The sequence below is a fragment of the Hoplias malabaricus genome, chromosome 1, assembly GCF_029633855.1.
Source record: "Hoplias malabaricus isolate fHopMal1 chromosome 1, fHopMal1.hap1, whole genome shotgun sequence".
Classification (NCBI taxonomy): Eukaryota; Metazoa; Chordata; class Actinopteri; order Characiformes; family Erythrinidae; genus Hoplias; species Hoplias malabaricus.
Window position 1 is genome coordinate 80,312,469 of NC_089800.1, and position 130,541 is coordinate 80,443,009.

General features: G+C 45.7%; 1 protein-coding gene across 1 annotated transcript; it reads right to left on the minus strand.

Annotated features, from left to right (window-relative positions):
- Positions 1 to 9,015: 9,015 nt before the first annotated feature.
- Positions 9,016 to 111,714, minus strand: crim1 (cysteine rich transmembrane BMP regulator 1 (chordin-like)). Its single transcript, XM_066674813.1, has 17 exons — positions 110,741 to 111,714; positions 97,682 to 97,855; positions 60,610 to 60,852; positions 59,163 to 59,283; positions 58,547 to 58,668; positions 40,438 to 40,620; positions 37,744 to 37,941; positions 30,667 to 30,798; positions 28,109 to 28,265; positions 24,434 to 24,555; positions 22,869 to 23,081; positions 22,010 to 22,225; positions 18,616 to 18,837; positions 18,202 to 18,390; positions 15,247 to 15,360; positions 14,381 to 14,568; positions 9,016 to 13,748 (listed from the first exon to the last, which is right to left on the minus strand). Exons 1-17 carry the CDS (start codon positions 111,057 to 111,059, stop codon positions 13,572 to 13,574), a joined length of 3,090 nt encoding a protein of 1,029 aa, XP_066530910.1. The 5' UTR covers positions 111,060 to 111,714; the 3' UTR covers positions 9,016 to 13,571.
- Positions 111,715 to 130,541: the final 18,827 nt, after the last annotated feature.

Genomic DNA, 130,541 nt, shown 5'->3' on the forward strand with positions numbered 1-130,541 from the left:
CCCGGAATCACATGGTGCAAGGTGGGAACACACCCTGAAGGGGGTGCCAGTCCTTCACAGTGTAACACACTCACACCTACGGACACTTGAGTCGTCAATCCACCTACCAACGTGTGTTTTTGGACCGTGGAAGGAAACCGGAGCACCCGGAGGAAACCCCTGCGGACACAGGGAGAACACACCACATTAGGAGCTGTGTGACAAAGACACTACATGCAGCACCACCAAGCCACATTATTCATTCATTCATTCATTATCTGTAACCTTCATCCAGTTCAGGGTCACGGTGGGTCCAGAGCCTACCTGGAATCATTGGGTGCAAGGCGGGAATACACCCTGGAGGGGGCGCCAGTCCTTCACAGGGCAACACACACACACACACATTCACTCACACCTACGGACACTTTTGAGTCGCCAATCGACCTACCAACGTGTGTTTTTGGGCTGTGTGAGGAAACGGAGCACCCGGAGGAAACCCACGCGGACACAGAGAGAACACAAGCCACACTATATTTAATTGAATTTTGAAATTAAATAGTGTCTTGAATGTGCCATTTAAATGATTTTTTTCTTTATCTATGTTCAAGGAGTTAAGTGTTGACATGTGAATACCCTCCAGAGTCAGAGACGGGACCGGGATGAGTAAAAAATAGGTCTGATATGGGCAGCCAACCTGAAAACATAGCACCTCTATAAATGAAGAGAACCCTACATCCATAAGGACCTTATATACAAAGATTAAATAGCCCACCTGGGTACCACTAAAAACCCAAGTATCCCCCTCTAAGTAAATGCCCCCAGGTAGCCTACTGAGCTTGATCTAGCTATTTATTCAACCCAGCTAATGTGTGCCGACAAGGATTAAACAAAATCTGGAGGATATTTGAGACTATCCGTACATTTCTGAACATGATTTACAAAGTTGTCTCAGAACGCAGCGTGAAGGAGGAAGGGAGGAGTTTCTCAGGGTTGTAATTTTATGAAAACATGTTGAACATCAAACTAAGCACTAGCGGCTAAACAAGGTCAGGTGCGACTTCTGTTTTTAGAAAGAAAACAAAAGTATGCAGAAAGAAATGGTGGCAAAATAAGCCGAGTCATGTAGGAAAATAAGTGACGACATAAAATGAGATCATCGTACTCAGGATCAGATCGAATCCTACGTCAGATTCCAGTTTGACGTAAGTTTGTTAATGCTAATGCTTTTAAAGTTAGTACAGAGTCAGCAAACACATAGTGGAGACACAGCAGTGTTCAGTGTTGCAGGAGGTGTTAGAGGTCAAGGAGAATTTTCCTTTGGAGATGGCAACAGCCTTGAACTCCTGACACTCTGAAGATAGGTTGATGCCTCAGTGTGACAGCTCTATAGAGTCAGACTCAATGTCCTTCATTTGTAATTGTCCTGTGGTCATAAAACCAACAGAGTCACTGTCTCAGCACTGACCCCAAACCCATTACACACTTCATCTGGGTGGTTGATGTCTGCAGTTATCAGTTATTGAAGACCACAGCGACCATCTCCAACAAACCACTTCTATTCCGGTGTCAGGATATAGTCAGGCTATGAGGAGAATTGTCTTGTATGGAACTAAATCTAAATAGAACTCACTAAATGAAACGCATTTGAATCTAAATTTTTGATATATGAATTATATGTACTACTTTTTCAATTTTTCATATTTAACAAACATATTTAACGGACAGTTGTTAGTCGCCAATCCACCTACCAACGTGTGTTTTTGGAGCGTGGGAAGAAAGCACCCGGAGGAAACCCACACGGACACAGGGAGAACTCACCAAACTCTTGGTTTAAAACATTCAGACCCATACATAAAAATCTTAAAACCCACAAAAAAAAATCATCCTAATTTCAGGAAAGTAAACCTCCATAGAATAATGGATTTTTTAAATCTGTATTTTTCATTTTTCAAATAATTTCACAGGTTCTAGATTATCAAATGCTATTATTTAAATATCATTTAAAAACAAACAAAAATAAAATCAAATACATATAATTATCATTCATTTATTCATTATCTGTAACCCTTATCCAGTTCAGGGTCACGGTGGGTCCACAGCCTACCTGGAATCATTGGGTACAAGGCAGGAATACACCGTGGAGGGGGCGGCAGTCCTTCTCAGGGCAACACAGACACACACATTCACTCACACACTCACACCTACGGACACTTTTGAGTCGCCAATCCACCTACCAATGTGTGTTTTTCTGTGGGAGGAAACCGGAGCACCCGGAGGAAACCCACGCGGACACAGGGAGAACACACCAACTCCTCACATATAATTAAAATATTCAAAATAAATAAAAAATGCACATAAACATAAATTCAAATATTCAATGTGGCTGTGGTGTGGAATTGTAATTAAATGAACCACTCCAGTAGAGGCCATAGAGGATAAACAGATCTGCACAGTTGACCTGGCACAGGATGCCCTTCCTGACACAATTGTACCATTCCAGCCATGCTTGGGGACCAGCATTAGGTGTTAGGAGAACATTGGCCAGCGGAAACCCCAGTGGACACAGCGACCCGAGGTGAGGACTGAACCCAGGACCCCCAGGCCCTAGAGCTGTGAGACAGAGTCACCCTATTGGTACAGTTCCATATTGTTTCCTACCTCTCTTTGTCATTAAAAACTCAACAGACTCTGTCCTGTTGCTGTCCCTTTAAGCCTTTAATGATCTCTCTAGTTGCTAGTTAGCAGTGGCTGCGGCCACTGTCATGATGATGGCAGCGGTTGTATGGCCAATACTGGCAGATGGTAGTCAGCTGGCCAGTGGCAGCTACTACTATCTGGTTAGCGAAGCTGGTGATCAGCTAGTGGCACAGTGGCAGCTCTTACTGACCAGTAGTGGCAGCTGATGGTCAGTTTGTGGCACATGCCACTATCCAGTTATTGGAAGCTGGTGTTCAGCTGCCCTCCAGATTGGGTGTTGCCAGTTGTTATTCTTCCCTGCTTCTGTAGAAAAGTTCAAGTGAGGCGAGGTGAATTTATGGCTGGAGTCCAACAGACTGGAGGCTGGAAACCTGCTGTGGCACTGTGTGTGTGTGTGTGTGTGCTGGAAACTTTTTGACTCAGTCTCAGTCTCAGTGGGCAGGGTCAGCTGACGGGGATTTGTGGAGTGAGGCACTAGGCGAAACGGTCAGCTGAGGGACTAAACTCAGGAGAGTGTGTGTGTGTGTGTGTGTGTGTGTATGTGTTGAGAAAAAGCGAATCACATTCAGAAGGACTTACGAGATAAACTCCAGTCCATGCTTTTACTGAGGCATGTGAATTAATACAGCCTCCAAATTGCGGAGAACAATAAACACAAGGTTTCAGATTCTGGCTCTGAAACACACTCACCTCAGTCAAATCAAGTGTGACTGGACAAGGAAATCTGCACTGGACTCAAAGCACACTTTACAATTAATTTCTAGCAAAAATGTGAGTTAATTCTGAAGAACAAAAGCATGGTAATTATATTATTATTATTCATTGATTGTCTGTAAGCTCTTATCCAGATCAGGGTACGGAGCCTACCCGGAATCAAGGCGGGAACACACCCTGGAGGGGGCGCCAGTCCTTCACAGAGCAAATTATATTATTAAAATAAATGAAAATATAAGATGATTATAAAATATTGTTGTATTCAACTGTTTTGTTTTCTCTGGTCAAATGATTTTCTTTGTAAAAACAAAACCATTGTTTAAAACACACTAACATCACTTATTGAAAATATGAGTTATCCATATTACTCCTTTTCACAGAAGAACCAGCATCTCCATTTCTGTGGATGTTTAGTTTACTATATCATTTGAACACAACAGCTGCCCTTCACACTGTGTGACAATCTCACACACACACACACACCACAGTGCCCCCTTCATGGGAGGGTGGGGTGTGAACATGTGATTCTTCTGAGACATGAGGCTGATCCACTGCTTCTTTCTGAAACACTGCTGATGCAACAGCTTCACAGGACAGAGGAGAACACATACTGCCCAGATCTGTCTCATCAGCTGACAGATTTCCTGTGAGCAGAGAGATGGTGGGGAGAAGGAAAACAGAGTTCAGCTCTACACGACTCTGCTCGCTTAAAATTTGTCGCTTTTCCACTGGCAGTGTTCCCCCATGAAATGGAGCCGGTGACGATGCAAAATCCCATCTCTAACAGGAATCGCTGGCAATAAACAGTGACGGTAAAGTTAGGTGCTGTTTACTCACCGTGTATTGAGTGTTGTTGTTGTTTTTTGGACTGAACACGGCCCCGCACCCAGTTCTCACAGATCCGTTACTTGTTGTACGTTTGGTTTTCACCAGAAAGTTTCGAAGGCCATCGGCCCAAGGAGCGTTTAAACCTCTACAAAACACCTCAGGGTAAAGTTACGAGCTGCCGCTGTGAGTCCGATAAAAATAAATGTGGAAGCTGCTGTAAATTAAGAGATTTAAGTTACAAGCGGCGGCACGGTGGCGCAGCAGGTAGTGTCGCAGTCACACAGCTCCAGGGGCCTGTGGGTTCGATTCCCACTCCGGATGACTGTCTGTGAGGAGTTGGTGTGTTCTCCCCGTGTCGGCGTGGGTTTCCTCCGGGTGCTCCGGTTTCCTCCCACAGTCCAAAAACACACATTGCAGGTGGATTGGCGACTCGAAAGTGTCCGTAGGTGTGAGTGTGTGAGTGAATGTGTGTGCGTCTGTGTTGCCCTGTGAAGGACTGGCGTCCCCTCCAGGGTGTATTCCCGCCTTGCGCCCGATGATTCCAGGTAGGCTCTGGACCCCCCCGCGACCCTAAATTGGATAAGCGGTTACAGATAATGGATGGATGGATGGAAGTTACAAGCGACAGTTTGTGCTGGATTTGAATGAGCTCTGCATTTCCTGGTGATTGACAGGTCTCTCTGGCCAATCAGAGCTCTGCAGAGTTTACACGTCACCATTTAGTACCTACTCGGCTCAGTTAGAACCTGGAGCGAACTGGGACTGAAAACATACCCGGTTCCAGGACCAGATTTGGCCAGTGGAAAAGCAAAAGAGCCGAGCTGAGTCGAGTTGAGTCGTGTAGGTTCCATGCAGTGTCCTGGGCTCAGACGGCTGAGGCCAACACCACACAAATTAAGCACTTATTAACCCCAGTCTGATAAAAAGAGATACATGATTGTGATTTGTTTCTCTGCGTAATCTGTGGTCTGTAATTTTCTAGAATGTTATAAAAGTAAATAATTGTATTCTCAAATATATTTTCAAGAGAAAGGAAGACTTTTTACTTGGTTACATTCATATTTCACCAAAGGTGTCACCAAAGTAAACTCTCCACTGCTGTGGTGATTAATATTTGTGTAAGATCAGTATCACTTATTAGTCATGGGACCACACACACACACACACACACACACACACACACACACACACACACACTAGCCAGAAGCCCATTCTGTAGCTTTGGCTGTAGCTAATGTCATTTAAGGCAAAAGCAACACACGTAATGAATTAGCGCTGCTCCTCTGGGGCCTGGGGCCTGAAAATGCAAAGCAACCTATACACGTTAGTTCCATTAAAACCACAGGATCTGGCCCTTAGTGGAGCTCACTACACAGCTGCAGCTCCACACACTCCTCCACTACCCTCCTCAGCCTCTAACCATGCAAATAATGATCAATAATGAATCACAGTGATTAAACATTAAAGGGGCGGCTAACTGAATCAGATGTTGTGCTTGTTGGGGGGATTTTATCTGCCACAGGCTTGGGGTGTTCAGCGGGGAGCATCAGGCCTCGGCTTTGTCCCAATCCAGTCAGTGCTGAGACAATTGTTACATTAACACAGAGCTTCTGTGACACAGCCGGCATTAGGGACAAAGTAAGAGGATTTACTGGATGGACATTCCTGCCATGTTTGATCAATTATGAAAATGAAAATGGTCAAAAGGGTCAAGCCTGGCACACACACTCTGTGTCTCAAACCCTAGCACAGCTGACAAGAAATACATACATGCGCACACTCTCTCTCTCTCTGTCACTCACTCACACACACACAGGGTTATTGTAGTTCACCAGGAAGTAATTGGCCACATATGGAGTGATGTTTTTATATGTTTTTATTTATATAATTTTGGATTGTGTTTCCTATATAGATTCTATAGTGGAACATCAGGTAGTGTCTCTGTCACAGCTCCAGGGTCCTGGAGGTTGTAGGTTCGAGTCCCGCTCCAGATGGGACTGCGTGGTGTGTTCTCCCCGTGTCTGCATGGGTTTCCTCCGGGTGACTGTCTGTGAGGAGTGTGGGGTGTTCTCCCTGTGTTTGCGTGGGTTTCCTCCGGGTGACTGTCTGTGAGGAGTGTGGTGTGTTCTCGCTGTGTCTGCGTGGGTTTCCTCCGGGTGACTGTCTGTGAGGAGTGTGGTGTGTTCTCGCTGTGTCTGCGTGGGTTTCCTCCGGGTGACTGTCTGTGAGGAGTGTGGGGTGTTCTCCCTGTGTTTGCGTGGGTTTCCTCCGGGTGACTGTCTGTGAGGAGTGTGGGGTGTTCTCCCTGTGTCTGCGTGTGTTTCCTCCGTGTGACTGTCTGTGAGGAGTGTGGTGTGTTCTCTCTGTGTCTGCGTGGGTTTCCTCTGGGTGACTGTCTGTGAGGAGGGTGCTGTGTTCTCCCCGTGTCTGCGTGGATTTCCTCTGGGTGACTGTCTGTGAGGAGTGTGGTGTGTTCTCCCTGTGTCTGCGTGGGTTTCCTCCAGGTGACTGTCTGCGAGGAGTGTGGTGTGTTCTCCCTGTGTCAGCGTGGGTTTCCTCCGGGTGACTGTCTGTGAGGAGTGTGGTGTGTTCTCTCTGTGTCTGCGTGGGCTTCCTCTGGGTGACTGTCTGTGAGGAGGGTGCTGTGTTCTCCCCGTGTCTGCGTGGATTTCCTCTGGGTGACTGTCTGTGAGGAGTGTGGTGTGCTCTCCCTGTGTCTGCGTGGGTTTCCTCCAGGTGACTGTCTGCGAGGAGTGTGGTGTGTTCTCCCTGTGTCTGCGTGGGTTTCCTCCAGGTGACTGTCTGCGAGGAGTGTGGTGTGTTCTCCCTGTGTCTGCGTGGGTTTTCTCCGGGTGCTCCGGTTTCCTCCCACGCTCCAAAAACACACGATGGTGGGTGGTTTGGAGACTCAAAAATGTCTGGGACTCGAACCCACAGCCTCAGGAACCTGGAGCTGTGTGACAGAGACACTACCTGCACCACCCGTGCCACTCTAGTAGAAATGAATGTTTCCTATATAACAACAAAATATCAGGGTAATTTAAGTAAACGTCCTGTTTTTCACAAGGAAACTGATTAAATATTGTTATAAACCTGTTCAAATGGATGCCGCTAAATTGCTAAAGATCATTTTATTGCTAAAAGCACACCCGTGAACACACACCCTGGAGGAAAACATTAAAAGCACTGGAGGGAGACTCTTCTTTTCTTGTGTGTGCTTCTTGTTGTCACGTCACAGTTCTCCCAAACGAAATGACAAAAGAAATGGAGCGTGAAACCGAGTCGAACCCTGAAACATAAGTCTAACCGAGAACCGGCAGAAGAGTGTGTATCTGCAGAGTCCAGCTTCATCCATCCACACGGCATGGGGCTTCAATTATCACAGGAGACCTCAATTACCCTGAGGTGCATCTCTCTGTGGATCAGTGCATTGCTCAGTGTCACATGGTGTTAACACGGACTCGGTTAAATCCACAGCATATCTTTACATAAAAATGCTATAGTGGTCGTGATTTACGTTCTCTCTGTGCTGCTGGGCTCCAGATCATCCTCACAGCGCTGAAAGTCAGTGGGATGTATAAAGGTTGTGTGATAGGCCACAGACAGTCACATACACAGCATTATGGTTTCTCTTCCACTTTTACGCGCACTTCTTCAGGAACCTAAAGTAAAACCGCAGCCAAATGTTCACTGTTACATAGACACAGACAGAACGTGAACATATAGGCTTGATTTAAGTTTGTGTCATTTTGGACTGGAGCTGTAGACTAATGTTGCTAATTTGGAAGCTTTTAAAGTTGTATGTAAAACGTCTGTGGGCAGTTTCACAAACTCCCCCAGTCACTCATACACTTGTGAACAATAACACACACTCCCCTAGTCTTCCCATGAATACTTTTCCTCTGCAGGGGAGTGAGCTAATGCTAGTGCTAAGCTTCAGTTCCATTTTTTTCCTCAAACTTTGTCGCCCCTCTGTGGCTCAGCGGGGTAGTGCACACTTCCTGTGAGAAATATCCATGGCCTTTACCACATTATAAAACATACCCTGGAAATTCTCCTTGTCGGTGAATCTACTATTGTTTAGCCTTTTTTGTCTTTATCAGTGATAATATCTGATCACATCGCTGCTGTTTATTTTTGTTTATTAAGCTGCAGTTGGTGGAGTGTTGTGTTTCTGTTGAAGGTGCTTGTCCTGAACAGTGCTCAAGGCGACCTCTAGTGGCAAAGCAGATAATCTACAACAAAAACAGTCACTATAAGAGTAAACAAGTAGTTTTCACACAAATGTTATAGCATTTGTGCTGCTACTGGTCTTGATAAGATATACTTTTAAATCATGTTCATATTATTTTAGATTAATCGCCTAATACACTTTTAAAATGGGTGGTTAATTAAACCAGGGCATTTCTAAACATTAGCAGCAATTTAAACACTCACCAAGTCACTCACACACAACGGTGGACGATGTCACACACTCAAACAAAACACACTCACACCTGGGGACTCTTTTCAGCCATTTTACCTACCGTGTGTGTTTGGACTGCAGGAGGAAACCCTTGAAAACACAGGGAGAACACAACACACTCCTCACGCACCTGAGGCAAGGAACAAACTAAAGAACACCGCCTGCAGTGCCACCATGTGGCCAATAATATAAAACAACAGCAAACGAACTGCAAATGTCCTCAGTGATCATCAGTGTTGTCATAAAAGATGTAATCAGAGTCAGAATTTCTGACCCGTGTCAGAGGGAGTGACGGACAGTACAAACACATCAAGAAAAAGGGGTCAACTGTTTAAAAAGTATTTATTGTGCTGCAAAGAAACAAAATAATACATGAAAATTGAAAAAAGTTCTGCTGTGCTACGGGAATTCTGAGTAAAATCTTCATCTACCTTCTTTAGAAATCTGCAACATCATCATCATCATCATCATCATCATCTGCACCAATATTGACAAGTCTTGCTTTTTTATTTATTTATTTATTATTATTTTTTTTTTAACATGAGCTTCAAACACCAGTAGTTTACAAACTCCCAAAGGGCTGTGTTTTCCTTTCTCTCTTCCTGTGGACAGACTGAGTGAGAAGGAAGAAGGGAGATTAAGAAGAGACATTTCTCCAAGTTCATTTCATTAAGCTTACTTTACTGGAACACAGGACTAGCCCCTAGCTTTTCCCCGACATGGAAACAGCAATGTTCCAAAACAAACAAACAAACAAACAAAGAAACAAAACCATTAAACATAGCAGGGGGAAAGAACAGTCTCAATGTGGATGAAAAAAAAAAGCATTTTTAACACTCTTCAGAGACCAAGACAACAAGAAAACAAGTGGCGCTGCGTCTTTGTTTGAAACCCGCACGATTGCTCTGCTCATCAATAAATTAAGGTAATTAAAAACAATAAGTTAAATTATTTTCTCTTTCCAACCTTTTTTGTCTTTTTTAAATTCTGTTTTGGCGAGTGACACTCAAGTATTTACAACAATACTTGGAGAATGCACTAAAAAAAAAAAGACGACTTCACCCTGCGAGACCCAGAGAAGGTGCAGACCCTCCGTGAGCGGAAGACATCACCGCGTTTCTCCGTCATCCATCATCAGATAAAAGCAGAGACCGCTGAGAAAAGTGAGCAGGAACTGGAAGATGCTTTGTCATGTGCGATGGTGCGTTTGAAGTTTAAAGTGAGCTGCGCATCCATTAGTGTGCAGCTCATTAATTATGCATGCGCCTCGCTGAGGTCTGTCATATTTACTTTGTAGACGCAACGTGGCTTTGTGGTTTAATTCTACAAAACAATAATTGAGAGCGCACCATCACAGTGTCTGTTTACTCCGTCCCTCAGTAACACTCTCAGACTTGCCCCAGCATCATTCAGCTTCCAATAAGCCGTCCTGACCCGGGCAGTGTGTGTCCTGTCCGATTCTCCACACCGAGACCTCCACGGCTTTTCTATAAGTTTCAGATCTGACTACAAACTGTACGAGGGAACTATATTTTGTATTAGTTTTGGAACGAGTGAACCGCCTCCGCTCTGCGCAGGGTCCCGCAAGGTTTTTTATTTGTTAGGAAAAACAAAAGGGCAACTTTTTCTATGAAAAGAATTTGTTAGAAAACAAAATAAAAAAAAACAAAATGAAAGGAGAAAGAAAGAAACACAATGGTTACGTATCTCTCTATATAAAAGTGCCAACATGTATAATTCTACACACATTATCAGACAAAGAGATTTAAGGTACAACTGAGACACACTACCACAAGCCCCGCCCCCTCCCCTTCAACAGCTAATGTCTGCCCTGGTTCCAGTAGTTCACAGCCTGCAGCGACCCGTGACCGAGGACAGAGCAACAACCGGCCGCTGGGAACGCCTTCCCTGCGTCTCAGCGTCATCCACAACACGCCCTAACAACATGAAAGCTGCGATGTAGTGGATGAGTGAGTTAATAATGTAAAGAATGGTAGTTACACTCATATGCGGCTATTCCAGACACTCTACAGTCTTTCACCGACGTGCAGCGTCCGCGATTATTTAAGAGAGGGAGGGACCGAGCGAGTTTATTTAAATATGAGCACGATCACATCACCACATTTGTAGATTTAGCCAGACACCGGGGTTACAGGAAAATGGCAAGGAGTCTGTAATGACCCCGGAGAATCCATTTTTGGCACAGGAAATTGGCACAAAACAGTGGGAAACGCTGAAGGGTAATTCTCCCCCGATTGGGGCAGCAGTCTAAATGTTGGCCGTGTCATCAGGAGAGTGCTGGTTCTATCGCCAATGAGGCCTATGTCCAAAGCGCAATGAGTGGGTGGGATGGCACCTTTTTCCCCATCTCTCGGCACTAGCTAGCATGGGCATCTTTTGGCTGATGTGACAGATCTGGGCAGTGTTCGTTCCCCCCTGGTGTGCTTTTTTTTTTTTTTTAACTTTGTAGCCAAGCCTACAAAGCAAAACTAATCAAATAAAATAAAAGCAATGTTTTAACTTAATAACTGTATACTGTAGAAGGGTAGAGAGTCGCTGTCCTGCTGAGTTTAAAGGTTTACGTGATTAAGTTACGGTGGAGTTTTTAGGTGTGCTCCTAAAGTCCTAAAGTTCCTTGATCCAAGAAAACCAAGTGCATGTGAGTAAAGATGTAAGTCGACACAGATTCATGGAAAATTCTGCGTGTAAATAGTGTGACGGTGTGTTTATGCCCAGTACGTCTCCAGTTGTATGTGCACATTTGCAGGACAAGGGAAAGCTATTTCAACAGGGACACGTTTATCTTTAGTAAGTGCAAATGCATCCAGTTTTGTGACGTGTTCGGCAAAGTTTGCTCCAAATTACGTGAGTTGTTTTGTGGAGAAGGCAGTGGCTTCTGTGAATGATCCTGATACTGGGTACTCGTGTACTACGCAGGAGAGCTTTATGCTTTAGCAAATGTAGCACAAGTAACCGCTAATTAAATAAGGTGGTAGTTTAATTGAACGTGATCTACCGCCGTCATGGGGCTCCCCACAACGAGGGCAGGTGGATGAGTGCGTGAGGAACTCAGGGAAAGTGTGGGATCACAGAGAGCTGCAGGAAGCTAGACGCAGAAGCAGAGAGACTCAGCTGAAGGACCACCTTCTGGCTCCAAACAGGCGCAGGGCCAGAGCACAGCTGAAGGAACACAATTACAAAAACAAAAGGAAATTCTAACAATAGAATGAGATGTTCATCTTTTACTTTCTGCCTTTTCTTCTCATCTGTCTTTCCCTCCAATTACTGTCAAACAAGCGAGGCAATGGAATGCCTGTCATCATCAGTTCTCCACAAATAAAATCTTTTTTTTTCTTCTTCTCAGTCTTAAATACATTCAATAGGAGAAATAAAAACGGAGAACTTTACAGGTGAAGCAAAGTAAATGTGTGCATGCATGTGCGTCTGTGTGCACACACGTACATACATGCCAACACAAACATACACACGTACATATATAGTCACACAAGAGCTCCTTTTCGTCGTAGCGTTACTATGTACAGAAATGTTCCTAGAACATGTGGAGGGTGTTCTGAAGCCAATTTCTGAAGTAGACAGATTTTTTATTCTTTCCCAGCGAGGAAAAAGAGAACAAAAGGTGCTTCAATAACTTTCCGAAGCTTCCAGAGGAGGAGGCAGGTTCATAATCAGTTACCAACTAAGAAAGAAATCTTTAAAGAGCGCTTTGTGTCTCAAAAGCCCCCAAGCAGAAGCTGTTTGATCGTGTTCTTTGATCACGCATCTTTGTTTCCTAGAGGATGGAATTAATACTTTCTATGGTTCAACCTCTAGAAAACAAGGCTTAGAGAATCAAAGCGCTAAAGCAGCACGTGTAGCAGAGACTCAGACCAGTATAACTACCTTTACATTACCTTTATACCATAGAACAACCCTTATATCGTGGCTGGGAGTGTGAGGAAGTCCGTCTGCCCTTTGTCGTGAAATAAAGAAGCTGATGATTATTGTTATGTGAAAAGGGGCAAAAAAAATGCTTACACATCTAAGCAGAGGAACTACAAAGAGACCGACAGCAGTCCGTCCCACGGGAAGAGCTACCGTCCACTCAGCTGCTCTCTGGCCTCTTCCTCTCGAACGACAGCCGAACCGGACCGCGGTGAAGAAAGGAGGGAAGGGCCGCAGCTCAGCTTTATGCAGAATCACCGTCCTCTATCTTTCTCACCCTCTCTCTCTCTCTCTCTCTCTCTCTCTCTTCCCTTCTCCGACCCTGGGGGGCTCTCCCAAACAAGCTTTGGTTCAGCGTTCGCACAAAGCACTTGAAAAGTTTCTCTCTTTTCTTCAAATAGTTTTTTTTTCAAACAGTGTCCTCGTTTAAAAATAAAAGATAAAGAAAAAAGCAGGAATGCACAAAAAATATCACTTTTGGAAAAAAAAAAGAAAAAGAAAAAGAAAAAGAAGACACTCCAGTCTGTCCTAATCCCAAATACGTACTTTAGATCTCACAAACCTCACACTACGCAGACACACACACACACACACACACACGCACGCACAAGCATTCTCTATGCACAAAAAGATTGTGGGGGAGATTTCAAGCTCCTCCGCTTAAAATAAATACACTCCCCGCAGTGATTGTAGCGTCCTGATGACCGTCAGTGGTCTGCGAGTGTTTCGGAGTGACGCTCTACATTTTAACATGGGTAATTATGATTGTAATTCTTTACCAGGGTCTCTGTCCTCTGTCTCTGTTCATCTCTGCAGCGGGTGGTAATGTGCTCTCTGGGTTCTGAAAGCAGACCCTGGTCTCAATCTCTCAGTCTCTCTCTCTCTCTCTCTCTCTCTCTCTCTCTCTCTCTCTCTCTCTCTTTCTCTGGCTGTGGGGGTCTCTCGCTCAGGCGGTCTGGTAGAAGTTGTCGGCCTGCAGGTTGTTGTGTTTGGGCATGCTGTAATAGCCGCTGTATCGTGAGTCCGGGTCTGCGATGCGGAGCATGCGCTGGGAACTGTCCACCTGAACCTTCGTCCCTTTCTGGCAGTCCACATACACCAGCTGGTTATTCAGACATGTGGGCTGTTTAAAGAACACACACACACACACATACATAGAGAGAGAGAGTGAGCTTTCACATTCACACACAATCCTTTCTGAATTTCTGACTACAACTAATTAAATTACCAGTGCAAATGTTAGAAAAGTTTATTGAGAAAATTCTATATTAATATATTAATATATATATTCTGATGAGTTTTAATGATTTGCACCACATTACCCTTGGTTTACACCACAGTTTGAGGGTCAGGACTTAATGAGTTTGATTGTTTTCAGTGTTGAAATATTACAAAAGAGAAAATGTATGCATTTACCACATGAGGCTAATGCTTTTATCTTACAGCAATGGGAGAAACTTGCAGCTGTGTCTTTAAGGGGGTGAGAAAAGGGCCTGGGGCTAGAAAGTCATCAACTTGATCTTTTTAGTAACAGGGAAAGAAAAATGGGGGCGGGAAAGTGAGGGAACAAGTTCTCGTGGGCAAAGCACCCAAGGCCAAACTGCTCACACGGCACTGAGGCCACTCCAGGAGTGTGTGTTAAATGGGTAGTCCAAATTTTGTCGTACTGCCTAAGGACACATCTGTATCCCCCTGAGCTAGGATTCAAACCCCAGTCTGCTGCAAGCTCAAACAGGAAACACCTTACACATTTACCTTTGTGGGCGTGCGGTAGCAAGGCACAGGGATCCACTGCTTCCTCTGGTTGACCAGCAGCAGGGCGGCGATAGTGAGCACCATCATGAGGATAGGCAGAGCCACCCAGGCCCAGTGAAGTCTGGGATCTTCACTGGGCAGCGGTGCCTTTCCGTCCAGATATGGCATCTGTAGACTGCCGAAGTCTCCTGCCACGAGAACACAGAGTTACAGCTCTCGTTACATGCAATAGCAGCACCTTAGCAGTCCGTAAGGTTCATATGATAAAAGAACTGGGGAAATCAGAGCTGTTTTAAAGGCTAGCAAGGTGCAACAGTTTATTGCGAACAGCATCGGACAGCAGTCCCTCTGAAAGGTTCAAGAGTCAACAAGACGCTTTAATGTCATCCGCACACAACCATCATTCAGAATTATTGACTATTTAGAGCCAATTAAAGGCTTAAATGAGAGAAATTAGCAATTAATGAAAGCAAAGCAGCCTTGTTTTTAATCCTGTTGGGTGCAGAATACATGTATGTCAACATACTTTGATCTTCAGTAATCTTCAGATGAGATTTTGCCAGAAAAGTGTTTTCAGAAATTACAGCTGCCGACTGAATAGAGCCGAATAAAGTCGAATGCCATTCATTCCATCACTCACACCAGCCGTTTTGTCTGACAACTAACACGTAGCTCTTTCTAATGGATGTTATTCTGTACCCCGTCATTTTGTAAGTGGATCTTTTTTTTGTTGCTCAAATGCAATGTGATCACTAGCCTCATCTGTCATTCTGTTTGTGAGAGAGTCTGTTTAACAAACACGGGGGTCTACGGTACACGACACATGCAGCAGCAGACAGACAGAAGAAGACAGACAGAAGTCTGACCTCTGAACTGGGGCATGATGTCGTTCTCGCTGTGCGTGGGCCAGGCTGGACGATGTCTCAGTCTGTCTCCATGCTGGTCTGTCTTCTCGATGGGCACGTTGGTGGGGGCAAGCTCTGGGAGAAAAGAGAATGAATTTTATTTTAATGCTTTTACATTTACTTAAGTGGAAATGTCTTTAGCTGCTGGTTTTGCACATTTAATTTCTACAGTTACAGACTGGGGTGGTGCAGCAGGTAGGTGTCGCAGTCACAAAGCTCCAGGGGCCTGGAGGTTGTGGGTTTGGTTCCCGCTCCAGGTGACTGTCTGTGAGGAGTTGGTGTGTTCTCCCCGTGTCAGCGTGGGTTTACTCCTGGTGACTGTCTGTGAGGAGTTGGTGTGTTCTCCCCGTGTCAGCGTGGGTTTCCTCCGGGTGACTGTCTGTGAGGAGTTGGTGTGTTCTCCCCGTGTCAGCGTGGGTTTCCTCCGGGTGACTGTCTGTGAGGAGTTGGTGTGTTCTCCCCGTGTCAGCGTGGGTTTCCTCCGGGTGACTATCTGTGAGGAGTTGGTGTGTTCTCCCCGTGTCAGCGTGGGTTTCCTCCGGGTGCTCCAGTTTCCTCCCACAGTCCAAAAACACACGTTGCAGGTGGATTGGCGACTCAAAAGTGTTCGTAGGTGTGAGTGTGTGAGTGAATGTGTGTGTGTGTGTCTGTGTTGCTCCGTGAAGGACTGGCGCCCCCTCTAGGGTGTATTCCCGCCTTGCGCCCAATGATTCCAGGTAGGCTCTGGACCCACCGCGACCCTGAATTGGATAAGCGCTTACAGATAATGAATGAATTAATGAGTTACAGACTGTAGCCATCTGTTGCTCTGAATACACTGTCAGCCAGCCCCTTTGCCCTGGTTCTTCAATAGTCAGGACACTTACAGGATCCCCACAGACCCAGGTTATGGTTTGGGTGGTGGACCATTCTCTGTGCTGTACCACTCGTCACTTTTCCACTGCATGGTACCTACGCTACTCAAATCCACTCAGATCTACTCTCTGGTCCCTGGTTGGTTTTCCACTCCCACAGTTCCCCCCTGAAATGTATTTGGTATTTTCTACAACGGGACGTTGAGCGTTGTTTACTCATCGTATATCTGCTGCAGCTTGAGATCTTACAGATGGAGAGTCTGCGTCGCGTGGCGTAGAGTGACGACTCTCTGTAGACAATTGGTTTAGTCCCTGCTCGTTCTGAACCACGGGAGACCAGCGACTGAACAAGAACCCGCTTCCAGAACCAGGACCTGATTTACCTGATGGAGGAGCAGGAAAGCCAAGTAGAATAGAGTAGTGTAGGCACCATACAGTGGAAAAGCGCCGACTCTGGAGGGTCCTGAGCACTGAAGAATAGGTGAGAAATCAGGCTACATTTATGCAGAGCAACAAACGGAGTACAGTCTGTAATTGTAGAACTACAAAGTGCCAATGTGTGGTCAGTGGAGCTGATGAAAAGACAGTGAGTGTAGAAAAACAGGTCATTTTTATGTGGTGATTTTTGCATTTTATAAATATACATTATAAAAGTGCAAGAACACCGCGAGGTTATTTTTCCACTTCAGCTGATGCCTCATTTTTCCCAGGCCTGTAATATTCGCAGAAATCTCTGAGGTGAACCTGCTGTGATATAAATGATTTTGCTGTTTCACTGCGACAACTCTATTCACATTTCTCTCTGACCACAGCTTTATATTTGGGAGGTCAGTTGTGTGAGAAAGAAAATCATTTCGCATGGACATTAATAGCATCACTGACAGGTGAAATCATGCCCAGAACAGCTCTGGCACAAAGGACTGGTAAAAGACCCTGTGTCCCGCATTCACATCTTTTCATTAACTGACCTGAGGTAGTTATGGAGCGTAAAGCTGGAAGGAAAGGTGGGTCACACATTAAAAGCACAGTGTCAGCCTCTGATAGAAGTGAGAAAGTGGCTAAAGGCTGCGTGTGCCGAGCACAGCACCGCTCTCCAGCCCCTCATTGATCTCACCGTGAGTGACGCAGCAATAAAGAGGGCTGTGATCAATGGTTTTATCTGCTCAACACACAGAGAGCTCATTTAGGACCCCGACCAGACGCTTCTGAATCCCTTTAAATGATTCATCTTAATGAGCCCACATTCTGTAAAGCCCCACTCAATTAGAGTAAACACTGCTTTATAAGGAGAGAGAGAGGGGGAGAGAGAGAGAGAGAGAGAGAGAGAGAGAGAGAGAGAACTAAACGAACTGTAGCTGGAGGGCATTGAGTCAATCTCTGCGTCTCCAGTTTTCTTCACATCAGTGAAGTCTGTACTGCTGCAATCTTACGCTAAAAAGCTGCAGCTTCTCAAACCAATCGGAAATGACGCTCAGTCCAGCAGCTGTTGTTATAGTTAAACACTGAAGCTGGTGTAAAAAAACGTAATGTAATGTGCAATTATTTGTCATTGTACAACGTACAACAAAATATGTCTTCCGCATTCAACCTGTCTTTGGCAGTGAACACACACACAAACTAGTGCACTAGGGGCTGTGAACACACAGCGGGCCATGGAGCAGTTGTGGGTTCGGTGGCTTGCTCAAGGGCATGGCCATGGATTGAGGAGGAGGACAGTGCTGTTCATTCCCACTGCCCCCAGTTTTCCGGCTGGTCATGATTCAAACTAACAACCTTTCGGCTGTAAGCTGTCTTCTCTAACCATTAGGCCACAGCTGCCCACTATGAGCATGCTTCCCTGACTGGGAATGAGCTGGCTACCCATCGCTCCACGGGTGTGTGTTCACCTGCCTCTAATCATTGGTGTGTGTTCACCTGCCTCTAATCATTGGTGTGTGTGTGTGCGTTGTTGTTCACTGCTATGAATGGGTTAAATGCCATTGTACCATTGTACCCAAGACCCAACATCTGGTCTTTATTGTAGATCTCAAAGTTTCCAGATGGACCCAGAGAGGAAACTGACCTGGGCACATTGGGCAGCAGCTGCCCTCCACTGTGATTGGCTGGCTGCAGGGCAGGGCTGGGCAGCTGACGGTGGAGCAGAGGGTCTGGCCCTGCAGGCAGTAGCAGTGTGTGCAGCTGTCGATGTCCCAGCGCTCTTCGTCTACATACGTCTTGCCGTTGAAGTGGCACACAGCCCTCGGTGTGGCGTCTAGGTGGAAGAAAGCAGGCAGGAGAAACAGATGTTAAGTGTCAGTGTACAAGAAGCCCACGTACAATCAGACAAACACGCCTGAGCAAAGCGATCTCCAGCTTCGTTATGGCTCTCGTTTATTGTTAGCGATTTGATGTACAGATGGCGATACATATTGCCAGGGCTGACAGAACATGCTGTAAAGCACAGTGATAGCAGCTCGTGACAGGATTGTTAATGTACCCAGACAGTAGGGGCAGCACTGGCCCTTACGCAGGACCGGCCGGCCGCAGTTCACTGGAGGACAGGACTCGGAGAAGCAGCTGATGACTCCATCTAGACACACGCAACTGGAGCAGACGTTGGGCTTCCAGGACTCGGCCGCCAGGAAGATGTCACCCTCCTCGTTGCGACAGTAGCTGGGCATGCTGTCGTTGCTGGGGGCTGGAGGGGTGACTGGTTCATCTGAAACACAGGATATAGACACTTAGGACAGACACAGTCCATATGTCTCCCACGAACGAGTCCTTCTGCAGCTACTGTTTAAACTTATCCCTTTTAAACAACTTACTAAACAGTATTTACTTATTTATTTTTATTTATTTACATTTTAACATTTTTAGCCAATCCACCTACCAACGTGTGTTTTTGGAGCACCCAGAGGAAACCCATGCGGACACAGGGAGAACACACCACACTCCTCACAGACAGTCACCCGGAGGAAACCCATGCAGACACAGGGAGAACACACCACACTCCTCACAGACAGTCACCCAGAGGAAACCCATGCAGACACAGGGAGAACACACCACACTCCTCACAGACAGTCACCCAGAGGAAACCCATGCAGACACAGGGAGAACACACCACCCTCCTCACAGACAATCACCCGGAGGAAACCCACACAGACACAGGGAGAACACACCACACTCCTCACAGACAGTCACCCGGAGGAAACCCACACGGACACAGGGAGAACACACCACACTCCTCACAGACAGTCACCCGGAGGAAACCCACAGACACAGGGAGAACACACCACACTCCTCACAGACAGTCACCCGGAAGAAACCCACACAGACACAGGGAGAACACACCACACTCCTCACAGACAGTCACCCGGAGGAAACCCACATGGACACAGAGAGAACACACCACACTCCTCACAGACAGTCACCCGGAGGAAACCCACACAGACACAGGGAGAACACACCACACTCCTCACAGACAGTCACCCGGAGGAAACCCACACAGACACAGGGAGAACACACCACACTCCTCACAGACAGTCACCCGGAGGAAACCCACACAGACACAGGGAGAACATACCACACTCCTCACAGACAGTCACCTGGAGGAAACCCACACAGACACAGGGAGAACACACCACACTCCTCACAGACAGTCACCCGGAGGAAACCCATACAGACACAGGGAGAACACACCACACTCCTCACAGACAGTCACCCGGAGGAAACCCACAGACACAGGGAGAACACACCACACTCCTCACAGACAGTCACCCGGAAGAAACCCACACAGACACAGGGAGAACACACCACACTCCTCACAGACAGTCACCCGGAGGAAACCCACATGGACACAGAGAGAACACACCACACTCCTCACAGACAGTCACCCGGAGGAAACCCACACAGACACAGGGAGAACACACCACACTCCTCACAGACAGTCACCCGGAGGAAACCCACACAGACACAGGGAGAACACACCACACTCCTCACAGACAGTCACCCGGAGGAAACCCACACAGACACAGGGAGAACATACCACACTCCTCACAGACAGTCACCTGGAGGTAACCCACACAGACACAGGGAGAACACACCACACTCCTCACAGACAGTCACCCGGAGGAAACCCATACAGACACAGGGAGAACACACCACACTCCTCACAGACAGTCACCCGGAGGAAACCCACACAGACACAGGGAGAACACACCACACTCCTCACAGACAGTCACCCGGAGGAAACCCACACAGACACAAGGAGAACACACCACACTCCTCACAGACAGTCACCCGGAGGAAACCCACACAGACACAGGGAGAACATACCACACTCCTCACAGACAGTCACCTGGAGGAAACCCACACAGACACAGGGAGAACACACCACACTCCTCACAGACAGTCACCCGGAGGAAACCCATACAGACACAGGGAGAACACACCACACTCCTCACAGACAGTCACCCGGAAGAAACCCACACAGACACAGGGAGAACACACCACACTCCTCACAGACAGTCACCCGGAAGAAACCCACACAGACACAGGGAGAACATACCACACTCCTCACAGACAGTCACCCGGAGGAAACCCACACAGACACAGGGAGAACACACCACACTCCTCACAGACAGTCACCCGGAGGAAACCCACACAGACACAGGGAGAACACACCACACTCCTCACAGACAGTCACCCGGAGGAAACCCACGCAGACACAGGGAGAACACACCACACTCCTCACAGACAGTCACCCGGAGCAGAACTCCAACCCACAATCTCCAGGACCCTGGAGCTGTGACAGAAACACTTCCTGCTGCTCCACTGTGCCGCACAGATGGGATTTCACGTTAGTTTTTTTTGATTAAATGACAACTGTTACCATAAAATTACCTTTCAAATTATTGTTCCAGTTTATAATTATAAATATATGTTACACAAACACATTTTAAAACATATTTGTACAGCTAATATAAAATTTATTACACCCGTGGTTGTGAGATCACAGTCACGTCAAAGTTGTTTTTGCAGCGTAGCGTGTGTACTTCCGAAATAAAGAGTATAGTTTGTTTATGTGGTTAACATAAGGACAAACACCCTCCGAGCTCTGAACCTGTGGCTGTAGAAGCTGTTCGTGCAGGAACCAGTGTGAGCATATTCTCTAAAGAAAAAAAAGCCATGACCCTTCCTCCTTCAGCTTCCACCAGGCAGCTTCCTCACGCTCCACCTGGCTGCACGGCCCTGACTCAGGTCCATCAATATTCATGAGCCCCTCCAACAAAGTGAATCAACCTCCCCAGGTGTCTTCATTCTCCCACTCCAACTGGAGACTGCGGCTTTTCTCAGCACGAGGGAGGACATGTCGATCAGCGCATGATTCGGTTCCTTCTCCAGCTCCAGTGGTGTTCACGCCCTCTATCGTATCGCACTGTGTTTGGTGGAGAAGTGGGCATGCCATGTTCCCCATCCTCCATGAACTATTCATAAGCAGCCCCACTGCACTTATACATTATGCACAGTCGCAAGTCTTCTCACTAACGTTTTTCTACCTTGGGTTTCAGCGATGCCAAACATACCCAACTGTAGATTGAGGAAAAGATCTGTGCCGCTGCCTGTCATTGTGCTTTTGTCTGTTTGTTTCGTTAACTGTCGCTGGACCTGGCTATTAAAACTTCCCTGACCTTGTTATGGTCTTGGAGCTCTAACTAGCATCTCAAAGGGGTTGGGTCTGAGAGGGAAGCCTTGCGGCCGTGCCCAGGGCAGCAGCAGTATTCGCAGGCAGCCCTCTGAAATATAACTGGAGGAGGCTTGAATTTAAAACAGGTGTTGTTTTAATAAATCATAAGAGCTGGAGCGGAAACAGAGGTTATAAGATGGCTCACCTGGGCAGTGTGGGCAGCAGGAGTCCTGCGTTCTGATCGGACTCTGGCACAGCAGCGGTGGACACACCTCGGTCTCACAGAGCACGCGGCCAATGTGGCAGGTACACTGTGTACACGAGTCGATGTTCCAGGTCTCGCCTTCCACAAAATACTCCCCACCTGGGGCCAGACACACTGAGGCCTCGCTCAGCTCCGGTTTATGAGAGCCTGACTCATCTGAGGGAGAGATGACGGAGGTATAGAGGAAATATGTTGGCACACAGAATCAGACCTTAACTAAATTCATTATGTCCTATTTTCCAGACAGTATTTAATTTCATGTTACATTTGTTTTGCCTGAAGCTTGACTGTGAGGAATACAAATGGAATAGACATACAACCTAACGTAACTAATAACACATATAACAGATGGTAATGAGTGAGGGGGCTATCTTTTAGGCTATTTCCAAAACATGGCCGCCATCTTGAAAGCCGCAATTTTGGATCAAGGGCAAGTTTTTCCAATGGGAAGGTGGTCATGTAACATATCAAAGAAGATCAGAAATTTCTCAGGAATTGACCGCCACATCAGATTTTCAATATCTCCTGTGGTTCAAACGTTATCAACACAAAAGGTTAAAACGTTGGTTGTTCATTACAGTCTCATTCAAAATGGCGGCCATGTTCCGGACATTGCCATTGCCATATGCTGTTTTCCCTTTTGTTTCTAAAAGAAAAAGGTGTCCTGCTTCTTTTGACTCACACTGTATAATCTAAACCTGTAGGTAAATATATAAAGTTTCTAATGAGGTACAACCTAAAAAACAGTGGCTGAGTTCACGGTGTCAATGAATGAAATAAAAAAAAGACGTTATGGAACCTGGACAGGTGGGGCAGCACTGTCCAACGCGGATGCTGGGGTTGTCACAGGAAGGCACTGGGCAGGAGATAAGGGCACACATCTCTCGTCCGGCGTGGCAGTAGCACTCCCTGCAGCCATCATGCCAGCTCTGGCCATTCTCATGTCTCCGGCCGTCCATCGAAAGACAGGAGCCCAGTTTAACCGAGGGGCCGACAGAAGAGGAACTCAGGTCTACAAGGAAAATACACAGGGAGCTGAGTAAGTGATGGTTTCTAACAGCGCACTGTTCGAACTTAGCCACAGTGAAGCAAACAGAAGCATTGCTGACAAACTACTTCACTTAAAATCACGAGGTAACAGCAAGCCGCTTCTGCCAGCTGTATTTACACTTACGTTCCTGCTACTTGACCCCATCAGCGAGGCACCACGCCAACAGAGAGCAGCTACACAATGTGCATCAAACACCTCACACCTCACACTCCCACTAATCTCACTGTATCTGCCAGCAGCCTCGTTTCCTCTCAATGCCTCTCCATAACAACAGCAGTGGCCAGCCAGCTCCAGATCAATACCACGGAGAAAACTCACCTTGATTAAAATCTGCCTGCGAGATATGTGGAGGAGGCGCATTTTCAGAAATTCAAAGCGGGTTCGGTTGCAGGGAAAAAAAAAGAAAAAAAGGAGGGGGAGTTATTCTTCTCTTCTCGCTAATCAGATCTTGGCCCTGTGCTCCTCATGAATTTTTCACATGCAGGAATCCATCTTTTAGGGCAAAATCCAATGAGAACACAAACAACGCAAAAAAAAAAGGAGGCAGGACAGAGCTGGCCTTTACGGTTAGGAGAGAGGAAATGTGGAGAGTTAATACAGAGCCTGATCTCACTTTGATGTCTGCTCTCCAAATAACATACAGTTCACTCCGTAATTCACTCACAAACAACAACAATAACACCAGCGCCGTCTGCGGAATCCGATCAAAGACATGCTGATATGACATCTCAATAAAAGAGCTTGCGCCCACACCAGGCCGCCGCTATCCTCTGGACAATGAAAATTGGGCATTACAAGGTTCTCATAATGCTCCTTTTATTGGATTCTTACAAGCTTACATAAATCTCTGAGGGCTGATTTGGAAGCTGGACCACAGCAGTTATCTGTGCTGACGACTTGAGTCACCGCGCGGCACAAAGACCCATCTCACATTAATATGGCCCTGGCTTTCAGTGACGGAGAAAAGCACTCACTGTCCAAAAGTAGCCATTTACAAGCGCTCTGCTGCATGTAAACTTAAGCAGCCCTGTGGTTTGGGCAACTCCACTGAAAAATTACACTGTTCACTCCAAATCGTTTACCCTGTATATATTTCACAATTAAAATAACCCTCCCATAGCGACGGGAACACTTATCCACGAGCGCAGGTGGAAAATAAATGGACACTTTCAGAATCTGCATATTACAGACTGGAAGCGTAGCGTTCACTGAGCTGTGTAAGCTCGTATTGGTAGGCAGTGAAACAAAGCACTGCAATAATTAACACTGAGCTATAGTCTAGCTTCTGAAAGGGCGCAGGACCAGAAGCTTACCTCGACACTGGCAGATCAGACAGCCCAGCTCGTCCTGCTGGAAGCCCATCGGACACGGCTTGTCACACGGCAGTTCAGGGCACTTCTTACAGCGACAGGTGTCACAGCCGTGCTTGTTTTTACTGACGGCGGAGAGAAAGGAGAAAGCGTTAGAGCATCTGCCGGAGCTGGAGCAGCAGAACTGAGTTAATGAGGGAAAAGATAAACAGAAATAAATAGTGAAGACAGCACCCATGTAATTTATCTTTAAACCATGTTTAAACTTTAAGACATGAAGCTGCAGGTAGAGCATTCTCTGCAATTTAGAATTGCCTTCTTATAACTAAATAAAACAATCTGAATGCAAAAAATAACTGCATCACTGTTTCAACATAGTATTAATATTAATATTATTAATATTATGAGAGATAGGGTACAGTGCTAAGGTCTTAGGGGCCTAATGCGTCTTCTTAATAAGCACAGTGCTTGTGTAAAATTATATATAATTACAATAAATAAATAAAAAAAAACATAAATGACGTATTAAGTAAAATATATATATTTTTGAAAAGTAGTAGCTGAGCAAGTGTGAGACACAAAGTGTGTTTCCAGATGTTCTCCTGATCGAATGGATTTGTTAAATCTACAGCACACTTCATTTAACACAATGGAGTATTTATTAACGACTAAAACTAGGGGCTGGACAATGACCTCAAATAACACTCGACTCAAATAACACCAGGAGAGATGTGGAAAGGGTTAAACCAAGTATGATGACTCATAACTCCCTCCTGCTCGATGTTTTTGCACATTTGTTGCACGTTTGGCACATTTTATATTATAATTTATCAAATTTTAATATTTTGTAGTTTTGTCTCTGTGTATATCTTTGTCTTTGTCTATAATTAATTTAAGAAAAATGTTTGCCCTCAATTGTTTCTATATTTTCCGTAGGTATATCTTTATTCTTTGTATATATATCCTCACCATATTTTTATGGTAACTGTAAATATCCATTTTTCTAAGATTATCTAACGCTGATTTGTTTTTCGTGGAAGTGAGAAGTCATCAAGGCATCAAATAAACATTGATTTGATTTTACACATTTAACACATCATTAGCACTGCTGAACGTACCATTCTCTCTATTGTACCATTGTTTTAGATGTACCCACTATCCCTGACTGTCCAGTTTGTTGCACAGAGACACGGAGTCAGGTGATTCAGGATTAGACTAGGCTCCTGAGCCGGCGAACGACTTCCTACTAAACTGCTGTAACCTCGGAGTGGACTTTGTCATTGCTTATGTACATATTGATGCGTTTATATTGTGCATGCGTAACACAGCAGGTGCTGAAGACAAAGCCCAATGTCATCAGTTAACACTGGACAGAGAAAGAGAAAGAGAGAGAGAGAGAGAGAGAGAGAGAGAGAGAGAGAGAGAGAGAGTGAGAGTGAAAAGAGGAGAGTGGGGAGGATAGCTGTCTTTGATGACCTTACATGCGGCCATGTCAGCAGATGGCACATTAAAAATGACTAACTAAAGGGACGTATCAAACGCTCACTTCACTCGGGCACCTTTCTGCAGTCCACACTTCTGGGGCCTCGACTGCCCCCTACACACACACACACACAGTCCTTTCTCTTGCCCATCCTTCTTCTTATCTCATGAATAATAGCTGTGAGAAGCAGCCACATGCAATGTGAATTCCGTTTGCTGATAAGGAGCTATCAGGTGTGATTTCACTGCTGGGGAATATCAATAGACTGAACAGAAACGGGTAGACAGCACGTCACTTCATGCATTATTCACGCTCCTTGGCCGCGCAGGCTCAAACAACGGCCATCACTTTGGGGGAGCATAAATAGATATCTAAAATTAGAATCTAAAATGCGAGCTTTCCTGCTCGCACACGATGGTGGAATCAACAGGAGACGGTGCGCCGATGACGACTCGCTGATGACAAACAGAGGAATCCACTTTTACACTATCACACCTGGCGAGCTCACCCGGTGAAACCTGGGGCCGCTCAATATATCGTTCCTTAATTGTTACCGCCGATATCGGAAATATTCATATCGCACAAGTCTGGCATAGGGGAATGAGGCTCTAAACAGACACTGAACTTCAGATCGTAGCTGTTAGTAATCGCTTCGCCCACTGGTTAACCAACAGATGTGTCCAACTTAGGGCTGGACGATACGAACAGAATTTATATCATGATACATTTCTATATTTCGGTCGATACGATATAATTCCAATATCGATATAAACAATATAAAAGCCACAGAAAAACAGCAGAAAACAGAAGCTGTAAACAATGTATTCTGATATATTCTAAATGTGTTATTGAAACATTTTATATTGCGATTATTATTGATATCGAATAATTGTCCAGCCCTAGTCCACATATTTCAATCAAATGCACAATACACACAGGGAAATTTGGAGGGCTCTGAACATACGTGCCTCGACAGGAGAGCTTTGCCATGAAAATATTTCTATGACAGCTTCCAGTCCTGGTGCAATTAGTTGTAGCTCTTTAGCTCTTCTAAATCCATCTCATCTCAATTATTCACCGACACAAAACCCAAAAAACACCACTCCTCAGTTTTGAAAATGAAATGATTCAACTATGATTCATGAATCATTCATGTGCTGCTAATTTCCTAACAGCAGTATTACTACCAACATAAGAGTACTGTCCTACATTAATGGTTGCTGCTCTTTATATATTCTGTGCATGGCTGAAAACCAAAAGATCCCTGGACATCCAGAGCACACTGAACAAAGGTATAGCGCTAGCAGAGACTATGTGTATTGGCTGCTGGTCAAAAGACAAGGCTAAAAAATAATACAAGTGTAATTCTGCTTTATGACAAAGGTCCAGCAACGTAAAAGCGGCTTTAAAGAGTGAGTGAATGAGTTCTACACTCTATAAACCCACAAAGAACTCCCTGAAGCCCAGATATAGAGAACAGAACTATCTAACTACTAAGAGGAAGGTTTTTAATTGTGTAATTTGTGGCATGTTCAGCATAATCAGAAAGATCCTTTCACTTTCAGCTGCGAGTTTGGGAGCTATGGGGTCTCCACGCTTTGCAGTGTGTGTGTGTGTGTGTGTGTGTATGTGTGTGTGTGTGTGCAGTCCCTCATTAACCTTCTCACTAAACAACTCTGCAGAAGTTTCTCTCAAACGCCTGGCTGTAATTGATGTGGGTGTGTGGAGTCAAGGCAGACTGTCACTGGGTTTATTTGCTTCGGCGTAATAACACGCTGTTGCAGAGATTAGGCCTTCAGTTCCACTATCACAGGCCATCCTTTACCTGTGCCAATCGCTGGTGCTAATCTGAGCTTGGCCTAATTAGCTGTCAGATATGTACCTGCTGCAGCCTGGTCCAGAATGAGCCGCACAAACCTGAGAGCGGGGCTTCATCGTTCAGAAAACAAGCGGAGCATGCCGTCAAAAACGCAAAGAGAAGGTTTAGCTTCTGCTGACAACCCTGCCGTTCCGCTTTGTCAAGGATGACGTGTCAAAATGAAGGTGTGGTATAGAGTAAAGGGATGAAACTGATTGAAATGTCCCTGAGGTGAGGCAGAGGAGAGAGAGATGAGGGAGGGAGAGGGAGAGAGAGAGAAGAAAGATAATAAAGAAACATGTTTTGAAAGCAAGGAAGATCCTAAACTCAAACTTACACAAAGCCAAAGGGACAGTCCTTGGTGCAGGCCACGGGTTTGCACTTCTTGTGCCGCTGTCGGCACTGGCACACGGCGCAGCCATGAGGGTCCATCTGGAATCCGAAAGGACACTTCAGGGTGCAGCCTGAGATCAGACCCTTACACAGCTCCTCTCCTAGAGACAAGAACAGGCCACAAGGTCATTTCCTCTTGGACTAACCACAGAAAAACCGTGGACAGGTTTTAGCCTGACAGGTGCAAAATGCAGGGGGTCGGGTGTTCCAGGACCACCTTTTTAACCCTTTGGACACTCTGAAAGACACATTTTTGAGGGGTCTTTGTTATGAAATCCATGAACCCTACTGAGCATATATTAAAAATGAATGTGTTATGTCTAAATGTGAATTCAGAAATAAATATACATTTTACTTTAACCTATTTTACCCTCAGAATAGAGAGGTTCGGCTTTTACTTTTCATTAACCAACTGGCTCAGCAGCACTGGTCTGTCACGGGGAGGTGCTGTAATGAATTGTCAGTTATCTCACTCTGTGCTGCACATCCAAAAGGAAAAACAAAACGCACACACATTTTGGATACAATATTATCCCCAAGAACAGAATAAATCCATCACATGCTTCTGCAGCACTTTTTCCTGATGGAGCTCATAACAAATGCAGCACCCAATTTTCAAACTACTGCTTTTTTAGGTTATATTTTGTTCAATAAAATGACAAATGGTATTTTTAAGACGACACAACAATCACCATAAAATCACAAAGGAGTGTGAGAATTATATGTCACACAAAAAGTGCTTTAAAACATTTTTGTACACGTGATGCGTGTAAGATGAGCTTTATCTAGTTATGTCATGCTTACAGTGTGCAGTAGTGATCTACGCTGGGACTCCACATTGACAAGTGGAGATTTCACACACTGATTCAGTCTCCAATTTCTCCCAAATGGAAAAGGTTCTCTACATCGCTGTGGTAAACCACACCAAACAGAGGTTAGTTCATTCATTCATTTATTCATTCATTATCTGTAACCGCTTATCCAGTTCAGGGTGGTTCCCTGAACTGGATAAGGACGGTGGGTCCAGAGCCTACCTGGAATCATTGGGCGCAAGGCCGGAATACACCCTGGAGGGGGCGCAAGTCCTTCACAGGGCAATACACACACATTCACTCACACACTCACACCTACGGACACTTTTGAGTCGCCAATCCACCTACCAACGTACGTTTTTGGACTGTGGGAGGAAACTGGAGCACCCAGAGGAAACCCACACGGACACAGGGAGATCACACCACACTCCTCACAGACAGTCACCCGGAGGAAACCCACGCAGACACAGAGAGAACACTCCATACTCCTCACAGACAGTCACCCGGAGCAGGTCCCTGGAGCTGTGTGACTGCGACACTACCTGCTGCGCCACCGTGCCACCCACAGAGGTTAGTATTAAATTATAAAGCTGGCTTAGGATTGAACGGTTGTTGGTTCGATTCCCACGGGTGGCAAATTGGGGGCAGTGGGAGTGAAGGAACACCACCTCCTCCTCAGTCCACGGCTGAGGGGCCCTTGAGCAAGGCACCAAACCCACAACTGCTCCCCTGGGCACTGGTGATGTCTGCCTTCTGCTCTGGGTGTGTGCTCACCTGCCTCTTCATGTCATGTTTTTCATATTAGTGCAACAGCTGTAACTTGTTAATCATAAGGAGAGAAATCAGAAATACATTCAGACCTGTATATATATGTATATATAAAGCCAATGCTAATGAATAGTGAGCCATGTGAAGGAGAGTCAGTGCAGGTTTGAAATAACACTGCGGAGATATGATGCAAATAAACACCTGGCAGGGTTTTCTCTGTTAACAGCGTCTCATCGTGAGAGATTTCGAGTCCTTGATGTGGCTGAAGAACATCAAACAAACCTGAGTTCTGCATCACACAGCTGTTTCTTCAGCCCCGTCCTCCGCTGGCCAAATCAGCATTATCCTCCTCTTGCCATTGATATGCGTCGGCCTCACACACTCAGGCACCCACTCTCCCTCTCTTAGCATACTAAACAATCAGCTAATCCAGACGCCTCCAAACTGCTCTTCTGAATCCACTCCTGCCTGGAGAGTTCGCAGCTAAACACTCACAGACAGCTGGTCCTTCTCTCCTCTGTAGGACTCTAGACCGTGACTACATCCTCCAGGGGTCCCAAATAAGGTGAGGTCCGCTAAACCCCTCTCAGTCGTCTCCAGCTCAATCACAAGTTATTGTATGAGTCACGCACTTCAAACTTTGGTGGGCTTTATACTCATTTGACATGCAAAGTTCAATTAATATCGAAAAGTCTACAATCTTATGGACACAGTTTAAAATGGAACCCCATTTCTATAATAAAAAAAATAATACAAAAAAATAATAATAATAATAAATAAATATATATATATATATATATAAAAATTGCGCTCTCATTATTTTGAGATATAAGTAATTATTCTGAGATATTCTGAGAATGAGATATTATCTCAGAATAATGACTGAGTGTCTCAAAGCATGGTGAGTGTCATTGGCACTCACTTGTTTTGCAGCTGCAGGTTCGACAGCCGTTCTGGTCAAGCTGGAAGCCGTACACACAGTCCTTCTTCTCCATCAGAGTGCAGTTCTGCAGCTGATCACAGGCAGGGGGCGCCATGGTGATGTAGGTGGGCTCTGGAAAAGAGGGGGAGAAAAAAATATCATACACACAAATTCCCCCAGTGGAGGTGAGTCAGGCTGAGTAAGTCTGTTTGTGTGTGTGTGTGTGTGTGTGTGTGTGTGTGTGTGCGAGAAACAGAGGAAGAAACAGAAAGAGGGAGCTGTGAGGGAATGTGGAGACTCATATGGGACGAGGCTTATGAGTCATGGGAGTTGAAAGCAATTTTCCACACACCCCTCTTCTTAGCTTCTGTTAATGGCTGAGAGCAAGATGACAGAGAGCACAACAACTGGGGATGGGGGGGGGAGAGAGAGAGAGAGAGAGAGAGTGTGAGAGAACATATGCTGAAAGTCTCTTATCTATTTTCCACTTTTCTTTTTTTGTGCCCCTCGTACTGACATCTGTTCTAATGGGGAATCCTGGTGGTTATAATTTATTTGTTTAAATCCATTAAAAGATTATGGAGGTTTTTTAATATGGGTGAGTGAGCATGCTGTATATCAGTGGCGCGAGACCCTCGCTCGTGGCTGAGGTTATGACAGCTTAGACAAGCCGCAGCGCCTTCGCTGTCATAGCCGCTTTAAATCACGCCTCGCTCTCGGCCCAACGTTGCCACTGAGCCAACTGAGCCCACAGAGCCAGACCCCCAGTACAGCTGAGGATAGAGAGAGGGAATCAGGGAAAGAGGAACGAGCTGTCAAGGTCATTACTCCTGAGATGCTTTACTAGACACAGACCTACAGCCGACATGTGTAGCTACCACCACAAGAGACACAAACAAGGTATAATACATAAGGTTACAATAATACGGACCATCATGTACCGCTAGCTCTGCCGTTACAACTGTGAGTACTGTGAATATTTTATAAGGACTTTCACATAAAACTCTGCAATAAAATATTTTTATTATGACATTACCATTGGAATCTGCAGCCCACAAACCTACACACATGGGATAAAAGAGCCATTCTGATTCTGCTCTGCTTAAGACGTCAAGTGCAAAGACTTTAGAATAGCCCCGCCCCCTCGTCTGAGTCTGTCCAATCACAGCGCTGGACCTGCGTTTATGTGAGAGCGCAAAGACGAGCTAAAAAGCAGCAAAACAGAGTAAAAACGAGAACGGAGAAGAAAGAGAATTGAGCGAAAACAGATAAAAACCAGAGCTTCTGCTCCTCGCTCCTCACTGCTGTGAGCTCAGGGTCGGGGTGAACAGCGAGCGGCTCATTATCATTTAAAGGAACAGGTGCTGAAAGCGGGCGTTCTGAACAGGGCTGTTTACACAGGGGGAGAACACTGCTGTGGTGCTCGTGGGGTTTGGACCAAAGCAGGATAGAGAGCCCTTGAATCCTGGGCAGTGTGTAAACGTAAAGCTGATCAGAGCAAGAAACCCAAGAACTGAGCAAATAAGTCTTAAAACAGAACCTTTTAAAGCCTTGGTAGAAGAATGAGGTAGCCATCCGTAGCGGCACGTCCAAGGATGACAATGCGCTGATGTCATGGGTCCTCTGTGGCCGAGGGGCAGCTGAAGCATGTGGGCTATTTGCGCTGGCGGTCAGAGGTCGTTTTGTTGATAATTCCCCAGGGCTGTTTGCGAGGAATGAGCAGCGAGGTCGAAGGCAGAGGAACTATTATTTTTAGGAGAAGAAATTTAATTAAGTGGAATCAGATAGCTGAAATGATAATAGCCTGCTCTCTCTTTCACTTTTCCCACCACTCTTTCCGTCTCCCTTTTTTTTTCCCTCTTCTCTATTTTTCTCTTTTTGCATCCGCTGGTTGCCCAAGGTTATTTTGTCTCGATCGTTTATGAACCTCTGTTTTTGAGAATCTATGGTTAATATGAATTAAAAATGAGCTCTCTCTGAGGGTCCTGAGGCAAAGCTGCCGTCTCTCTCTGATTCATTAAAAGGGCTGCTTTTCATTAAGACTCCATGCCCTTTTCTTCACAGAGGCTGTGTGTGTGTGCGTGTGTGTGTGTGCGTGTGTGTGTGTGCGTGTGTGTGTGTGTGTGTGTGTGTGTGTGTGTGTGTGGGCCCGAAGCAATAACAAGGCAAATCAACCACACACAAATAAACTAAAGCACAGATAAAGAGATATTCTTAAGCAAATACGAAAAAGGAAACACACATTGTTCTCAGTGTTTCTCAGGTGTGTTTCCCTAGCAGCTCATCCCAGTCCCACAGTTTTCATTTGCTTAATTACACACTCGCCGTCTGGCGCTAAGCCTCCCCTCGGACAGGCAGAGAGGGTGTCACCTTGAACAAAATGAGGTCTCCCAACAAATAACATTCAGGGAATAAAAATGCATGAGCGCAGAGTGAGTGGTGAAGAGCAGAAGATCAGTTCTACCGAGAGCCGGGGCTAAATGTAGCAAGGCTCTGGGGGTCTGGGTGCAGGACGTGGATGGACAGCCACATAGTCTTCTGTGGTTTCCCAGTGGAGCCGGAGAGCTGCGAGATGCCACAGTCTCAGCTGTCAGCCGCTGATACAGGCTGCCACACTGCACTCTTAGAGGCAATGAACAGCCAGGAAACTTAATCAATCTCTGTGTCACACAGGGAACGAGATCCCTGATCTTCTCCTGCCCCACTCTAACTCACCTGATACAGTCTGGTGTTATTAACCCATTAAAGCAACACTAGGTGGTGTTTTTGCTACTGGGCTGCAGGGTGTAATCATTCAGTTTTACAGAACAGTGCTGAAATCAAGGAGGGAATGTGAGAATGTGGTTTACCACACGCATCCAAAAATTACATAGTACAGTTTCTGCAGTGCTGGAGTGTTGGGTCGCAATGACAGAAGCTCTATTCTCCTTAGAACTACTCAGTGGGGCATCACAATGATTTTGAAGGTATGATTTTAAGGTAAAAACCCCAGTCACTTACACACTCAAACATGTGGACAGTTTTACACACTCACCCAGTCACTCATACACTCACACCTGTGGACAGTTTCACACACTCACTCAGTCACTCACACACTCACTCAGTCACTCACACAGTCACCCAGTCACTCACACACTCACACCTGTGGACAGTTTCACACACTCACCCAGTCGCTCACACTCTGAATGACTGGGTGAGTGTGTTGCCAGTGCTCTGCCCAGGGTGTGTTCCTGCTTTGCGCCCAATGATTCTAAGGTAGGCTCTGGAAACATCACAATCCTGATCAGGATTGAAAACTTACAGAAAATGAATGAATGACAAAATGAAATCATAACTAATACCAAGCAATATATAAATATAACACCTGTGTTGGTGTTTCTAGTACACAGCGGAAGCTCTATCAGACGTTTTACTGAAGTGTAAAGCAGTTTATAAAATCTCCATGAGGCTATCGCAAACACTATGTCGTCACCAGAAAAATACACACACACACACACACACACACACACAGTGAAAACACACATTTCCTCCCATTTTCTGAGGGCCGTGTGGATGCAGTTTTGAGCAGCCTATCATTTCCCTCATTGTACCCTCTCTCACCTGCTCCCCAGGTGCCGGCTAATGTACAGTGCTGGCAGCCGGAGCGGCAAAATAGCTTTTTCACGACATAACCTACTCCTTCCAAAGCGTGGCAAACATACACACACACACACACACACACACACACACACACACACACATTCTCATGCTCGCAAGCTCACACATGCCTTATGTAAATCAGCAAAGAGGAATGGACAAAGAGTTCCGTAGTCCTTGCCAACAGGTATAGCTATTTTTAAAAGACATCTGTCTAGGGGGAGAGTGGGCACCGTTAGGGCCCCGTTTTATTCCCTCCCACCCCGTGCAATAATGGGGCCACAAATGGCAGGCCTGTATATGCAGGAGCTTAGAGCAAAACCCTGCATTCCCTCCTCCTTCCCCTCAGTCGTCCTCCACTTTCTGTTCTGGAATCACAATGAATGCTCTGAGCTGGCAGTGGCGCTGGCTGAAAGAAAATAAAAAACCCAGCAAGGTCAGAAGGGCACAGTGTAGCACGCTGCATTCAATATACAGGTAACATAATACAGCAAACGCCCTGCAAATCAATAGCCCCTTCTCTCCGTAAGAAAGCTTTCCCAGAAGGAGAGCGCACAGCGAGAGGGGGCTGAGCCCTGAGGAACGAACATACTATTTAAATGCAGTGAGGGCTATCATTATTTAAACTGCTGTCTTTAGCACACAGCCGCGCTAGAGGAGATACCCAAATACACATTGTCTTACAGTGAAATACAGGGTGGTTCATATCAATTACTGAGCTGGAGGGTGGGGGTGGGGGTGGGAGGGGGGGTCTGGAGCGAGGCGAGTGGAAAAGTATAAAAGCACCATGGATTTCCCTAAGCTTCCTCAGCGTAGAGTGATGAGCAGCAGCCGGACACATTCCCTTTGATCCAAAGCAGACAGTAGATATCAGCAACAAGAGAGAGAGAGAGAGAGAGAGAGAGAGAGAGAGAGAGAGAGAATGAGAAAGAGAGAGAGAGAGAGAGAGAGTGAGAAAAAGCTAGTTAAATGAGTGAACCTGAGAAGGAGAGAGTGAGAGAACAGAGAAATAGAGAGAGAAGAGAGTGGGAGGAGGGGAGAGAAATGGGAGAGCGAGAGAAAGAGAGAGAGAGGGAGAGGGAGAGACAGAGAATGATGTACTGAATTAGAATGCTGTTCTAATAGAGTATGTATGGAATGTTCTATGGAGCAGTGGGGCTCCTCCTGCCTGAGAGTCTGGCTCTTCACAGCTGACTGTGTGTGTGTGTGTGTGTGAGAGAGAGTGAAAGAGAGAGAGAGTGAGAGAGAGAGAGAGAGAGAGAGAGAGAGAGAGAGAGAGAGAGAGAGAGAGAGAGAGAGAGAGAGAGAGAAAGAACATGCATAAAGTCTATGTGCTTATGTGCTGCACAGTCGGCTGGACTCACACCACTAATTGCTTCATAGACAGACAGACACATAAAAGATTCATTGAAAACACAGTGTGAAAGAGAGAGAGAGAGAGAGAGAGAGAGAGAGAGAGAGAGAGAGAGATAGAGAGAGGAGAGTGAGAGAGAGAGAGAGAGAGAAAGAGAGATAGGGAGAGAGAGAGAGAGAGAGAGAGAGAGAGAGAGAGAGGAAAGTGAGAGAGAGAGAGAGAGAGAGAAAGAGAGATAGGGAGAGAGAGAGTAAAAGAAAAATCTGCCCATGTACATAAGAGAGAGGAAGCCTGAGGGCATGCTGCTGCCTTCTTTCATTCATCCCCCTCTCCTCTCTTGCCCTTCCATCCCTTCTTCCAGCCACAAATTCTCAGCAAAGCCGCCCTGGTCAGATGACCTGAGGCCATTCGGTGCTCTAATTGGACCCATTGCATCCTGATTACGAGGGAAGGTTATGAGCGGACAGCAATCAGTCTGACGTGGTCAGCGCAGTGTCATATTCAATATTCATTTTCCAGCTTTATTTTTCTCCTCGTGCTGATGTATTGATCTGCAGTGAGGCCGCCGCTGCTGCGATGGAGTAGATGTTTAATTGGAAGCAGGCCGTGGGAGAAGAGAGCGGAGTAGACAGACAGCAACCCCATTACACCTGCCCACAGACATTTATACAGCAGCAACAGTGCTCAGTTTGTTCCCAACCAAAGAAGTCCATGTTCCTACAGACTCTGAACCCCAAATTTGGTTATGATCATCTTAGAGCATCACACTAGACCCTGCTAGGACAGATAATTAACTGACAAAATGGGTAAAGTGAGTAATGAGCCCAGATATAAATGCGCAGAGCATGCTGTCCCCAAAAAACCAGAAGCCGAAAATGAGAAGGAATAAAGATGGGGAGCAGACAGTGTTCTGTTCCTGCAGAACATCCACCTAAACCTCAGAGTCACTGCGTGGAGAGGAGCTGCTGAGAATCCTGATGGCACACAGAGCTGATATCCAATCTATATCCTCCAGCTTGAGCTGAGAGAAGATGCCTCCGTTTCGCTGGCCTCAGCCAATCCCGCAAGACATTCATCTTCTGACATAACCGCCACTCATCCAGCAGCGGCCTCTACTCGCATGCGTGTGTGTGTGTGTGTGTGTTATGCCTAGGAGCAGTCTACCTGAACTTCGCTTACCCACACTTTAAAATAATAACACACACTCAAAACACATTCCCAACTGTCTGAGTGAAAATCCATATCACAGTCTGCTTAATCAAAGCTCTCCATCTGCAGCAAGACAACGCAAAGCTCTCGCCCTCGGCCCCCGCTCAGCGAGGCAAGACCACCGCAGTGTGAGAGCACTCCCATGTGTAGCTCCCACAGTAGTCTGACACTGTGACAGCAAAAATATTAATGAGGTACGGTGATACTTTAACTACAGACTCGTCATTTTTTCAGGTACGCCCTCCAATACTGATACAAACAGTCGGGCTACGGCCATGAAATATCAGCTCCAGGCATTCCTAATAAAATAGCAATAAACTATAAAAAATATATATTATTATTATTATTACAAAATACATTTATAATTCTTATTATTGAATAAAACTTGTTCTACCTATGTGTTCTAAGCACAGGGCACCACACATTCACTCACACACACACACACACACACACACACACACACACACACACACACACACACACACACACCTGTGGACAGTTTCACACACTCACCCAGTCACCCACGCACTCACACCTGTGGACAACCTCACACCCTCACCCAGTCACTCACACACACACACCTGTGGACAACCTCACACTCACCCAGTCACTCACACACTCAAACCTGTGGACAACCTCACACACTCATCCTGTCACTCACACACTCACACCTATAGGCAGATTCACACACTCACCCAGTCACACACACACTCACTCCTGTGGACAACCTCACACACTCACCCAGTCACTGCTTTATTCCAGTAAACTGTAAAAAGGTTTCTCATTGCCTGAACAGTGAGAGCTAGATTAGAGCCTAAGAACTACACAACAGATTAAAGCATCTGTGCTAAAGCTCTCCACACAGGCCCTGCTCTTACCCTCACACACAGGGCAGCACTCTCCGGGCACGGTGACAGGGTTCAGGCAGCTATGGCCACAGGCAGCCGCCACACAGCGGGCCTCTCCGCTCACACACTGACAGAACGTACAGTCGTCCTCACGCCAGTGGTCCCCATGAGCCAGGATCTGACCACTCACATAACAGCCGGCAAAGCTCAGAGCGGGGAAGATGGGATCTGTACAGAGAGAGAGAGAGAGAGAGAGAAAGAGTTGGTGAAAGGAACATTCATTATACATTCATAAGTTGAAGTTTGATATGTAGGGACACGTAAACATCATCAATAAAAACATTCAATAAAGCACTACTCACTGTAATACACTCACTATTCACCACTCAACTCCAGCACTGACAATTACAGAGTGTCTGGTCTAGGTCACAGCCAGAGAGAAGTGAGTGGCTCGAAAACTGACTTCACAACTCAGCCTTTAGTGCAGGTTTTGATCTACGGCATTGCATCTTTCTCTTACGAGCCAGCCTTGCCATTGCCGGCACGCACCCCATGCTCTGTGGCAAGGTTTAATATACAACTGCGGTTCAAATCATGTAAAAGTACGAGCTCTAAGAGGTGGCAAATGCAAACAGATGCAGAAACAGCCCACAATAAATATCTGTACGATCATAAAAAGCACTCAGAGACCCACGTGGAGCAGAACACAGGATTTATCCGCTCTGTTAGACCTTCTACGGCTCTTTACAAATATAAAAACACAACTTTATCAGCACTGACGTGTTGCTCGCTTGTAAAAAATCACGGCAGGGAAATTCGCTGAGCAAATATTGGGTGGGGGCGGATGTAACGGTAACTTCATCTTAATTAAGCAGAGCGCAGCAGAATCATTAGGAGAACTCATCTCCACATGAACACAATCTGATAAGTCTAATATCAGCAGGCAAAGGTAGCGAGTTAATAGAAAACAGTAATGTGGTGTCCACCCAGGAGAGGCGCAGAGCAATCGAAATTACATGCTCCCAGGCACGCTATTACTGGCCGTCAACAAAGTAAAACAACAAGCCGTTCCCTGAACTAATTAACCCGCGACGCCTGCTTAATTGGAGAGTGAAAAGTATGCAAAAAATTCATCATGTGCCGCTGCCAAGTCCGGCTGTCCTCGTCCTCCCTCACGCTCACTTTTTAATGCAGTTCTTAACGCACTTCATTTTGAAAAACTCCCGCTGCTGTTTAATTGCTCCAGTCGCTTCTATCCGGTTGTGAACGTGTTTATTAGCACTTTTTCTTGGAAAAATAATCGCCATCTGAATCAATTTGAGCCAGACAATAAATAGGAGAAGCACAAAAGCCCTTGGGTCGACCTGTTCATTACAACTCCTGACTGCAGCTGGGTTTGTGGGACCTGCTAATAAAAGAATTATTTCCAGGCAATTTGTGATAAAACTTAAAGCCACACCATTCCATTTTGATTCTGAGCGGCTGCAAACCAGGACCAGAACATGCAGGTCCACTGAAGCAGGCCAGTATTTCATTGGAAGACCTCCTCCAAAATCTTGGGTGGGCCAACAGGGGGCGCTGCTCCTGTGGTCTGTGTGGATCCCAATGCCTGGTCGCAGTGACAGGGACACTGTACTGAATGAACAGCGCTGTTCTTCTCTCTGCAGTCTTTAAAGACTGGAACAGAGTCGGGGTGTGACCCCTGAACGTCCCTGTCTTTGATAAACCGGCTGAGTGACTCCTCTCGCCTCCTCTCCACCTAATATCGGACGTGTGTTGAGCGTATTATCACATCGTCCCGGTGCATGCTGCATGTCTACGGTGGTTGATGCGATTCCATAATGTCACAGAGAATGCAAAGTGCTCTGGGGTCTAGAAAAGCTCTGCAGAATTGGAGCTATCACTTATGCATTCATTCATTCATAGCACCCGTGGCTTGCGTGAAATATCATTACACAAAGGCTTCTGAGCACTTATTGAGCAACTGGTTCAGGGTCTGTTTTGACAGCTTTTACGTCGATGCTGATAAAGTGGGTAGACGCTGCGCTGGGTTACTTTGATCATACTGTATTTGGAAGCACTGAGGATTTAAGACAGTAAAATATTCACGCTACAGATGGGTGCAAAGGCAGGAAAGAAGTGTATAACTTTTTTAAATGGAGCTATTTGTAATGATACCTACTTCATTCTGTGTACATTTCTGCCGTCCATTAAATACCTACGTGTACAAGTCTATGTCTTTGTGTAAGATGCACCTAGTGCAAAGCTATTTATTCTGTCTGGCTTTCATGTAGTGTTTTATAAATGTTATTATAAACATCAATTTTATTCAAGGTTTTGTCTGAGAAGTTTCACTGATTGATACATTCAGCTACAAAAACGGCTAATTAAACGTCCTTGGTAACGTATGGCTACCAGAAGGGGACATTCTGGAGCAGCTGCACATGAGTGTAACATTTCTATCCTGTGATGTGCTCAGGTTTTGTCTCTTTGTGGTGCACCACTAATGTGTCTGACTCCTTATCAGTTCCCTATGAACCTCAGCTGTTTATAATTCGCCAGTACATTACACGTGGAAAGATAACAGAAGCTTATTAGCATTGCATAGGGAGGGTCATGCTACCCGCTGCCCAGCAGCTTTGATTCGTTTCTAATCACACAAGATAAAGATGAGAGACTGCTTTGGTCACTGTGACAGAGCTTTTGATGTGTGCATGTGGTCACCTTCACAGATGGGGCAGCACTCTCCCTCAGGAACGTAGTGGCGTTCGCAGTGGAGGACTCCACACTGCGCCGTGAAGCACACAGACACGCCACCCTGACAGCGGCAGAAACGGCAGGCGTCCATCCGGAACATGTCTCCATCACGGTACTCCACCCCGCCGAAGATACAGGCCGGCTTTGATTCTGAAAAACACACATGGGCCATTACATGTTTATACTATTGTAGACGTATAAACGCCTCAGAGGGCGAACCCAAATGGCCTACAGAGAAGAGAGAGAGGAGCACAAACAGAGGAGGGTACACAGGGGCCCTCCCCTCACAGCTCGTGTCCGACGCCGCTTCGAAGCCGACTTTCACACCATAGAGACTGTCCCTGCTGGTCGCCATGGCAACGCTAGGTGCAGAATTCACCTTTCAGCCGGTGTGCTACGCTGTCTGAACTGGAGAGCCGCACACTCACGCTCGAAAAAGCCATTATCTCCTTAAACGTCACACCCAAACAATTTCACCACCATTACAGAGTAAAACCGGCTTTGCGACTCTCACGGAGCTCCTGGAAATGCATTACGGCTTATAAACAAAATACCTCATCGGCTCATTTCCCTCTGTTTCTCACGTTAGTGATGGATGGCGCTGACGTCCTTGAAAACATCCTCCGCATCAGAAATCCTCCACCTCTGTACAGCCACGAGGCCGCCCTCTCTCCTGCACGATTTGTGTATATTTTTTTCTCACTCTGAAAGCCTTGTGACAGGTTGGAAATGAGTGGTTTCCTGACAAACGTCCACGTAAAATCCCTGAGTGCATCATACGAAGGAGACACTCCACGCTGTCTGTCATCAGCGCATCACAATCTCAGAGACTTGTTTGGTCAATTAGCAGAGGTTCAGTGAATTAGACGAAGAGAGGCACTGGGCTGGTTACGCCAGGAGGGCTCAGGGATGGCTGTATGGATTTGCTGAGTTCTGTAATCAAAGCTTGTTCTGTTCCATCTGTTTGCTTCTCTCTCTGTCTCACATTCTCTCTCTCTCTCTCCAAATCCCACCCTTCTGACAACTGCTATAAATGAAAGCTATCTTCTGCACTATTTACAGGCCTAACTACTCAATTCGGCGAATTAGAAAATAACACGCTTTCCAGTATTTGATGCTCATGTGAGAACAAAACACGCAGTGATTATGTGCCTTGAAATAAAATAAGCCATGGATCCAGGCCGACGGGAGCTCAGCACCGCGACTGGTGATAAGTATCGACAAGGACCTGCTCTAAGCCTTCATAATTGGCCGCGACAGTCAGACAAGAATGACACGTTGTCAGCGCTATGCTGTTATTAATCCGACAGCTGTTATGAATGATTTAATCCAAGAGTTTCCATTTTGCAATGCACACAACAGGTTAATCACACTGCTGTGTGTCAGTACAGCATTCAGCGTGAGGCTATAATCTGATACCGTGAATATCAGGGGCAGTTTACACTAACAGAACAATTATAGGTGAGTTAATGCACACAGCTGCCATACACACCCCATGAAAGCAGCACAGACTGCTGTGATACTCTAAACAATCAAAAGTGTTAAAGGTTCATTAACGACGCCTACCTTGCATCTACACTTTCAGTGGATATTTTTACTAGTGATCAGGAACCTAGAGTAATAATACTTTAATATACCACCGGGGTGGAGCAGCAGGTAGTGTCTCTGTCACAGCTCCAGGGCCCTAGAGGTTGTGAGTTCCAGTCCTGCTCCGGGTGAGGAGTGAGGAGTGTGGTGTGTTCTCCCTGTGTCTGCGTAGGTTTCCTCCGAGTGACCGTCTGTGAGGAGTGTGGTGTGTTCTCCCTGTGTCTGCGTGGATTTCCTCCGGGTGCTCCGGTTTCATTTCACGCTCCAAAAACACACGTTGGTAGGTGGATTGGAGACTCAAAAGTGTCCGTAGGTGTGAGTGTGTGAGTGAATGTGTGAGTGTGTGTCACCCTGTGAGAGTGGCGCCCCCTCCAGGGTGTGCTCCTGCCTTGCACCCAGTGATTCCTGGTAGGCTCCAGACCTACTGCGACCCTGAACTGGGTAAGGGTTACAGACAGTGGATGAATGAATGGATGAATCATCGAATGATACACTAATTACCATAAAACGACAAAAGAGCAGGAGAATGTTTGAATTCTGATCTACAATAATAATACCTTCCACAAAAAAATGTTTTAAGCGGGTTTATACAAATGACTAAACACAATGAAATGATATAATTTCAATGTATGTATTTAATTATATTCTATTTCGTCAGTGTAGGCAGAAGGCAGGTGCTTCATAAAAAGGCAACTCACTTTTGTGTTCACTCTCATTGCCCAATAAAAATTCCCAAAAGTAACAAACATCTGGAACAGCGTCCGCCCAGGATATTCTTCGAATAGACAAATAAACAAATCACAGTTTAATGATAAACACAACGTGATGCCTTCAGCCGTGTGAGCAGTCCAGCATGGCCAGAGTGTGCTGAAGGGTCAGGGGAATGCTGGGTAATTAGTAAGGTGAGCACTAGTGGTGGCAATGTAGGCATCCCAAACACTCCAGATGTTCATGGCTTGATTTCCCAGCCTCATGGGTGTAGTTATTTATAAACAAGACAGTCATTTTCTGCCATGCAGCTCCTCGGTCCAGCGTTAGTCCACTGAGGACACTTGAGGGAACTGCCCTTGGAGCTGGACAGAGCGTAGCACAGTTCCTGAGTGTTTCATACAGGCTGTTTCTCAATATGTGGTCGTCTGTGTTCTTACGTTCTCGCTCTACGTCATCTTCCACTGCCAAAGTCACATTCGAATACTCAAGAACACAAACAGAAAGAATGATTAAAATACAACAGTGTTCTCCCCCTGTCTAAACAGCCCTGTTCAGAACGCCTGCTTTCAGCGCCTGTTCCTTTAAATGATAATGAGCCGCTCGCTGTTCACCCCGACCCTGAGCTCACAGCAGTGAGGAGCGAGGAGCAGAAGCTCTGGTATTTAGCCGTTTTCACTCAGTTCTCTTTCTTCTCTGTTCTCGTTTTCACCGTTTTATGTATTTGGTGTTTTGATAATAATAATAATAATAATAATAATAATATACTATAAAGTGCAGTTCAATTAAGACAATTATTAAAATAATACTAATCATACATTGAACAGCAGAACTGAAAAGCTGAGCTTGAGAACAGACAACATTAACTCAATGTCAGCGGATTAAATTCAGTTCCTTCAGAGGAACACTGTCCTACTGAGGACCTGTCCTTCTCAGGCTGCAGCCCAGGGTCTGGAACACGGAGTTGTCCTGAAGAGACATGACTGACCTACTGCACCAGTGCATTGTAACTGTGGAAAAAGCTAGACTTAATAAGCAGAGATTTCTCCGAATGCAGGATTCAGACAGCGTGCCAGGCCTCTCCACCATTAAATAAAACAGTAAAGCGGACGCAGGGCAGTGGGGTGTTTGGCCCCACTGCTCCTATAGACACAGCCCTGTTTCTGAAGGGCATGACTTCACCTGTGACGCAGAAACAGTTCTCCCAGACCCTGTGCTACGGCTTAGGCGTGTTTTTACCACGAGCAGCTCACTGAACAAACATGCCAAGTGTGTCATGCTCAGATTCCTAAGCCTTTCTACTGTTCTTTGGACAAAAGTGTCTGCCTGCCTTCTGAACTTCCTCAATCACAAAGGATTATACACCCAAAGCAAATTGCTCCACAGTTTTATGTAAAAAGTCTCTGCCTTGGAATCCTCTGGCACTACAGCCTGGGCTTCCTGCGAAGGGAACAAACAGCAGCTTCCTCAGAGCGGTAATCCAGTAAAGGCTCGGGCCGAGGAAGAATAGCTGTCTGAATTTCTTTTGTCAAGGACATTATGGCTCTCTGTAGCCCGAGCTTTGCAAAACAAACTTCCCCCTACATTCCACAGGTATCTACATGCATTCAAAGTATGCAAAAGCTATGCGGGGATACAGAGTCTGGTAAACAATGAGACATTATTCCCATAGCTAAAAGACATTTAAACCCTTACAAGCCGTTACACACGTATACATTTATATTAATACTTTACATTTACATTAAACATATGTTTGGCCTGGGGGAGTAAAATTACAGCTTCAAAATCATAACCTGTTGTAGGGAGAACAGAGCCTCTGTTCACAGCACTATGTAACTTTTGGAGGTAGAAAAACACCATTTCCTTGATTTCAGTACATTCATTCATTATCTGTAACCCTTATCCAATTCAGGTTCGCAGGGGGTCCAGAGCCTACCCAGAATCATTGGGCGCAAGGCAGGAATACACCCTGGAGGGGGCGCCAGTCCTTCACAGGGCAACACAGACACACATTCACTCACACGGGGAGAACACACCTCCTCCTCCTCACAGACAGTCACCCGGAGCGGGAATCGAACCCACAACCTCCAGGTCCCTGGAGCTGTGTGACTGCGACACTACCTGCTGCGCCACCGTGCCTAGTGCTCCTTCAATTCACATTCTGTAGCAAACAAGTCTGCAAAACAAGACTGCAACAATAACTTCACCAAATACACCTCAGAAAAAGGATCTTCAAACATGAATGAGGTGTTGACCGAGGAGCAACTTTATCTAAAACTGATTTTATTTAATATTGCACCTTACGTCCCTGAAAACTGAGACCTGTACCACTGCACCGCGGAAAAATATCCGCAGAAACACCCTACGTTCCTAAATTTACCATCAGCACCTGCAGGATTCCAGCTGAGCACAGGAGATGGATGCTGCTGACTGAAGTCTCTCGGAGCCACTCAGCCGTAATCCCATAAGCAGCCCACTGTGTCGCCTGAAGGCGGGGGTCCAAAACAAGCCGCCCAATCCTGGCGATGGAGTCTGCCTGCCTTGATTAAATTCAGCACAGAAACACCTTGATAAACACCTCTGTAATCAACTCCAGCGCCAGTCGGTGCAGTCACAGCATTTGGCACCGCTGATCTTCCATGAATGGCCAGGAGCACGTGGGTGTAAAAAAAAAAAAAGAGAGCGAGAGAAAAGCATTTCTCTCTGCAGCTTCGCTTCACTGGTGTTTGGTAAAGAGAGCCACGGACAGCAATTTAACCGCAGTGCCGCAGGTGACGATTTCTAGTCTCAGTAAACCTTGCTTTGTAATCTAACTCTATCCTCTTACGGCTGATCAGTATCTTCACAGTTCACGCATCCGCTCCAGAGTCTAATCTACTGCCAGAGAGAATAAATCTACTATGTGCCTTACTACATTTAAAGTAATTCACTCCAACTGTGTTTAAATTTGTCTCTTCTGGGCAGAATCTTCTTTTTTTTTATTATTCATGTGTCACATTAATACACACTTACCAGCCCAAAGGTAAATGCCAGTGTTAGCCAGCTGGCTAATTTTCAGCTATAGATCTTGAGGCCCGATTTCAGGAGAGAGATCAATTCCAATAAACAAAAGAAAAGATGTTTTACACATAGACAAACTGCAGCATGACAAAACGAGAACGCTAGAATGAGTGGCTGATAACACAGTGGGGTAACACCACTGACCTCCACACAGCTGACCTTGGGAAAGACTCCTAACGCTGCATATTCCTTCCTTTGCATTACACAAATGCATTAAAAGGTAAATAAATGATGTTCCCTTTGTTTATATTCCAATATTTTCCAATACTGTGTAAACAGATCTTAGATACATGTTTATTGCAATGTATTTGTATTTATGTTATTAATTGTTATGATAATTAGACTTTAATTTGACAAAATGTTAGATTTAACGACAGACTGAAATGTGATCTCCAGTGGAGCTGACTCTGATTACATTAGATATTACACTGCAGTGTGTTCAGAGAGTTATTTGCTGATTAATTAGAGATTGTGTGTGTTCTCGTGGTTTCATTGGACTGGCTAGGAATCGCCCTGAGTTTGTGCGTATGTGTGTGTGTGTGAGCTGAGTTACAGAGTGAGCTGTTAATGTGAAACCTCATTAGCGTTCAGTGTTCCTGAGGTCAACAGCAGGTAAAAAACATAAATCAGAGACTTGTGTGAAAACAGTAGCTCTTTTCTGAGCAAGACACTGCAGTGGATTAAATGATAAACTGTAAGCACAGTGGATGAGCACCGAACCCCATTCCAATGAAGTCACTCTCAACCTAAAACACTTTCTTTAAAACGCCTTTATTTTGAATCTGCCAAGATACGGGCTCCTATTTTCCTACTGACAGGCATGTTCATGGTCACTGCTTCTGCTCCATTTCCCTAAGGGGCCTGAGGGTCAGAGGCTGGAAAGTGGCCCCTCCAGATCCGCCTGAGCACCCAAGAGGTCTCAAGAGTCTTGAGAAGAGCCCAGAGAGCCATACGCATCCAATACAGCAGCCGGGTCCCTCACCAGTTTGCATGTTTGCCTGGGTGGAATGAATGTAGGAGAGGCAAAGCCAATATGTCAATGGTTATTAAGCTGGTTTTCACATGAGCGCCTGCAACGTCACACACACAAACGCAGCCTCAAATACAGACACAAACACAGACACACACACCGCCTGCTTATCTTCAGACACAGCATATCTGAAGCGGGAGGAAGCATGCTCTGTTGATACGGTGGCTTCTGTGTGTTGACCCTTCTCTGAAACTCTCTCTCTTTTTCTCTCTCTCTGCAGATTAAAGCAGACCCCAATCTCAACCCCACGGTTCCTGAGCTGAGAACACACACACACATACGCAGCATAACCTCCAAAACAACACAGATTTACAACCTGGAACCGCCAACGTTCACTCAACAGCAGATTTACATAATATCACTCATAACGTATTTACATAATAGGCTAATTTCAACCTGGGATATGAAGGGGAAGCGAAATCAAACTGGAGCTAAAGGGTCCAAGGCTTAGAGTCCAAAAAAGAATTTGTAAACTAAGCCTATAAATCCTGCCCCCCACCCCTGCCTCCCTCCCTCCCTCTCCTACACACACATTTTTACACCAACACTTGACATGAAGTCATACATACAATACATGGCTGAATACATTATACATTACACAGCTGGTGGACACATTCAGGCACTGAGAGGTTTAAACTCTAGCTGCACTGCTGTGTCTGATCCACTCGCACCAGCACAACACACACTAACACACACACAGCTGAGAACAATCCACTGCCCACATCATTCGTGCTCTGTGGGGGTCCTGAAGAATAGGGTGAAAGGGGGATTACAAAGTATGCAGAGCAACAGGTGGACTGCAGTCTGTAATTGTAGAACCTCAGAGTGCTCCTCTGTGGTCAGTGGAGCTGAGAGAATGAGCAGCGAATGCAGAAAGTAGATATACTTTCTAATAAATGGGCAGCTATTTGTGTGACATAAGAGAAGCCTTAACCCTAGTCTTCAATTCAGGAACTAAGCACTAATGGTTCTTACCTTTTTTAAGTATAAATAGCTTATTCAAGGACTAGTGTGCACACACACACACTTTCACAAACTTTAGGCAAGCATTTCTCAGTCTGAATCCACCCCCATAATTCCTTAACAGCACATCGAAGTGCAAACAGAGCAGAAGGGTGAGATTCTGGATCACAAGGACAACCCGAAGCTGCAGGACTAAAGTGACTGCGGTTCCCAGCTCCTAATAGGCAGCGTTTTCCCAACAGGCCTGAGGGCTGAGGAGGGAGGGGGGCTCCTGTGTCTGTGTTTTCCTCTCCTCCCTCGCGGCCCTCCCCTATGCTGCAGAATGCTTGTTTTGGCTGCAGCTGCTTGCACGACAGACTAAATAATGCGATAACGCGCATGGAGCTGCAGGTGCTCCTCGCCCAGCTACACCTGCAAACCAACACAAACTTTATAAAACGCTCCTGTGCCAATGTTTGGAAAATTTTATCAGGGAGAACTCAGTGGCCACTCGACTGAGACAGAAAACAACACCAGGTTATAAAACAATAAAGCAGCCATTATTTTTAACTCCTCAGTTAAGAGAAAGGAGGAGGGATACACATTTATTAGCCTGGATCTCTGATAAAAGTCCCTCAGTTTCACTCTAGAGCCACACTGTTTTAACTCTGAGCTCCAGAGAAGCCTCCCTCAGCTTTGAGGAGTAAAACTTTCAGTTCTTTAACATTCAGGACACTTTCTTGGAGAACCTTGGCCCCCAAAGTCTGAGCTCTAATGTGGGATTTGAGAGGTTTAAGCTGGAAGAAACTTGTTCCAAAATAAATCAATACATAAAGCAATAAATAAATAAGAAGCATAAACTGATAACTGACTGGTTTTATGAGAAATTTCAAAATGTTTCCTGTGCTCTTTTCATTTATTATTCATATTTAAAAATTATTCATTCATTGTTTGTAGCCTTTATCTAGTTCAGGGCGGCGGTGGGTCCAGAGCCTACACAGAATCACTGGGTGCAAGGCAGGAACAAACCCTGGAGGAGGCGCCAGTCCTTCACAGGGCGACACACACTCACACACTCACACCTACGGACACTTTTGAGTCTCCAATCCACCTACCAACCTGTGCTTTTGGAGCGTGGGAGGAAACCGGAGCACCCGGAGGAAACCCACACAGACACAGGGAGAAAACGTCACACTCCTCACAGACAGTCACCCGGAGGAAACCCACGCAGACACAGGGAGAAAACGTCACACTCCTCACAGACAGTCACCCGGAGGAAACCCACACAGACACAGGGAGAAAACGTCACACTCCTCACAGACAGTCACCGGGAGGAAACCCACGCAGACACGAGAAGAACACGCCACACTCCTCACAGACAGTCACCCGGAGGAAACCCACTCAGACACAGGAAGAACACACCACACTCCTCACAGACAGTCACTCAGAGGAAACCCACATGGACACAGGGAGAACACACCACACTCCTCACAGACAGTCACCTGGAGGAAACCCACGCAGACACAGGTAGAACACACCACACTTTTCACAGACAGTCACCCGGAGGAAACCCACGCAGACACAGGGAGAACACACCACACTCCTCACAGACAGTCACCCGGAGGAAACCCACGCAGACACAGGGAGAAAACATCACACTCCTCACAGACAGTCACCGGGAGGAAACCCACGCAGACACAGGGAGAAAACGTCACACTCCTCACAGACAGTCACCCGGAGGAAACCCACGCAGACACAGGGAGAAAACGTCACACTCCTCACAGACAGTCACCCGGAGGAAACCCACGCAGACACAGGGAGAAAACGTCACACTCCTCACAGACAGTCACCCGGAGGAAACCCACACAGACACAGGGAGAAAACGTCACACTCCTCACAGACAGTCACCGGGAGGAAACCCACGCAGACACGAGAAGAACACGCCACACTCCTCACAGACAGTCACCCGGAGGAAACCCACTCAGACACAGGAAGAACACACCACACTCCTCACAGACAGTCACTCAGAGGAAACCCACATGGACACAGGGAGAACACACCACACTCCTCACAGACAGTCACCTGGAGGAAACCCACGCAGACACAGGTAGAACACACCACACTTTTCACAGACAGTCACCCGGAGGAAACCCACGCAGACACAGGGAGAACACACCACACTTTTCACAGACAGTCACCCGGAGGAAACCCACGCAGACACAGGGAGAACACACCACACTCCTCACAGACAGTCACCTGGAGGAAACCCACGCAGACACAGGGAGAACACACCACACCCTTCACAGACAGTCACCCGGAGGAAACCCACGCAGACAAAGGGAGAACACACCACACTTTTCACAGACAGTCACCCGGAGGAAACCCACGCAGACACAGGGAGAACACACCACACTTCTCACAGACAGTCACCCGGAGGAAACCCAGGCAGACACAGGGAGAACACATCACACTCCTCACAGACAGTCACCCAGAGGAAACCCACGCAGACACAGGGAGAACACACCACACTCCTCACAGACAGTCACCTGGAGGAAACCCATGCAGACACAGGGAGAACACACCACACTCCTCACAGACACAGGGAGAACAGTCACTCAGAGCGGGACTCGAATCCACAAGGGAGCTGGGAATATAAACAAAGGAGACACAGGTCTGAGATCTGCCTCTCAATGTGTGCAACCGGCGGAGTCACGTGTCCAACCTGTGTGAAACTGAGCAGTGGTCACTCAGGAGTGAGGATGTGTTTTCACAAAGAGATATAGGACGAGTGATCTCTGTCCACAGCTCTGGGACAAACGGCTCTGTGAACAGAGAGCTGAGACTGAACACCTTCATATGAAACAGATGAATATCAGGTGCAGTTTAAAACAAGTTTAGGAAGATCTGCGGCATCCAGAACATCCCTCAGACCCCAGAGTGTCTCAAATCTCTTTCCCCTAACTTCTGAGAGGCGGTGTGTGTGCAGAGGGAGCAAAGAGGAAAGGGGAGTGTGTACAGCGTCCTGTCACTCATAGCAGGCTTCACAGCACAAGCCTAGTGCCGCCAGCCCTGCAGTGACTCCTAATCTACCTGGGCCTTAATATCCTTTTCCTCCTCCTCCTCCTCCTCCTCACATTGAGCTGAGTCTCACCTGGTTCCCTCTGAAAGGAGAGCGGCTGGAGACTACACACTTCCCACTACGCCATCCATGATGTGACTTGTTTACATTGCTGCTCAAACCACTCTGCGCATATGAGCTCACAAACACAATGCAGTGGTTTAAAGTTAATCATCTCCAGGAAGCCTGGGCCACTGCTTGAGCTCCTTGCATCTGAAAAGCGCATGTGTTTGTGTGTGTGTGTGTGTGTGTGTGCGTCTGTGTGTAGGGGTCTTAAAGCAAGCCGTCTCCTCTGAGAGAGAGTCCCTTTGTTCTCCAATTTCCACACATCTCTTGTGAGTAACAATAGGCAAGGCATATACAGGGCTAATCCCACCACTTACTGCTTAGACGACTGCTATGTAGTTAGCGTCCACCAAGCCCCATAAGAACACACTTCACAACAAATTAAGAAGCATGAAACTGACCACTCCAGACTCTGTTCATTGATGCTACTGTAGGTGGACAAGCTTTAGCATTCCTGTCTTATATCTAGAAATATTTTCAGCGTGGTATTTTCTTACTACTTAATCAAACATTACAAAAACAGTTTAGTGACTGCAAACAGCGCAAATTCTGGTTGCTTTTTCTCTTTAAATGGTGCAAATAGCAGCCTATTGTGGAGAAATTTCAGGCTGATAAACGTGTGTGAATACTTAATCCATTTTTACAAGCCTCATATCTACATTTATATGAGAGTGAAGATAACAGAATAAAGTGAGTAAGAGCAAATACCTACTCACGCACACACAAAGTGCCAGACTGTGCTGTTAAGGGAATCACATGACAGAGTTAACGCCAATGTAAGTTTATATTCGATTATATTTAACATCACTATACGGAATGCAAATTTTCATCTGAATACATAATAAATATTGTTCAGATGTGTGCCACAGTTTCTCAACACGACTGACCTAGCTTTTTCAGCCTCAGAAGTTTTTTAAAAGCTAATCCATGCTAATCCCACACTTCCTGTGAAAGAATGTTTATGTGGGCGGAGCACAGAGAGGTCAACATGGTCTTCTAAGGTGTATTAAATGTTCTTCCCATGAAGCTTGGAGTGGATTACATAAAGTGCCAATCATCCCCTTTAGTCAGACAGTGCCTCTCTGAGCAAACATTAGCGTAATGACTGGTCTCTGTGTGGCAGCACTGGGGTGTGCAAGCTGACAGGTGGAACGGTGTGTGTGTGTGTGTGTGTGTGTGTGTGTGTGTGTGTCAGAGCACAAAGCTAATCAGGCTCCTAAAAATATCGCTAATGACATGCCGAGTCGACGGCACATAGACACACCAGAGCAGAACAGAAAGGGGCTCGCGTGTTTGTGTATTCTCTCGTAAATAACAACACCACCCCTCCTCAGAAATGCTCTGATTCTGCGATAAACTGACTCAGTGCAGCCAGTGCGACAAAAGTGGAAAGCTGTTTTTAAGAGCAAACAATCTAAGGCTAAACAGGCTAAGCTTTGGTATTAAACAGATAGCAAATGCGGCTAACAAAGCTAGCACAGAGAAAAACGTGAAACTGTTGACCTCACATTTCGTTGCCTGGTTACTGCAGCAGCTGACAACAGCAAAGGCACATTAAACAACTCCTATATTTTACAGCATTAGGGGCACACACTGGGGGCGAATGATGAGTAAAGAAGCTGTTTTTCCACAGTACTCAACTTTTTTGCACATTTCCACTGCATGGTATCTACTTTATTGGACTCTACTCCCTGCTTGGTCCCTGGTTGGTTTTCAACTCCAATAGCCCACCCCTCCCTGAAATATATCCATTATCCGCTTTGGAAATCACAACAACGGCGGCGGTAACGTTAAGCGGTGTTTACTCATGGTGTATTGGCGTGTTGTTGTTGTTGTTGTTTGGGACTGAACACAGTTCCGTCATCAGTTCAGACAGATCAGTAGAGTTTGTTCCTTCCTTGTTGCAGCGTCCAGCTCTCGCTGGATTCTTTCGTCGGCCACCGATCCAAGGAGCGTTTGAACCTCTTCAAAAGACCGTCATCAAAAGACGTAATTTTAGCTGCCGTCGTGAGTCGGATAAAAACAAACGTGATCTCTGCTGCAGCTGGAGATTTTACAGATGGAGAGTTGGTGCTGGACGTCTGCGTTGCGTGGTGTAGAGTCACTAAAATTAAAATGGTGTCATATTAAAAATTTGTTGGAAAGCAGCAAGCCTAAGTTACAGGTAGCGTCAGGCTATACCACGGTCATAGCAGCTGCCCAAAGAAACTCAGGGGTGTTACTTTAATGTGTTGAAGGTGTAGAACCAGGCTTGACTTCAACAACTACGAGCAATTTATTTTTTGTGATATTTTCATTGCTACTGGACTTTTTAAGGGGAGCCTTGATTCCAAGATATGTGAATAGATCCCTTCAGACGTTCCCCACATAGCAACTTCTCTTAAACTCTCTCACACACACCAATAGTCGGTCAAATTCGCACAGCCACACATACACAGACAAAGCTAATCAGGGCCTTATCTGCTCTCCAAGAGGTTGACATCACTGTCTGCAAGAGAAATCTGGTGAACACACACACTGTTTGAGAACGCTCTCAGCCTGTTTGTGTGTGTGTGTGTGTGTGTGTGTGTGTGTGCATGCAACTGTACGCTGTCTCCCGCAAACATCTGCAGATGACGGAATGATCCAGTCTGCGGTGTGTGTGGAGTTTAGAGTCTGTTGGTCCGAGAGCCAGAAGACAGACAAAGGCCTCAACAAACCCCACCAACCCCTCGATCCCACCACAATCACACCAGTGCACTGCAAACACACATCGCTTAATTGTGCTAAGGCCGAAACAGCAGTCTGCACTGAGTAGACCTTATCAGCCCTGACAGAGGGTACGGTTGACTGGAGAGGGGAGATTGATCGATGGCAGCTTGCTCATTCCTTGTGCTCAGACTCATGTGGGCTGGATCTAACAGGTGCAGATGTTTTATCAGGGCCATCCTCATGTCAGGCAGATTAGAGGATTACAGCAATAATTGGGCAATACACAATTTCCTTCAGAGCACCAGCGTGGCCGATCATCCAAGACACATCTGCAGTCCAATCCTTGGGTTTAGTTTCCTCACGACATACTGTTATCTATGAAATCAGACAGAACTGTTGTCAGGGTGGATTCTTCTTCTGCCTGAAGATGATTTGGTTTTCGCAGACCTTTGGAACAGTTTGGCACATTTCCAACAGCATAAATTGGCTCCAAAACCAGAAAAATCAGTTTTCAACTGGAATATAAAATTAGTCAGAACTTCAGCACGAATTGTGATGTTGTCTGTGTCTGTGATGTCGAGATAAAGAAGCTCCAGAAAGATTCCAGAGCCTCAGATAAAGTGTTTTCACCCAGTGTAGCTGGCAGGTCATTTACAGTATGTTATATAAGCAAATAAAAAGGAAATGAAAAGAGGAAGATTCTGTTTGTGTGTTTTCTGGGGAAGCACTCGAGGAGTGTTGGCTACTTTTCTCAGCTGTGCATGAGCTCCATAGGACGGCTGGGAGGTCTGATGGAGTCTGTCCTGGTTCTGTTTAATTATCTCTGGCTCCGGTCTTGAATTCGGTCACAGTGTCACTGGAACCAAGCACCCCCTTAGCGCCCCCTGCTGATGACGTATCCTTGGTTCCCCTCAAAGCTACTGGAAGCGCAGCTGAAGAGAAACAGTTTGAGAACCAGAGATTTTTGGCAGAAAGGGGCTATATTTAAAAACATCCTGATGTACGTTTTTGCCAGAATTACTTTGTATACTTCATGATGCCGTCAATGAACACAACCTCACCAACACCACAGAAGAGAAAAAACAGCCCCAGACTGATGTTCCTACCTTGTTAAAGCATATGTCCATCTATTTTTGTAGTTTAACACTCTGGAGTACACGTGGACTGTTTTATCCACTTCCTAAATTCTCCAACTGCATCTGAACTCCATCTGTTTTCTATCACACCGTTCAGAACAGTCTCAGCTCTTTCTGGACCCAGCCCTGTTTGACCCAGAGTGCTGTGGACAGAGATTACTCGCCCTAAACTCTTCTTCTCTCTGTGAAAACACATTGACGCTCGTGTATGTCCATCAGTCAGTTTCACACAAAATGGAGGAGGACACGCGACTTCTCCGCTCACACAGAGGCAGACCTCAGACCTATGTCTTGGTTCGGTTCTCAGCCCCTCTGAACAGCATCGTAACTCCGGATGTGAGGGGCGTAGGGTCTGGTGATGGGATGGAGTGGACAGAGCAGACTCTACGGATTCAGAAAGTGTTTGACATGTGTTTCTGCACTGTTTTATTACAAAGACATTCAGAACAACGCCCAGACAGAGTATTGCTCTTCTTTGTCGATACAAAAGGACTATATTTAACAACAAAAGCACACTTTTAATATTTTCACTGTGCAATATTTAGTTAACACTGCTCTCTAATACTAAGCTGTGTGGCCAAAACCGTATGGTTTTATGTTTCATGATAATTTGGCGGTGTAAGTCCTGAGGAGGTAGTGCGGATTCCAGTGACTTTGATGATGAAAGCGGTGCAGCTGTTGGTTATTGATCGGTGTATTGGTTTACACCCATGGAGGTGATTTCATTCTCTCCCTCTACATCCTCATCTCTCTCTCCCTCTCCCTCCATCTTTCTCCCCCCTCCGGCTGTGGAATATTAACACACACTCGGTGCTGGATGTAGCCACCAGTGGCCAGATGTTCAATCAGGGTGAATTTCTGTTGTGGGGCTTTGATGCTCCCTGCGTTGATCTCCAGGCCCTGCCTCTTTGTTCTCTAATCAGCCGCCAGACACGAGCCCGTTTCACAGCAAGCAGCGGGGATGACACACAACCTGGCACCCCATCTCACACAGATGTTTGTTCATGTTGCTTTGTGTGTGTGTTTGTGATCATGTGCATATCTGATGCGTGTTTGTGTGTGTGTGTGTGTGAAAGGGAGTGGCCGCTGTCTTTCTGCCATGCATCAAGCACAGAAGACTCTTATTACTTGCCCTTTCTCTCTCCCCCACTCTCTCTCTCTCTTTCTCTCTCAGCATGTGCAGCACACGCTTGGGGCTTTACTGTAGGATAAACAGGAAAGGAATAAACACCTGCAGGGGAAGAGGAATCAACACACATGCTGTTTTTTGCTCATACGTCATTCCAGTCTCCGTTAGCCTCAGACTTTACATCATCTACAAGGTGGACCAACAAGGTAGGAGTGTCTAACATAGTGGATAGTGAGTGGACACAGGGTTTAAAAGTCAAGCATGATTGCTGTGTCTGATCCACTCGTACACACACAACACACACTAATGCCACGTACACACTAGACAAACCTGCTATATATTTGTTGAATGTTTGCGAGGTACAGGCAGCGCATAAACGCTAATTTGCCTCTGACACAAGGGCTCTGTTAGCAATCCTGGCAAAACACACACCTGCCCAGAGGACACTGAGGGGTCTAACCTCCAGCAGCACTGCTGTGTCTGATCCACTCGCACCAGCACAACACACACTAACACACCACCACCACCACGTCAGTGTCACTGCAGCGCTGAGAATGATCCACCACCACATCACACCTGCTCTGTGGGGGTCCTGAGCGCTGAAGAACAGCGGGAAAGTGAGCTAATGAAGTATGCAGAGCAACAGACGCTGATTTTGTAAGTCTAATCTAAATATAAAATAACTGATATGTGGTGATGGGTTTGAACAAACCTCAGTAAAAGTTTGAAAAGCCAACACCATCTGCTCCACAGATCAGAAAACAAAACACGAGCACGCATCAAAACAGCTTCAGAAATGTGCTCCCGAAGCTGCCAGGAGTGAACCTGCCCCGAGCCGTAAGACACGCTGAGTGAAATGGTATCATCTGAGCAGAGTTTATACAGTGACTCCCAACTCAAAACCATGTATCATTTAAAAAAACAATCATATTCACTGTAGATGTATTTATTCAATATAAAATATGTTCTTGTTGGATGATGTAAATAATATGTTTAAAAATGTCACTGATTTATCAGTAATGGTTCTGGCATTGTATGTTTCCTCTCTGTTTCATTCCATCACCTCTCTCTCTCTCTCTCTCTCTCTTTCTCTCTCTCTCTCTCTCTCTCTCTCTCTCTTTCTCTCTCTCTCTCTCTCTCTCTCTCTCTTCATCATTAAAACTGTGAAGGCTTTATTATTGGGACAGAGTGTGTGTACATTTGTGTGTGTGTGTGTGTGTGTGTGTGTGTGCACTCATAAACACACACTCACACACACATTGTGGGGACTAATCATCCTTGTGAGGGCTCAAACCTGGCCCCAAAACATTTTAAGGTGATGACACAGTGACACCTTCACCACTTAAGGTAAGTGTTAGTGTTTGGATTAGGGGTAAATTTAGGGAGAAGGTTAAGGTTAGGGCTGTAGTACTTACAAATAAGGGAAGGATGAAATAATCAGAGGTCTATAATGTCCCCACAATTCACAGAAACTAATGTGTGTGTGTGTGAGAGAGAGAGAGTGAGAGAGAGAGAGAGAGAGAGAGAGAGAGAGAGAGAGAGAGAGAATCATCCTCCAACTGCGTTTTTACTGAGTTTCTCCTTTCTCTTGCTGTGAGTTACCCATCCTCAGACACTGTGCTAACAATCCGTTCAGCAGACCCTTATCACCACTAACACAGCCCAGGTAATTCAGACACACACACACACACACACACACACACACACAAACACACACACAGTCATCTTGCCGCCTCCATGCACCACTGGATGTGATGTCTGATCTGGCAGGAACCTAAGTTTAGAAACAGCTCTGCGCTGAAGTAATGGGCTCCTGTGCTGCATTTCCAGGAACATCCCCTCAGACCATGTGCAGCACAACAGAGGAACTGTGTTCTCCTGGTCAAAGGAAATCAGTTTTGGATTTGTATGATCAGACTGCAGTGCCATTTCCTTGTGTTGCCACACTGATAATCAGATTAGCCCAGATTAGATTTTAGACCTATACACCACAATAAACCATGTTCACCAGGCTGGACTTCCGTATCCTTTCTTCATCCGTCTGCTTTGAGCACGTTCTCGTTCTCTCTCTCTCTCTCTCTCTCTCTCTCTCTCTCTCTCTCGGAAAGTTCACCCTCTGTCTCGTCTTGAAACAGTCATGAGTTTTGAACACGCCGGCGTGATCAGCGACTCTTAAGGGTTAACAATGCAGATGTGAAGACACTGTGCACAGGAAGCTCTGAACTGACCATTCAAACCAGTCATTTGAATATGATTGAAGCCTCCTATCTCAATAAGACCCAGCCTTAACTACCGTCTTCTGGTATAACAACCAGGTTATTTTTATAATATATCGACCACAAAAAATGGCTACCGTGCCAGGGCTCAGTAAGCTTCCAAGCTGCCCCCTCCCCCCCAGTCCATCCCCCCAAATTATTTATAAATTAATTTTTGCCCGTCTCATTAACAACCAATCAGTTCAGCACGGACAAGTGTGCAGCCACAGCAGGGATCTCCTCAGAGAGAGAGTCAACAGGTAATCGCTTTAACACCACTTTGTTTCCTAGAAACCAAACAGTACATTTAAATTAGACACACACACACACAAAGCAAAGCAAATTAAGACTCACCGTTGACACACTCAAACACATCACAGCACCTGCCCGGTGTTCCGTTGCCTCGGGAGACCAGGTGGGGGGACGATCCATGTGAGCACTGTGGGAAGGTGCATGCACCAGGTAAACACTCGCACCTGAGAGAGAGAGAGAGAGAGAGAGAGAGAGAGAGAGAGAGAGAGAGAGAGGGAGAGAGAGTGAGATAGAGAGAGAGAGAGAGAGAGAGAGAGAGAGACAAGAGAGAGAGAGAGATAGAGAAAGAGAATGAATGTGGGAGTTTGAGAAGATGAGAACAAAGAATAAGAAAAATGAGTCTTTGATCTGCAGCAGTAACAGCGTCTTCTCATCAGGTGTTGAAACATTGCTGAGAAAATCTGATTGCATTCAGACACAAGAGCAGTAGTGAGCTCGTGTACAGGTTCTGCATCTCAAGCACCACTCCAACTCATGCCAAAAGTCTGGGATGGATCTCCATCACAGAGAGAACGCCCTCCACATCTCTGTGCTGATCATTACAACCATAGACTCATGTGCAGCTGCTCCAGCATCTCATTTGAACTCAGAGTGAGCGCACTTTAAAGCAGGTGTGGTCACATGATAAGAGAACTTCTGAACATGAGAAAGCTCTCACCTTGTGGGCAGTGTGCAGCAGCCGTCGGCCGTCAGTCTGACCTGGGTCTCATAGCTGTCGGCTGGACACTGCACTGGCTTGACAGGGGGACACTCCACTGTGCTGCAGTCCACGCTGAAAACTGCCCGATGTTTGCACATACAGAAACAAACAAACAAACAAACACTCCATCATATATATTATCAAACGTGTCTTTGATTTCACTCGTGCTGCGTCACATGTCTCCAGTGCCCAACACTGGAAACAAAACGGGAACAGTTCCGGCATCTGTCCGCCTGTCATTCTGTTTCCTACAGCCGCCAGGTCTTGACAAGGAAAGATACGCTTTTCGTGGCCACACACACACACACACACACACATCTGTGGTTTGCCTCCAAGGCAACACATGTTCAACGCCTCTGATCAAAATGTAACTGACTGCACAAATAACCACTTACTCACGCAGCGGTCTTCTTTGTGTCAGTTTTGAGCTACTCGGCTTTGTATCTCAATAAAACACCTTCCTTTTCCTAAATCTTCACTCCAACCTGTTGGTGACAGCACTGTTGGAAATCTATGTCCAGAGGGTGGATGTTGTGATGATGAGCTCTGAGTGCATTCCTGTCCTGTCATTGGCCCATTTAACTATCCATATGTTAAGGACGGCGAAGGCTTTCTACATTTTTGGATGCAGTGTGATTATATTAGAATTGGAGTATGTTTTTATTGTTGTTTTAATTTAGCATTATTTGTTTATTAATAAAATGACAATAACAATAAAATCCTACTGGTTTTCATCCATTCACAAACATAAAGGGGTTAGACAATGAAACTGAAACACCTGTCATTGTAGTGTGGGAGGTTTCATGGCTAAATTGGAGCAGCCTGGTGGCCAATCTTCATTAACTGCACATTGCACCAGTAAGACCATGTGCATCCAATGGTTCAAACATTGTGTCCTGAAGGCGGTGTCGTGTATCAGGACGACAATGCACCAATACACACAGCAGGACTGGTGAAAGACTGGTTTGATGAACATGAAAGTGAAGTTGAACATCTCCCATGGCCTGCACAGTCACCAGATCTAAATATTATTGAGCCACTTTGGGGTGTTTTGGAGGAGCGAGTCAGGAAACGTTTTCCTCCACCAGCATCACGTAGTGACCTGGCCACTATCCTGCAAGAAGAATGGCTTACAATCCCTCTGACCACTGTGCAGGACTATGTCATTCCCAAGACGAATTGATGCTGTATTGATGCCCTACACCATACTAATAAATGACTGTGGTCTAAAACCAGGTTTCAGTTCCATTGTCCAACCCCTGTAGTGTACACAGCATCATACTGATGTGTGACTTAAATTCCTGTTCATAAATGATCCTGTTCTCAATGACAATGACATGACAACAGTGCCATTAAAATCTAAAGTGTTGGCTTTATTAAAGGAAATATATTGATACACCCTCACCTGGTTTGCACTCGTACAGGTCACAGCACTCTCCGGGTTTGCCCGAGCCCTTGGACACCAGGATGTTAAGGTAGCCAGGCTGACACACTTTCCTCAGACACCCAGCAGGGCTGCACACACAGCGGCTGGGCAAAGGGCAGCACTCCCCCGGCGGAGCATAGCCCTCGATCAGCACCGAATCCTCCGGACAGCGCGGCGAAAACTGGACCTCACACCTGGCCTTGGAACAGTCCGGCTTCTCCTCTGTGGACATAGAGAAAAGAAAAAGGAGGGATGTGAAATATGCTAAATTATGATTACAGCAGCCTATAATCTGTGTTTTGGCTTTGTGTCCACACTGAAAGGTCACAGAAAATAAAGCTTTTCCAAAATGTTCTCCAAGGTGGTGATTTTCAAAAACTCTTTTGCCAGTGGTGCTGTGTTTACGGGCAAAACAGAGCTTTACAAAAACACTGATGTCACTAAGCGTGTCTGTCTCTGGCTGAAATTCAAATAGCTCCTTACTCCATACACAGGGAATTACATCAGTCATAAACTACAATGTGCACACAGACAGCACTAGATTTCAGATTTCAACGTATGAGTTACTATAAATGATGTTTTATTAGGAACATTCATTCATTCATTCATTATCTGTAAGCGCTTATCCAGTACAGGGTCACGGTGGGTCCAGAGCCTACCTGGAATCATTGGGCACAAGGTGGGAATACAACCTGGAGGGGGCGCCAGTTCTTCACAGGGCAACACACACACCTACGGACACTTTTGAGTCTCCAATTCACCTACCAACGTGTGTTTTTCAACTGTGGGAGGAAACCGGAGCACCCAGAGGAAACCCATGTGGACACGGAGAGAACACACCACACTCCTCACAGACAGTCACCCGGAGGAAACCCACGCGGACACGGAGAGAACACACCAACTCCTCACAGACAGTCACCCGGAGGAAACCCATGCGGACACGGAGAGAACACACCAACTCCTCACAGACAGTCACCCGGAGCGGGAATCGAACCCACAACCTCCAGCTGTGTGACTGCGACACTACCTGCTGCACCACCGTGCCGCCCTTATTAGAAATATACAATGCAATATTAAGGTCTAGATTCAGTAATTTTACAACTTGTGTAGTGAACTATATAGTGAGTAAGGAGAGATTTGGGATTAAACCTCTGTTTCTCTCATGCTTCGTTGTGTTTTGATGTCTCTCTATAAGAGGTACTATAGCCCTCTACTCTTTCCGTATTCATCTGGACGGGAATATTTTCAAAACTGAAGGAAGAAAATAGCTAGATTCGTGTGGACGAGCCCTGAGACCGGTGACCCTACCATCCCATACCCCCAACACCCCCTCATTCCCCCAAAATATGTTCTATGGGAGTTTATGTGGAGCACTTCCCTCGGCCAGTTCGTCATAAACGTCTCACACCATGAGCTGCTGATATTTTCAAGTATATTTGTTAGAGCACTAGCCACACAGACTGACCGATGTTAAGGCCAGACCTCTCTCTCTCTCTCTCAAGCAAAGGGCCCAGTTTGACACAGTCCAGCACCTTAAAATGTGTATTGTTCACTTGGGTCAAAGTACAGTTCTTTATGAGCACACACGATGTTCACAGCCCACTTGTCCGTACTTGACCTTTCCACTCTAAAACGAGGAGGAAAGAGGGACGAACAAAAAAACAGCATAGAAGCGAAAATAGAAGCAGAACCACAGCTCTCAGCGAGGATAAGCCCCCACACATATGTCAGTGGGAGGAGAGAATACACTGCATAGACGCTCCATCACTCTCACACTGCCCTGTGTGGAGCAGGCAGGATGTTAAAGCAGTCCAAACTCTTCTCATAGTAAACTCTGGAGAAGTGGCTGCCAGGAGCTTGCCGTTCGCTGGAGTGCAGCCAGGCCTGCAGTGACCCGACAGCTTCCCAAAACCTCACCGTACCGAAATGGATCAAGTCCTGTAGAGCAGCAGCTCTCCCACTTCTGAAGGCCAAAGACACTCAGTGGATAGAAAGGGCCTCTGACCCCTTGGACATTATTTTGCTTAACGAAGAATGATCAAGATCAAGAATCATGGACAGGGATCATAACAGAACCAGATTTCCAAGCTGACCTTAAATTACAGGGGTCAGACCCTGATCCATGGGCAGCTGTTGTACGGCTATAAACATTCTGTTCAGAGTCGAGATGGTTCTAGACCCTACCCAAAAACATTGGATGCAAGGCAGGAACACACCCTGCACAGAGCACAACGCACTTACACCTGAGGACAGTTTCACACACTCACCCAGTTACTCACACACTCACCCAGTCACTCACACACTCACCCAGTTACCCACACACTCACCCAGTCACTCACACACTCCCCCAATCACTTACACACTGTGTGGACTGTGGGAAGAAACCAAAGCAGACACAGGGAGAATTTGTTCAAACTGAGCATGTTCAAACTGAGCATGTTCAAACTGAGCATTGAATGCTGTTTTTTTTATTATTTTTTGTCTGCTTTTATGTAGGACACCTGCTACAACAGACAGCATTATTATTATTATTATTATCTTTAACCTTGAGACAATACCATAGAATTAAACTACACTCGTCCCCTGATGCACTGCAGCCTGCACCTGACTCACAAGCAATGTGCTCTCCTTGAAGACCCTCTCCGCTAAGGCCCCCAGCCTCTGTCGTTAGTCTGATATCAGTCTCGGAGAAAGACAATCCCACCTAATGCAGGAAACACATCTATTATGCAGAGACAATATGGCCCATTACTTCCTTTTGATGTGTGAACAGAGCAGCGTCCACTGTGGAGCTGCTCCTCTCCTGAGAAACAGAGGGTAATTACCTCGAATGAAGGGGAGCCAGTGAGAGAGACAGAGACAGACACAGAAGACAGTGTATAATGCCTGCAAATACACAATAAGTGCAGCACAGAGACACCTTCTATTTAAAAATGTACACATATTTAAATGCTGTGTTTACGTTACGCAAGAGTATGTCTCAGGGCCTTTGTTCTGGACGAGGAGTTGGAGAAAATGAGGACCGCATTATTCTCGGCTCGAGGTAAATGCAGCTTATGTTTGAAATGATTTGACGAGAGCAGAAATAACCCTGAAAACAAGATTAAAAGCCATCTCTCGTTAAAAAGAAGAAGAAATGAAGCTGCAACTCCTTCTATTAAGCGTGTGAGAACCAGCAGCATCCAGCAGACTCAGAAAACCAAGAATGCAGTCACAGACAGTGCAAGTTTGGACACTGGCGTTAAAGTACATCTTTACAGAGAGAAAAACAAGAGCAATTAGCCATATAACCACTGTCACAGAGGTGTTTCAAAAACAGGAAATGCCCAATGTACATACCCTTGTCTTTGATATGAAGCACCAAAGCTTCTCCAGACCTTCTGTCTTTGTTTACGTGGTTTTCATATTGTGATTGTGTTGTACAGAATATATAGAGGGCAGGTAATAAATGCAGAAATGAAAAAAGGAGCACAAATCAACGCGCCAAACACAGCCCCAGAAACACACACAAACGGAGGATGTTCCTGCCTTATTTCCTATTATTCAGCCATGGTTCGCGCTGAAGAACCTACTGTTCTTTGATTCCAGCTGGGAACTGATTTTTCTGGTTCACAAACCAGTTTATGTCTGTGGTGGAAACACACCTAAAGGTTCAAAAGTTTGTTCACAAACTGGAATGTGAAATACGGCGGAACTAACAGTTACTACTCACCCATACGTGCTTTAACATTAGGAGTCAGTCAGTCAGTGAGTACGCGAAAAAGCCTCTTCTACACTTCAAAAACAAAGCATCCACCACGGCGGTGGAAGCTTTTCTGTGTCTGAAGACGGAAGGGTGAGTAAGTGAGTGTGAAGTGGGTTACTGAGTTTTGAATATTGAATAAAATAAGCATCAATGCTAATGCCAAGAAAATCTTTCCTAAGCCCTGCTCTCTCTTGCTCAGGGCTCTTACACCCCTCTTCCATCTGCTCGTTCCCGTCGGCCAAAACCCATCGTGATGTGCTCGAGAACCTGCGCATCAGAGCAGACACATCCACCATCAGCTCTCCCAGCTTTCCACTCTGTGCCGATGCAGAGCCACAGTCACTTTTAATTACAGTTGGGCCCGTTCCGATCCTCATTCAATAATCGGATATTGGACGGATAGGGCCGATCCACTTACCGATCCATAGTCCCGGAGTTTGACTGGACCATGAACCAACTGCAGCAACATAACAGAATATAACTGATCCATATTCCATTCCATGTCTTACTATGAACCTGTGGCGACTTCAGTCTGTAACTGAGCCCCACGCTCAGGAGAAACAGAGGGCGTTTTTTGTGTGTCGTTCTTCTGTCCACACGAAACTGCAAGGGGGAGATTCTAGAAAACGGGAGACACTGAGCTTTTGGAAATCCACATGTTTGTGCATGAGAGTGTGTGTATGTGTGTGTGTGTGTGAGAGAAGAGTGAGAAAAAATAAGAGAAATTTAAACAGAAAATAAAGAGAAAGAGTCACCTTGTGTCCTCATGTAGATGTACCCACATTTTTTAAAACGCTGTTGGTTTGGATGATGTTTTTTTTAAAACCTCTGCTTTTCTGCACCTTATATTTTTTGCTGTTGTAATAATAAGTGCTCTGTGGTTTATTTGAACCTCACAATGTAACTTTAAACACAAAACCAACATCAATAATGACGATAATAAAGTAAAACCAGCTCTTGTATCTGAATCTGTACCGGTATCAGCAGTTGTTTATTGAAACCGAGGACCTGAAAAAAGGGGATCGGCCCGTCCCTACTTTTAATCCATTTGATCGATTTAGTTCCAGCGGGAGCAACATCAACAACAGACCTGGACCCACAGGACTGACCCCGCGAGGGCCTTTCAGCCTATTATCCCCGCTGTCTCCATCTGAGCCTGTGGACCACTGATGGTCTGTGGGTAATGTACGAAGGACTACATTTTGCCTTCATTCATTTGTTCTGCTGAAAAACCACAGGAATATGGAATATAGCCCAGTGAGGGTCCATTATGACAGAAATGGCTCTGCCGGGTCGTCTTTGGTGCAGGGGCTGGGGGTAAATTAGACCCGTTAATGGTGTGTTGCTGGAAAACATGACAGTAGAAAGGGGCCGTAGCTCCATCCCGCCGATCCCGGCTGTTACGAGAGTTCCAGAGCGAAAGCCTCTTTTCTCTTTCACAGTTATTTCTCATCCTTTTCCTGATAATGACAGCTGCTCGCGGCCGATCTCATGCACGCTGTTGCCAGGCATCTGCCGCAGCACTGGAAGCAGCTTGTTACACTCAATCCGCCTCAGCTCCCAGTGGCTCACCTGCGACACACCTTCGGCCGAGAGAGGACACCTGTACCACGAGCCCAGATTTAATGAAGCCCAGTTAGTCTCTACACAGTGTGGACACACGATTAACTGCCTCCAAGGCTAGTGACTGGCCGGCACTACTGACGAGCTCAAAAACAGAAACAGAAAAACACAGATAATAATCTCAGATAAATTAAACCGAAATCTACATCTTTAGTGTGGGCTTGTGTGAAATAAGGATGTCATCGTCCCTGAAGGACCTTACACTGCAGCGATGTCCCGTGATGCTAACTCTGATTATACAGTGGGTTTGTCCCAGAATCTTTTGTCTTCACATTGTGATTGTGATTAGTGTGCTTGTGTTGCATCATGGCTGGGGAACGGTTCAATGCTGCCTTTAAAATTCGGCCAGAAGAAACCCATGCAGACACAAGGAGAAAACACCACACTCCTCACAGACAGTCACCTAGAGGAAACCCACGCAGACACAGGGAGAACACACCACACTCCTCACAGACAGTCACCCGGAGGAAACCCACGCAGACACAGGGAGAACACACCACACTCCTCACAGACAGTCACCCGGAGGAAACCCACGCAGACACAGGGAGAACACACCACACTCCTCACAGACAGTCACCCGGAGGAAACCCACGCAGACACAGGGAGAACACACCACACTCCTCACAGACAGTCACCCGGAGGAAACCCACGCAGACACAGGGAGAACACACCACACTCCTCACAGACAGTCACCCGGAGGAAACCCACGCAGACACAGGGAGAACACACCACACTCCTCACAGACAGTCACCCGGAGGAAACCCACGCAGACACAGGGAGAACACACCACACTCCTCACAGACAGTCACCCGGAGGAAACCCACGCAGACACAGGGAGAACACACCACACTCCTCACAGACAGTCACCCGGAGGAAACCCACGCAGACACAGGGAGAACACACCACACTCCTCACAGACAGTCACCCGGAGGAAACCCACGCAGACACAGGGAGAACACACCACACTCCTCACAGACAGTCACCCGGAGGAAACCCACGCAGACACAGGGAGAACACACCACACTCCTCATAGACAGTCACCCGGAGGAAACCCACGCAGACACAGGGAGAACACACCACACTCCTCACAGACAGTCACCTGGAGGAAACCCACGCAGACACAGGGAGAACACACCACACTCCTCACAGACAGTCACCCGGAGGAAACCCACGCACACACGGGGAGAACACACCAAACTCCTCACAGACAGTCACCCAGAGGAAACCCACGCAGACACAGGGAGAACACACCAAACTCCTCACAGACAGTCACCCAGATGAAACCCACACAGACACATGGAGAACACACCACACTCCTCACAGACAGTCACCCAGAGGAAACCCACACAGACACAGGGAGAACACACCACACTCCTCACAGATAGTCACCCGGAGGAAACCCACGCACACACGGGGAGAACACACCACACTCCTCACAGACAGTCACCCAGAGGAAACCCACGCAGACACAGGGAGAACACACCACACTCCTCCCAGAAAGTCACTCAGAGCGGAACTCAAACCCATAAGGGAGCTGGGAATCTACACAAAGGAGACCCAGGTCTGAGATCTGCCTCTCCCGATCTCCCACTGCAAAGTGGGATCACAGCAGCGGTGATGTGAATGTAGACCAACGCTCTGAGTAAAATTCTGAGTAACTTTGTGGTCCAGAGATTTACAGAATTGACCAACACACAGCTACATCCCCCGCAGAGAGAGAGAGAGAGAGAGAGAGAGAGAGAGAGAGAGAGAGAGAGAGAGAGAGAGAGAGAGAGAGAGAGAATGAGAAGGAACTTGAGAGTAAGTACAAATGGGAGCGATGGAGCAAGAGAGAAAGGGAGAGAATGCCCCATGGGGAAAATCCAGATAAACGGGAACATTGTTTTAGCTTTCTGAATTACTGTTGTATTTACAGACTCAAACTCATAAGAAGCCGGAGGCGCTCTAAATCCACGAGCGGGGCTTATTTAATCCTATAAAATTAATCTAGTACACGCCAATCAAACATTTACCAACACACGGTCTGTAATCTCCACCATCTGCCTCGCTGTCACAGCATCAGAGAGGTATTCATCCAATACCTATTGATTATTTATAGAATATTCCTTTAGTGCAGCAATAAAAATTAAACAAAGGCTGAAAGCAAGAGGATGAAAGTGGTTCTCGTCACTCTTTGTGAAAACGTCTGCCCCTGGGTCTGTAAGAAGATCGGATTGTGGATTTCCTCTTTGTGTGGCTTGCGTTCTTTTACAAAGGGTTTTAATACTGAGCCTCCATCCTTCACCCTGAGTCTGACCAACACTCAAAACCTTTCTACTATTGCACAGGAAGTGTAAGTGACAACACAAGCAGCGTGAACAGACACAGCTGTTATATTCGGCGTGACTGAGTCCACGGAGGACTGCAGGAGTGTACTAGTGTGTACCTGCGTGAACAGAAGCAGGCGACTCCGGCACTAATGAGATACACAGCGAGTGAAGTGCGGCCAGCTTGTGCTTTGTATTCTGCCGCCAGCGCTGCTCAGTGCTAAGCTGCTGAAATGGATGGTCCCTCTCCTGCTATCCCTCTCCTCAGCTGTGGACGCACCATGCAGATGGAGGCAGCCGAGGGTATCCATGGAGAGAGATGAGATTAAAATGGGCCAGCATCGATACAACCCTCCATTGACTTATTAACAGCCCTGCTTAATCTAGTCTGTCAGACAGAGCCTGCTACGGCCTAATACTCACACACGCACACATCTCAGAAAACATACGGCTCTACAGAACCTCTCACAGGTTTACGCTAAAGACAAGGACAGTCGCTGGGACGGAGACGTGCCGTTCATCAGCTCCTTCTAGGAATCAAAATGCTCCAATGCCTATATACAGTAGGGGTGGGACAAATTATTGAAAAAATACTGATGATATATCATTGTATATTGATTTCTGCTGCGGTACATTATCGATACACTGGCTGCAAATATATAAAATAAGATAATCCTTTAATAGTCACACAGTGGTGAAATTGACAGTGTTACAGTAGCAGAGGTAGAGCAAGGCACACAACAATAAAAAGAGGGAGCAGAAAAAAACTAAATACTAACAATGTGAACGTTACATTAATAGAAAATCGGAACAAAAATACTTAAGAATACTTAAGAATAAGTACATTTAAATTAGAAAATTCATTCTTTCATTCATTGTCTGTAGCACTTATCCAGTTCAGGGACGCGGTGGGTCCGGAGTCTACCCGGAATCACTGGGCACAAGGCAGGGACACACTCTGGAGGGGGTGCCAGTCCTTCACAGGGCGACAAACACTCACACATTCACTCACACACAAGGACACTTTAGTCGCCAATCCGTCTACCAACGTGTGTTTTTGGAGCGTGGGAGGAAATCGGAGCACCCGGAGGAAACCCATATGTGAGTGTGTGTCGCCCTGAAAAGGAATAGCGCCCCCACCATGGTGTGTTCCTGCCTTGCCCATCGTGACCCTGCATCGTGTGGTTACAAACAATGAATGAATGAATGTCTCAATAAAATAAATCTCACAGGAAAAAAAAACAAAAACAAAACAAAACACTGAACTGTTCTGCTTTCTGTCAGTTCATGGCTATTTTACATTTGTCAGAGTGTGTGTGTGTGTGTGTGTGTATGTCAGATTCTGCAGATTCTGTGATAATTCAGGAGTTTTATCTTCTGGCATCAACAGGTTCACATCATCAGGTTCAGGATTGTCTTTCAATATATTGAGTATCATATGATCACAGGATCTTGATGTCATCATTGACGTAGGCAAAGTAAATGAACAGCACTGTCTCCTCCCTCAACATCCACAGCTGTCTCTTAGCTCCCAACTACTCCCTGGTCACTGGGGATGTCAGCACACTGCACCAGGTGAGTGTTCACAGCCCCTAGTGCACTACTGTGTGTTTTCACTGCCACGGCTGGGTTAAACTGATTATTTAAAAAGTTTGAATGACTCTGTAATATTGTCTTAAGACGATGCGCAGTGGGATTCAGTTGTGAACGTGTGCTAAGTTTGATACAGGCTTGAGCTTGGAGCGAAGAAAACCCCTCTGCTCTCTGAGAAAGCGAAAGCGCGATTATCAAGGTTTCATTCTGACCTCTTGTCACTACGGCAACCTTTTTCTCCTCATCACTTGTTTCTCTGGCAACCAATTTGGAGTGTGCTCGCTCGCCCCTGAAGAGGGGAACTCCAATAACGACTTCTCCACAAGAGTGCACTGAGCACCAGTTTAGTGAAAGAGAGAGAGAGAGAGAGAGAGAGAGAGAGAGAGAGAGAGAGAGAGAGAGAGAGAGAGAGAGAGATTTGTTGAGGTCAAATTAAAAACATGCCAAAAAATCTCTATTTATGTGGATTTTTTAATTTACTACGTCATTTGAACACAGCAGCTGTCCTTCAGCCTGTGCGAAAATCTTATGATGAATGGAATTCAATATATTTACATTTTACATTTTTACACTTACTTTTTTGCTGTCCAATAGAAAAACATGCATTCCTTTCTAACTTTCAGTGGAAGTCAGTGTAAAAATGTGACACACACACACACACACACATATATATATATAAATAGGGAGAGAGAGAGTGAGAGAGAGAGAGAGAGAGAGAGAGAATCATTACTGAAAACAGAATCATTAGACGATGATGGACTAGCCCTTCAAAGCTAATTCAAATACACATCCACTACATGAGACGCAGCTGATTTAAAGTCTGCATGAGCAATAAGTCAGAGAAGACTTTGTTCACCATTTCCACCAGCGCTCAGAAAAGTGGCCTTCAATGGTCAGTCATAGGAATGGTGATGAGGGTAAAGCAATTGTTAAGGGTGCCACCTAATATATCTGTTAATGCTTGAGACTGTATTTTCTTCTATGTGTTATAGGAGCTTTCATTCCAGCTTCAAATCTAGAGACAATATTCACCATTTACTTTGCAGAACAACATGTTGTGTATCACAGGACATCTGCCGTGCATTTTAAGCATGTGTCAAGCTTTTCCTCTTTAAAAAGAGGGTTCTTCTAGGTTTTTTTTTAGTTAATGCAACAATTACATTAACTAAAAAAACCCTAGAAGAACCCTCTTTTTAAAGAGGAAAAGCTTGACACATTCTTAAAATGCACGGCAGATGTCCTGTGATACACAACATGTTGTTCTGTGTAGAACTACTTCCATTCTGAATTGGTTCTTTAGATTAATAAAAAATAGCGTTAATGTGGTTCTATGTAGCTTCTTTTTGAATACAGTTCAATAGCAATACAAATGGTTCTACTATTGTTACAACTCAGCTTGTTGCAACAGAAGAACTGAAGAACCGTTTCACCATGTAGCTGGTTCTATACAAAAACCCAGAAGAACTCACTCACTCACTCACATTTAGCAGTCTTAAGATTGTCCACAAGTAGAAGATCTCTGCACTTAAATAGTGACACAATGTATCCTTTGCCAAACTACAGCTTTAAAACAAAAGGTGCTGGCCCTGATGGAGGTCCTCCCTCTCTCTCCAGCCGAGCTGTGCTGAGCTCCACCCGGAGAGTGAGAGTTACCCCCGGCTGTGTTGCTCCGAGACTAGCTCTCTAACATGTCACTGCAAATGAGGTCCAACCCCGTCCGCAGCTGAGTCACAGCGGCCAGTGTAGGTGAGTGTCTGTCTGTCACTGTCAGCCTCTCATTAGATCCATCAGCAGCACTCTCTCTCTCTCTCCCTGTGGAGAGTTGCTTTATTAGCCCACAGAGAGGTGGCTGTGTTTGTTCATTAACAGCCATCCATGCTGACGGAGGCTTCCACTTTACTGTTGATACCTTCAGCATGATGGAAAAGATGGAACGGCTTGATGAAAAGAGCTGAAGGAACTGTCATGACATCCTACAGAATTATAGTGTCACAGTCAAAAGACTTATACCTTGCAAACCTTGCACTTGCTAATAAGGTTAAACACCACTATACACACATGCTAACAAGGCTAAACCTCACCACATGCACATACTAACAAGTTTAAACACCAAACACACAAGATAACAAGGCTAAACACCACCATACCCTCATGCTAACAAAGCTAAATACGACCACATGCATAGGCTAACAGGCTAAACACCACCACATGCACATGCTAACAAAGCTAAACACAATACACACATCCTAACAGGGCTAAACACCACCACATGCAGAGGCTAACAAAGTTAAACAAAAACACACAAAATAACAAGGCTAAGTACCACCACACACACATGCTAACAGACTAAACACCACCACATGCAAATGCCCACAAAGCTAAACACCAAACACACATGATAACAAGGCTAAACACCCGCTCAATGCTTGTAAGGCTAAACACCTGCCTGTAAGGATTATGGCTAAACAATGGATTTACAGTGGAGGGGAGCTTTATGGTCCACACTGTGATGAGGAAAGCTGTAAATATGTATGTAATAATTACATCAAGTTGTAAAATAAATTAAAAACACTCATTAGCATTGTGCGATGACAGGCTGCAGGGAGTCAAAGCCACTTAAAGATTACATTACATTTAGGTTTTCATACTAAAAGTACTTTGAGCCACACATTAGTGATGGGAAGGGTACCACCACTAGTTTAGCATCTTTATCCTGAGACTTTACCTCTCTTTATACTGGTGTTTTGTGATTACACCTGCAGCTTCTGCGACAATCACCACAGCCACATCAAGCTTGTTTCATAACAGATCTCTATATTAGTCCTCAGTTAGCGCCACTGACATGAGTGATGCTCCTGGTGACGTTAAATCAGACGTTAAGGATTCGCTTCCTTCTCCAGTGCATTTTCTATTTGGGAGATATCTTTTCAGTAAAGCCTCTGATGGTCTGGATGTTCACTTGGGGGAGATGAGGAACAAGAAGCAACTTTAGCCAGGTTAACTGCTTTGGGAAAAGTTATTGCAGTGGGAAGCATTGGTCAGATCAGCATTGAGAGAGAGAGCTCTGAAGCTCACTGACAGCTACTGTTGTTGGAGCATTGGATTTGACACCAAAGGCACTGGGCTGACAGCTGGAATCATAACCGGGTCAATCTTCTCTCTACACGTTCTGCCTGTCTGTAGAATACAGGAGCAGATGTCATGGTATGAATGCGTGGAAAGAATACAGATTCACTTAAAACAGTACAAATAGCAACGACTGGAAGATGCCACGGAGAAGCCCTCCCTGCCGAACGGGTGACAGCAGCGTCAGAGCCAGGTGGCAACGTCTGTTTGCCACTCTGTCCTGAGGCAAACTCTGTCATCTTTCTGACAGCTGGACCAATGGGTGTCCCTCCATTTGTCTGACACACATGAGGACAGGAAGGAGGGGAGTGGACCGAGGGGGGGCGGCATAACTATACATAAATTTCACTATAGGATTATCATTGGGGTTTTAAGCCGTGATATTAATGCACAAAAGCCTGCAGGCATTCGTTTTACTTTTATGTTTTCAGTTTCCAGATGTCACAAAACCTGGCGAATGCATGATAACAACACAACATGCTCCAGAAATATGAGTTTAAACGGTTTCAGATGGAGTAGGCCTTTTATTTAGCTGTGCACATATTTTGTATAGTGTATTAAGATATTAATATGCACCTTGCAACATACTAGTAAACAGAGTCAGAGGAATAAGGGAAAAAGGAGAAGAAATAGCAAACGTCTGAACAACAGAGTGAGAGAGAGAGAGCAAGAATGGGAAAGAATCCAAGTGTGTTGAGAGGTGGAAGCCAGGGGAGCTGTAAAAAGCAAAGAGGAGCAGAAAATAGACAAAGACAGAAAGAGAAAAAGAGCAACAACAATAAAAACAGACAGGGTGAGAGAGAGAGAGAGAGAGAGAGAGAGAGAGAGAGAGAGAGAGCGAATGATGTGCAGCTCTCTGACCCGTAGCTTGGTGAGGTGAGGATCAATGTACGCCGGGGCTCCGGCAGTCAGGCGCAGAAGAAGGTATGAATAATGCGCCTCGTTCTCAGTCTTTGTTCAGACTGGGACCTGCGTACGGAGCGCCGCTCACATGCAGTCGCGCTTATCCCTGTGTTTATTTGCTTTATTTCACTGGCACACACCCATGCGTGCTAATTTCCTGACTGTGGGGTCGATGTGTGTGGAGAGCTGATTAAATAAAAGGGAGTAAGGAGATGAGTGGGGAGTGTGTGTATGAGAGATTCAGAAGACCGTCCACAGTCCTGAACTCTTGTTGGACATCTGAGGCATACAACACGTGACCTGGTAATTCTCTAACAGAGTGTGCTGAAGTAATCGGGAATCCTCAATGAGAACACGGATCAGGACTTTCTTCAGCAAACAGGGAGTGATCCGGCCTTGGGTTCACTTTGATTTACACCAAAGCTGGGGCATAACAATGAAATGTTCAAAAACTAGCCTGTCTTTAAAAGCATGTGCTGATCTTCTTGAGCATATTCACAGCCTGGAGCTTCATTTACAAGAATAATTTCACTTAAAGCAACAGTAGGTGATATCATTTTTACCTTAAAATAACAACTTACAAATCGTTGTGATGCTCCACTGAATATTCTCTGCTGTAATACGGAGAATAGACCTTCTGTCTTTGCTACTCAAGGCTCAGCAGTGCAGAAACTGCATTATGTAAGTTTTAGAGGAGGGTAGGAAACTTCCCCACCCCTCTCCCTTGATTTTAGGACAATGCTATATAAGTGAATTACACTCTGCAACTGCAGGGGGAGCCCAAGAGCAAAAATAACAAATCTTATGGTGATTTTCCACTGCGAGGGATCAGCTCGACTGAGTCGGATAAAAACAAACGTGAAAGCTGCTGTCGTGATTGACAGGTCTCTGGCCAATCAGAGCTCTGCAGGGTTTACACCTCACCATTTAGTACCTACTCAGCTCGGCTGGAACTCAAAATGAGCCGGGACTGAAAAAGTACCCGTTTCCATGACCAGATTTGGCCGGTGGAAAAGCAAAAGAGTAGAAAAGTGCTATTACATAGTGCTCCTTTAAAACATTAGTTAGAATTAATGCACTTATGTATCCACGAATCCTTCAGCCCTAGGGTGAACACTGCCATGCTAAGCCTGTATAAGGCACTGTGTAAGTGGGCCAAGACCCCCTGAGGAGGTCAGTCTCACTCTGTTTCCAATGTCTAGTGCGGTTCACAAAACAGACAAAGACCAAATAAAGAACCGTCTGCTCTCAGCTTTGTTGTGAAAAGTGGAAAAGACGGAACATTGAAAGCAGTTTTGACATGCGTGTGTGTTTCGTCCCTACAGGAGCTACGAGGTGGTAATTACAAACCGATAGCTTCAGTTTTAAAACATGGCAGAGGCATGCTCAAAGCCATTATGGAAATATTCAACACATCACTGCAGTGTGTGGCGCCGTGATTTCACACCGCTCGGAGACGTGGGAAAACCAGGTAACACACAGACTTGTGACAAATTGCTTTAGGATATCACAAATAAGACATAAAGTACAAAACTAAATCCTCGCAGCTCAGCTCCGACACACAGCTAAAGCTTGTTGGATTATTTGTTATTGTGGTCAAACTGATGTCATAACATAACGTCCAAACAGCTGTGACATTTTGTGTTTAGGACTTGATGATGGGAAACAAACTACAAATCTTTCTTGTCCAAGGACAAACATTCATTCATTCATTATCTCTAACCCTTATCCAGTTCAGGGTCTCGGTGGGTCCAGAGCCTACCTGGAATCATTGGGCGCAGGGTGGGAACACACCCTGGAGGGGGCGGCAGTCCTTCACAGGGCAACACGGACACGCAAACCTACGGACACTTTTGAGTCTCCAATCCACCTACCAATGTGTGTTTTTGGACTGTGGGAGGAAACCGGAGCACCCGGAGGAAACCCACACAGACACTGGGAGAACACACCACACTCCTCACAGACAGTCACCCGGAGCGCCCCTGGAGCTGTATGACTGCGACACTACCTGCTGCTCCACCGTGCCGCCCCCAAGGACAAACATGAATCTCCAAAATAGTAACTTTACAGAAGGAAAAAAAAAAACATTCTTAATTTTCAGTGGACGTCAATGTAGTAAGATTTTATTCAGAGTTCATTTGGAGCCTTTCTATTGGTCCATTCCTCCTGAAATTGTTCACAGTGTGAAGGAAAGCTGCTGTGTTCATATGATGTAGTAAACTGATGTAAATGTAACTATGTAAATGCCACAAAATGTAACTATGCTCTTAAAGCAACACTAGGTATTTTTTCTACCTCAACATTGCAGCTTCAAAATCATTGTGATGCTCCACTGAGCTGTAATAGGGAAAACAGAGCTTCTGTTTTTGATACTCCAGGCTCAGCACTGCAGAAACCCTACTATGTCAGTTTTATAGGAGGGTAGGTAACCACTCTGCAACTGTAGGGGAAACCAAATCTTGCCTAGTTTTCCTTTAAAGGCTAAGCAGCACTGGTAAGACCTTCATGAATCCACTGTGAATGAAGCTGAAAAACATTTATTTTACTCTAAAATTAAGAAATGGAAGAAACCTGATTGAAAAACTTGATGCACTCCAGAAATCATTTTTAAACAGTGCTGGAGATTGTTTTCTAACTACTGTCAGTAATTATAACTTACAAACTCGGCTCTACACGTCCCGATCCTAGCACTAGAGCACAGCTGAGAATGGATAAATGAGGAAAGCTGTTAAATACTGACATATATATTTAAGATGGAGGCCATTTCAGGGGCTAAAGCTTCCTTTAAAGTAGCCTAGTGTTACCACAGGCTTCAGGGATGATTGCTCCTCTTTCATATTTCTGCTTAGCGTCTGGATTTGCACTTCATTAGTAGCACTGCAGCTACGAGGCAAAGCTAACATCCAATTAGCACTGCAAACTGCACGCCTAAACCATTACAGTCCTGTCTCAAACTGTGTCAAGTCGATAAGCAATCTCAAAGAGTCTTGCTTGTGTGGTTTCTCACACTGATATCTCTAAAATCATTAAGTGTACAACAAACGACAGCAAACAGAAGTAGCCTGAGTTTCGTCTGCGCTCATGGACTGTCCAGCCGCGCCGTGAGTGGAAAAGTGATGCTTTGCCAAATCTATTTTTTCGTTTTGTCCGTTCTGTGCCTTATCCAAAAAACATAAAAGGCCTTGACTTTGATCAGGAAAATCCACACAGCCAGGTCCAGAACCTCCTATACTTCTGCCAATAGCTGCAGAAATCCAATAGCGCTAATGTGCCCATAGGTCTGTTTGACAAATCCTGCGGAGAGCAGAAAAGTGTGGGCATATCTGTCAGGCTGCGTTAATGTTAAGGGCTTGGGAAAGTGATAAAGATTGAAAGCAGCACCTGAGAGTCTGTGTCTCTTTCTCTCTCTCTCTCTCTCTCTCTCTCTCTCTGACCCAACCAACTTTTAACACCTGGTTTACTACTACTGAGTTATTTAATGTGACCTTGCTGAAGATTGTGTGTGTGTGTGTGAGAGAGAGAGAAAGAGAGAAAGGGTGGGGCTCATAAGGCACTGGACGGATTAGTGAGTTTCTGTCTTATTAAAAACCCTTGCCTACTGCAGAAAAACTGCAGCGTGTCCCAGTCTATAACCGACACGAAGGCTGGATTAGGCCGGAGGTGCAAGGCGAGCAATTTCATCACCGTCCAAAAAACTCCTCCCCGGGCTGTTTTAAAACATTCCTCTGTTCAGTGAAAAGATAAAAACACCCGCAGAGTTTTCTTACATAAAAACCAAAGCCTCAGAAACAGCGCTGCTGTGGAGATGCGTCCCTCCAAAGACTAAAGCTAATTGCAAAACAATGAGAGAAGAATCGGAAAAACAACCCACAGAACAATCGAGCTGATCCACAAACGTCTGACTGTGTTTTGTGTGCGAGTTTGGAGCCTGTGCGTCTTTCCTCCAGATATAAAATAAGATTAGTGTGGTTTCAAAACCAAATTCCTTTGGGGATTAAGAGTGTCTGAAAAATGCTGGACTTAATTTCTTTCTGCACTCTCCAAATCCCTGCAACGAGGAGCCGTTTTGAGAAAAGCCAAGCCCATGCACTTCATCATTCTGTCCGCCGAGGTTCCCTCAGACTGTATCGCGGCTTGTCTTAATAAACACCATTGATTTTCTCCGCCTTTTTTGGACTTTAAAGTGCACCTATGCATTGATCACAACTTCGGGGTCAGCTCTGGCTATCTCGCACAGCCAACACCTACAAGCCGATGGAAATCTCAGCAGCGCTATAGATGCACTCGGCCCAAGCAAAGCCTTCTGTGTTATGAAGCACTTGAGATATGAGCCACAAGGTGCTGCGCCGTTATCGCTACTGTAAACACATCTTTCTCCACGGGGTTTCTCATAAGCGCTTTTTGCAATAGCAAACAAAACGGGCTCGGTGCACTCTCTCGCGCTTCTTTCTCCACAGTCTGGTCAGCAAGGGCCACCGTAAAGCTGCAGGGTTCATTACATGGATTAGGATTAGTGCTAAGAGCAGAAGGATGCTAATTGGAAGCCCATCCGATTTTTCTGCTCCTGCTGAGGCCTGGGAAACCGAAGCCTCAAACACCTCCACATCCCACTATCAAAGAGTAGAATGAGGGAATGGAAGAAAAGGAAAGGAAAGGAAGGAAAGGAGGAATGCTTTCAGAATGACTCTGTCTTCAGCTATGCACTCCACCCACGCGCGGAGGGACTGGCCACATTTTGGCCATTTAGGACAGGATAACACCCACCTACACCCTCTCTCTCTGTGTCTCTCAGTTTCAGTCTCTGTCTCTTTTATCCTGCTAAGCTTTGAGGACCAGTCTTCCAGAAGAAAAACAGCATGAGTGAGAGAGAAAGAGAGCAAATGTGTGTGTGCGATAGAGAGAGAGAAACTGGTTCAGCTGAAATGAGCTGGTAAGATGAGTGCTTCAGATGGAATGGCAAATGAAAGTGCTCATCCGACCGAGTGAAATAAATAACAAGGATGTAGTCCAGATGAAATTGCCACGCGGTATTGAGAAATTACTTGAAAGATTAGTGTGTTTCTAACATGAAAAATGTAGGGGGTGGTGAAGAAGAAGCTCAGGGATAATGACCTCATCTCCAAGCTCAGGCTGCCAAGGCCCAAATTCCCTAAGGAAGGCTCATAACAGCAACATGCATAACCACTCTGCTTTAACCTCGCCTTTGTCCTCGTAGACTTGTAAGAAAGAGAGAAAACTTCAGTCACACACACACACACACACACTGTTGTTTAGCTGCTGCGCTGTGGATCACCGTGCCCGGGCTATTATGAGAAGCATTCCAAAAATGACTCAGAAGATGAGTATGATGAAGAGGAACAAAGCAGTACGGGTGATGGCCGGGTAAAGACGTGACAGACGCAGCGTGGTTCATTATTGCAGTGACAGGAGAAAATGGCGGCAACCGTCATCTCATCTGCACATCATTAGATGCTGATAAGGGCTGCGTTCAGCAGGTTACGTGGCGGCGCATCTCTGAAAAGCACGTGAGCCTGATAAGGCCCTGCTGTCCCCTTCATACTCCCCTGGAGGGATACATACTGCATTCATGCGCTAATGGTTTTATTGTAGATAGTGTTCCTTTTCTAAAATATGAATATAAAAGTCCCTTGAAGTCACAATTTCAAGGGGGTAATTCAGAAATCCTTAAGCCCCACCCTGCTCCTGCCATCCATGAACCTCACTAAACTCCTCTGTGTTCAGATGTAGAAGATATTTTCAAGATAATATTCCCCTAATATCATAAAAGTGTCTTAACTTTAATACACCTTCATATGCTTTCATATATTAAGTGCAGAGCTAAGGCTACTCTCCAGCACATTCACAGCCTAACAAAGATAAACAACAAAACATTCACAGCCTAACAGATAAGCAACAACAATCACATGATAACAAGGCTAAAGAACACAATATTCACAGCCAAACAATGCTAAACAACACAACATTCACAGGCTAACAAGGCTAAACAATGCAACATTCACAGGCTAATAAGGATAAACAACACAAATTTCACAGGCTAACAAGGATAGCCGACAACATTCACAGGCTAACAAGGCTAAACAACACAAAATTCACAGGCTATCAAGGCTAAACCATACAACATTCACAGCTTAACCAAGGTAAACAACAGCATTCACAGGCTAACAAGGCTAAACCCTATTATAGGCTAACAAGGCTAAAAACAGCATTCACAGGCTAACAAAGCTAAAAAACACAATATTCACAAGTTCATAAGGCTGAATGCCACACGCATGCATTAACAAAGATGTACACCACACACACACTCTAACAAGACAAAACACCACCACATGCAGACATGCTAATAAACACATAATACCAAGGGTAAACAACACAACAGTCACCGGATAACAAGGCTAAACCACCACATTCACACACTAAAAGGACAATAGACATTCGAGGGGGGCGTTAGTCTATCATCACATTGGAGAAAAGGACAGAGAAAGGTCAGAGCAGCTGGTGGAAAAGCTCCCAATTTTTCATTTTTCTGAAGACTGTTTTGATGTTAATAAAAAGCATCCTCCAGTGATATTAACAGAACCTCTACACAATCTAGACACACATTCTCGAACCAGTAGCTCCATATTACCATGAGGGCGGAATAAATATAACATCCTCTAATTTTATTAACAATAAAGCAGCTCTACGTACAGAAACCTCATGGTAAGATCTTTGTGAGAAAGACACAGGACTCTGTGACGAACATGTGAACGCAGCAGCACAAGTCAAAGATCACGTGCCGAGAGAACGACTTGTTCTGCCCACGACAACGGCTCTTTCATCACTTCTGTCCTTGTTCTTTTCCTCTCTTTCATTTCCCTGCCTCACCCTGGGGCTCTTCTCTGTGTCTCTGTCCGTTCTTCTGCTCGTCCTTGAGGCACTCGAGCGACACCTGTGTTCCTCTGGTGGTTTTGTGTGCAGCCATGCGGAATACCACATGGTCTGCAACACACACGCACACTTTCTCCAAAGTTATAATCTTGATAGAGTGAGAAGGGTCCTAATATTGAATGCACATGAGCAGCACTAACATGGATGAAGTCTGAATATGTCTAGGACAATGGAAAACGTGGAAATATTGTTTTATACCAAAAAGTAAATTATTTATTTGAAAAAATAAGAGATTACTAAGAGAATAGTCAGAGCAACAGTATCCCAGGAGTCTAAGGATAATAACGCAACACAGATAGAAATACAAGCACACGCGTGTGTGTCTGGGAGATAAAAAGCATGTGCGCATCTGTGTGGTTAATATACACCAGATGCCCTTATATTTTTCTTTCTGAGCACTGTATATGTATAAATAGCTTTAAGACTAGGCCTCCACACACATTTACAGAGCCAATACCTATGGAAAAAGAAAGGTACACACAAACCCACCCACACAAAACATTATCACAAGTAATCTGTTAACATATTCCTGTAGCTGCAATGAAGTAACCTGGCAAAACTGCAGGTCCAGACGACCTAGACTTTGCACAGTGCAAGAGACCACATTTCATTTCACATCCAGTCAAAAACGGTCATTAAGTACCAGCTATTCTTCTCCCAGGAGATATTTCCAAAGAGATCAGATATGAAATAATCCACAAGCAAAAGAAACAGGAAAGTCAAATGAACAAATTTCCAAAAGTAGACTACACAGTATTATTAAAAGATACAGAGGAAATGGGACGGCGAACACCTAAGACCTGGTGGACCATGAAAGCTGTCACCATCAGATAAACACTGCGTAAGGCTTTCGTCTTTGGGAGGAAACCGTGCAGGAGGCAGCGGAGCCTGGAGCGAGATTAAAGGACGTCTGTGAATTTTACAGCATTGGTGGTTTAATAGTATTTAGTAACTTAATAAACAAGGTACGGGTGGCACGGTGGTGCAGCAGGTAGTGTCGCAGTCACAGCTCCAGGGCCCTGGAGGTTGTGGGTTCGATTCCCGCTCCGGGTGACTGTCTGTGAGGAGTTGGTGTGTTCTCCCCGTGTCCGCGTGGGTTTCCTCCCACAGTACAAAAAAAAAAAAAAAAAAAACACACGTTGTAGGTGGATTGGCGACTCAAAAAGTGTCCATGAATGTGTGTGTGTGTTGCCCTGTGAAGGACTGGCGCCCCCTCCAGGGTGTATTCCCACCTTGCACCCAATGATTCCAGGTAGGCTCTGGACCCACCGCGACCCTGAATTGGATAAGCGGTTACAGATAATGAATGAATAAACAAGGTATCCTCATGGATTTTCAATGCATCCCACTACCCTCCTCGAAAAGTTACACTGTGAGGTTTCTGCAGTTCTGTGCCCAGAGGCTCTGTTCTCCCTATTACAGCTCAGTGGAGCATCACAATGATTTGCAAACTGTTATACTATTATTTTAAGTATTTAAAAAAATACCAACTTTCACACTCCACAATCCCACTAACTGGCTACGTCAGCCCATAATCACGCGATGGGAACAAGCAGGAAGAGTGAAGTTCAGAACATGCCTCCTCTGAGACCCTGCTACTTTCTTAGCTGCCATTAATATAACACCCTTGAAGGAGAAAGTAAACGGTGCAATTGTGCATTAGACTGCATCCTACACAGTGATGGGAGAAAGGAAGAGCACTTGGAGTCAAACTCTCAATCTCCATATGATAGGACCACCAAAGACGATAGTTAAGGCCAATTTATGCTTCTGTGTCAATTCTACACTGTAAGAACACATAGGTCCTGTATCTCCGAGTACCATAAATGTTGTGCCACATTATTACCCAGAAATGTTGTGGTCTGCATCAGCGGGACACGTAGTTACAGCTCTGACTGGTCCACAGTCAGATAAACACGGATCAAGTTGAGGAGAGATAAACAGAGGACGTCCAGAAATATGAACTCCATTGACAAACTCTTGCACTGCAAACAGCAGCAAATTCATGGCAAGAGATTTCCTCAGACATTAGTTTGGACTTTGCAGAGCGTATGAAGAGCTGGAATAACAAACTGCTACAAGAGTGGGTCCCAAGCCGTAAATAAAGTGCCAGTATTTTGTATAATTTAATAATAATAACACATTTTATTCATATGGTGCTTTTCATTTATGTATTTGTTTCTGTCTTGGCACTACAAGTAGATTACACTCTGTTCCAAACCACACCCTACTCCCTACATAGTGCACTTTGCACATTCTTAAACGAATATTACACCACCATGTGCACTACATAGTGTTGAGGAAGATATTTGAGATTCAGCCCTAGTGTTGTTGTGGTGTAATTGCAGAGTGACGCAGACACACCGATGCTCACTGCGCAGACTACAGCGCAGACTCAGGGTTGATTCAGAAACAACAGCATTCATTTGCCTCACATCAGACAGATTGAAGTAGGTTGTTCTTGTTTTTAACCTTGTGGCTGATAGACAGACGTCTGGCTTCCGAGAAAACAAATGCATCTGGCTCCCTTTCACACCATAAACCAATGAAACCGAATCCCACGACTGTCATTCATAACAACGTTACATCAGCACAGTGACGCCGCTGTGCCTGGATTAGCATGCCAGGCATGCTTGGGTCTATTTTTTACTCGTGGCATTGGTGGCATTGCATATGTGGTTCCAAACTGCATTGTGTTTAAAGACCATGAGTGAAATGGGCTTTCAGAAACACGTAACCGCTCTGCACTCACCCGTCAACAGCACCTTAATCCCAATGAGAAATCATCAGGAAACACAGGCTGGAAAAAGCTAAGTACATCGCAGCTATGATATTGCAGACCATGCAGACGGCAGCAAGGAGAAAATCCCTGCCAGAGTGGTACAGCTGACTTTATTAAAATATTTGATCTATGTTAAGCCTGAAATGCTCCCATGTTTATCCACTTATCAATTGCTTTTCATTCCTCGCTCACAGAAGAGCAGGCTGCGGCATGGAAACCAATCCCCAAACACACAAACAACACCTTCAGCTGCCATTAAAAAAAACTCAAACCCCTCATTTGGTGAATGAATCATAAAAATAAACCCAGCCAATGACTTCCTTTCCCTTTGTTTCTCTTCTTTCCATTCTCACTATCTTTCCCAACCACCCCACAGTTCCAGCAGACCTCCCTTTCACCTCTTTCCAGTTTCTGCTAGAATCTCTTAAATAAAACATTGCATTAATAGCTCTCTGTAACATCTGCTGTAAAACCAGGCCTCATACAAACTATCTCAGCAATACCACCCCATTAGATATGACTGCGCACCTACAACTGGAATATATCATTCATTAATAACTGACTCAACTGCTAACACATCTCGCTGACGTGACCTGGCTACGCTGCTGTATGCAAGGTTATTATATCGTAGTGTCTCACACGCTTTACTCGGCTCATCCTGAAGTCAGTACGAACTCCATGTCCAATAAAATATCCTCATACCTTGAGGTGCTTTATGAGAACAGTCCACCGACCAAAATCATCCAGCCGACAGCGTCCTGTGTCACTGATGAAGGACTAGACTGACACACACTGTCTCTGACTTTACATCTACAAGGTGGACCAACGAGGGAGGAGCGTCTCACAGTGTGGACAGTGTGTGGACACAGGGTTTAAAAACTCCAGCAGCCACTGCTGTGTCTGATCCACTCGCACCAGCACAACACACACTAACACACCACCACCACGTCAGTGTCACTGTCGTTCCGTGTGCTGAGCCAGTAGCACGGGTAGTAGATTTTGTATATTTTATCATATTCACGCTCTGACGGCCAACAAATCATGCTCTTTATTCACAAAACACCACAACACACTCAAGCCCGAGCTCACACCGTACCTCATCAAGGCGACCAAACTTGGTATTATCATCAAGAGCGCCAGCCCTTTGAAGTTCATCACGCTCCTCGCAGAATATTCTCCCGCAACAATCTCTAAAAATACCTCCTGCCAGAGTTAATCAGTAAATATCTTCATAAACCATTAATCCTGAGCATTCAAACGCACATTACAAGCTCCTATTAATCTTTCTTGCCGCAACTTCTCATTTTATGACAACCTGTGTCAAAGAGCCTCTAAATCACTGTCTCGCCGAAGTCTGAGCGTGGGATCAGGAGAGGATTTCTTCGAAAGGATAGGTAGCCGGCGAAAGATAAGAGCTTGCGGCCGGCCCACGAGCTTTTAACAGATAGTGACTCTTATAGTGAATTCTCCATCTCACTTCTGTCACAACTAGATGATCTCAAAGTCCTCTGGGCTTTCGCTGCAGTGCTGGATGTTGACCCCTTATTGCGCATGTGATCTCTGCCGCTCAAAGAAGTCTGTGTTTATCTGCCATCTCACGCTGGAAGGAGCTCAGAGGTCTTTTCATGGACGTACACCACTTTATTTTCAGAACGTATGGGCGAATCTTTCCCATTCAGGGCAACGCCTCCACAGTCTTTCAAGGTGCATTAGCCTTGTGTGCCGCTTCACTCAGGAAGCCAAGAGAGAAAAAGCTGCAGCGCAATAACAGCGGGAACATCAATTGCGCTTTTGTCAATATAGCAACCATAGTATTATGACTGCCTTCTTGTTTCTCCACTCACTGTCCATTCTCTCAGCTCCACTGTCCAAACCAGTCACTCTGTAGTTCTACCATCACAGACTGTAGTCCATCTGTCGCTCTACACATTTTTATTTTTATTTTTTGCCTGATTTAACTCTGTTCTGGTGGTGGTAGATCATTCTCAACTTCTGCAGTCACACTGACGTGGTGGTGGTGTGTTAGTGTGTGATGTGCTGGTGCGAGTGGATCAGACACAGCAGTGGCTACTGGAGCTTTTAAACCCTGTGTACACTCACACTCCTCCCTCGTTGGTCCACCACCTTGTAGATGTAAAGTCAGAGGCAGTAGCTCATCTGTCGCTGCACAGTGTGTGTCAGTCTAGTCCTTCATCAGTGACACAGGACGCTGAATGTTTTTGGTCGGTGGACTGTTCTCAGTCCAGCCGTGACACTGAAGTGCTGAGAATGATCCACCGTCCACATCATACCTGCTCTGTGGCGGTCCTGAGTGTTAAAGACTATGCAGAGCAACATATGGGCTACAAAGTGTTGATGTGTAGTCAGTGGAGCTGATAAAATGGAGTGTAGAAATAAAGAGGCAGTCATAATGTTATGGTTGTTAGGTGTATGTTTCAGAGAAAGAGCAGGTAATGAAGCCATGTGGGACATGTATGAAGGACCAGCTCTCCATCTTGATACAGTAACTCCACTTATTTTTTCCCTCTCTCTCTCAGCTTTCAGCTGTTTTTTTTTTCCCCAACAGAATTACAGCTACCGAGAAATGTTGTGCCCAATAAGAGATAATGGCTGTAATTTTCTGTTATTGTAAAGTTCCTGAAAGAGATTGGGGAGATTTTCTTTGCCCATCTCCTTAGATGAGGCCAGGAACATTTCTACGAGGAGAGTTAAATACACAAACCCATGTTCTGCATCGACACGGAGTTACACAAGCGCACACAAGCAGCCCGTAAGTATGATACACAGAGCTGACATGTGGCGTCATCTCCACCCTAATCTTCACCATTAAAATCTGCAGCAGCTTTCTCTTGTCAGAAGCTGTCCTGTCAAGAGCAAATCGGTCACACATGACGAAAGAGTGCAGCGCTGTGGGAATTCATTGTGCTGCTGGCGGTGGCTACATTCTTCTTTAATGCCCTATATTCTTGAGATGCTCCGCTTGTTCAAAGGAATTCACCCTCGATATTGAACACAGCCTCAAATAAAGACAGACAGATGTCACTGCAAATAAAAACGGATTCTCGCCGGCTCACAGAGCTCTGGTCTGATCTCAGGTTTTTTTTTTCGCAGTCGCGGGACCGTTCCCATGCTGGCGTTTAAAATTTCCAGAGGTGGCAAAAGTAAAAACGCAGAAGCTAAAACCCTCTCCAAAATTTCATTCCGACTTCTCTAATCACCTCAAACCAGCCTCAGAGGCGTCCGAGCGGCTGAAGCAAAATTCTGGGAAGGATTATTACTTTCTGGAACCTGAATTTGCCGCCTCTGATATTTCCCAGTACTTTTATCTGTCCGGCTCAAGGAGAATTACAAACAAGGAGCGTCCCACAGAGGTATTTTGCAGGGAGTCTCTGCAGGCTGTGTGAGGCCTGGGTCTGGGTCAGCCTTCTTATCAGGAGAATGAATATGACGGTAGGGTATTAGAGAGTTTTTAACCAGTGGAGACAAATGCAACTCCTCCAGGAGTCCAGCCCTGTGCCTCCCTCTTGCTGCTGGACAGGATTTGCCCACCTAAATCTGCAGAGTGTGAGGGGTCTAAGCTGAAGAGTCACAAATCAAAGCTCATGCAGGCACAGGACAGCCTGCCTTAAAGCAACACTAGCTGTTTAGATTTGTAGCACTTTCGCTCTGCGTTTACTTTCATGCAGTTAGCGCTCTCCTGAATTTAGAGTCAGTTCCACCTGTATTGTAACTGTAACAGCAAAAATAAGTCAGTGTTACCCCCCTGTGAAGCATAGAGCATGCTTTTCAATATTTGGAGGTGTCTTCTCTGTTTAAAAACCTCCAGACATTTTCTCTGCCGTGAGCAGAGAGAGAGAGAGAGAGAGAAAGCCTAGCATACCGGACCAAGACACTATGTTTTTTTTACCTGTTTACAGACACCGGGGCTTCGTAAACACATTACACACATTAGCCGACTGCAGAGCAGCTTTAACTCACGAAAAACAACTAACCAAACACAGCAAATGCATGAGGCATAAACTCAAAGGCAGCTCCTCCCAAAATTGTATGGAAAGACACAATGCACAGGTGTTCCCGTGTATGAAGAAGGCCCTCAGAGGTGGGGGGATAAAGACGTGTGATAGATAGACCTGTCTGACTGGCGCTTATCTGCTTGTCAGCTCCAGCTCTATGCTGTGTCGCTCCTCATTGATCTATGCGTGCTGAGAGGCTGCAGGGTTCAGGCGACTTTGTACCAGCTCTGCACGCTCTCTCACTCGCCCTGCGCCAAGCCGCCTGCGCTCTGCACACCTGCATCCATCACTGCCCTGGCTGCCCAAAAAACCCCGGAGCAGAAAAAATGAAGCACTTTCAAACTCTTATAATGGCGCCCTCCGTTTCAAGCGAGCGATGCGGGGGCCGGGAGGATTGATGTGTTGCGGTGGGAGCTGCTGGAGCTGAAGGCGTATGTCCAGACTATAGCCCAGCAGTGTTTGTCCAGAGCAGAGCCTGAGAGAGAGGCCTAGATGCGGAAATGATAACGGCACTTTTTAAAAAAGATTTCTTCTATGAAACGGTTATGATTTTAACTCCTAACTCTGCACAGTACAGATTTATATGTGCATTTTCATTAGTAGAAAGTGTAAGAGTTCCGGCCATACTACTTTAACACACACACACACTTTGTCAGTGGTTGAATTACCTGAAACTAAGCAGAGGTCTAGTTTATCTGACCATAGGAAACTTTCAAACGTGTGGAAGATGGAAGAGAATTGAATATTTCCATAAACCACAGGAAAACAAAATGAAACATATGTAGCCTTCTGTCCATATTCTGCATTGATTTTCTCTGTATTTGGGCGCATTCTCTGAAAGCATTGGATACGGACAGAACGGTGCAGTACCACTGGAGACCATGGGGTGGGGAGGCGCAATTTTGGAGACAGTTCCAGGGTTTCTCCACCATCAGCACAACGTAAAAACGCTCTACAAATGGAGACGAATCCATCACTAGCAATTTGGCATTTGCTGCATTTGTCTGTCAACGTGAGCGAATCGATACTGCTGACCTTTATGACGGCCACCATACGGAAAACCGCATTCACCTAAAGACACTTTAGACTGCAGCGCTGAGATACGAAAAGGGACAAGGGAGCGCCCGTTCCCTCAGGGAAGTGATGCTGGAGAAAGTGCGGTGGAGCGTTAGGCCGTCAAACAGGAGTCCTTTATAGACTCTGGAGGGATCTTAAATTCAATCCATCCGTCAGTCGCTGTCAGTCTCCGTTCTGTAGGCTACAGAATTTAATTGAGCGCACAGCCTTGGATGATAATGGGATGGATTTTTTTGGGAACAGTGAATCACGGTTCCCTCTTCTATCATTGGTGTTGAAATCCCATCATTCACCCATTCCGATATCCACCTGATGGCCTGACTGTGCTGGCTCTCCAGACCAGAGAGCACTGAGAAGCCCCCCTGCAGATATACTGTTTGTGTGTGTAATGTGTAGGTAATGAGGCAGAAAAGAAGAGATAAAGCACAGACTGAAAGAGAGAACGCAAGAGACACAGAGAAGCAAAGCAAACAAGATGGACGAGGACAGAGGTGAGAGAGAGAATGGAATGAACACAGCTTTGAAAGAGGGAAAGGGGTTTGGGTGAAGGCGCTCGGCACATTCCAAGCGATAAGCCCAAACATGCTCTCCCGGAGAGATCTGCGACAAATATTCAGTTACGTAACACACACACAGCCATTAGTCTGTTGATGCGATCATGTTTCTGGAAAAACAGAGATGAAAGACTGTCTTGACTTTAAAAAAAAAACAATTATGAGCATCATGTCACTGCAGTAGAGGCGATTTCTCCGGCTCAAGGACAGGTTCAGGGTCTAAAGGCCGTGCGTCATAAGGACAGTCAACACTGAGCACCTCCTAAAGCTTCTGAGACCCCACTGGATTCTAACAAGGAACAAGGAATATTTACTATGGAAAAGAAACTGGTACAAAACACAGCAGCTGTCCTTCACACTGTGTGAACATGTCGTGTTGAATGGACCAATAGAAATGCTCCAAAATTACTCTGAATAAAATCTTTTTACAATGACTTTCATTGAAAGTTTAGAAGTTTTTTTTTCCTTCTCTTGTAAAAGTTACTATTTTGTTTTTCTTTGAACGGCGACTAAATGAAAAATCTGTAGTTCTGGGAGTGTTTTGGCAGAGAATGGTTCTCCTCTGGTCCTAGGAATAAGAAAAATGTGTCTGCAGTCGAGCGGTATCATCTCGAAATGTGTGGCCTGTTTTCTATTTGTAGCATCACTGAGACACAAAGTTCCCTTTTCTGTCTCGGAAACATCTTCCTTCCTCGTCTGAGAATGAGCACACTGATGAGACGTTCATGAATGTCTTTTTATTCTTCCTGCAGGGAAATTTTCTTGCAATGAGACGAATCTCTCTCTCTCTCTCTCTCTGAATGCCAGTCAAAACACCACATGACCCTCTAGGGTCCTGCACAGTCAACAAACAATAAGCTGTTGTTATTTTTTGCACATTTCCCCTTTTGTTTTAGAGTTGCTTAGTTCTTCGGCTGTAGAATTAAGCTCTTTGAGTGTAGAGCAAAATCTCTGGCTTTGTCCCTGAAACTCAAACCCACACAGACGCTCACAACTCAAACGCAAGTTTTGTAAAAACAAACGCAAATAGGTATGTGGCCTCAGTCTGCTGTGTGTACAGAGTAAACAGGCTGAGATGACCTCTGCAGAGCTGTTGTGGTTTGACAAGCGATCGCACGCTAGAAGCACTTCACAGAACGCCATCCATCCGTCACCTTGCCTCTCAAGAGGTCGCAGTTACAAAAAGGCCTAAAAATTTTTGCCGGTTGACCCCCGTAAAAAAGCATTAAATGCCAACTCCACGCTGAGGTTTAGCTAAATGGGATCAACGAGGTAAGGCCGCGAGAGAGTCACGGATCCTCCTCTGCATCAGCTTTTATCTCTGTTCAGCACTGAGAGCTGCTGCAGCAGGTTACTCACGAACAATCTGACAATAAAGGCCAACAATAGATGTGCAAACCTCTACTCTGTTCTGCAGTGTGCTTCACACAGGGAATGTATTCATGCGTAAAGAACCAGACGAACGATGACGCTCGTAGGAGACATTTTCATTAACTCAAAAGCGGCTGTAGTCTCGTTATTGTTCGCTCGGAGATGCCGATCCTTTACAACAAATCTTAAAGCACCTTCTACTCAGAAGAAGATTCAATACACATCCACAAAGGTCCTTGACAGAATGGAAGCATTTATATAAAAGCAGCCCACCAAGTTTACAGATCAGTAGCAGCAAAACACTAATGAATATTCTCCTCAGGTCAAGACATACGTATATTTAGACTTGATATAAACAGGGGAGCAAGTCAGAAAATAGCTCAAAGCTGCACTGTGTTCATTAGTTTGTTGAAACTGTGAAGAAGTGGCTTAACTGGGACGAGAAGAATAATTCCTGCTAAAATACAGTGTCCTAATGCTGCTGCGAGTCACACTCTAAAGCCTGAAACAGTCATTCCCGACCACGTTATTTGTTTTTATGTATTAACATCACTCAAAAACTAGGTCAAAACCGATGAGCTGTTTGCTCAGCGTTGATTTGCAGAGAGCTGAAAGGTAGCGAATGAAAATATCCTGAACGTGAAGACCATGAAACGGCAAACCCAGGAGGTCAAAACAAAGAAGTAGGACTGTAGAGTCTGCAAACAAAAAGGGAAAGCAACAAAGCTCAAGCTAAGACTCGAATAAACAGGTCAAGATGACCTCTGCAAAGATGCGTCAGAGCTCAAGCTAAGACCTTGAGCTCTCATCAGATAAATCCCCTTGAGGCAAAGGCATGCAGCACAACCCACACTGCAAACTGTTCGTCTGCTCATTTGATGCAATTACATACTCAAACAGAGAGGTCACTAATTCCCCAAAATGTCCTAGTGTTTTACAGCTCTACAGACCAGGGTACATGCCGACACAGTTCCATCAAAAACGTTTCCTCTTGTTCTCAATTGTGCATCACACTTACACGTTTTTATCAGCACACCACGCCTCACCTTCAGACCCAGCCCTCACTGACAGACTCACAAATGGACCTGAGAATGTCAACGGCTGCCTAACAAACAAATATCTCCCAAAATAACATCAAACTTGCCATTTTGTGCCCAAAACCATTTGCTCAAATGCCTCCACTTGGTAATCTCTGGCCTGAAGGTGGAACCAACGGGAAAATGAGCTTATCACAAACATGGCAGTTTTGTAGCAATCATACGGAGCGGAAGGAAATGAAAGAAAGTGACTTTCTGCAAAGGAGGCAATCGTCGCCAGCAATCACAGCTCTAAATGTCACCATTTGAAGTGTGCTGTTTTAAGTAAACTCCCTTCATTTTTTTTTGTTGATGGAACTTTGCTACACAACGATGCTGTGTCTCACCGTGACTTATAGGATGACCAGGCCTGGCTTGACTTTTTCTAACCAGCTCTTGTTTGAACATTTCTGTATAGGATAATTTCAGGGAAAGCTGTACAAATGGGTTTTAAAATGCTTTTGTGTCTGGAGAAACCATCTCATCATCTGGACCTGCTTGTGTCAGTCCATGTCCTGTACACTCCCACTCCAGGGGAGCTGTCAATAGCATTATCTCAACTCACAAAATAAAGACCCTGAGGTCTGGTGGTGAGGGTGTGAGGGAATGCTGATTATTGGAAAACAGCTGCATTGCAGTTGGAGACCTCAGATAATGTGATTGGATTGACTTTGGTCGATGTTAAAAGAACACAGTGCCCCTTTTGTGCTGCATAGACATAGGGGAGAACTTGATGGGTCAGGACCTTGACTGGTCAGGTTGGAGGACAGTGAACTCACTGCTGGGAAACTGTCAGAGTTCAGACTCTCAAGCTAATGTCAGAGCCCCGGATACCCCACACTGGACTTGATTAAGGCTCTGGGAGCCTGGGACAAGCCTGGTGCTAAAGATATTTCCTAGCTTGCCATCAGAATTTGCAGAGCAGGGATGATGGGAAACTGCAACCTGTGGAGGCGATCTGTGGGAGTGTTTTGAAATTTGTTATGTGGATGTTGAAGTCAGATTGCTTGATAAATGATGCTTGGGTAAATGATGCAGAGCCACTAGATTCAAGCTTTTTGAGACAAAATCAGGTCTTTAGAGCTATAGCTTATTGATGGAGGCCTGTAGGTCTACAATCAAATTGTAAAAATGAAAAACAGTGGTCACATACTTCAGTAAAAATGAAAGACGATGTTTTTATTCATCTCTGAGGGATTAAAAACAATGCCAATATTGCTCACACACCAATTCCTTCTGCTACTGGATTTGTTTGTTCATTCCCTGCGCTCACACCAAAATCCATTTAAAGTTAAGTGAACCTGACTTGATTTTCTAGGTGATAAGCTCTGAAGAAGTTCTACTAATAGGCTCTACTCCTTTGGCCTAGACTGCAACCAGCCAGGGTGATGGAATCAATGACAGCTTAATAACATTACTAATTCGCTGCCTCTAGAAAGTGTCGGCAAACTCTACCGCCGTCGTGGCTTTACAGAGGTCGAGCCATCCCTGTAAATGTGACAGAGCTACATCTAGTTATCACTTGTTTCCAAAGTGGAGGCCTTCGACTTTCTAAAAGTGTTGCGCACCCTGCTACCCAGACAGATTGATGCGAGCGAGTTCAGGGAGCCGCAGTGTCACTAAATCTTGGCGTCTGGTGAGGAGGAGGAGGTGAACCATGCTCAGGCTGAATAGACAGATGTCCCCAAACATTCTCATCTGCCAAAGTCAGGGGAGGAGAAAATAACACACAGCAGGAATGCCGAGGATCCATTTGCAGAGCTTTCAAAAGCCACCAAGAATAATTACACTCTGCCCCCACAAATAATCAATTAAAGTACACGCAGATGAACAGCAATGGTCGTCTGTAAACTTTGATGAACTTGTAAATGGTTCTTCGTGTCACACTGAGCCCTGGGGGCAGGAAGTGCATATCAACATGGATCAGCCATTTTCTATTTCATTTTTGCATGGCTTCTCAGCACAGGACTAAAATGAAAAACGCTGTACTTTTACGCATTCCGTTGTGGGGCTTGTCCCCCTCTCCCTCAGTTCTCTCCTTGAAAACAGGACATTGTTGAGTCGAACAGAAACATGTTGCTTTTGGCAAGAGTGCCTTCTCTCTCCCCGCACACAACAGGGCCTGCAATTAGCATGGCCAGCTCCCCAGAACAAATATTCTTCACTGTAATCCTGCCAGAGCGTCAGAGACACGGCTCTGCGGCAGGAATGCTAGGCATTTCCTTTAATGTGCTTTGGCCTAGCTGGGTCAGAGGAACCGACACTCACAGCACAGCAGACTCCCAGAGAACAAAACTTCCTGCCTCTCTCGCTCTCCCCTAAAAAAGGACTCTCGCTCTCGTCTCATATTTCAATCTCCCAAGACACTCACTTCTTATCTGCAGCTCTTGTGTGCCTTTTAAAAGGTGGAATCTCTCTCTCTCTCTCTCTCTCTCTCTCTCTCTCTCTCAAACTATTTATGCCCCTGCTTTTTTCTGGTTTAATCTAAAACCTAATCTGAAGACAGGCTTGTGATTAATAGCAAAAGCAAGCAGTGTGTTCATAATCGCTCCCCCATCAGGAGTCTCTTTCTAAAAGTAGTTCCAGTAGCTTACAGAATTACCCCAACTTACGGGTCAGAGGACTAAAGTGGGTCACTGGAAGACTACCATTTCCCTCCATGTTAATTTCATATGCAGACCCTCTAGCAGTCCCAGTGGTTTCTTAGGACCCTCTCATTACCCTAGTATACTCCTCAGCAAGACCCCCCGTCGTCTCCAGGGATCCAGAGAGTGTTCATCCACCGCAGCCTTGTGTCACTCCCACTTAGGGTCCATATTTTGAATGATAAAACACAACGTACAGCCAGGCCAGCCAAAGTTCAAAGTCCAAAGCAAGCCTTGTCTGAACTCATGCACAGAGAACTCAAAATCCCATCGTATCCCAGCACTTTCTCACTTGGTGAAAGGGTGCTTTGTTTTTTCTTCCTCTGTAAGTTGGCAGTCATGCTCAGCTGAGTAATGCTGACTCATGATTGCATGTTTAAACATTATCTTCTCAAAAAGCCAGATCCACTCAGATAATTCTGTCACAGCACCTTCACCGGCATCTTCTCGCAGCATTTTCGGACCCTCGTCTACTGGCGCTTTTCCACTGCATGAGCCTTACTCTACTCTAGTTTTTGGTCTGGTTCTGGAAGCGGGTTCTTGTTTAATCGCTGTTCTCTCGTGGTTCAGAGCGAGCCGAGTAGGGACTAAACCATCTGTAAAATCTCCAGCTGCAGCAGAGATCACGTTTGTTTTTATCCGACTCACGACGGCAGCTTGTAAAATTACACCGTGGTCTTTTGAAGAGGTTCAAACGCTCCTTGGATCGGTGGCTGATGAAAGAATCCAGCAAGAGCTGGACGCTGCAACAAGGAAGGAACAAACTCTACTGATCTGTCTGAACTGATGACGGAGCTGTGTAGCCATAAACAATATGGGGGCAGTGCAATGCCAATACATGATAAGTAAACAACGCTTAACATTACTGCCGCCGTTGTAGTTGTACCTGTTAGAGACAGGGTTTTGAGACGACACTGGATACATTTTATTGTGAGGGGGGGTTGTGGGAGTGGAAAACTATCCAGGGACCAAACAGCATGTCCAGTAGAGTCCAGTACAGTAGGGACCAGGCAGTGTAAAAGCTCCATTATAGCTCCAGAATGACTCGACTACTCAGGTCGATCTTTACCGTCCAGCATCTGACTGTGATTTACTGCTCTGACATTTTTTCACACCTTGAGAAAACCTAGTTAGCCATCAAAGGTCAACATATTATTCCAGTTTTATTGGAGATTGATTTCCTGTAGTGGGGATGGTCCAGAGGAAAGCAGGTGTCATTAGGGGGCCATTGAGGAAAGCTGAGGAACATCATTATCAGTCTCCTTCTGCCCTTTCAGGTGTCTTTCCCTCTTTGCCTTTTTGAATTATTACAGGCTACAGAGGTCAGAGGACCTCTGGAAAACATGGCACACACTGATTCACTGCCGATATTATCGCTCTTCTCTTCAGCATACGCCCTTGCGCATCCAGGATCCCTAAATACATTACATTCCTCTGCTAGGGTGGAACGTTTTCCAATGAGATAGGGTGAATGACCTTTAAGAACAAGCCCATATTTCAGCTCATTCCCATCCGGTCGCATGTGCAGTCGTTTAAATGCTGTTCCGTCTCTTTCCGCCCCTTTTCTGTTGGCAGCCAGGCGTGGATGTAGGAGTACGAGATGAGGTTTAATCGCATTAAGGAGAAGGTTTCAGTTCTGTGCGACAGAAGCAATTGTTTAATGTAAAATCAATAAGATCCTAAGTGAAAAAAGAAGGGCAACCTTGATGGATTGCGACAGTAATGCTCCTCTTATGTAAATGATAACCACTGAGCGCATAACATTACGACGGCGAAAAAACTGCCCCCGCCACACGGGCACAAAAACAGATGCATGAAGATAACACGAGGAAAACACGGTCGCTTTTACAAAACTAGCAAGAAATAAAGCACTTTCTCAAGCAGGAAAAGGGTCATTATGTTCTGAGGTCGCTGGTGAAGGTGGGCAGTGTACACAGGCTTCATTACAGAGGAGTGAGTGTGTATTCTGGCCGTGGTAGCACCAGAATACTGAGTTTGAGTGGCACAGTGGTAGTGATATGGGATCTTCAGCTGTCTTCCCACTATGAGGAAAAACAACACAGGAGACTGAGTATAAAAGGACCTTCGACACAGATAAAGAGCAGCAGGTACACTTCACCAACACAGTAAACACACACACACCCAACAGTAGCTCTACCTAGACACAACATCACTACCAACAAGTGACAATTGTGCAACAGACAATGACTTCAAAACCACATCAGTCAAAACAACACAACAGCTACCTATTATTACAACAAAGCACTGGAGGGAAAGCTTCAGAAGAACCGCAGCCTGCCGCAGGGCTGACGAAAGTACACCTGCCGCCATAAAACAACAAGGGCCGTCACCCGTTGCTAGGACCGTTGCGATAACAAGCCTATATTTTTCAGTTTAATTGCCGGTGTGCTGCCAGTCCGGGCTGAACACACAGGCGCACGCAGGGAATGCAGTGTGTATCCGTCAGGGAGCGCATTCTTCAGCGTACCATTTGCATTCGGATAGCCCTATAAGGGGCCTTATCAGCTTTGGGTAAATAAAGCCATTTGTTAGTTTAATCACAGACGTCTGAAGGAACTTGTCATATAAACAACACCAAGCTGAAAGAAAAGAGAAAAGAAAAACACAGGCTCTTCCCGCCACACCTCCAGCAAAGGGAAAAGGAGAAGAAAGGACCGTATCAAAATAAGATAAACACATCGGGCCCCGGGGTTTTCTCCAGAGCATGAAAACGCATTAGAAAAACAGTCAGGTACGGTTTGGGCACCTCTTGCTGAAAGATTAGGAGAGTAATTTTTTAATAAACAGCTCAGTGGATGCAATTGAAAATAATTACAGGGGAAAAGACAAGATAAACACAACAAATACATGCGACACAGGGCGGAGAGCGGTGTCAAAGATGAGGCTCTAAAACCCATGCCCGTCCATCAGATCTGAAGCAGTGTTTATTGCCTTTTCGATTCATTCCTGATCAACTCTGAGCAAACCAGGATGCCCATTTAATTACAGAGTTAATCACGGCTAATTTAGCATCACAGAAGTATGCATTTTACACCTCTTCTTCCAAAGGGAAAAATCAGACACACGGCCCTTAGACTAAAACAGGAGATATTTATGTGCGATATCGAGAAGCCAGTGGTGTCCAAATGGCTGCTTTAAACCCAACAACGGTCAGCGAAGCTCCGTATTACTCAATGACATATTCCAACCGCTGTATTAAAACATGACCCTGCATGCACAAGGTTCTGCGTCTGTTATTCACACTGCGCACGAGAGAGGGGGTGAGTACCTTCGATCTTCCTCAGGGCTGTCTGACACGCTTCCCGACTGGCAAACTCAAATGGGTTGTTGCATGTTCGTATGCTGTCGCATTCACACTTCCCATCGATGATGTTGCAGCCCGTAACCAGGTTCTCGTTGCACGGCTCAAATCCCAGGAGCTGGTCGTCATCCCAGTTTTCATCTGAGAAAGGATTAAAAAGAGACAATTTTTACGAAGCTGAAACAATTCCAAACTCCACTGATTTACAAGTAAACGTACACAAGGTGAATTAAAGGGCCCTTATCCTGGAAAAGTGAACCTTCCCACTTTAAATAACGTTCAGTGGTCTGATGATCACAATGCACCCTTTAATCCTGGTCCATTTCTTACATACAGAGAACCTGAGCTGCGAGAACTGTGCCGTTACATTTACTAGAATGAGTTAACCTTACAGAAGGCTGATCTCTGTGGGTTCCAGTTTTACGCATTAAAAAATTAGACGATTTGACTCATTCATTCATTGGCTGTAACCCTTATCCAGTTCAGGGCAGCGGTGGGTCCGGAGTCTACCCGGAATCACTGGGTGCAAGGTGGGAACACACCCTGGAGGGGGCGCCAGTCCTTTACAGGGCGCCACACACTCTCACATTCACACCTATGAACACTTTTGAGTCGCCAATCCAATGTTTTTGGACTGTGGGAGGAAACCCACGCAGACACAGGGAGAACACACCACACTCCTCACAGACAGTCACCCGGAGGAAACCCACACAGACACAGGGAGAACACACCACACTCCTCACAGACAGTCACCTGAAGCAGGGTTTGAACCCGCAACCCCAGATTAACTCCTCAATCTTATTAACAGTTTTTAATTTGAATATTTTGTTTATTAGTATTCTCGCTTGTTGATGCTTCTGTTTTTTATTGTTTATGATGAAATGTTTTCTTCAGGTCTATTTTACAGCTTCTTATTTTTGTAATATTATTTATGCATGAACACATTCCTCTGATCATTCTGTGAACTGCTACATAAATAAAGATTATTATCATTCTGAATTCATTGCCTCTGTCATGCCATGAAAAACAAGACACTAGCATTATTCAGCTAACAGCAATTAACCCCGGCTTATTCATGCTGAAGGTGTAAGGGGTATTTAACCTGGACTGAAAATATTATTTGGGTTTGTGTGTCTCCACATGCTTGAAGCAGACCAGCTTTGACCATGAGACAGTACCCACACGTCCCCAAGAACACATCTCAAGATTTGTGGATCACACGGAGTGGCTCGTTTTCTTTCCTTTTGTATTTAAATGCTTTCTTTTATAAGACAATCAACAAAAGTCACTTGGACAAACACTTTAAACAGTATAAATTCTGGCTTAATTTCATGCAACCAATTGATCGTTAACTAAAACTGCTCGCTGTTCATCATCCACTCACTGTACTTTCTTAACACAGCTCCTAACATGGTACTACAGACTATCGTACACCCACTGTACCTCCATCACTCTTCATTCATACTGCTCTCTGTTTATACACTGCTCTTTGTTTTGCTCTGACGTCAATCAGAGTAGCGCTGGCTCCTCTCCGTGGTTCTTTTTCATGCTTTTTCTGCCTATGATTTCCTGCCTCTATCGCCTCTCATTCACTCGACACTAGCATCCTTAATTCTGTAAAGCTGCTTTGTAAATGCGCTCTATAAATAGATACAATGGAAACTGAATTGACCGCACAGTGAGGGGTAAGAAATGCTCATATATCAACGAGTCTGAACCACACCGATGCCATTTTAAAGTGTGTAATGTTGCCTAAAGTCTAGAATAACGGCACAGCTGTAAGAAAGCAGTTGAGATCGCTCTACATTAAGCTACAGCTCCGACACAGAGGTAATGAGTGTAATGACAGTTCCAGAGCCAAATGTAAGTGACCTTGAGGGACAAACACTATCTGGAAGTCTCAGGAAAGAAGGAGAAAATACAACCCAATTATTTCTGCTGGGTCCAGTTCTCTGCGGGTGGTGGGACATCTCCAGCTTTCTCTGCCGTGGCATTTCAACACAGAGCAGCAATTTTGAAAACAAGAATGACCCTGAACATTGCAACGCTGCAATCTCCAGCAACATTATGAAGTGTTATTTACAGTGCAAACACACATTATTGATATGGGGTCTGGTGTTTCGACTTACTGTGTGCCCATCTTATCAGAGAGTGTGTGTGTGTGTGTGTATGTGTGTGCGGGTTCTGAGGAGGGAAGAACACATTCGGCTGTATATGCACATTCTACAAGTGCCTGTGCATGCACGGAGGTGCATTTGAGTGTGTGTAATGTGTGTCTTTCCCAGAACCTGCCTCTGAGGAATGCAGCTAGCTCCCCAGTAAATAAAGGCCCATAGATTTCTATGGAGACTTCCTTCTTTGCGAAGGTCATGGAGTTGCCTGGTGAAATCCTTCCTCTTCCAACAATGGCTATATAACACAGGGAGTAAAAGGACAGTATCTGACTGCACAATCAATGGCTTTCTGCGTGATTTTCTCAACCAAAGCCAGCATCAATCTCGCAGTTGGCGAGTGTTACATCAGATAAGTGCTGCAGACTGCCCTTAAACCTGCCCAAAAACATGGCTCCCTCTGGCCCTCTGTGCTGAACACCTTAAATACTTATGGGCGAGGACAAATAAGATGTGGAACACTGCTCAGGCAACTCTGGTGGGTGCATTTACAGCTACTGGCGGGTGGGAGTGCAGCACAAGGCTCCCAAGGCAGGCCGTAGATTTGGCCTCTGGGATCAGATGTGCTGGGTGTGATCACAGCTGCAGAGAACAACGCCCAGTGTGTGCAATGCTGCGGACACAACCTCTATCTTGTGCCAAAACAGACTCGTCGTAGGAGTGCGGTTTACCACTGAGGCTGGGTGAGGGAGTTTTACGAGAATGATATGCACCAAGCTGCGGTCTGTGGACCGGAATTCCGATTCTGATGATATTCGAATCTTAATGATTTCATTATTTAACACTTTTCCACTGCATGGTACTGACTCTACTCTCTGTTTGGTCCATGGTCAATTTTCCACTCCCACAGCCCCCCGAAATGTATCTGGTGTTGTCTCAAAACCCCCGTTTCTAACAGGAACAGCAGGCTTTGGAAACCACAAAATGAAGTGGTGTTTACTCATGGTGTATTGGCGTGTTGTTGTTGTTTGGGACTGAACACAGCTCCGTCATCAGTTCAGACAGATCAGTAGAGTTTGTTCCTTCCTTGTTGCAGCATCCAGTTCTCGCTGGATTCTTTCGTCGGCCACCGATCCAAGGAGTGTTTGAACCTCTTCAAAAGACCACGGTGTAATTTTACGAGCTGCCGTCGTGAGTCGGATAAAAACAAACGTGATCTCAGCTGCAGCTGGAGATTTTACAGATGGAGAGTTGGTGCTGGACGTCTGCGTTGTGGGAACACAACGAATTTGAAGCTGCAATTTTAAGGCAAAAATTCTCCCCAGGGTTGCTTTAAATATTGTGTAAATGAAAAAAACAAAAACAAAAAGGATTAATATAAGACACTGGTAAATCCACCCGAACCTATTGTGACAAATGAGGATTCATAATGCAGTGAACTGTAACAGATCTATATGTGTGTGTGTGTGTGTGTGTGTGTGACTGTGTCTGAGAGAGAGCGTGAACATAAGAGTCTCCAAGTTGGCAAACTAATGTCAAGGCCCTGCGTCCTTGTGTTTTTCACCTCTGCCGTAGGGGGGCGAGGGCCACGAATAGCTGCTGTCAACAGTCGATCCTTCAGTAACTAAGCCAGGCTCTCCAGACTGGCCCTGGGTCACTCGGCGGGGTGAGGAGGTTCGAGTCAGCACTGGTCCAGCCAAACATGTCTGCCAGGAGCCTGGCAAGGGGCTCGTATGATAAACATACCCCCGGTGGTCTGAGTCACACACACACACAGTCTTGGCCAGGCAGCATCACTGACAGAGACGTGTTAATGTGGTCCCTCACCTCCCCGAAGCTTCCACGCAAGCTGCCTTTGGACGAAGGGTGGCGTTCCCAGTCTCTGAGCCGTGCTACGCTCCAACAGAAGTCGTATATGGCTGCCGAGATTAGATTTCCATTCCCAGAGTCCAGGGACAGAACATCTTTTAAAAGCATGGTTGTGTTTTGACACTGCTTCTGAGCCAAAGCGCAACCCGAACATACACAGACGAAATGGGAGTTAGAGGAAAACTGCGTATTCTACTGCGTTCTGCGAGGAGCATGACAGTTCCATTAGTGGCTTTAAGGATAAGGTGACAGTTTTATTAAACTTACATACAAACAAAAAAATCCTACTTCTATTAAGCCCTTATAAGGAGACACTGCACGGCTTCGCAAAGGCGAATCCCAACACATTAAGCATTCCGGGGAACATTTATCAATGCTTGGCCTCGGAAACATTTATATATTAACCTGCAACTAACAGGCAGTTTAAGCACTAGCTAGCGATGCATGATTAAATTGGTATCGGCAGACATTTTATACCGATTCATTCATTCATTTTCTGTAACTCTTATCCAGTTCAGGGTGGCGGTGGCACCTGGAGCACCCAGACACGGGGAGAACCCACCACACTCCTCACAGACAGTCACCCGGAGCAGGACCCTGGAGCTGTGACAGAAACACTACCTGCTGCTCCACCATGACGCCCCCAACAAAAAAATATGACTGAAAAAATGTGTCTAAAAAAATTGTTTGGCTTGGATTGTTCTACTTCTGACAATGTGGAGAAACGCAGAAGTCGTATTTATCTTTAAGTTTTTTAAAAACTCATTTTAAAAGCTGTGAACACCCTGAGTAAGAACCAGTTATTTGCCTTTGTCAAGTGTCAAATTTGTCTATATGTTAATCCAGTGTATCTTATATTTCTGCATTTTATAAATGTGTATCAACATCCGCAAATATGTAACTGTATAATATCAAATAATCAGTGTCTGCCCAGAATCCCCTTATCACTTAAGGCTGGGTCTAGGACTACAAACAAACTCCTCAGACTCAGCATGCAGGTGGAGTCAAACATCAGGGTAGAGAGCTTTCTGCAACGGCACTGTCTTCATATCTCAGCATGGCATCAAATTACGGCACTTCCTGTTAGCCACCATGCGAGTCCTCTTTCCGCTGCTGTACTCCACCAGCTTGATCCCTGGGCAGAAGTCCTTCCTAAAGCACGAAGCCTGCGCTTATTTGCATCCAAAGTGAATATTAATTAATTCTCTGTTTAAAAACTGGGCTTTTAACATAAGCTCCATTATATGCAGCGCAAAAAAAACAACAGCGGGCGAGGGAACAAAGAGATGAAGAATATGTAGATGACACCAGTGGATGAAATTCACTTCAGCACTCCTGCTTTCGCCTTGAGGATGCTTCAGGTTTTTCAGGCCAAGCTGAGAAACAGTGTCTTTCCCTCTTCACCTAAACCAGGCAGGGATGCGTCATATCCCCTCTACTCTCGCCCAAGGCTGTGGAACAATAACCCATGCAAATTCTTGAATATTTCCACCACTGTCCCCTACACAGCCTGAGGATGCTCCATGGAACAAACAAGAGCTGCACCGCCTCGGAGGAGAGACGGGCTGCCAGAGAGGCTGCCGAAGGGGAGGGATGCATTTCCGCATGTCTTCCCTGACTACAGGGGACAACCTGCGTTCACAACAAATTGAATCTGGCATCCAATGTCCCTTTTCCTGGACAAGAGAATGAAAAACTAAACTAAAAAAAAAAGCGCAAGTCAAAAGGGCAGACATCCAGTGGCTGGTGGTGACATTCAATTTTTAAAGAGAAGAAGTTGAGGGCTTTGGTCTAAAGAGACTTTTTAGGACCCCGTCAGGGCCTTGCCATGTATGCTAGCGTCACGGCAACCGAGGACGGGAGCAAATTCGGGACCAGCGCTCTGTCTGCAGCCACGCAAACATCTGATAATGGAAAGAAATATAGGGGAACGCTGAGGGCTGTCGCAATAATCGCAATGTTATTGACCACACAACCATCACAACCACAATGAATACATCTTTTCCTCTCTCTCCAAGGTCGTTCTTGTTTTACACTTTAGTGTGTGTGTAATAAATGTTAAGAAACGTTGTTTAAAAAAAATCATGAAAATAAAAGTTTGAGTGTAACTTTTCCCAGCTGTTGGCATCTGAACTGCGGCTGAACGGCTAAGTGTCAGTCTTCTTTTATAAAATGGAAACAAGGGCAGCAAACCTAGCCGCAAAACCAAAAGCAGCTTCTCCAGTTTGGGAGCATTTCGGATTTCAACCAAATGAAAAGGGAGAGCCAATTCAGACGAGGCAACGTCTACAATCTGTGCACAAAAAAGTCGCTATTTAACGTGGAAATACATGGAATTTGAGTCTCATCTAGCTACCTGTCGCTCAGCTTTCAATGTCCAACCTCCAGCACCCAGTCAGCCTCAAAACAGTCCGTTTAGGCCTGATTCAGCCAACAACTAGAAGTTCAGCACCAGTATGAGGATAAATTAAGTAATTTGGGGCGGTAATATCGCACATCGTAGTGTTGAGCCCCATTAAATCACCGCACGGGTAATACTTACACTGCGACAGCCCTAATGCTGAGGCCCAGACAGCACTCAGAAAACATCCCAACTAAACTGCTTCATATTCAGTTTACTCCCAGCATGAAAGATCCGCAGGAATCACCTAACCCCTGTTTTGATGGGTCATTTAGCATCTTGGCAGAGGAATTCCACACAAAAAGGCCTGGCTGACATTGATTAAGAGCAATGTGGAGCTCCTTTGTTAACAGACAGAGGCTGTATGTGCTGATGACACTAATGAGGATAGACATGCCTACATTCTACAGGTGTTCTCTCTGAACAGACTGCGCATAATCCACATCCCCCTCTCCCCATTTTCCAGTCGTTTACAAGATAAAAATTCTCCTGATCACTTTCTCAAACACACGCGTTAGCATTTTAGAGCAAAGCCATCGCAAGTTTGGTGGCAGTGCCTTGGGACAGGGGTTTGAAAACACTGTCCAGGATGCCACTGGAGTGGACCCTGCATTTATCAGACACTGTTGCTGTGTCAGGACTGCATGTACCGCAGTTCTAAATATGTCCAGTAGGTGGCAACAAGGTAGGAAGAACAGCTGAGAGAACGTTGCCACATTCTTTCCAAAATGTTGCACTGCGGAACGTGTTAAAGAGAAAGTAGAAAGAGCCTCTGTGTTCCTCTCTTCATCTCTCTCTCTTTCTCTCTCTCTCTCTGAGACTCCTCCAGCTGTAATCTGGCAGTGTGCATGTGTTCATGTGTTTAAGTGGGAGTGGCTAAGGATGAAGTGCTGAAAGGAGGAGGGCTTTGTCAGCAGCATATTTTCATAAACTAGTGTCCACTCACTACTTCCCACTTCAACTTTAATGCTCGCATAACTATGGAGGAAATGACATGGAAATTTGGACAGATGCTGATACGCCATTTTTATCAAGTAGATAATTGCTACTGTTGGTACCAACATAGATTCTGAGCCCAAAACAGTTATAACATTTAACAAGTCTGGACACCCAGCACTGCACCTGACGCTGCTTTTCTGAAGAACTATAAACACATCAACAAATACGAGTTTTTATGTAAATATTTGTCTGCCGGCGAAATGTATTTCTTAAGCAAATAATTGCTGGCACTAATATGAATCCAATGTTATCATGAATTCTTAAGTACAACCAAGGAATAATCCAGTATTCAAATTCTTCAAGCTCTGCAAAAAGTTCTTGCCAAATGCGATGCAAGAGTCAAACCTCACAATTCAATGAACACACAACAGAGGCAGAAATTAGTGCTGAGTGGAACCTGAAGATAAACACACACTCCTCCTACAGCCAGCGTCAGCGCTGTGTTCAGTTCTTTCTTAGCAGATTAATACATGTTGTTTTTAAGGCCTTAAATTATTTGGCATCAGTCAGACAGTCTGACAAGCAGCCAGAGGGCTGAGGGCTGATAGGCCGCTACAGGCCGAGCGCACACATTCCTCCTGTACACTGTGAAAACAAGGAGCAGAGGATGTGTTTCGACTGTGTTTAGTGATTCTTCCTGCTGCTCCCTCCTCTGCCCTCTCCAGCTGCCTTCATGAGAGAGCAAAGCCAGATTCTCCCTCTTATTAATTATGTTAAAATATGTAAGGACACAGGATCATCAAAGTAAAAGTCAAAGGCTCTTATAGGGGACAGATTCTCTTCCTTTCCCACAAGGGCATACCGTTCTGGTTCTTAATGAAATGTGTGTGACCTGCTTTGGTCCAAACTCCACGAGCCCCACAGCAGTGTTCTCCCCCCTGTCTAAACAGCCCTGTTCAGAATGACGCTTTCAGCACCTGTTCCTTTAAATGATAATGAGCCACTCGCTGTTCACCCGACCCTGAGCGCACATCAGTGAGAAGCGAGGAGCAGAAGCTCTGGTTTTTAGCTGTTTTCGCTCGGTTCTCTTTCTTCTCCGTTCTCGTTTTCTCTGTTTTTCTCAGTGCTCTTTTTTATGTCTGTTTTGCTGCATTTAACATCGTCTTTGCACTCTCACAAAAATGCGGGTCCAGAGCTGTGATTGGACAGACTCAGACGAGGGGTGGGGCAATTCTAAAGTCTCTGCACTTGACTTCAACTTGACTTGAAGTAAAGCAGAATCAGAACGACTCGTTTTATCGTGTGTTTTCTGACTTAGGACTTGTTTCACAGTGTGGTGGTTGATGCCTTCAAAATATGAGCTCTTAAATGGTAGGGGGCAAGGCTAGAACCTTTTGGAGCATCTTTAGATAAACATCCACATTAAGGACATTGTTTTCTTCTGATTGGCACCAACTGAAGACATGCCAAACTTTCCAAAACTTAAATAATGTAGTAGACGCCTTCTTCACAATGTTCTGTTCGGCACAGATCAGTGAGCTTCTCCATAACAGACTGATGTACAGAAGCTGACGGTGAAATTTCAGACATACACAGAGACCGTGCACGATGGACAAAGCCTGAGACTAATGGAACTGAAGGAGGTGTCCTGAGGGAGCCCTCGAGCGCTGCTGTTATCTGAGAATGTGGAGCATCACCCATCAGCTCCCAGAGCACATCTCGCCACAGGGATTCTGACACTACCCATTGACAAAGATGTGAAGGGTGTCATAAGCTTCCCCAGGCACTCTTAGAGGACTACTGCTTGGCCAGAGCTATCTCTTATTTTCACGTGAGTCATAAGTTCAGACATGGACCTAACGGTCAGTCGGCAGGGTGAAATAAAAAAGATATTTTGGCGTCTATGCACTGGCCATCTGCAGTGTGTAACCAGCAGTTTGATTATTTACCTCCTCAAACATCCCTGATTCAAATCACCAGTCAATGACCGGGTAAACTATCTCAATGGCCACCCCAGTGTGCATTTTCTATACTATACACTGCATGATATATCATTTCAGCATCGCCATCACAGTGTTATCGTCCCATCGCGGGACATGCAGTGTTCAGTAATGAAAATTAAACCCTACCCATGATGCTAGCATTCGCATTTGTCATTCTACTCAACTGAGTTACAGGAGAAGTGTTTGAGAACATAACTCCCTCCCATTGAAAGGTTAGTGGAGACAAGGCGTGTGTTGCTAATGAAGGCTCAGCTTACACAACTGACTTTAGCTCCAAAATGACCTGGAACTATATCTTTTTACTAATGACTTCCTTTGAAAGTTAAGAAAGGGTTTTTTGTCCTTCTCCTATAAAGTTACTTAGGGCTGGACAATAGTTCTATATCAATATATAATCACAAAAGAAAATGTATAAGGTATAAAGTCACACAACTCCAGGGACCTGGAGGTTGTGGGTTCGATTCCCGCTCCGGGTGACTGTCTGTGAGGAGTTGGTGTGTTCTCCCTGTGTCTGCGTGGGTTTCCTCCGGGTGTTCCGGGTTCCTCCCACAGTCCAAAAACACGCGTTGGTAGGTGGATTGGTGACTCGAATGTGTCCGTGAGTGTGTGTTGCCCTGTGAAGGACTGGCGCCCCCTCCAGGGTGTATTCCCGCCTTGCGCCCAATGATTCCAGGTAGGCTCTGGACCCTGAACTGGATAAGGGTTACAGATAATGAATGAATTAATTATTTGTAGCATCTGTCGCTGACTGACGGGCATTAGAGGGAGCTGTTTTCAGTTTAAAATTTTGTTTAAAAATATTAATTTGGACAGGGAAAATAAGTTTATGTTTGAGGGTGATGTCATTCTTTTCTTTGTATATCGATGTTATGGGGTTTAACACTCTTTAACCCTGCTTTATTCACATGCCCAATTAAATTTAAAAATGCAATGGTGAAATCTGGTTATGCGTGTTTACAAGTACACCATCACATCACCCCGTCTCCACCCTTGGGTCTTCTCTGAATTTTGGGAAACAATTTTAAAAAGTATCTCCACCACGGATGATCAAACCTTCCACTGGACAGACTTTGTAGGATCTGTCGTTGTGGGGTTATGATTGGATTGACTGTTCTCTGAATCCTCATTCAGATCTCTGACCTGTTACGCTGCTGGACAACATGAGACGCCACCGGAGAGACTACACTCAGAGACGCCATCGGTGTGTTTTCATAACCAGCCATGTTGAAATCCGAGCCTGAGATTTCTGAGCACAGCACGTCCTTTGACCGGTACTGGGCCATGAACACAAAACAAACCCACACCAGAACAGCAGCGAGGATCTAACGTCTGGTTCCCTGCCTCTCTTATTCTTAGCTCTGCGCAGAAAACCTGCATCTGTTACAAATCCCTTGAGTTACTGCTGCAGATAATGAATCTCTTTTGTTCTCCACTCCACGTGGCTGAGGCTCTGCTCAAGTTCACAGCCTCTCTGTGTGATTTAAGGTGGACTTTAAGGTTCCAGCTCAACAGGTGGAATGGCATCTGGTTACAGATGTACTCCCGAGTCACAGGATGCTGTCTGGGCTCTGAACACCACGAGATATGGACGAGAAATTATAACCGAGACGAGCCCAGGAAGGGAGAAATAACACTTGTGACTCGGAGCTGACGTCCTTTCAGTGAAATATAGGCTCTGACGCGCAAGCACAGAGCTGCATAGCAGACATTCCAGCCAAAAACCAACAAGCCTCGGCGGAAAGACTGGGGCTGGCACCGCGTCCAAAAACAGCACGGAATCCGTTAGCAATACCCCAAAGAAATGGAAAACCCACAGGCTGCAAACACATTAACAAGCCTGCTCGCTTCGTCCGGCCTCCTCCTGTCACGTCACTGTAAATATCTGGAGGCCAGACTCCTGTTAGAGGACCTACAGCCTTCCTTGGCCAAGAGGGCACCTTCGAGTCAGCATGACTCTGCTGATAATCCGGACCGTCTACAGCAACTGGAGCTTTGTTAACAACCACGGTTTATTCCTGCCTCCCTCTTCGCTAACTCCTACTGTACAGGTCAGACTTCAGTCCTGGGTTTTGTGGACGCACGTGGTGTAACTTTGTTACACAGAACTCTCACAAGTAAAGTACACTCTTAAAAATACAGGTGCTACAAAGGGTTCTTTGAGCAATGCTTTGTTAAAGACGAGTTTGAAGAACTTTTAAAGGTGTAAATGAACGTCACTTGATGTAAACGAGCTTTACCTATTTAAAATTTAGCAGCAAAAAAGGTTCTTCATTCAACCAAAAGTGGCTCTTCTATAGCATCGCTCAAAGAACCCTTTGTAGCACCTGTATTTTTTAAGAGTGCCCCCTGCTGCCCTCAGCCAAACAGCATGTTCTGAAGTTGGTAAATGAGATCAAAGTTAGCACAGGCCTTATATACATGCTTTAACTTGTGTATAACTGTGCCCTCTGTATACCCTTAGAATCACTCCCACTGTGGTGATATCTATCAATCACTCCCACTGTGGAGGTATCTATCACTAGCACTGTGGTGACATCTATCAATCACTCCCACTGTGGGGGTATCTATCTATCACCCCTACTAGGGTGGTACCTATCTAACATTTCCAAGGTGGTGGCACCTATCTATCACTTCCACTGTGGGGGTATCTATCTATCACCCTTACTAGGGTGGTACCTATCTATCACTCCCACTGTGGTTATATCTATCTATCACTCCCACTGTGGTGAAATCTATCAATCTCTCCCACTGTGGTGAAATCTATCTATCACCCCTACTAGGGTGGTACCTATCTAACATTTCCACTGTCGTGGCACCTATTTATCACTCCCATTGTGGTGGTATCTATCTGTCACTCCTACTGTGGTGGCACCTATAACTCTCACTGTGGTTATATCTATCAATCTCTCCCACTGTGGTGAAATCTATCTATCACCCCTACTAGGGTGGTACCTACCTAACACTCCCACTGTGGTGGCACCTATCACTCCCACTGTGGTGGTATCTATCTATCACTCCCACTGTAGTGGCACATATCACTCCCACTGTGGTGGTATCTATCTATCACTCCCACTGTGGTGGTATCTATCTATCACTCCCACTGTGGTGGTCCATGGTGGGCTCCTCAATGGTACAGGGTTAGCATCTTTAATGAGGGAACCTACGAGTACAATATCCTACTGTAGCTGTAGATGTTGAAAATGCATTAATTTCCAACTCCTGCTTCAGATTTTATTTTGTACTCTTATTTAAAACAGAAGGTAGTGCAGCTTTAGAGATCGTGGCTGGTCCTTCAAATCCCTGCTGTTACCTAAGAGGGGACCTTCATACTGATGATGCAGAGTATGTGAGAACTAAATCTCACTTTAGAAATCAGCAAATAACCCGCGTAAAGCTCAACCAATGGCTCACAAACGTTCGTACAGCTCCGTGAGCCTCTGAATCAGGTTAATTCCATGCAACATAATTCCTATTTCCCAGCAGCAGCACAAGTGAGTGACCTATACATCCCCGTGCCCGTGGACATACAGCCAGACCCCGTCTGAGAGAAGCCTGGACAGATGTGCAGTTACCTGCCCCTGAACTTTCCACCCCGCTGGTGTTAAAGTAGCCCACCAAGCCCTGTCCTGTGTGTGTGTGTGTTAGCCCCTGCTGAGTTCTCCCTCGCTCTAAAACCCACAGCACCCTCAGGATCCACACGCACCTTCACAAACTCCGACCTCATACTGCGTGATGGAAGCGCCGTCGAGCGGCGGGCGGATGACGCAGCGCAGCCCGGTGTCGCAGGTCCCGTACAGCCCGTACACGCCGCCGCAGGTCTCGTTCTTCTGCTTGGCGCACACGGAGCAGCAGCCGCAGATCCCCGGCACCACGGCGCCCGAACACTGCCTCGGCTCCTCGCACTTTGACTCGTCGCAGGGCAAGCACAGCAGCGCCGCGCCGCCGCGGAACACCGGCGCCAGCAGCAGCACCGCCACCGCTGCGAGCTCCGAGATCCGTACGCGCTTCAGCACGCGTTGCATCCTGCCACCGAGGCCGCGGACACGGGGCAGAAGTGACCGGAGTAAAGATTCAGGCGCAGGCTAGTATCCCAAACACACACACACACACAGACACACACACACAAACGCACACACGTACGCAAGCTCCAAGTTCCCTCCTCTCAAAACAGCAGCAACGCAAACATGCCGTGGAGAAGGGGCTCTGAAGGCGGGGAAGAAACACGGGGCTCTCCTGCGCTCCCAGCCGAGTCCGAGCAGCGGAGGCAGGCGGAAACTTTCACAAAGAGCCGCCGGAGAGGCGCGACACAAAGCGGCTCTTTAGCCCGCGCTGCTCACGGGGGACATGGCCACGGACTCAGCGCTGCTCCCGCTCCAGCTCCGGCTCCGGATCCTTCTCCAGCTCCGAAAAAAGTTTCCTCTCCGTCCTTATGCGTCTCTCTCACTCTCACGCTCTCTCTCTCTCTCTCTCTCTCTCTCTCTCTCTCTCTCTCTGAATACTAGAGCTTACGAAAGACGCCCCGCAGCAGAAGCTCGATAATTCCCTTTCCGAGGCGTGCGGAGTGGGGAGAACGGCCAGGGTCCGAGGTCTGTGAGAAACGAGATGAGCGCAGGACTGGGAAAGAAACAACAACACTCGCTTCCAGTCTCTCTCTCTCTCTCTCTTGCTCTTTTTTTCTCTGTCGTGTGCGCTCTCTCTCTCTCTCTCTCTCTCTCTCTCTCTCTCTCTGACCTCAGGACTGAACCACTCCCATCTCGCGTTGCTGTTGCTCAGTCCAGGCCACATATGGAGCGCAGGAAGCGCTGGGCTGCGCGGAGGGGCGGTGGGCGTATTAGAGGGTTTATAAAGGGGGGTGTGGGGGGGGGGGGGTCACTGCAAGCCGCGTGGTTGAAGCCCAGTGGGGAATGTGGGGGCCCCCACACTGCTCCAAAACAATCTCTCTCTCTCTCTCTCTCTCTCTCTCTCTCTCTGTTACAGTAAACCATTTCTGAGCCAGGGATGAAGCGAGGCATGTGGCTGCACATCTGAGGCCTCCTGAGGAAGGAGGGACTACAGGCTTGTTTACACCGATCAGCCAAAACATTAAAGCCACCTCCTTGTCTCTACACTCACTGTTGTTCATGTGTTGTGCTGCAAACTTTGTTAGCCCACTTCCATCCTGTCTGTCAATGCTCAGGACCCCCACAAAACATGGAGCCTATACTTTAGGTGGTGGCTCATTCCCAGCGCTGCAGTGACACTGAGGTTGCGGTGGGGTGTTTCACTGGTGTGATAAGTGGATCAGACACAGCAGTGGCTGCTGAAGTTTTAAAACCCTGTGTCCACTCGCTGTCCACTCTGTTAGACACTCCTACCTCATTGGTCCACTTTGTAGATGTAAAGCCAGTGTTGGTCGTCCTCTAGTCTTTCTTTGTGAAAACACCTAAAACAGCTTACGTTAAGTTATTTGAATGAATGGAACGTGAGCACATGAACAACCCACATATCTGTCCTGAAATCATGGGAGAAGTGTGGTGGTAACATAGTGGTGTTTCTGCAGTGCTGTGCCCAGAGTGGCAACAACAGAGGCTCCGTTCTCCCTGTTACAACTCACTGGAGCATATAACTACAGGCTCCATGGGCGTAAGGTTTAGAAATGCAAATTCAATTTGGATTCCATCATTATTTCTCAGCACTTAGTGATTCCATTATTGGGTTCTAGTGCAATCTGCAAAGAGTTATGTCATTAGTTTAAATAATTTAATGTGTTTGAGGTGTCGGATGAAGCCAGAACACGCAGCTCTTAAGAAAGAAGGAGTTATGTGTCTTGACTGTGATGTGTTTATTTGCTGTGAAATAAAAAGGTCTGGGTGAACATCCTCTCAGTGCAGCGGTCTCATAATTTCTGCCCGGGGTGGTATAAAACGGCCTGATCCAGTGTAGAAGAACACACTGAGAACACCATCCGTTGCTAATCCACCGTGATAGGTAAAGGCAATGCTTTGAAAAATCCAGAAATATCCGGAAATGCCACCAGCTCAGCTGAGCTCATGCTGATCTGAAATGGGCTTGTGCAAAGCGTCCTGTCCCAGGGAAAATATTAGTGCTCATAGCTTGTTCTGTAATGCCTCAGGAGACATAATGGCGATTCTCTTAATATTTCTTAAGGCCAATAGACTGAGACAAAAAGGAGAGATGAGAGGGTTTAGTTCATGTGGCAAATGGGAGCGCAGATTCTGACTTTATTCTGAGATCACTACTAAAACTCACAAAGTCTTCATCTCACATTTGAGCAGCAGGAGACTAAGCTAAAGTCTCATTCGTCTTTCCATCTCATCTCAGTGTTGTCTAGGAGAGACCACAGAAATATTAAGGAGATCTCTTTGCTCCTGCATGTGGTACCACATTGTCCTCAGGGAAAGCCGTGTCTGTGGGCTGCTACCAGTATAAAGTTCAACAGCTAGGGTGTGTCCTGGTGTGGGTGTGTATTTGGGCTCATGGTGTGTGCAGTTTGAACATCTTTGAATGCACTTTGTAGACAGCAAGCTTATTTCAGCATGACACTGCCCAGTTTTGTTTACATTTACCTGAGGATTTTGAGAAGTTAGAGTATGTTCTGGAAGCGTATATCCACTGCTACTCTTGTAGTTTGTGATAGTGTATCAGTGCAAGTGCAGATTTTGTGTATGTTTACCACTCTTACAGTCGTATTTATTGCTAATTAATATGCATTGGTGTTTAATAAATGCCTAAAACATCTTGAGATCACACTCCTAACATGGCTTCATCGTTTTCAAGTGTGTTCTGTGAGGACTCTGACGCCAGATTGGAGTGAAGCACTGTGTAATGGTGTTTTTCAACTGCATGGTATGTACTCTACTGGACTCTACTCTCTGTTTGGTCCCTGGTTGGTTTTCCACTCTAACACTGTTGTTGTTGTTGTTGTTTGGGACTGAACACAGCTCCGTCATCAGTTCAGACAGATCAGTAGAGTTTGTTCCTTCCTTGTAGCAGTGTCCGGTTCTCGCTGGATTCTTTCGTCGGCCACTGATACAAGGAGCGTTTGAACCTCTTCAAAAGACCACCGGGTAATTTTACGAGCTGCCGTCGTGAGTCGGATAAAAACAAATGTGATCGCTGCTGCAGCTGGAGGTTTTACAGATGGAGAGTTGGTGCTGGTCGTCTGCGTTGCGTGGCGTAGAGTGACGACTCTCTCTGGACAATCAGCGCTCTGCAAGGTTTACACACCACGGTTTAGTCCCTACTCTGTTCGCTCTGAACCAAGAGAGAACAGCAACTAAACAAGAACCCTCTTTCAGAACCAGGACCTGATTCACCTGGTGGAGGAAGAGAAAAGCAGAGTAAAGCTGAGCTGAAAAAAGCAGAGTGGAAAATGGTCATAACTGGTGTAGATACAGAAATGTATTGGTTTTTAATCAAAGCTTAAAGCACAGCACAGAGGCGATTACAGGATGTCTAACATGAGAACATAATGTTTTAGATTTTTATAGCTGGGAAGGTGGAAGAAAAAATATACAATTACCACTGAGAGTCCGGGCAAAACTCAATACAGAGCATTAGCCCAGGCGGTGTTAAGGGATTCCATATGATATTGGGTTCGTGCTTGGTCTGATTGATCTCTCCTCCCTGCTCGGCTCCTCTCAGTTACCCCCTGAAGCACTATCAGATGTAATAATCCTGCAGGTGTTGAGTGATACACAGGGGCGTGAGCCAAAAACACAGCCCTCTTGTTGCCTTAAGAAACCATTAGCACAGACATCTCAGGAGAAATCAGATACCTTTAGATTGTATGCGCTGTACTTTCTTTCTCCGTCTGCTGCCCGCCATGGTGTCTTGCCCCTGGCCGGGAGCCAGATAGCAGTGGCCTTTGAACCAGCTGGCCGTGCGTGCCAGTGTTAGATGTGGTCTCTGCTGCTTTGCCTTAGAGCTGAGGCATTGTTCTCGCTGAGCCAGGTGTGAGAGAGCCGGCAGAGCAGCATTGTTTAGAGCCCATAATCATTTTGTCCATGCAGGACTCGGCTGTCCCTGAATCTCAGGAATACGAGCTTTGTTACTGATGTGGGGATGAAGGTTTATGGATCAATAAAGCACAATCTTGGTTGCTTCCACCTCTCCCACCTCCAAGTACTATTTCTCCATGTTTTTCTTTTTCTTTTTTGTCAGGAGATCCCATTAAAGGGGTCTGAGTGGGTGTTTTCTCCACCTCTCATCACAGTCCCCAAATATCACTGAGCATTTGGATGGAGTGAGAGCTAGGGAACATAAAAAGACAGAGAAACAGACTGCTAACCATAAAAGCAGCTTCACCACGTTTCCTCGTGGTCTTGCGTTTGATTGTTGTTACTTAGCAACCGTTGGACTCTGGTATGATGCAGGCGAGATGAAACAGACATCGGATATATGACAAGAACATGAGAAGGGCGATTTACAACCAAAAACATGAGGCTACAGTCATTAAAAAAAACCTAAAACAATGCTTCTTCCTCTTCTGTAGTTGCTGTCACTAGGGGGCGCCACCACAAGATAATTACAATCTGCATTTTTGACATAGGTTTATGGAGGATGATGCTCTCCTTGACAAAGTTCTCCCTTTCACAATACTCCCTTTGCCTGGGACACTCCCACTCCCGCTAGGCGTGTCTTAAGACTGGGAGGAAACCCACACAGACACAGTGAGAACACACCACGCCCCTCAGAGACAGTGATCCGAGGAGAGGATTCCACCCAGATCCATAGTGAGCTCCACTGTGCTGCCCACATGAAGAAAGATGCTAAATATCGTCATTAAAGAGACATTTTCCTAATCTTTCTGTCAAAAAGAGTCATGTTTAATCAGGACACGGCACTAGTGCATTACTCTCCAGAGTGAGAGGTTCTGATTTAAAGACTAGGAAGACTCCAGTTTCTGATTAGGCATCTTTATGGCAATAAGGACATTTAAATCAAATCTAATTTTATTGGTCACATACATATGCATAGCACAACTAGCAGTGAAATGCTTTGGTGGCTGCTCACTCACATGAGAAGAAAACAGTCAAACAAATATAGATCTATAAGATATGGACGTTCACTAATTCATTCATTGGCTACGCTTATCCAGAAGGGTCACGGTGGGTCCGGAGCCTACGCGGATTCATTGGGCCAAGTCGTGAACACACCCTGGAGGGGGCGCCAGTCCTTGTGCCCAGTGATTCCAGGTAGGCTCCGGACACACAGCAACCCTGAACTGGATAAGCGCTTACAGACAATGAATGAATCAGTGAATTAAACGTACTTACACCTAATAGATCCTCTATCGAAGATTGTCTTCTTTCCTCTGCCATTTAGTTTGTGCTGAATAAAGGTTAGCGACTGTGTTGCACCTGTTGCTCAGTGATTAGGCTTACCAGTCAGTATTGAGATTAAGGAATGGACATCTGGACGCACCCACAGGTCAGTGAAGGGATTAGCCACATAACATTTTTATAGTTAATTACACAGTGACAATTCTCAGAGGATTAAACAGGTCGTGTAATAAATCCAGCAAGATGCAGAGTCCTGTTTTCCTTCATGATGACAGACCACTTAGAGAGACAGTCCTGTAATAAAGGCCCAGACCCTCCTCAGGCAAAGGCCCTGACTTTGTCAATAGGAGTTAACCAGAGTGATGTTGTGTGTCACTTTAATTTGGATGTGTCTAATTGCATAATGATGTTAGGCGCTGGCTAATTGAACACCCACTGTTCCAGCACCACTGTGTTTGTTGTGATAGTTACAGGAGGAAAGCCACAGGTGCTCCAGCGCCCTATTGAATTAGCTCTGATGAGTCTTATCAGGCATCTAACTGTGGCAGGGACACGACCCTTGCAAGTCCTTTCTTGAAACAGAAAAACGTTTTGAACGCCACAAGACCTGGAGGAATGTTTCTCCAGCTGAACTTACCTTGTGCAATCACAACAATCTCAGTCCTCCGCCCTCATGTGTCTTGCACAAATAGAGGTAAAGTCTGTCAAATGCCTTGGGAGAGGGTTATTGGCTGTTAGACTAGTGCTTTCTCTCAGATTAGGCCCCTGGCATCTTCAGTCATCAACCTTTCAAAGCAGTCGCCCCCACCGAGAAGCGAGATTAGATTTTATGCAAAAATGGGCAGCGTTGCCCAGTTCTCAGCGCACTCCTTGGCGGTCAGAGCCCTCACTCTGGCTCATTCCTATTATGTTGTGACAGCACGGCGTGGAGGCGCTGACACGTTTACCCGTTGGACCTGTCGTGATGAAATCAAGCGCTGCTTGAGTGCCATCGCTCGGCGACAACGCGCGAAAGTGCGCCTGCTGTGATTCAGACATCTCTCATCTGCTGTTTTTTTCCCCACTTGAATCATCAAGAATGTGCAGATACCCATTGGCAGATGCTAGCACATGGACTTGCAGCTTACTCAGTGCTGATCATTAAGTGCCTTCCTGCCTTTCTATCCTCTGAGTTATTGTGGTTTCACAGGCGCTGATTGACACCTTGCCATTGTCGAGCAGACAGTATGCAAGACCATGCACTTAGAGGTGATACACTTAGAGGATGTACTGCGCCCTGTGAAAATGGTAATTTCTGTGGCATCTTCTTGTGCAGCTGCTGCTGTACTCAGGCAGTGTGATTTGACATTGTCTCACAGCGGCACTCGTGAAGCCTCTTCCTGTTTCCTGGAGGTTTGTGAGAAGAGGGCGAAAGAGGCTGTGAATAATAGTAATGGGGCTTGGAGTTATATGGAGATTCTTTTTCTGTGTCTGAGATCTGTGCCTGATCCCAGCATTATCATGAACACCATCTGAGAATGCTTTGCTCTTGTTCCCCCGCAGCTGTCCACTCTATTATGTCATTTGTGCTAAAGCATGCTCGGCAGATTCGCACCCACACTAGGGCTGATTAGAAGCTAACTGCGCTAATGGCAATTGTTGTTGTGTATCTCTTCATTCCGCAGCCCTTTTGTCCTCCGGGTATCTGTTTTGGCATTTACTGCTCCACTGCCCTGTTCTCTTCGCATTTGCTCTGAAACAATCGCTTAGATTAATGGTATATCTTAAATTAAATAACAAAAGCCAGAGCCAATAGACTTCAGTCTCAGGAAGGGGTTGGGGAGCGAAGACCCAAGAAGAAAGCACAAAAAAGCAAATAATTAATGTCCACACCAGGAGCGGCGGCTGAGATTCATGAGGCAATTTTATTCCCGGGGCCTGTGGATGGCGCGGGTGCCGTAAACACGGGGCCAAGGAGCAGTGTCGGAGCGTGGAGGGGCACTGATGATGGCCAGTAGAGTCATTGTGACTGGAGCATCGACGCTGTGGGTTGTGGACTAACCGCACTATTTATCATCCATGCAGGTCTGCACATCACCCCCCTCCGAAAGTGCACACCAGCAAAGTCCAAGCCATTTGTCCAAGTGCTCTGAAAAAGGGAGTCTGGGTTTTTGAGGCATTTTGAAAGGTCGTACCTCATAGCTTTTTGGAATCTAGGAGTCCAGCACTTGTCTTTTGCAGCTGGCTGGTTCCTGAGTGATATTCCTGGCTGCGTATGCAGACTGCTGCACTGCTGTTAGCCCGTTTCTCATTTGCTTGTTTTGGCGGTTGCTAACTTGTGCCTTTTTGCTGGTTCACTGTAGCAGCTGTTTAATTACCACAGCTGATACAAAGCCATTTCTGCTTCCACATCGCTAACAAAAGCAGAGGAATAGATGTAGGGGTCCCTGCCAGAACATGCCCCCATGTGGCGGGTGTTTAAAGTGGTGAACGACTAGATGCAAATCGTGGATTCCAGACTTCTGTACGAAGGCCTGAAGTATGTGAACTCCTAGCCAGTCCCCTGGGAATAGCCACAGCCCAAACGCTTTGACGTTGAAAGAATCCACATTGAATAAATGTTTTGTGTTGACAGAACAATTACCTCCTAATCGAGTTTGCGGCTTATTGTCCGTGAGGCACACAAAGCCCGGGCTAATGGCTTTCATTCGAATGACAGCCAGCATTCATCCACACTCATCAGAGCATCCCAAACATCTCAGCAATTCCACAGCTCACTGAAGTTTCAGGCCTGGAATGCAAGCCTTATGAGGTTGATAATTAACAGCATAACTGTGCGCTTGCCGCTGTTACACTGCATAAAGCATAACAAGTCATATTCTCTCTTTAAAAGCCCTCTCGGGTGTTTGTTTGGATGTTTCTCGCACCTTATCCTAATTCATGACTCAGAATGTGATTGATAGATGTGATTTATTTGCTCACAGTCATTTACAAACGCTCACGACTAGAACTGTGGGGTGTGTGGAGTGTGAAGCAGTACTGTAGACCACTTCAGCAATGTGAAACCATATAATCCTTCCCTGTGTGTTCAATAAATATTAATACTGTGTGCATTACTCTGGAATTCAAGTGCTCTCCAGCCTTTATGTGATCAGATATTTTCACAGCAACTAAAGCAGTCATAGCATGACACTATTCAGATAGCAAAGCATCCAAATCAAGCATGCAGAAGGCAAACTTAGTAGTTTGAATGGTTCTTTATCAGTGCCCTAACGTGTAGTGCCTTCAACTTTTCAGTAGCCCTCTCTGGCCAGCTCAGAGTCAGGCGTAGATGTGTACGGATAAACTATGCTTTTGCTAGCTCAAAGGCACACAGTCATGGAGAATAATGGGTTAATGATGGGCAGCTTATTGAGGTAAGCCTTATGTTTGTGTCATAAATGTTAAAACCATGTTCAAACACGCCTCAGTTCTGTAATGACACGAATATCTGATAGACTTTACATGAAACCTAATAACATGGATCTGACACATCAGTGCTGCTAGAGTTTTAAAGACTTGTAGGTCCACTCCGTAGATGACCTGATCAGAGACAGTAGCTCACCTGTTGCTACAGAGTTTGTGTTGGTCGTTCTCTAGTCCTTCACCTGTGGACAGAGGGCACTGACCAGAGAGCCGACATATTTTCATGTTTTATATGTTTTATTTCAGTGTGCCAGACTCTAGCGTAGCCCCTCTCCCAAAACGGCTAATCGCTGCTCATAAGAGCTCTCACTTTTCCCCACACAGCAGCAGACTGTAATTTTTCCCCTCGTCCCTCGCCCTCTTTTTTCAGCTTGTTCTTTTTCATGAGCACATGATGAAAGAATGCATGGAATGCCAGTGAGCGGCGCGCCAGCAGTGTTTCCAGTAGCACCAGCCTGTGAGAACTGGGAGTGGGTGGGGGAAGCGGGGGCAGGCAGTGTGCAGGCCCTGGAGTCTGGACTCTTTACTGTGTTTGGGGAAATTACGGCTTTTTTCCATATAAAGAAGTGCATACCACCACGGGCTGACCAGCAAACATAATCCTCCACTCGCTCAGGGAGAGAGAGAGAGGGGGAGAGAGAGGGAGCACAGAAGCAGCATTAGAGCTAGAACACAGTAAGGGGTATTTTAGAGTCACTTTCAGCTTCCTGTAGCTTAGGCTAAATGCAGGGGGGTGAATCCGAGCCTGAATAAGAGCCATTCACAGCGGTCATAAGCAGACCCTCGCCGGTAAATGCTGTGGATTAACCCAGTCTGAATGTCTACTGCAGAACACCGCTTTTCCCAAGTGTCTCACTTGCCGTCTCTCTCTCTCTCTCTCTCTCTCTCTCTCTCTCTCTCTCTCTCTCTCTCAACATGAAAACAGATGAGGATGTTGCTCTATTCCTGCTCCACAGGGAGTAACACTGACTTATTATTGCTGTTATTACTTAATGAGGACTCTACATTTAGGAGAGCGCTAACAGCATGAATGTAAACACAGAGAAAGTGCTACAAAAAATGAAATGAGTTTCTGTAGGAATTCAAACAGTGAATAAACACTTACAATCGGAGACCAGTAAAACTTGAGCCACCAGGAAGATGCAGTCACTTCTCTCTCAAACAGACCGTTCTACCTTAAAAGGTGCGGAGATTCTGAAGGAACACAAAAGAGAGGGGAGAGTTTTGCTGTGAGTACAGTATCTTTCCAGTATTGTCTATGCTTCCTTTAAAGGAACACAAGGTCATATTTTTGCCTTAAAATTACAGCTTTAAAATCATTGTGACGCTCCACTGAGCTGTAACAGAGAGAATAGAGCCCCTGTTGTTGCTACTTCAGGCTCAGTACTGCAGAAACTGCACTATGTAGCTTTTGGAGGAGGGTAGGTAACCACCCACTTCCTTCTCTTTCGTCTTGACTTCAGGATTGCACTGTAATGGAGTAAAAATTCAGAGTTGTACTGACTATACGCCATTTTCCAGTCATTAGCCATTATCTCTGAATGATCAGCCAATGTCAAAGAGACAGAGAGTGTCTCTAAATGTTGCGGTGAACTCACCGTCCAAATGGAGAACCCACACAAATGCACCCATTTCGCAAATTTCAGTCACAGATCCATAATGACATCCGCTGGCGCTACGCTCTTTGTAACAGACATGGCTAAGAGTTCTTTCGAACTTTCTGAAAGGATGTAAAATTGAATTTCACTCCATCCTTAGACAGAATTCCAATCCCATTTTTGCCACTATCCCACAGCTCTCAAATTCAGTGTGTGGAAAACTTTGTGCAAAGTGTGGTTTTATTCATTCTGTAGCTTCTGTACTCCTCCAAGGTTCAAGTCTGGGTCTTAAAGGAGACATACTCCCCCTCTTCTCAACAGTAGAACACAATTCTGGTTCTTAATGAAATGTCTGTGACCTGCTTTGGTCCAAACCCCACAGCAGCGTTCTCCCTCTGTCTAAACAGCGCCTGTTCCTTTAAATGATAATGAGCCGCTCGCTGTTCACCCTGACCCCGATTGCACAGCAGTGAAGAGCGAGGAGCAGAAGCTCTGGTTTTAGCCATTTTCACTCTGTTCTCTTTATTCTCCGTGTTCTTTTTCACCGCGCTCGTTGTGTCTGTTTTGTTGCATTTAACCTCATCTTTACGCTCTCATGTAAATGCAGATCCAGCACTGTGATTGGACAGACTCAGACGAGAGGGCGGGGCCATTCTTAAATCTCTGCACTTGACGTCAGAAGCGTAGCAGAATCATAACGTCTTGTTTTGTCCCATGTTTCAACACAGAAAACGGACTGGGGTCTTGTTTCACAGTGTGTGGGTTTGTGGGATCCAGATGCATTTGTGTTCACATGCACTGAACAAGAGATTTATACATTATATGTCCCCTTTAAAAGGTCTTTAGGTGACTGACCACGGGTGGTTAACAGGTGGTTCCAGTGAGGAGTGGACAAAACCCCTCATGGTTTATGGTAATATCACAAACACAAATGTAATTCTGCTCTTGTATCTCTGTCTGTGTGATAAACGGCTTGTGTGATCACAGCAGAAATATCCCATCTGGTTTTGAACTTGATTCCTTCTGTTCCCTTCATCGAATCCCCTAGAGGACTCCACACAGCTGCCCACGAAAAGCCTCCAAGCACTGAAACAACAACAACAACACCAACAACCACACCCTCATGAAACGGGAGAGGAACATACCTCCTCCACCCTCCTCCAGCCCAGGCTCTTATGCTGCCTTCAAGTGCTCATTGATTCGCCTGTTTCTAACCCACTCACTACTAGGTGAGTGTATGCTATCTGGTAATGGACTGTTGCCCTGTAGATTTTATCATGTCGATGTGAATGTAGATACAGAGAGCACTAAAGTATTACACAATCAGAGCAATCAAAACAAACACAGTCAATTGAAAAAGCAAACAAGCTGATATTCATTCATTCATTGTCTTTAACCCTTATCCAGTTCAGGGCGGTGGGTCCGGAGCCTACCCGGAATCACTGGGCGCAAGGCAGGAGCACACCCTTGAGGGGGCACCAGTCCTTCTCAGGGCGACACACATTCACAGTCAGGTGCTGAACTGGCTATTTTTGGAGTTTATAAACGGATGTGGATTCTACAAAAAAAATTATTAAATAAAACCAGAAATAAAATGTACTATTAAAAATATTAATCTAAAGCAGGGCTGGTCAATAGAGGGCGCTCACCTGCCCTTTTTTCCTATATTAAATAAATATTTTTCTGTTATCATTAACTATTTATTGAGATAACAAATGTAAAATAATGTATAAAATAATGTAAAAAATAAAATAATAAAAAAAATAATAATACATTTCCTTTATGTTATTACTGGGCAGTGTTTCCATTTGCTGTTCTGCTGCAGTGGGTGAAATTTCAGGTACTCAGGAAAGTGCATAAGCACAGCCAATCAGAATCAGAATAATGGCACATGTAACAACATAGGTTTAGCCAATCAGAGTCTTTGAATCTGACACCTCAGGGGCTTCGCCTATCGCCCCAAATAGAGTCAGTGAGTGGTGGAATAAAGACCTGATGGTTATTGGTGATGAATCAGGGCACAGGATTCCTGCAACATCCGCATTCAACAGGCACACGCACACACACACACACACACACACACACACACACACACACACACACACACATACATACACACACACAGTCTTCTTTGTATATATACAATTCCAGCAATATACAGTACTCTATATGTTTCTAAAATGTCCTTTTTTGTGTTTTGCTGATACATCTGTGTGTTTCTGAACTAATCTATCTGCTGAAACTGATAATGTGGCACAAACAGCGCCTCCTAGAAACTGTTTCAGCAGCCCCCACTGTTACTAACGTATATTAGTAAACATTACCTGCAAGGGGCCACACCCCAGAACCCTCATCAGCTCATCAGCATCAAGTGGCATCAAAATCTTGTGACATTCTCTCATAGACAACATTAGCATCCACCTCTGACAGTCAGAGCACCTTAGGAACCAGCCAGAGGAGATCGAAACAAGTCGTAGCACAGACGCTGGATCCGATGAAGTGCAGTGTTAGGGAACAGTGGAACAGGGGAGGATGAGTCGCCATTAGAGAAATCACAAGGGCTTATCCTTCTCTCGACACTTAATGAACAATGGCAGCCCGGCTCAGACCCATAATCTGCTAATGTGTTTTGGGCTTTTATAGCAAGCTCCAGTGAGCAGCCTTTGTCACTGCTTTCTCTCTCTCTCTTTCTCTCTCTCTCTCTCTCTCTCTCTCTCTCTCTCTCTCTCTCTCTATCTCTCTCTCTCTCTCTCTCTCCCTCTCTCTCTCTCTCTGTCTATTTTATTTTCCACATATGTGCAAAGTGCCATGAAGCTTCTCAACACTGCGGTGGACATGGATGAGAGAGACCAGTGCATTCTCACCGAAACACAGGGGAGTAGTAACATCACAGGTTTCCATTACAGTTTCCTCTATCTATCTATCTATCTATCTATCTATCTATCTATCTATCTATCTATCTATCTATCTATCTATTTACTAAATGCTGTAATGCGCTCCTATTTGCAGGTGATGTAGGTGACATGACCCCGTGGCCTTCATGATCTGTTGTTGTGGGTCCCGTTGCCATGACGACCATAACACAGGTAGCCACACCCCGTCTGTTGGTTTATCCGCTATCTGCGGCCGCTTGTCAACAAGCTGAATCCTGTTTGTTTTCGGAAGGTTATCTCAGGTGAGAGCAGACGTCTCTCGTACCTTCTTCACCAAATAAACACTGCAGTGGTCGGGGCAAACAATCAGTATTCTCTCAGCAGCCTCCAGCCAGCTGGAGCCGACACCTCCGCATGCATCTCCAACACGGCCCTGTTTAAACCATCATTTGCTCACAGTCCTTTATTTCTCATTCGTCTTCCTTGCTCCGTCCCATCTGTCCTCCCCGCTTTTCGGAAAGCCTCGCTGAAAATGGCACGCGGGCTCTGGCAGCTGCTCAGACGGCTCCCTGTGAATGAAATGCATCTCGCTGCGGGGAGTTGCACGAGTCCCCTCCTGCTGTGCATGGATGGGAGCACTGTAGGAAATCTGTACAGCTTTAGATGGTCCAGGGTTAGAAGGTGATTTCTAGAACCTGCTTCAGCCTGAGAACCATCAGAAGTGGAGGCATGGTTATTAGAGAACAGGCCCTGAAGCTAGCGATGCTGAAAAGGCCCTTAAAGGCAGCATCAACGAATCTATGGGCTTCTGTTCTCATTTGTTGATCTTCAGAAACAAACGCTCAGTGTATTTTATGGTAGAATGTTGTTTGTATGCGTCTGAAGTGTAAATTGTCTGCAAGTGTTTATTCGCTGTTTGAATTCCCGCAGAAACTCATGTGTAACTCAAGCTGTTTACTTTTGTAGCACTTTCGCTCTGTGTTTACTTTCATGCAGTTAGCGCTCTCCTGAATTTAGAGTCAGTTCCACCTTAAGTAATGTAACTGTAACAGCAAAAATAAGCCAGTGTTACCCCCCTATGGAGCAGGAATAGAGCAACATCCTCATCTCGGTTGGTGCTTTTCAGCGTTTGGAGTCTCTCCGTTGTCTAAAAACCTCCAAATGGTGTTTCTCCGCCGTGAGCAGAGAGAGAGAAAGCCTAGCACTGGACCCAGACACTTTGTTTTTTTACCCATTTACAGACTCTGGGGCTTCGTAAAAACATTAGAGCGTTTTCCAGCGCAAACCGACTGCAGAGTGGCACATGGAGAGGAGACACACAGAAATATATTAAAAAATATAAAATATATATATATTTTTAATCTAAATCATGTCATAAATCATGAACATCACCTTTAATACAGAAATACATTTACATTCCTGACCATGGCTCCTGGACTGTGACCTCTCTGCTCTGTGTGTTCCTTGTCAAACGAAGCAGGAGAAATCATTCTTGCGTGAAGTCAAGACCGGTCCACGCTCTCAAAAAGCGTGAACCCCAGCAGATCTTAAACTGACCTTAAGATGACCGTAACCCGACTGCCCCCAGCACGACCTTCTCCAGGAGGCCTTTAAGATTTATCATTATATTTCAGGCTACAAGCATGAAGCTGCAAACTGTTGCTCACACATAAACAACCAGCCATTACTTTAAAGCCACATCCTTGTTTCTACACTCAGTGTCCATTCTCTCGCTCCACTGACCACACAGGAGCATGTTGTAGTTCTAAAATTACAGACTGTACTCTACCTGTTGCTCTGCATACTTTGTTAGCCCTCTTTCATCTTCGTTCACCCCCACAGAGCAGGTGTAAAGTGGTGGAGGATCATTCTCAGCGCTGCACTGACACTGACGTGGTGGTGGTGTGTTAGTGTGTGTTGTGCTGGTGCGAGTGGATCAGACACAGCAGTGCTGCTGGAGTTTTTAAACCCCCTCAGTGTCTGGACTGAGAATAGTCCACCGCCCAAAAACATCCAGCCGACAGCGTCCTGTGTCACTGATGAAGGACTAGAGGACGACCGACACACACTGTGCAGCGACAGATGAGCTACTGTCTCTGACTTTACATCTACAAGGTGGACCAACGAGGGACAGAGTGGACAGTGAGTGGACACAGGGTTTAAAAACTCCAGCAGCCACTGCTGTGTCTGATCCACTCGCACCAGCACAACACACACTAACACACCACCACCACGTCAGTGTCACTGCAGCGCTGAGAGTGATCCACCACCACATCACACCTGCTCAGTGGGGGTCCTGACCATGGAAGAACAAGGTACATAGCTGTTTCAGTAATGCGCTGTGGTTTATATTTGTGGTTTAAGTTGTTTGTTTAGAGGAGAAGGAACTTTATTCCACACAGCTTTAAAACATATACAGCTGTTATTACACTGTGACAGAAACACGGAGTGTAAAGAGCATTCATCAGGCTCCAAAACAATATCTTTTTATCAGACTCGAATTAGTATAACGTCTCTCTGCTTCCACCTACAAACACAAATAAAATGTTGATGGAAAGGTTAAAATTTGCACTTTGGGTGGGTGTTTCCTCTTGGTTTAATGAGCTGCGAGTGAGCTGTAATTAAAGAGCCTATATCCTACATTTTCTTGTGTTTTATTTCCCCCCTGAGGTCCACTGCTGACATTTGTGAGGATGTATTCAACAAAAACACACATTTATTTGTTTTCAACACTTCTTTATCTCTTATATTTAAGGAAGCAGTTCTGCTGAAAAACTCACAGGGCACAGGGCATGACCACCATGACACAGTCTGAAAACACTGGAACAAAACGAGCTGTTATGATTCGGCTCCGCTTCTGGCGTCAAATATGGAGACTTTGAAATGGCCCCGCCCCCCTCATCTGAGACTGTCCTATCACAGCGATGGACCCGTGTTTATGTGAGAGCTCAAAGACGAGGTTAAACGCAGCAAAACAGACACAAGGAACGTGGAGAAATAAGAGCACCGAGTAAAAACAGAGAAGAACCAAGCACAAACAGCTAAAAACCAGAGCTTCTGCTCCTCACTGCTGTGCGCTCAGGGTCTGGGTGAACAGCGAGCGGCTCATTATCATTTAAAGGAACAGGTGCTGAAAGCAGGCGTTCTGAACAGGGCTGTTTACACAGGGGGAGAACACTGCTGTGGGTCTCGTGGAGTTTGGACCAAAGCAGGTCACAGAGAAACAGAACCGTAGACTGATTTTGTGAGTGTGTGTGAGGGTCTGCAGAAACCTGTAGGATATTGCTGAGATCTATTTTGCACACAAAACTAATCATCAAGAACACTACGAGGAAGGAACTTTAAGAGGAAGTGGAAGTGAAGAACTGAAAGCAGAACCCATCCCCCTCTGGACAGTAACCGAGAGAAAAATCACACACTAGGATCAGTGTTAAAAACAGTGGATTTACACTGTACAGTGTACAGTAGTGAATACACAATACAACAACAGAACCGAGTGTGTGTTTGGACTGAGGTTCTGTAGGAGGCTGGCAGCTGGACTTAGAGAGGAAGTGGATCTTAAGTTTCGCTGAAATGTTTATGGATTTGGTGAAAAAAGATTGTGCTTCTGTCTTTTGGCCTGCATGTGTGTGTGTGTGTGTGTGTGTGTGTGTGTGTGTGTGTGATACTGCGCATCTGTGTGTTTGTTTGTGTATAATATTGCTAGCTTTTGTATTTGTGTGTGTGTGTGTGTGTGTGTGCATTATTAAAAACAGGGCAGTTAAGCTGCTGGCCCTGGACGTTCCCTCAAGAGCAGACGACTTGACCTTCACAATGAGCCTCGCCATGCACTGCATTAGCTCCACTTTGTACACACACACACACACAAACACACACACACACACACATTTTCCCTCTTTCTAATTAATGCTGATGATGAGCAAGAAATCTAAGACCTCTGTGTCCATGTGTTGTTTTTTTTGCGGGTGCGTTTGTGTGTGTGTGTGTGTGTGTGTGTGTGTGTGTGTGTACTCATTTCTCCATAATCATTGTGTCTGACCTTAGTTACAGAAGATGACCCTGAGCCCCTGAGCTCACCAAATATTTTCACATTATCATCATCTAAGAGTCGATCTTAAAATTACAGACATTAAGGTTAGACATTAAAGGACACATCACAGAACATTTTTACAGTGAGAGCTTAATTCACTATGTAAACACACACACACACACACACACACTTGCTGTCTTTCACTTTCTCTCTCTCTCTCTCTCTCTCTCTCTCTCTCTCTCCCTCCTTCTCTCTCTCTCTCACCCTCGCTCTCTCTCTCTCCCTCATTCTCTCACCCTCTCTCTCACCCTCTCTCTCTCTCTCTCCCCCTCATTCTCTCCCCCTCTCTCTCACCCTCTCTCTCTCTCTCTCTCTCTCTCTCTCTCACCCTCTCTCCCTCTCTCACCCTCTCTCTCTCTCTCTCTCTCTCTCTCTCTCTCTCTCTCTCTCTCCCTCTCTCTCTCTCTCTCTCTCTCTCGCTCCCTCATGTGTTTGGGGGGCTGTGGACCCTGATGGAGCAGGGGGGCTCTCGTGTAGTAAATGAAGTGTAAGTTACTAACAGTGTTTCTGACCTTGTGCAGCGTTTGGAGACAGAGCTCGTGAATACGTCAGCGCCTCACGCGGCGGCCGCAGGGCTTATTCCACATCGTTATCACATAATGCGTGCGCTTTAGGGACGTCATTACTGCAGAATTGCTGAGGTCCATTATGGTCCTGTGGTTCCGTGAGTGAGACAGAACATAAAGAAGTGAGGGGCCTCCAGCACTTTCCCATTCATCATCAGCATCTCACACTCTTCAGGCAACATCAGGCCCATAAACGCAGCTCTCACCGTCTTAGCACATATCCTCCATCGCTCGCGGAGCCCAGCCGAGATCGGACGGCTGCCATAAAAGAGTTAAAGGCCTTTGACGCACTGGGCAGAGCGCAATCTATTAATGGTGTGTTATTAAGCCACATTTCTCCTCTCTGCTGAGCTCTGAGCTGGACGTTAAGTGATGGGGAATGAGTTTAATAAAACGTGACTAAAAGCTAGATCTCTCCGTGAAACCGCATCTCCGCTCTTCTGCTGATGTGAAGGACGCCGAATGCTAAACGGCGCAGCTTTGATTTTGATGATCAACTCAAAAGCAGAGAGCCATCAAATTTTGATGTGCCACGTGTCTCCTCGAATCTAACGATGCTCTGATCTTCATTTAATGATGTCACAGCTCATATCTAATCATCAGCGTCAATGGAGATCTTCATTAGTGCTTCACTTCCTGAGAGCCCTCCACAGCTTTGATAATTAACATTAGGGAGACTACACTGTACACAAACTCACAGGCCACTGGTAGACCTGCACTCACGGTCTGTTTTCTTTACTTATTGACCCTCTGTGTCGTAACTCACTCAGAACCATGACTGGAGCGTGTTACTTCACACAATCCACATCTCTCCCACTCTGTGTTTGAATATATTAATAATGCAGCTTCATTGAAGCGTCTTTAAGTTGGTGATCACCATTATCATCATCATCACCACCTCAAAATGGTTGCTCTCCAGGGTCCTGAAGACCTACCTTTAAGCAGAATTCAGAAGCCATATTTTAAAAAAGGGGTTGTAACAGATTCTGGATGTTGTTTGGTGTTTCCTGTCTCAGCTTTGCACTATTTCATCACCAATTTTCCCATCAGGAGTTACTGCGCTCCTCCATCACACTGCTTTTCTTTCCTGGGCTCTTTGTGTTGGTTTAGGACTCCTGACTTCAAAAGCACACACCAAAGGGAAGATCAAAGGCCAGATCCCACACTATACATTCAGCGCTGACTTGTGTGTGTACAGTCAGCACAACGGGACACACCTTACCAAGAAACACCTGGAAGCCAACTACAGCATCAGTGCTCACATACAACCAGTGCATGTTTATGTGTCTTTAAAGAAGGGGGTCTCATTAACAGCATCACAGGGGGTGAGCTCCACTGAGCTGAGGATCTTTTTGTATTATTCAGTGTTATGAGATCTCCCAAGACTGATGTAGATTATGGCAGAGAGAGAGATTATAAAATAGATCCAAAAGCTGTTGTTCTAGAACTTCAGAGCCCCCCTGCTACTCTCTGTAAACAAATGCTGAGCACGTAGGAGGTGAAACGGATGCAGGAGTTTCAGAAGAACCTCAGTTCATGAACTTCATATAGGAATGATCACGAGCCTTGACAGCTGGACTCACCTGAATCACACAATTGAGGCGATCAACAGGTCCTGGAGCAAGTGCAAGAGGAAGCCCATAAAACTC

What these genes read in the sequence shown, in the direction of transcription:
- crim1 (XM_066674813.1), bottom strand. Translation starts at nt 111,059, where the DNA reads ATGCAACGCGTGCTGAAGCGCGTACGGATCTCGGAGCTCGCAGCGGTG. An exon ending in CCTGTACGAGTGCAAACCAG is followed by an intron (nt 59,284 to 60,609) that starts GTGAGGGTGTAT and finishes AACATCGGGCAG; the next exon opens with TTTTCAGCGTGGACTGCAGC. An exon ending in GTGCTGCCCCATCTGTGAAG is followed by an intron (nt 37,942 to 40,437) that starts GTGACCACATGC and finishes CTCTCTGTACAG; the next exon opens with ATCCCATCTTCCCCGCTCTG.